Consider the following 144,179-nt stretch of genomic DNA (forward strand, 5'->3'; position numbering starts at 1 on the left):
CAGAGAATGGGGCTCTGAAGAGCCTGAAATGAATGGAGCTTAGGTCGCGCATGTACATCTCCGCTTTATTCATTGTCTATGGTCATCTATGCTCCAATCAGATGGGACTCTTTAAAGCCCCATTTTTGGGATCGGTGGGTGTCCCAGCAGTCGGACTCCAGCGCCCAAGAAGTTATCTTCCATACATAGGAAAAGGCTCATCTTCATAACTTGGCACAAATCCTTTAAAGGGGTTGTCCATCTTTGTGGACATTTTTTTTCCTTGCTTAAAGAAGCACTCCTCCTGCCATCAAAGTTTTTATCCTCTTTATTTATTGCAATCATCATATTATATAGCACTGTGTACTTACAATTGCTCATTTTGCCTTTCTGCCCAGTTAATTCTTCTCTTTTCTCTATATAGAAACAGGAAGTATCTCGTCCCTGAATTTATCATTCCCCTCTTCAACTCCTGACCCAGTTGCTCCCTCCTCCCCCTGCCTGGGACTTTTGCAGTGACTTACGACTCATACAGGGGAAAACTGACCTCCTGTTTCTACATAGATCTTAGCAGGATTCAGCTAGTCAGTTTTTTAATCACGTGCTGTCATAGACCTAATGGAGAAGAGAACAATTAGCTAGGTGGAAAGACAAAATGAGCAATTGTAAGTGCACAGTGCTATGTACATTAATATGATGACTGCCACATATGAAGAGGATAATAATTTTGATGGGAGTGCTTCTTTGAATACATGAAATTTGGGATGCAAATCATTTTTGCAATTGGGTTTCATTAAACATTTTGCCCCTTATAGCCGCTGTATTACACTGTCTATTGCTGGCTGCAGAATGAGGTAATGGGGTTGGTTACGTTATTTTTATTTTATCAGATGTGTTAGGGACATGATAAGTAGGCAATTACTATTATACAGGTACTCCAGGTTCTCCTTCTGCACAGCTGCTGGTGGAGGAGCATGTGACCAGTCCTGTGCATCAGTCTCCTCCAATAGAAAACCTCACATGAGAAAGCTGCTTTTCTATTGGAGGAGGCTGATAGACAGGACTGGTCACATTTTCCTCCACCAGCAGCCATTGTTTCGACAGGAGAACTGTGCAGACTGTGATGAAAGTAGGACATTTTTAATGAAACCCAATTACAAAAAAACATTTTCAGCCCCAATTGCATATACAGTGCCTACAAGTAGTATTCAACCCCCTGCAGATTTAGCTGGTTTGATAAGATGCAAATAAGTTAGAGCCTTCAAACTGCAAACGAGATTAGGTTTTATGAACAGAAGCATAAATCTTACAAACCAAAAAGTTATGTTGCTCAGTTGAATTTTATTAAATTTTAAACATAAAAGTGTGGGTCAATTATTATACAACCCCTATGTTTAATATTTTGTGGAATAACCCTTGTTTGCAATTACAGCTAATAATCGTCTTTTATAAGACCTGATCAGGCCGGCACAGGTCTGTGGAGTTATCTTGGCCCACTCCTCCATGCAGATCTTCTCCAAGTTATCTAGGTTCTTTGGGTGTCTCATGTGGACTTTATTCTTGAGCTCCTTCCACAAGTTTTCAATTGGGTTAAGGTCAGGAGACTGACTAGGCCACTCCAACACCTTGACTTTTTCCCTCTTGAACCAGGCCTTGGTTTTCTTGGCTGTGTGCTTTTGGTCGTTGTCTTGTTGGAAGATGAAATTACGACCCATCTTAAGATCCTTGATGGAGGAGCGGAGGTTCTTGGCCAAAATCTCCAGGTAGGCCGTGCTATCCATCTTCCCATGGATGCGGAACAGATGGCCAGGCCCTTTGGCTGAGAAACAGCCCCACAGCATGATGCTGCCACCAGCATGCTTAACTGTAGGGATGGTATTCTTGGGGTCGTATGCAGTGCCATCCAGTCTCCAAACGTCACGTGTGTGGTTGGCACCAAAGATCTCGATCTTGGTCTCATCAGACCATAGAACCTTGAACAAGTCTGTCTCAGAGTCCTCCAAGTGATCATGAGCAAACTGTAGACGAGCCTTGACATGACGCTTTGAAAGTAAAGGTACCTTACGGGCTCGTCTGGAACGGAGACCATTGCGGTGGAGTACGTTACTTATGGTATTGACTGAAACCAATGTCCCCACTGCCATGAGATCTTCCCGGAGCTCCTTCCTTGTTGTCCTTGGGTTAGCCTTGACTCTTCGGACAAGCCTGGCCTCGGCACGGGAGGACACTTTCAAAGGCTGTCCAGGCCGTGGAAGGCTAACAGTAGTTCCATAAGCCTTCCACTTACGGATGATGCTCCTAACAGTGGAGACAGGTAGGCCCAACTCCTTGGAAAGGGTTTTGTACCCCTTGCCAGCCTTGTGACCCTCCACGATCTTGTCTCTGATGGCCTTGGAATGCTCCTTTGTCTTTCCCATGTTGACCATGTCTGAGTGCTGTTCACAAGTTTGGGGAGGGTCTTAAATAGTCAGAAAAGGCTGGCAAAAGAGATCTTTAATCCACACATGTGAAGCTCATTATTCTTGGTGCCTGAACTACTTCTTAATACTTTAGGGGGACCAAACAGAATTCTTGTGGTTTGAGGGGTTGAATAATAAATGACACTCTGAATTAACTTTTAACGTTTTTTAAAAAAAAAAAAAAAAAAAAAATTTGCTGCAGGGCATTTCCCACTTCCAGGCTGATCTACAGTACAAATGTCACAATGCCAAGTTAATTCCGCATGTGTCAACCAGCTAAATCTGCAGGGGGTTGAATACTACTTGTAGGCACTGTAAGTAGGAAAAAAATTATCTCCAAAGGTGGATAATCCCTTTAACTAATAACAGCGCAGTAGTGGACTTAAATACCTTTATGTCTCAGACCGACTTGCCATTGTTGATAAAACAATCTTTCAATCTTAAAGGGGTTTTACACTACTGGACACCAGCTGAATCAATTCGGGAGACCAACTAAACTAAACACATTGGATACTCGCCTCCAGTAGTTCCAGGCGGTGACATGACGCCTTGTCACATGCCCGCTGCAGCCAATGATTGTCAGGGCGGACTTCAGCTCTGAAGAAATAGCAAAGGCCGCACCCAAAGTGCAGTAGGCACATGACACAACAAGGTTGTCTCCCTCTGGGAACATTGCTGGAATGGCGGCGCAGAGGGAGGGGAGTATCTATTGTTCTTATTTCAATTGGGATCTAAAATTCATTAAGTTGGGAGGATCCAGTAGTTGGCAACCATACGAATGCAAATGAGGATACAAGTGCTTTCTGAGCATTCCAACGCCTTCAGCACTCAACCCCTGCCCACTCCTTCCCCTAGGAGTCGGAAGAAGGTGCCAGCGTTGAGTAATGCCATCCTGTGCAGGTCTCACATCTCACGCCTGCACCATCGATCACAAGTGTGGAGGGTTTAGTCGTGAATTTAATTAAAAAATAAGACCTCGGCAATGGGAAATCGATCTGCTACAGGATCTCTCGCCAAACATCTCCAGCCGTATTAGTACCCTGTATCAAAATGTTATAAAAATTATATTGAATTTCCTCAGGGGTATATAGTGAGAAGGTAGGATCCCACAGCAGTAGGGGTTCTCATTTGCTTTGGAAACCACAACCGTCTTAGCTGAAACATTGTATATATGGCTGAATAAAGTTTCCATCATTTTCGCTATCTATTTGGAGTCTTGTTGTTTTTTTTCCCTTTTATCTGTCTCTCTGCTTTTCCAATCTCTTTTCATCAAAACCATCTTTTTAATTCTCATCTTTCTCTCATATTCACCTATATCTCCTTCTCATATTTCCCTCAAATCTCTTGCTCTCAAATCCATCTCTCTGTCTCTCATACTCAGTGCTCTCTTTTGCTGTCTGTTATCCAACCCTTCAATATCTCAGTTATCTATATATGAAATTCTCATCTCTCTTATCCATCTCTCATATCCAATTCATCTCGGTCTCATTTTCTTTTTTTCATATCCGTCTTTCATCTCTCCCTCTCATATCTATTTAAATATTTATCTCATCTCTCTCTACTACATTTTATATGTAACTCTCTCAGCTCTCTAGCCATCCTCTCACATATAAATCTGCCTTTGATCTCTCATTTCTTTCCCTCCTCATCTTATATGTATAGCTCCCTTTTGTTCTCATCCATCGCGCCCTTTCCTTTTAATTTATATAGCTCTCTGTATCTGATATCTACCTCTATCTTCTATTTAATATCTTGATCCCCTTGCATTCGTATCCATCGCTCACTCACTGTCTCCTTTCCATCTCTCTGTGCCTCCTGGCCGCCTCTCGCTCTCTCTGTGCCTCCTGGCCGCCTCTCGCTCTCTCTGTGCCTCCTGGCCGCCTCTCGCACTCTCTGTGCCTCCTGGCCGCCTCTCGCTCTCTCTGTGCCTCCTCTCGCTCTCTCTGTTCCTCCTGGCCGCCTCTCGCTCTCTCTGTGCCTCCTGGCCGTCTCTCGCTCTCACTCTGTGCCTCCTGGCCGTCTCTCGCTCTCACTCTGTGTCTCCTGGCCGTCACTCGCTCTCACTCTGTGCCTCCTGGCCATCTCTCGCTCTCACTCTGTGCCTCCTGGCCGTCTCTCGCTCTCACTCTGTGCCTCCTGGCCGTCTCTCGCTCTCACTCTGTGCCTCCTGGCCGTCTCTCGCTCTCACTCTGTGCCTCCTGGCCGTCTCTCGCTCTCACTCTGTGCCTCCTGGCCGTCTCTCGCTCTCACTCTGTGCCTCCTGGCCGTCTCTCGCTCTCACTCTGTGCCTCCTGGCCGTCTCTCGCTCTCACTCTGTGCCTCCTGGCCGTCTCTCGCTCTCACTCTGTGCCTCCTGGCCGTCTCTCGCTCTCACTCTGTGTCTCCTGGCCGTCACTCGCTCTCACTCTGTGCCTCCTGGCCATCTCTCGCTCTCACTCTGTGCCTCCTGGCCGTCTCTCGCTCTCACTCTGTGCCTCCTGGCCATCTCTCGCTCTCACTCTGTGCCTCCTGGCCATCTCTCGCTCTCACTCTGTGCCTCCTGGCCATCTCTCGCTCTCACTCTGTGCCTCCTGGCCATCTCTCGCTCTCACTCTGTGCCTCCTGGCCATCTCTCGCTCTCACTCTGTGCCTCCTGGCCATCTCTCGCTCTCACTCTGTGCCTCCTAGCCATCTCTCGCTCTCACTCTGTGCCTCCTGGCCATCTCTCGCTCTCACTCTGTGCCTCCTGGCCATCTCTCGCTCTCACTCTGTGCCTCCTGGCCATCTCTCGCTCTCACTCTGTGCCTCCTGGCCATCTCTCGCTCTCACTCTGGGCCTCCTGGCCATCTCTCGCTCTCACTCTGGGCCTCCTGGCCATCTCTCGCTCTCACTCTGGGCCTCCTGGCCATCTCTCGCTCTCACTCTGGGCCTCCTGGCCATCTCTCGCTCTCACTCTGGGCCTCCTGGCCATCTCTCACTCTGTGCCTCCTGGCCGTCTCTCGCTCTCTCTGTGCCTCTTGGCCATCTCTCGCTCACTCTGTGCCTCCTGGCCACCTCTCGCTCTCTCTGTGCCTCCTGGCCTTCTCTCACTCCCGGTGACTCCTGACCATCTCTCGCTCTCACTCTGTGCCTCTTGGCCATCTCTCTCTCTCACTCTGTGCCTCCTGGCCATCTCTCTCTCTCACTCTCTGCCTTCTGGCCATCTCTCTCTCTCACTCTCTGTCTCCTGGCCATCTCTCTCTCTGCCTCCTGGCCATCTCTCTCTCTCACTCTGTGCCTCCTGGCCATCTCTCGCTCTCACTCTGTGCCTCCTGGCCATCTCTCGCTCTCACTCTGTGCCTCCTGGCCATCTCTCGCTCTCACTCTGTGCCTCCTGGCCATCTCTCGCTCTCACTCTGTGCCTCCTGGCAATCTCTCGCTCTCACTCTGTGCCTCCTGGCCATCTCTCGCTCTCACTCTGTGCCTCCTGGCCATCTCTCGCTCTCACTCTGTGCCTCCTGGCCATCTCTCGCTCTCACTCTGTGCCTCCTGGCCATCTCTCGCTCTCACTCTGTGCCTCCTGGCCATCTCTCGCTCTCACTCTGTGCCTCCTGGCCATCTCTCGCTCTCACTCTGTGCCTCCTGGCCATCTCTCGCTCTCACTCCGTGCCTCCTGGCCATCTCTCTCTCTCACTCTCTGCCTTCTGGCCATCTCTCTCTCTCACTCTCTGTCTCCTGGCCATCTCTCTCTCTGCCTCCTGGCCATCTCTCTCTCTCACTCTGTGCCTCCTGGCCATCTCTCGCTCTCACTCTGTGCCTCCTGGCCATCTCTCGCTCTCACTCTGTGCCTCCTGGCCATCTCTCGCTCTCACTCTGTGCCTCCTGGCCATCTCTCGCTCTCACTCTGTGCCTCCTGGCAATCTCTCGCTCTCACTCTGTGCCTCCTGGCCATCTCTCGCTCTCACTCTGTGCCTCCTGGCCATCTCTCGCTCTCACTCTGTGCCTCCTGGCCATCTCTCGCTCTCACTCTGTGCCTCCTGGCCATCTCTCGCTCTCACTCTGTGCCTCCTGGTCGCCTCTCGCTCTCTCTGTGCCTCCTGGCCATCTCTCACTCCCGGTGACTCCTGACCATCTCTCACTCCCGGTGACTCCTGACCACCTCTCGCTCTCACTCTGTGCCTCCTGGCTGCCCTTGCTCTCTCTGTGCCTCCTGGCCATCTCTCGCTCCCTGTGACTCCTGACCATCTCTCGCTCTCTCTGTGCCTCCTGACCATCTCTCACTCCCGGTGACTCCTGGCCATCTCTCACTCCCTGTGACTCCTGGCCGTCTCTCGCTCTCTCTGTGCCTCCTGGCCGCCCTTGCTCTCTCTGTGCCTCCTGGCCATCTCTCACTCCTTGTGACTCCTGACCATCTCTCGCTCTCTCTGTGCCTCCTGGCCGCCCTTGCTCTCTCTGTGCCTCCTGGCCATCTCTCACTCCTTGTGACTCCTGACCATCTCTCGCTCTCTCTGTGCCTCCTGTCCATCTCTCGCTCTCTGTTCATGACCATGTCTCGCTCTCTCGGTGCCTCCTGGCCATCTCTCACTCCCTGTGACTCCTGACCGTCTCTAGCTCTCTCTGTGCCTCCTGGCCATCTCTTTCTCTGTGCCTCCTGGCCATCTCTCGCTCTCTGTTCCTCGTGACCATCCCTCACACTCTGTGTCTCATGCCCATCTTTGTCTACGATTCATCAGTCTTTGCACCTTTTTCCTGGTGCAAAAATAGTTTCAATACTGACTTTTACGTTTGTGCCTTATTCCTTATTTAGTTTGTTTCTTTTTTATAAGTCAACTTCACTTTGTCAAACAAAAAAGATAAAACTAAGTGGTTCAGATTTTCCTTATCCCGATGTTATAACCTAATTTATCATGAGACTTATCAAAATGTTGCAAAAAATTTCCAGCAATTGTACTCCAGACCCCTCCTGGAATACAAAATCGAAATTTTACTTTTGTACAGTTGAAAACATTCAATATTTTAAACAATCATGTGGCTTTTTGCTCTAAAAAGGCGCAAAAAAGGTGACAAAAAAAATTGCATCTTTGATTTTGCGCAAAATTCATCAACCAGTGTGCACTTGTATGAAAAAGGTAGAGCAAAAACGAATGTCAAAAGACAAAAAAGAAAAGTCACTTATAAAAAACCATACACGTTATGAATTGGGAACTTTGTATCTTATATCCCATATCCATCTTTCGCTCTCTCTCTCTCATATCTATCTCACTTCTCTCTCCCATATCTAATATCTATCTGGATACACAAATAAACACAAGGACTATTCATGTGCTAGTCAGTACAAGCTGGCAGACAACATTCCTCTTAACATTTACGACACGGAGTGCATGAAATCTCGTAATCCATCTCATATCCCTTCCTATAAATATTTACAGTACACTGCAACTTAATTTAAGGGAATGCAATAAATGTTATTTCCATGTCTCAGCCTTCCACCTGAAGGAACCAGGCAGTGCGAGAGCTGAAGAAGACGAGTTACATAAACATAAGCTGCTTGTTGTATATTGGATTTGGCTTTTAACAGGGCTTTCAAGATGCAAAAGAATTAACCTCAAATTCTCCTTAGAGATGGACGTTCCTTAACTGAGAATTGCACTATCCTGAACACATCCCCATCTGGTGGAGTACATAGTTGCATTGCTACTAAGGAATAAATCCCCATTTCATTTTATTTTTTTTAATCTTTTGTGGTAGCTTGTCCTATATGCAAAAGTTATAGGCAGGTGTGGAAAAAGACACTGCAAAAAAAAAAGTGTTAATAGTTCATTTTTATTAATGAATAAAATGCATAGTAAATGCGCAAAAGAGAAATCTACATGAACCAAATATTTGGTGTGACCGTCCTTTTCCTTCAAATCCGCGTAAATTCTTCTAGGCTCTTGTACACAGTTTTTGAAGGAACTTGGCAGGGAGGTTGTTCTAAACATCTTGGAAAACTAACCACAGATCCTCTGTGGATGTAGGCTTGCGCAAATCAGTCAATGATGTTGAGATCAGAGCTTTGAGAGGCCATATCATCATTTCCAGGACTCCTTTTTCTTGTTTACGCTAAAGATAGTTCTTAAAGATGCATTCCCAAAGATTGTTTGTTAATTCCTAAATGTATAAATACATATGTTGTGTAATTTAAGTGCAATAAAATACCGATCGCTGTATTCCCCATTTCCAGCGCTGCGCCGGTCCTCTTCTCACTCACATGACTGAAATTCTAACTTGCCTGATCACAAGGGGGTTTATGTGTCCATCAGAAATCGTCTTTTCAATGTAAATCTATGGATCCTTTTTCTGATGTTGCATAGACTTCCATTGGGATAAGCAACCTCTGGGTCACAAACACCAGCATGATCCGGCGAGTCAGAATTTAAGTCATGTGAGAAGAGGACCGGAGAGGTGCTGAGAACCGGGGAAGACGGCAATTGGAATTATATTGCACTTACCATACAAAACACATGTATTCAAACAGTTTAGCAAATATAAAATGCCTTGGGAATGCTTCTTTAATTACTTTAGCTGTATGTTTGGGGTGGTTTTCCAGCTGCAAAATAAATTTGGAGCCAATCAGACGCCTCCCTGATAGTATTGTAGGATGGATAATTATCTGTCTGCATTTCTCAGCATTGAGGACACTATTAATCCTGATCAAATTCCTAAATCCATTTGCTGTAATGTAGCCCCCAACTTGTAAAGACCCTCCACCATGCTTCACTGTTACCTGCAGACAGACATTATAGTACCACTCTTCAGCCCTTTAGGCGAACAAACAACTGTATGTCACAAACAAATATTTTACATTTAGACTCATCAGTCCAGAGCACTTGCTGAAATTTTTCTGCACCCTATGTTTTCTTCCACAGTCAAGTCACTTGGCTTTGTTTTCACATCGAAGGTATGGTTTTTACTTGCAATACTTCCATAAAGACCATTTCTGATCAGACTTCTCCAAACAGTAGATGGGTGTATCTGAGTCCCAATGGTTAAACCCAGTTCTGAGCTGATGGTATTGCTGGACATCTTCTGATTTCAAAGGGAAGCACGATGTGTCTTCTATCTGCTGCACTTGGCCAACTACTGGTCCTCAATGTTGCCCATTTCTTAGTGCTTGTTCAAAAGAACTAGAACACGACATCTTGAAACCCGTCTACTTTGAAATCTGTGCTTGGGAGACAACCTTGCTGATGTATTATAATTACCTTGTGTCTTGCTGCTGTGCTCAGTCTAGTCATAGTGTATGATCTTTGACATGAAACAGTCTTCCACAACCTCATCTTGATAGCAGAATTTGGTTGTTCCTCACCTAGTTTTAAGCCTCTTATACAGCGGTTTCCATTTCAGCTAATGACTGTTTTTCAACCTATATATGAAAATAATGATCATTATCACCTGTTTGATATACAGTATTTAGTAATTCATACAACTTACTACTATATAAATAAATAAAATCCCTGTCTTTGTGGAAGTGTACCTAGAAGAATTGAAGCTGATTTGAAGGCAAAAAGCAGCCACACCACATATTGTTTTGATTTAGATTTCCCCTTTGTTCATTCACTTTGAACTATTTACACTTCTATTTTTGAAAACATTTTTACTTTGCAGTATATTATCTAAAACTTTTCTAGTTTTGCCTACTTATGCTTTGGCGTTGATGATGGTATTGTAGGACCTGTAGCTCCACAGCTAAAGAATAAAACATTGCGTTGGTCCTAATTCAATCGGACTGCGTCACTTACCCTGCCCATCGGTGACCCCGTCACGTGATCGCGGGTCACCGATGCGTGGGCATGACAACCCTGGGTCTGCAGCAGACTCCAGTGGTTGTCATGAGCTGATCGCTATGAGCGCCACTTAGTGGTCGGCGCTCATAGCACAGGACCATTTCTGCTACATAGAGGTGATCAGCTGATCACCTCTATGTAGCAGAGGCGATCAGACAAGTGCTGCTTCTAGTCTCCCATGCAATGTTTTTAAAAATATAAAAAAAATATAAAAGTTTAAATCACCCCCCTTTCGCCCCATTCAAAATAAAATAATAAAAAGAAAACCCCACATACACATATTTGGTATCGCCGTGTTCAGAATCGCCCGATCTATCAATATAAAAAAAGAATTAATCTGATTGGTAAACGGCGTAACAAGAAAAAAATTCTAAACGCCAGAATTACGTTTTTTGGTCGCCGCAATATTGCAATAAAATACAATAACGGGCGATCAAAACATCGGATCTACCCCAAAATGGTATCAATAAAAACTTCAGCTCGGTGCGCAAAAAATAAGCCCTCACCCGGCCCCAGATCCCGAAAAATGGAGACGCTACGGGTCTTGGAAAATGGCGCTATTTTTTTTTTTTTTATAGCAATCTTTGGAATTTTTTTCACCATTTAAATATAAAAAAACCTATACATGTTTGGTGTCTACAAACTCGTAATGACCTGGAGAATCATAATGGCAGGTCAGTTTTAGAATTCAGTGAACGTGGTAAATAAAATAAAAAAAAAAAAATCTGTGGTATTGCACTTTTTTTTGCAATTTCACCGCACCTGGAATTTTTTTCCCGTTTTCCCGTACACGATATGGTAAAACCAGTAATGTCGTTCAAAAGTACAACTCATGCAGCAAAAAATAAACCCTCACATGGCCATATTGACCAAAAAATAAAAACGCTATGGCTCTGGCAACAAGGGGAGCAAAAAACGAAAATGCAAAAACGGAAAATCCCAGGGTTGCGAAGGGGTTAATGGTCAATAAAAGGGCATTTCCATTTGAAGTATATATGATATGTCTGTTAAGCATAAATTCCCGATAGGTGGGCATCTAAAATTGGACTCTGACCTATTGACCCGTTTGCCAATCTTGCCAACGGCAATGGCTTCAATGGAAAGCTGGGGGTTTCCTCTCCGCTGAAGAGTTTGGGAGTTACTGAGGGTTGGTTTCCAGTCTGCACACCTACTGCATCATGCAGATATGTCATATATCCTTCAAATGGGGATACTCTCTTTAATGCTACATCTACTTAGGTACTTGTTTAATTGTTCAAAGCCTCAACGGTGTGAAAACCAAGTATCTGGTATCAAGGAGGAGAGACTCTAGCTGTTGAGTCTGTAAGGGGAAACTCCGTAGGAGCAGGCATTTTACAACCAGATTCATAGCCACCACTAGATCACTTACACATATTCGTGGACTGACCGAATCTTCTGCCTCATATAAATCTTATGAGGCTGTCCAGGTTGGGCCAAGAAACCCAAGGTCAGTCCATATATTGCGGTCCGTACTTGCACCGGGAAACACGTGTATGAAACCGGTCTAAAGGAAATTAAGTTGTACCCCACCTACATGCAGGTTTATATATGAACAGATAATATTACTCGCACAGTAATTAAAATAACAGGACTTTATTAAAACCATTGGCGATAATTTACAGAAACATATCCTGGAAGTACTCATCAAACTCTTCTTCCCTGCAATAAAATAGAGAATAGATTAAAAGACTGGTTGTATAGATTTCATCCTAGTACAAATAATCCATACACATTTATAGGAATGATGAAATATCAGCGTCACCTGCTTTTCTCATCTGTCTCTTGCTGGGGGCCTTTCCAGATCTCATTGGAAGCTTCATCATCATCGTCTTCCTTATTGTCATCTGTGTATAAATTTAGTGATAAAAATAAGAGGATTCACCGCAACCTCGGTTACATTATAAGCTATTTCAGGCATTGAAGTGAATCCTTTAATCTTTTTTTTTGACGTTGACCTACAAGTCAACTGTGAATTCAGGTTGTGTGAGCCTTTCTAACATGGGTAGAAGTGAAACGAAGGTTCACGTAGTAAATAGATGAAGTTCCTTCTACACATCGCAGAAATGACAATGAAATGGTCAAACAGTCTTATGTATAAAGAACAGTTTAGGGGGTGATGAAGCTGCTTTATGCCTTTCATCATGGTACTTGATGGAATCTTAGTAAAAAATACTATTTTGGGAAAGTGAAGGCTGCTGTAAGACAATACTGTAAAAAGTGATCCCTGAAGTTCTGCAGAAGACCAAATCCATGAAAACACCCTGCAGATTGTTTTCTTGACTGGACTACTAGAGGACGATATCGTATGGACTAGTCTCTGTAAAATAATGGCTAACAGAGTTTGAGATCCAATATAAGGACACAGTCAGACGGCCATATTTCTTGCGCGAGGATCGCATTGCAATCCTCGGACTGGCGCGAGAAATATGTCCGTCTGACTGCACCCTAATTAATAGAGTAGAAACATTTTCTACAAGAAGGCAAATCTTGGCCTGTCCTCCATACCTATAAGGCTATGTTCACAAACGTTGTGTTTTTTTCTGCAGCTAAATCTGCTGACAACTTTTCTCTGGCAGGAAAACAGCTGCGTCAAAAATGCAGGTTTTTCTGCATTTTTTTATGTGTTTTTGATGCATTTTTTTCACTGTCCTTCTGTCTCTATTCATGCATGTACATAAAGTTCTGTGAAAAAAAATATATCATTCTGGTTTTGGCATAGTGGGGGAGGTGAATTGTTCAGGAATAGTTTAGACACTGGCAATGCATGGAATTTGTATGACACTATTGGCTTTCACACTATGGGGTCCGCCATTCAGTTTGCACAGGCACTGTTCAATTTCACACCTCCCTGGGCCACAGGTTTTGTTCAATCTCACACGTAGCTCAGCCAATGTTTACACTCTACACATCACTAATTTATTTAAACTCTCCCAATACAAACAACCATCTCAGTGACCAAGACAAGATGGTTAAATCACAAAATAGAACCCATATTTTGACATCAAAAACGCTAAAAAAAAAATTTAGCTGCGTTTTTTCAGCATTTTTTTCACCACCCATTACTTCCTATGGGTGAAAAAACACTGAAAAAACGCTGAAAGAAGCGACATGCTCTATTTTCCAAAAATGTAAGCAAGGCGGAAAACAAAAAGCAACATGTGTGAACAGAGAATTCTGGTTTCTCATACACTTTGCTGGTACTGCAAGACACAGGTGAAAATTTGCATAAAAATCTGCTGCAAAATACGCAGCAAAACACAACGTGTGTGAATATAGTCTTAAACAACTCAAATGCACAGATATTCTGTGTTCGATGCAACTCATAATCGCATCTCTAAGAGGACGTTTCATCAAGAGAAGTGTTCCTTAAGATGAGCCAATTTAATTCAGAAATTCTCTTTTCAACTGCCCGGGCAACAGAATATGAACTGTTCGCAAGTTATGAGCAGGAGTGTGTTTTTTTCACTAAAATTTACACCAATTAACAATATGGCGAATATCTCAGGCTTTAGTTGGCCCAAACTCCACTTGCTAATCCCAATCTATTTTTTTTTCCCAGAAAAAATGGCAGGGCCGATATAAAATTGCAAAAATTTTGTGCAAGTGCACGTTGTGTAAAATTTGCAATTCTTATAGGACAGAAGACTGGTAAAGAAAAGTGTTGGAAGTTTGGGTCAGACTTATTCCATTATGAATGCCTTCGAGAGAAAATTCTCCGATGTATAGGTATAAGTGGCATAAGTCAGTCAATGACTTCCAATAATAAAAAAAAATAGAGTCTACTGCATGGTATATTATATTTTTTACACTTTCCTATACAGTGAAAAAACGTATGCTGATGCACGTTGGCCCAGAGTTTGCAAAAAACGACACTTTTCTGGCATATTCTGAGTACATGGGAGACTATGGACTGTATACACTCCAGCTTCACATTGGGGAAATATATACCTATGATGGGTACAGAGCGGTATCCGTATACAGTGGTTGCGGCAGAATAATTTCATTATCATTGGCGGCTTGCAAACTCCTGAATCACAAAGACAACTAACATTTTCTGCCTATACAAAAGTAACTGGAAAATGAGCCGCCGTCTAAAAGTTTATTACAAAAAAAAAAAAAAAAAACAATCCAGATTTGTATAACGAGGAGCCATAAATGTTATTTTTTGTATTCACCTGATTCACTGGACTCTTCACATCTGGTCGAGGATTTGGCTGAAAGGGAAAAATACAAAAATGTAGGAAAATGACTAAAATTACCGGAATATCTTCACAAACCTTCTCCTTAGCAGATGAGTTATCCCTGATGTGCATTCATGGGATTTATCTCTAAATGGAAGAAATACGTCTCAGTGTTGGATTGCATACACTCAAGGGATAGAAACTTTTTTTTGTTTTCCAATAGACCATAAATAATTTATCAATACATTAGCAATTCTCCATTTTTGGAAATTTAAATCTTTCAGCCTTGGTATCAGCTGACAATATTCATGGAAAATTGCAAACCCATGACATCCAGACACATTCACAATCATAAGTCTACAGAACCTGCATGTAAAGTTGAGCACATGACGGTCACCCCGACAGTATTCATTCAAAGCCCAGCTACAAATGCACGCTCGGCTTGGTTGAGCATACAGTGGGGAAAATAAGTATTTGATACACTGCTGATTTTTCAAGTTTTCTCACCTACAAAGAATTAAGAGGTCTGTAATTTTTATTGTAGGTACACCTCACCTGTGAGAGACAAAATCTAAAAATAAAAACCAGAAAATCGCTGTATGATTTTGCATGAAATAAGTATTTGATCACCTACCAACCAGCAAGAATTTTGGCTCTCACAGACCTGTTAGTTTTTCTTTAAGAAGCCCTCCTACTCTGCACTCATTACCTGTATTAATTGCACCTGTTTGAACTCGTTACCTGTATAAAAGACACCTTTCCACACAATCAATCACACTCCAACCTCCCCACAATGGTCAAGACCAAAGAGCTGTCTAAGGACAAAAGGGACAAAATTGTAGACTTGCACAAGGCTGGGATGGGCTACAGGACAACAGGAAAGCAGCTTGGTGAGAAGGCAACAACTGTTGGCACAATTATTAGTAAATGGAAGAAACACAAGATGACTGTCAATCTTCCTCGGTCTGGGGTTCCATGCAAGATCTCGCCTTATGGGGTAAGGATGATTCTGAGAAAGGTCAGAAATCAGACTAGAACTACAAGGTAGAACCTGGTCAATGACCTGAAGAGAGCTGGGACTACAGTCTCAAACATTACCATTAGTAACACACTATGCCGTTATGGATTAAAATTCTTCAGGGCACGCAAGGTCCCCCTGCTCACACCAGCACATGTCCAGGTCCATTTGAAGTTTGCAAATGACCTTCTGGATGATCCAGAGAAGGCATGGGAGAAGGTCATGTGGTCAGATGAGACCAAAATAGAACTTTTTGGTATCAACTCCACTCACCGTGTTTGGAGGAAGAATAAGGATGAGTACAACCCCAAGAACAACGTCCCAACCGTGAAGCATGGTGGGGGAAACCTCATACTTTGGGGGTGCTTTTCTGTAAAGGGGACAGGACTACTGCACCGTATTGAAGGGGGGGATGGAAGGGCTCATGTATCGTGAGATTTTGGCCAACAACCTCCTTCCCTCAGTAAGAGCATTGAAGATGGGTCGTGCCTGGGTCTCCCAGCATGACAATGACCCAAAACACACAGCCAGGACAACTAAGGAGTGGCTCCGTAAGAAGTATTTCAAGGTCCTGAAGTGGCCTAGTCAGTCTCCAGACCTGAACCCAATAGAAAGTATTTGGAGGGAGCTGAAACTCAATGTTGCCCAGCAACAGCCCTGAAACCTGAAAGATCTGGAGAAGATCTGTATGGAGGAGTGGGCCAAAATCCCTGCTACAGTGTGTGCAAATCTGGTCAAGAACTACAGGAAACGTCTGACCTCTGTCATTGCAAACAAAGGTTTCTGTACCAAATATTAAGTTCTGTTTTTCTATTGTAACAAATACTTATTTCATGAAATAAAATGAAAATTAATTATGTAAAAATCATACAATGTGATTTTCTGGATTTTTTTTAGATTCTGTCTCTCACAGTTGAAGTGTACCTACGATAAAAATTACAGACCTCTCCATTCTTTGTAGGTGGGAAAATTTGCAAAATCAGCAGTGTATCAAATACTTATTTTCCCCACTGTACAAGTGCTCTTAACTGGGAGAATAGACCACTGCCAGACAGCACTGGTGGCAGCTTATTTCCATGGAGCTCAAAGGATAGGGCATGTTGAAAATGAGGTCAGCACACCCTCATGCACTTTTGATGGTCACGATGTATGGAGAGGGCTCAGGTGCCAAGTCTGATCTATACAGGGCAGATACCAGCTGTGATATGCAGCCAACACCTATAACAGCAGCAATCAGAGCTAGCTCTGATCTCTACTGTGTAACCACTTAAAAATCCCTGGCAATCTCGGGTAATGGCATTTGAACATTTGATATTCTATCTTCAGGGGCAAACTGCTTCTTTGCCTCCCGGCTTCCTGTTAGCTGGGTAGGGGGGTTCGCTCATCATGATTGACAGTTCAGAACAGAAGCATGGCTGAGCCGCTGGTTAGAACTGGGGGGGGGGGGGCTTTGATGCTGGAAGCAGAGGCCTTAGTGAAACTTGCAGAATCTAGAGATCCAGCCAGTTTCACAGCATCACTTGCAAGCTCTATAGCTCTGCCTGCTTAGGTGACAGCAGAAGTGGCCAGTAACCTAGACAACAAGTAGTAAACTATAACATTAAAAATCCCTCCGTTCTTGATAAAGAATTTAAAAACAAGGTAAATTGCAAAGTTGCTTACTTTTAGTATCTCGTTGCAATTTCACCTATTTGGGATGATTAGAAAACCCTTTTAAGTGGCGCAATCTGTGTTGGGCATCTGCTTTCAGTGCCCATCCCCTCCCTGCGCCGTAATTGTAGGGTTCAAATTGGCTGCCTTGGAAGTCAAAGGCCTGCTGAAGGCCCCCAAAACCGCCATATTGATACTCCTGTGAAACCCGTGACAGTCTAGGTTTCATAAGAATTTGTCATTTTCACTACACAGTATAAGTGATCAAATGCAGGATCAAGGGCACCATGGTGACTAAAAAATAAAGTGAAAAGTAATAAAAAAAAATGCTTTATTCACTCCCCCTTTACTTGAATAACAAAAAAAAAAAATAAGCATATTTGCTTCCGCCACATCTGTAAAAGTCTGATCAATAAAAAATTATTTAACCTAGAAGGTAAATGGTGTAAAAACCAAAAATGAAAATGTCAGAATTACTGTTTTTCAGTCACCACAACTCTCCAAACAATGCAATAAAAATTATCAAAATGTTGTACCGTATTTACCCTGAAAAAGTATCAATAAAAATGTCAAGTTGACAATAGTAAAAAAAAAAAAAAAAGAAGAAAACAAACTTTCACACAGCTCCATCGAAAAAAGAAAAACCGTTGTGGGTCTCCGGAGATGGCCGACACAAACCAGAGTATAATTTGTTTTACAAAATTCAGAATTTTGAGTTTGAAATTTTATCCTGTAGTTCAATATATTGTATGGTAAAAGGGATTGGCGCAATTCAAAGTTACTAGTGATGAGCGAGCGAGCGTGCATCGGGTACGCATTGAGTATCGCGGGTGCTTGAGCGCCAAGCTCGAGTCAACGACCCGCATGTCTCGCGGCTGTTAGACAGCCAATAAACATGCGGGGATTGCCTGCCATACACAAAACATGGAGGGCGGGGACTCAAGCATGCCGCTCGAGCACCCGCGATACCTGGTGTGTACCCGAGCACCCCGATGCACGCTCGCTCATCACTACAAATTAAGACTCATCCTGCAAAAAACAAACCCTCATAAAATGATGGAGATGGAAAAGTAAAAAAGTTATGGGTCTTGGAATAGGAGGGAAAAACTAATGTACAAAAATAAAAACTGCGCCAATAAGTCATTAATGTCTCCTGCTGCCACTGATGTGCTCCGAGTGAGCAGGTTATTGTTCTCATATTATGCTCCTGTAATACCGCAGTAACAATACACAATATTACCAACAATAATGAAAGCATTACATTTACTAATAACATCGCATTGTGTGACAGGCAGCAACTAATCATGTGATGAATAACAGGTGGATGCTGGGGGGGATGCTTCATGGCTGCCACCCCCCACTGCCCTGCGGCAGAGAGATGAAGACCATTCCCTCCAGGCTATGAGAGGATTCATCTCCTGACAGCAGGATAGATAGGCGTTAGTCCTGACGGCATGTGAAGAAGTAAACACAGAGCGCGCCATAAATCCAGAGCAAAACTAACAATCATGCTAAAGAGTCAGCGCTCTAAATACAAAGGAACATTACATCTTGTGCATCCTGGAAGCAAGAAATGTAAATCTATAGATCTACACAGTCCACTATGTCAGTCACACTCTAAACTGGACTATATACTGATTATAGCACCCAACAATGGAGGAGAAACATATCCAGGGTCACAGGGAACAGTGCACGCTATCGGTGTCACACCTGAGCTGCCATCCAGGACCTGGCATACAATGGTCATAAGTAGAGCAGCAAAACGGCGACTGATTAGGTGTCAATGCAGAACTATATAAAAGTTGGGTGACAATCTGAGACCACATGGTAACAGCCGAGGAGATTCGAGTGCCGCATGACTGACGCGCTAGGGGAGCGCCATTACTGACGCGCTGGGGGAGCGCCATTACTGACGAGCTGGTGGAGCGCCATTACTGACGAGCTGGGGGAGCGCCATTACTGACGAGCTGGGGGAGCGCCATTACTGACGAGCTGGGGGAGCGCCATTAATGACGAGCTGGGGGAGCGCCATTAATGACGAGCTGGGGGAGCGCCATTACTGACGAGCTGGGGGAGCGCCATTACTGACGAGCTGGGGGAGCGCCATTACTGACGAGCTGGGGGAGCGCCATTAAAGACGAGCTGGGGGAGCGCCATTAATGACGAGCTGGGGGAGCGCCATTAATGACGAGCTGGGGGAGCGCCATTACTGACGAGCTGGGGGAGCGCCATTAATGACGAGCTGGGGGAGCGCCATTACCGACTCGCTAGGGGAGCATCATTACCGACGCGCTAGGGGAGATCATTACCGACGCGCTAGGGGAGCATCATTACCGACGCGCTAGGGGAGCATCATTACCGACGCGCTAGGGGAGCATCATTACCGACGCGCTAGGGGAGCATCATTACCGACGCGCTAGGGGAGCATCATTACCGACGCGCTAGGGGAGATTCATTACCGACGCGCTAGGGGAGATTCATTACCGACGCGCTAGGGGAGCATCATTACCGACGCGCTAGCGGAGCATCATTACCGACGCACTAGGGGAGCATCATTACCGACGCGCTAGGGGAGCATCATTACCGACGCGCTAGGGGAGATTCATTACCGACGAGCCACGGGAGCATCATTACCGACGCGCCAGGGGAGCATCATTACCGACGCGCCAGGGGAGCATCATTACCAACGCGCTAGGGGAGCATCATTACCGACGCGCTAGGGGAGCATCATTACCGACGCGCTAGGGGAGCATCATTACCGACACGCTAGGGGAGCATCATTACCGACGCGCTAGGGGAGCATCATTACCGACGAGCTAGGGGAGCATCATTACCGACGCGCTAGGGGAGCATCATTACCGACGCGCTAGGGGAGCATCATTACCGACGCGCTAGGGGAGCATCATTACCGACGCGCTAGGGGAGCATCATTACCGACGCGCTAGGGGAGCATCATTACCGACGCGCTAGGGGAGCATCATTACCGACGAGCCACAGGAGCATCATTACCGACGAGCCACAGGAGCATCATCATTGAGATTTGCTGTTGGGTGGCACAGCAGAGAGACCTGAGGCTTAGTGTACACTGTAATAGAGAAAAGTCCAGGTCACTCACTGCATGAATCACACGGTCTGTGTGTAATGAGAGGAAAATGAAGAAATATCCAGCTCCCACAATAAAAATATAATAATTGATGGCTTTATGGAATAATCCTCAAAAATATGAACAACTCACAGAGTGTCTTGTTTAAATATTACATAATTGCATTAAAACTTCCTAGGATGTTTATGGGCCTTTCATTTCTCTTTTGTAACATTTTTATAACCGCAAATTTGAAAAAAAAAAAGTGTTGTCATTATGTGTCTATTCCTGTGATACTTATACCATGCAGTATTGAAGTCCAAGTTGTAGCGCCGGCGTCCCTGCCCTCTGCTAGGCAGGGACGCTGTTCCCCTCACCTCTCTGCTCCGTGCCCGGCATCCTCCTCCCGCTCTGCTGGCAGCGCGCGCTCCTTCCCGGCCACTGTGCTTAGGGCGCGCGCGCGCGCTCTCCCTCCCTCTTAAAGGGGCCGCGCGCGCCGTCCTAAGGAGTCCCCGGCCAATGGCCGGAGGACTTCACCATATATAAGGCACCTCCTCCAAAATGGAGGTGCCCGAGCAATGTTGTTGCACTGTTCACTACTCTGCTTCAGCCCTCAGGTCCCGTTGCCAGTTACCTGCCAGATACCTGCCAGATCCTGCCTGATTATCTGCTACCTGCCTGCTAGTCTGAGGTCCGACGGTCTGCCTTACTACTCCTGTCAGTCTGTCTAAGGACCAGCCTGTCCGCTCACCTGGGAGCGCACTTCAGCCACCTGCCTGCTTGCCTGAGGTCCGACGGTCTGCCTTCCAACTCCTGTCAGTCTGTCTATGGACCAGCTTGCCTGCTCACTTGGGAGCACACATCTGCTACCTGCCTGCTAGCCTACCTGGAGGCTCCGCCGTCACGTGCTGTGACCACCTGCCTGTCCAGTGACTCCTGCCCGCTCACCTGGGAGCGCTCATCTGCTGCCTGTCTGCTAGCCTACCTGGAGGCTCTGCCGTCACGTGCTGTGACCACCCGCCTGTCCAGAGACTTCTGCCCGCTCACCTGGGAGCGCTCATCTGCCGCCTGTCTGTTGGTCTTCCTGGAGGCTCCGCCGTCACATGCTGTGACCACCCGTTCATCCAGAGACTCTCGCCTGCTCACCTGGGAGCTCACGTCTATCATCAGCCGCCACAGGTCGTACCAACCCTTTACCCAGAGACTGCCCCGGTCACTTGCCGTGACCATCTGCCCGTTCATCCAGAGACTGCCCCGGTCACTTGCCGTGACCATCTGCCCGTTCATTCAGAGACTGCCCCGGTCACTTGCCGTGACCATCTGCCCGTTCATCCAGAGACTGCCCCGGTCACTTGCCGTGACCATCTGCCCGTTCATCCAGAGACTGCCCCGGTCACTTGCCGTGACCTCCAGCCCGTTCACTCAGAGACTGTCCCGGTCACCTGCTGTGACTTCCTGCCCGTCTTCCCTGGTCGCCACCCGCTCCCTTACAAGGACCGCCCCCTTGTATAGTAGCTCAGAGGTTCCGCCTCCCAGACCCATTACAGTTTGCTCGGGCCATGGAACCCGGTGGCACCCAAGCTCCCTCGCTCTCGGACCTGTGTCATGAACTGTCCCGTCAAAGGTCCCAACAGGAGTCCATCCTGGGTCACCTGCGGAATGTCAATACTCGCCTGAACACTCTGACTGCTCCACCAGCAACCTCAGCCAGTGCCATATCTTGCAATCCGGCAGCTCCGCTGCCCACTAATACCATGGTATCCTACTCCGGACCCCGGCTTTCTGCACCTCCTCGCTTCGGAGGCGACTCCGCCCAGGCTCGGGGCTTCATAAATCAGTGCACCCTGCACTTTGAACTATTGTCCCACCAGTTTAACTCCGACCGAGCCAAAATTGCGTTCATCATGTCCCATCTCACCGGGGAGGCCCTGGCCTGGCTAAATCCTCTATGGGAGAGAGGAGACCCCCTGGTGTCCAACTTGCCTGCTTTTCTCACGGCTTTCCGGAAAGTCTTCGACGAACCCGGACGGAAGACCTCATCCGCATCATCACTGCTACGCCTCCGTCAGGGAAGTCTCACCGTGGGCCAATATGCCATACGGTTCCGTACCCTTGCCTCGGAGCTGGCCTGGGATAACGACGCTCTGGTATCCGTCTTCTGGGAGGGTCTGTCCGGCTGTATTAAAGATGAACTTGCCGGTCGGGACATCCCTACCACTCTCGATGACCTAATAACTCTTGCCACCCGGATTGACCTACGGTTCCAGGAGCGTGCCAAAGAGGTCACCCGTGAGAGGAGGTTACCACGTCTAGCTCCTACTTTTCAGAAACCCGTCACTCCCTCCGTCTCTACCCAGGTACACTCTCCTGAGCCTATGCAGGTCGACCAGACCAAGATGGTCAAAACCCGTCAGGACTTACGCCGTGCCGAGGGGAGCTGCTTCTACTGTGGCAGTAAGGAGCACCGGATCCGTACCTGCCCGGAGAGGTCGGGAAACGCCTGTGTCTAGGTTCGCTCAGAGAGGTCGACCTAGACAAGAATAAATCCTCTCCATCTCTGCTATTGTCAGTCTCAATCGTCTGCGGGGAGAACCGTTATTTCGAACTAGCCCAACTTGACTCTGGAGCAGCCGGGAATCTTATTTCACAGTCCCTGGTAGAGAAATACCGCATCCCCACCAAACCTCTGGCTGTACCCTTGTCTGTTGCTGCCGTGGATGGGGGTCTCTTACCACGCCCCATCCAACTCATCACCGAATCCATTACTCTGCAGGTGGGAATGCTGCATTCTGAGAGTATCTCCTTTCATGTTCTGCCTGGACTCTCCCACGCCCTCTTGCTAGGCCTACCTTGGCTCCAGAGACATGCACCCGTGCTTGACTGGCAGACCGGAGAGGTCCTTCGCTGGGGACAGGACTGCCATAAGACCTGTCTGGTTCCCGTCCATCCCGTCCGTCCTTCTCCTACCCCAGCTAATCTACCTGGACTTCCGATTCCTTATTGGTCTTATGCTGATGTCTTTAATAAAAAGGAAGCGGAGACACTACCCCCTCATAGACCATACGACTGCCCTATCGACCTGTTACCTGGTACTACTCCTCCCCGTGGGCGTATTTATCCATTATCCGCTGCTGAGACCCGGTCGATGTCCGAATATATTGAGGAGAATCTGGCCAGGGGATTCATCCGGAAATCTACCTCCCCGGCGGGAGCAGGCTTCTTTTTCGTCAAAAAGAAGGACGGCTCTCTCCGTCCCTGTATTGACTATAGAGGCCTTAACCAGATCACGGTGAAGAATAAGTACCCCCTTCCGCTCATTCCGGAGTTATTTGATCGTCTGAGGGGGGCTAGAATCTTCACCAAACTGGACCTCCGTGGGGCGTACAACCTGGTTCGTATCCGTCAGGGGGATGAATGGAAGACGGCATTCAACACCCGGGACGGCCACTATGAATATCTGGTAATGCCCTTTGGTCTCTGTAACGCTCCTGCCGTCTTTCAAGAGTTGGTCAATGACATCTTCCGGGACCTTCTCTACTCCTGCGTAGTGGTGTACCTGGACGACATCTTGGTCTTCTCTCCGGATCTCCAGACTCACCGGAGGGACGTTCGTCAGGTCCTGCTCAGGCTCAGGCAGAATCACCTCTTCGCTAAATACGAGAAGTGCCTCTTTGAGCAGACCTCGCTTCCGTTTTTGGGCTACATTATTTCTCAGACCGGCCTACGAATGGATCCAGAGAAACTGTCTGCCATCGAGAAATGGCCTCGACCGGAGGGGTTGAAGGCCATTCAGCGATTCCTGGGCTTCGCTAACTACTACCGCCTCTTCATACCACACTTCTCTTCCCGGACCGCCTCAATTTCCGCGCTCACCCGTAAGGGTACTAATCCCAAAGAGTGGCCGCCCGAAGCAGAGGAGGCCTTTCTTTCCCTAAAACAGGCCTTCTCTTCCGCCCCGGTGCTGCATCGCCCGGACGGCAACAAGCAGTTCTTCCTGGAAGTTGACGCCTCCTCCTCTGGAGCCGGAGCGGTACTTACTCAAAAATCATCTTCCGGGAGAATGGTAACTTGTGGCTTCTTCTCCAAACTCTTCTCCTCTTCTGAGCGCAACTATTCCATAGGAGACCGAGAGTTATTGGCCATCAAGCTGGCGTTGGAGGAGTGGCGTTACCTACTCGAGGGGGCTCTTCACCCGGTAATAATTTACACTGACCACAAGAACTTGGCTTACCTCCAGCATGCCCAGAGACTTAACCCGCGCCAAGCCGGTGGTCCTTGTTTATTGCTCGCTTTGATTTTGTTCTTCATTTTCGCCCGGCTGACAAAAACGTCAAAGCAGACGCCTTGTCCCGATCCTTTCTGGTGTCCGATCTCGAGGAAGAACCTAAACATATCATCGATCCCGCCAGAGTAATGCAGGTGGCTCCCGTGAGTTTAAATCGTCTCCCTCCCGGTAAGACGTTTGTTTCAGTACCTGATCGGAAGAAGATCCTACACTGGGGCCATTCGTCTAAACTAGCTGGCCACGCCGGTCAGAAAAAGACCCTCCAGCTTATTGCCCGGCACTACTGGTGGCCTACCCTGCACAAGGACGTAATAGACTTTGTTTCTGCCTGTGTGTCCTGCGCCCGCAACAAAGTCCCGAGACACCTGCCAGCCGGTCGCCTCCTTCCGCTTCCTGTGCCTGCTGCCCCCTGGCAGCATATTGCTATGGACTTCATAACTGATCTCCCCGTCTCCGCCGGTTGTACGGTCATTTGGGTGGTCGCTGATCGCTTTTCCAAGATGGCTCACTTTATTCCCCTGCCAGCCCTCCCGTCTGCACCCGAGCTGGCTAAAGACTTTATCCGCCACATCTTCCGTCTTCATGGCCTGCCCCTCCACATCGTGTCAGATCGTGGGGTACAGTTCACCTCACGTTTCTGGAGAGCCACTTGTAAACTGCTAGACGTCACCCTGGACTTCTCTTCCGCTTACCACCCACAGTCCAATGGTCAAGTGGAGCGGATCAATCAGAACCTGACCAGTTACCTCCGGCACTTCGTTAATGCCCATCATTCAGACTGGGTGGATCTCCTACCATGGGCCGAGTTCTCTTATAACAATCACGAGAGCGAATCCTCCTCCAAATCCCCGTTTTTTGTAGTATTCGGTCAGCATCCTCGGATTCCTTTTCCTGTCTCCACCTCTGTGGACAACCCGGCTGCGGAATCTCTCGTTAGCAAATTTTCCTCCATTTGGGAGAGTACCCGATCCGCACTCCTTCAGTCGTCCGAACGGATGAAAAGACACGCTGACAAAAAACGCCTGGATCCTCCACAATTTCGTCCTGGAGATAAAGTCTGGCTCTCATCTAAATATGTCCGACTCAAGATACCTTCTTACAAGTTAGGGCCTCGGTTCATCGGTCCTCTGGAGGTCATCAGTCAGATCAACCCGGTGGCCTATAAATTGAAACTCCCGGCCAACTTACGGATCCCTAACTCCTTCCATGTATCTCTCCTCAAACCTGTGGTACTTAACTCTTTCTCCAAGTCTACAGGTACGCCTCCTGCTCCGGTTTCTGCTGAGGACGAGTTTGAGGTAGAGAACATTCTTGCCACCAAAAGGGTAAGAGGAAAGACCTTTTTTCTAGTAGATTGGAAGGGGTTTGGTCCTGAGGAGAGAACGTGGGAGCCCCGGGAGAACATCCATGCCCCTCTTATCCTAGCTAAATTTCTGTCTGGCCTAAAAAAGGGGGGGCCTAAAGGGGGGGGTACTGTAGCGCCGGCGTCCCTGCCCTCTGCTAGGCAGGGACGCTGTTCCCCTCACCTCTCTGCTCCGTGCCCGGCGTCCTCCTCCCGCTCTGCTGGCAGCGCGCGCTCCTTCCCGGCCACTGTGCTTAGGGCGCGCGCGCTCTCCCTCCCTCTTAAAGGGGCCGCGCGCGCCGTCCTAAGGAGTCCCCGGCCAATGGCCGGAGGACTTCACCATATATAAGGCACCTCCTCCAAAATGGAGGTGCCCGAGCAATGTTGTTGCACTGTTCACTACTCTGCTTCAGCCCTCAGGTCCCGTTGCCAGTTACCTGCCAGATTCCTGCCAGCTTGCCGTCTTTTCCTGCCTGATTATCTGCTACCTGCCTGCTAGTCTGAGGTCCGACGGTCTGCCTTACTACTCCTGTCAGTCTGTCTAAGGACCAGCCTGTCCGCTCACCTGGGAGCGCACTTCAGCCACCTGCCTGCTTGCCTGAGGTCCGACGGTCTGCCTTCCAACTCCTGTCAGTCTGTCTATGGACCAGCTTGCCTGCTCACCTGGGAGCACACATCTGCTACCTGCCTGCTAGCCTACCTGGAGGCTCCGCCGTCACGTGCTGTGACCACCTGCCTGTCCAGTGACTCCTGCCCGCTCACCTGGGAGCGCTCATCTGCTGCCTGTCTGCTAGCCTACCTGGAGGCTCTGCCGTCACGTGCTGTGACCACCCGCCTGTCCAGAGACTTCTGCCCGCTCACCTGGGAGCGCTCATCTGCCGCCTGTCTGTTGGTCTTCCTGGAGGCTCCGCCGTCACATGCTGTGACCACCCGTTCATCCAGAGACTCTCGCCTGCTCACCTGGGAGCTCACGTCTATCATCAGCCGCCACAGGTCGTACCAACCCTTTACCCAGAGACTGCTCCGGTCACTTGCCGTGACCATCTGCCCGTTCATCCAGAGACTGCCCCGGTCACTTGCCGTGACCATCTGCCCGTTCATTCAGAGACTGCCCCGGTCACTTGCCGTGACCATCTGCCCGTTCATCCAGAGACTGCCCCGGTCACTTGCCGTGACCATCTGCCCGTTCATCCAGAGACTGCCCCGGTCACTTGCCGTGACCTCCAGCCCGTTCACTCAGAGACTGTCCCGGTCACCTGCTGTGACTTCCTGCCCGTCTTCCCTGGTCGCCACCCGCTCCCTTACAAGGACCGCCCCCTTGTATAGTAGCTCAGAGGTTCCGCCTCCCAGACCCGTTACACAAGTCCTTAGTAAAATGACATCTAGTTGGCTTCTTAAATAGCATAAAGGTGCTCAGCCACATTTTCGTTGTCTTTGAAATAAATTAGTGTATATCGATGCATAATATATTATGGGACTTTCGATTACATAGTGAAAAACGATTTGTCTGTAAATTCACTAAAATTGAATTTGGTTATTAATTATTTCAGATGTGTCACCTCTTCTGACTTGTCCATTTTCTTAAATACTCACATTCTTCATGAATTAAAACTTTAGCAGCACATTTTTTATGCTTCTTTATTGTGCTGTTACTCTGTTATTCCTCCTAGAAGTTTATAGATAAACTAACAACAGGGTGTTACCAGCTGGGTGTGTGAACAGGGGCGTAACAACCACGGTCACAACCACAACTGGGCCCGTGTGGGTGGAGGCCCACCGACGCCAGCACAATCTTCAACTGGATGTGCATCCTCGGACGCACATTCAGCTGAAGTGTATTGCGGCAAAGAGACCCGTCAGATCCGCGCAATACATGCTGCCAGCCAATCAGAGGCCAGCTGCTCATGCCGGCATGCACATGACTGGGGGCGCATGGCAGTGACATCATGAGCTCCTGTCGCTTGCACGCTGAAGTCAGCTGTCGGCTTCAGAAGAGGACATCGCGTGGCGGGGGAGCGGAGTGAAGGGGAGTATAATGTTTTTTTTTTATGCATTAACGAACATGGTGCAGTACTAAAACAGGCACGATCGGAGCGGTGACTGACCTCAGGAAACATCTGTACATTACATTGTATGTGTAGTCATTCTTCAACCATTACAAAATCCAACTTTTACGCAGAAAAAAAAAAGTGAAAAAAAAAAATGAAGCTTACATAGACTGATGGGGCAAAGTTCTGTCTGAGGACATAAATCTTGTACAGGTCAATGAGGTTTATACACCTCTGGCCTAGAATAAAGGCAGCACAAATACTTACAAAAGTAGAACACACCGTGCCTCGATGTTTGAGCGCTGGCAACAAAACTAGAAGCATCAAATGAAATAAACGCCACAAACAAGGTCTCACGACATCTTTGTTTTTGCACTTTTGTTCTTTCTTTCAGTTCTTCCAAGCGTCACATTTTTTTCGTCGCTGTATGAGCTATTTCTCTTTTTTGCAGAACGAGTTGTAGTTTTGAATGACACCAATCAATTTGCCATAAAATGTACAAAAAAACTCTAGAATTAAATTCAAAGTGGTGTGAAAAAGCCCCCCAAATACGCTATTCCGCCATAGTTTTTTTGGATTTTGTTTTTAAGGTGTTCATTAACAGTGTAAGGCAGTAGCATTTCCGCCAGTGAAATTTGTGAGAGTCACTCAGGCAAGTTAAATAAAAAGTCTTTTATTGTCCATATACTGCACACAGGAAATTACACATGAAGTAAAGTCCAGTGTTGCGGGCACTTGCACCCCCGTAAAGTTCTCGGGTGCGATCGTAGTTGCCCACATCACTGGCTCTGGTCTGTGTTAGCTGCATACAGCCAGGCATACGTCCACAGCGCCTTCAGCTCTGCTACATGTGAAATCAAACACAAAACTGACACAGCCAAACCTTAATTGCAGGTTTAAATGAAAACTGTGGCTATGGGCCACTTGACTGGAAGGAGAGATCCGTCCCACCACTATCCTACAGATCTCTCCAAAAATAAAAGCCCAAGACAGGTTTGCCTAAACTGACTTGGTCAAATAACTAGACCTAGTCCACACTTAGGGGTCTTTCATATGTCATTGTTTCGAGTACGTGTGGTGTCCGTTTCCACATGTACTGGAGATACTGACACACATAGACCCATTCAAATGAATGGGTCTGTGCACATGTCAGTGTGTTTCCACGGACCATCTGTCCGTGGGCAAAACACACTGACATGTCCGTTTTTTTTCTCGCAGCACGGGCTGCAAAACGTCCTGCACATGTGGACACTGATGACACATGGGTAACATCCGTGTGTCATCGGTGTGACACATACCAGCACCTGGGAATCAGCGCTGTTCCCAAGCTGCCCTCATCATTGTCCCCTGCCAGCGCTGCGATCAGCGCCAGCAAGGGACAATGTTGAGAGCTGTATTCTGCTCCCGCTGTGTCCTGGTGTAAAAATAAGAATAAAATAAAAAAAAATCATTATACTCACCTGTCCTAAGTGTCCCCCGCTGTAATCCATCTGACTGCACATGCCGAGGAGTCGGGAAGAATGACTTGCTGCAGCGAGCCAGCCCCTGCTCTGTGCTGAGCTCAGAGAGTGACAGGAGACCACTCGCTGCAGCGAGTCATTCTCCCCCGGCTCCTTAGCGTGTTCGGTCAGATGGATTACAGAGGGGACATTTAGGACAGGTGAGTATAATGATTTTTTTATTTTATTCTTATTGTTACAGATTTGGACACAGTGGGAGCAGAATACTACTCTCAACATTGTCCCCTGTTGGTGCTGATCGCAGAGCCGGCAGGGGCAGGGGACAATGAGGAGGGCAGAGCTCAGCACCCGGCGCTTGGGAACAGAGCTAACTGTACCGCTGGTTCCCAGGCGCCGGTATGTGTGATACTGATGTGGCACACGGTTGCCACACGTATCATACACACGGATATCTCTGGTACTGTTTTTTCCAGTATCGGAAATATCCGGATGTGTGAAAGAGGCCTTACTTTTATTTTGCATGGTAACTACAGCTGTGGCTGTAATTACAATGCACTCCAGAGGTTCAGTATTTGTCTAAGCACATTCTGGGGGATACATAACGGCCCTCGCATATGATTCACCTCACTGTCTCACATAGTAAAAGAAATGACCTGACAACATGATTCTCCAAATCAGTATGATATCGGCGATAATATACAGGTAAATACACACATATTTCTTTTTTTTTGGTCACCATTTTCTGAGCCATGCGCGCACGTTTTTTAGCCAGGCAAGCTGACCTTTTCATTGATACCATTTTGGGGTGCATGTGATGTTTTGACTGTATTTTTTAAAGGATATAGGTTGTAAGATCATGTACCCTAAATGCCTCTGCTATAGATTGACAGTGGCATGTAGGGGTTTATACAGCAAGCTCCGGTTGCTGGCATCTGCTGGGTGTAGTGCAGACTCAGCATCTAAACCTGCATCATTCACTGTACCCGATGTAGGATGTACCATTACACCCTATGCCAGGAATAAATTTAAAGGGAATGTTATTCACCATCTTTTGCTGCCTCATCTGAGAGCAGCATGATGTAGAAGCAGAGACCCTGCCTCTAATGATGTGTCACTTACTGCAGCATTTTGGATAAAAATCCTCGTTTTATCAGCTACAAATCTAGCAGTTCACTGAATGCTGAGCTCTGTATAACTCCGCCCACACCACTGATTAGCAGCTTTCTGTGTACACTGTGCATAGGCAGAAAGCTGCTAATCAGTGGTGTGGACGGGGTTATACAGAGTTTGTGAATATGGAGGACTACATGGCGGCAGGTTTACTAGTGATAATCTCCTGCTGATAAAATAGGGATTTTATCAAAACTACATAAAGCAGTCCAGTAAGTGACACATCGCTGGAATCAGAGTTTCTGTCTCCATATTATGCTGCTCTCAGATTAGGTGGCAAAATCCTGCTGACAGATTCCCTATAAAAGTTTATTCATATTTTGGAAATTGAAGTGAATGGAACAAAGCTGCAATACCAAACACAGCCGATACGTAAAATACGGCACGTGCGGTACCAACCTGATGTAAACGAGGCAGCAGTGCCAGAGCCCCAGGGCACGATAACCTGAATTTTTTTTTACAAGACTGATATGAGTTTCTCCTGAAGAAAGCACGTTACGTCTCAGCGGCTGGCACACAGAAATGCGAAACAACAAGGCTATAAAGTTCCAGATTACCTTTAACCTTTCTTTTCTTTCGGGAATCTTTGGATTTTTTTCTTGACGGTTCTCCTGCCTCTTCAGATATTTTTCTTTTCCGAGATTTTGGCTGTACTTCTTTCCTCCTGGGAATGAAATGTAATAAAAATTATGTATCTTCAGCTGCAAGGAGCTAGCACTCAAGATTCATCTTTCTTGAAATGGCTGTCCTACCAATTACTTTTATACCATAAAAATAATTTATATAGCATTTCCTATATGTATCATCAGTATAGTTCTGGGATCCCAATTGCTAAAACTAAAAAAATGATGACGTACTACTGAGCTTTGTGCCCTTTAACATCACTTAGTTAGAGTCCGGGAAAGCCATGTTGGGCTCAGAATTTACACAGCTGTCAATGTTGGATCTTTCTGGTGAACAACCAAAAGTCTAAAGGTCCATTTACACTGCAAGATTATTAAGAATGAAAGTTCCTAAAACCTTGTAAAGTAAATAAATCACCCGATGAGCTAGCAAAATGCTTGTTCGTTGGGTGAAATGATCTTTTGTGCTGCATAAAAGATCATAGCTCTCGGCAGCGCATCGTCCTGTGAAATCAGAACTCGCACAGCTGAGAACAATGGCAGCCTATGAGCGCTGAACGATCTATTAAAATCGTTCCATGCGCATCGTTAAGAGCGGTCTGCCTGTGTAAACAGGATATTAAGCAACTGCCAATCAGTAAATATTCGGTCGTTTAATACTGCACACCCACCTTAACTCCATGCACAGGATTGGTATAAAATAACATGCGGCTGCAAAGCATTATCCAATTAAATCCTCCCTTTAACATGTTTCTTCCTCCCCAGCAGTCAATGACTTCCTTTTTCACTAACCATGGTGACCATATGTGGAAATAGGTGCCATTGGGCATATTTATAAATTAGCCTTTTTGTAAGAGATTACGTAATACACATACAGTGATTGCAGGACTTTGTTGGGGGGAACCATCAGCAACTCCATAATCGTGTTTGCAGGGTGTCCATGGGGAAACAGATTGAGCCCTCTCCCTCAGTCTAACCACAAAGATGCCGGGGTTACTGATGACTGTGACGTCTAAGGGGTTTATCCAGCAGTGCGGTTCTGCTGAGTCTTCCTTGTGCTGCGTTTAGTACAGCAGTGTTTACAAGGCTTAAAAGCCAATGTTCACACAGCATTTCACTCTACGCTCCATGGCTCTGTTGAGAATAGATCAGAACCCCCGCAGAATGGGATTCAGGTGTATACAATGATGGGGCCATTGATGGAAGGAGACACTGCCCTGTCGTACATCGGCCATATAAGCCCAGTGGAGGCTGGGAGCAAGATGTTACGTCTGCATCATTATAGTCAATGGCCCTGTCAGCGCATACACCTGAATCCCGTTTTGTGGGCCATCAGACGTAAGCCTGAAAGGAATCACTGAACGTAGGATCAAACGTGATGTGAAATCTCCCTTGGATCACCTCTTAGTGATGTTTCTGCCACCCCTAGCAAAGGCATTGCAGTAGCTTAAATATCCATGTTTACGACCATTCCTATAATGACAGTTAGTTGCTAGTGGATGTAACCATGGATATCGAAGCTACTGCAATGCCCTGCACACGGGGTAAGCAACATAGCTAATCAGAAGAACTATACTACATCTCTTATTGGAGGTATTTGCTAATATTATTATTACACCTACTACATATTGGGATAGAATCTTGGAGATGTGAACACCCTTTTAAGTCTGGCAGAGCAGAAGTGTTGTAACTCAGGAATTGCTGATTGCTGGGAATCCGACAGCTAGGACCCCCACAGATCCCAAAGATGAGTTTCTGAAGAAGTTTTTCGGAAGGGAACACTTGCTGAGCATACGCATCACTGGCCGAGCATACGCAACACCGATCCATTCATCGTCAATGGGACAGTGCTCAGCTATTTCCAGCAGTCTCAGACAATGAAAGGAGCAGCGGAGCATATGAGCGGCTTCTCCTCCCTTCTGTCCGGACATTTCACAGTCCCTTTCTCTAGATTTGTGGAAGTCCCAGTGCTCAGACCCCCAGCGATCAACAACTTACCATCTATCCTCCGGATTGGGAATACAACGCTAAAATGGGAATAACTCATTTAATAAAATCACAAACATATTATTTCTCCTCTACAGACTTACAGCCAATAAAAATATAAATAAATCTAAAAGTGAAATACATGAGACATCGCCTAAATGTAATGCACAGCTGCCCTTCACTTACCTGTGGTGGAAATTTAATTTGTAGGAACATTCTGGACACAAGCCTGTAAGAAGGCGAGAAGGTAGATATGGACAGACAGTAGGAAATAGGCACAATAAATATAAGTACATCAGCTCCAGGCCTGTCCCCTTTGTCAGTATCCCAAAAAGCAGTGTAATCGTTAGGCCACAGTAATGTGATCAGATGGACGCCACAGTCATATGACCACGAGACACTTCTGTGACTGGTAAATTGTATGGTCATTGCCCAAATGTCTGAACATGAATTCTGAGACCCAATAGAGACCTCTGTACAAGAAGAGTAGAAACCCCATGGTCATTCCTGTTGTCACAGCTGAATCCCGGCGCAGTGTAATATGGGATGGTTACAGCGTCACGGCTTTGTGTAGCATCTTGTGTATGAGGCCGGAATGGGTTTTGTATAAGTAATCCAGACATTTCTTGCAACGAGAAGTTTGTACATGACTATATGTACTTAGTGCTTCTTGTACTGATCTTAAAGAGAATCTGTCATCAGATTTCAAAATACAGACTGCATACATTATTAAATGGATCTCATGCCTGGTGAGGCTGGTGTATTTACTTTGAAAATCCATGTCAGAAAGGTTGTATAATTATTATTAGTTTTTTTAAACAGTGAGCATTTCATGACTCTAGCTACAGAATATCTGGACTCCTAAAATGCTCATTCTAAAATCAGGATTATACTGCAAGTCTGACAGAGATTTTCATAGTAAGTACACAAGTCACACCAGGTCTAAGAGATCTAGTTCATAATGTATGCAGTTGGTATTATAAAAATGGCTGACAGATCCTCTGTAAAGTGAACCGGACAGCTTGCTTGAGTCCCCTAGACCGTCACCATGTATTTATTACTATGTGAATACCCTTACAAGCCCTACTTAATGCATATTGTTAAAAGCAATATCATAACTGAAGGCAATTTGCTAATCAGTGGGTGACTAGCTGTGGGGGTGTTGATTTTCCCAAACTAGTCATCCCCCCTAATTGTGTTATCAGGCCCTTGTGAGTGACATGATTTGCAAGAGCGACGTCACTGCACATCAATGCCCATCTCTGCCTGTCTGACAGTGTGCAGTGAGCCAGGTGTATGCACCCGAGCTTCATCGGCGCAGTGCACGTGCACTTTATGGCGGGCTGAGTCCTATTGCTGCCTCCCTGGGCATGTGCTGATGAAGCAGAGCGTACACCCGGCTTACTGCGCTTTGTCATGGAGTACGCACCCTGCTTCATTTATGCACGGCGCATGCCCAGGAAAGTCAATGGTGATGTAGGACTTGGCAGTGCGCCGATGAAAGCACCGCACACCCGCCTAAAGGTGTTTGAGGACCGGTGTTTGCAATCTCTTGCGCAAATTTGGCATAAGTCATTATATGCATATGGAGGGTAGTTTAGGCCAAAAACTGCTGTAAAATGCTTTGTAAATGTAAGCCAATGAGATCATAGTCTACTAATCATGACTATGCTAATTAAAGGGGGTTTCCCATGAACAAACTTCATTTTAATCAATAGATCTTGGAATAATAATAATTTCCACAATTGGATGTGTTTAAATAAAATGTTCCTGTGCTGAGATAATCTTATAGATGTGCCCCTGCTGTGTACTGTGTAATGGCTGTGTCTGACCGTGCAGGAACATGGTCTGATCATACCACAGCTCCTGGGCGGGGAGGAAGCAAGAGAGTATACAGACATTACAGCAGGGGATCACAGCTGATTCTGTGAGGTAAAACATTTTTTAAAAACAAGCAGGGAAATGCTTTATCTCACAGAAAGAATCAGCTGTGATCCTGTGCTATCTGTATATTCTCTTTTTTTGTTCCTCCCCTGCCCAGGAGATGTGGTATGATCAGACCATGTCCCTCTACGGTCAGACACAGCCATTACACAGTACACAGCAGGGGCACATCTATAAGATTATCTCAGCACAGGAACATTTTATTTAAACACATCCAATTGTGGAAATTATTTTTATTCCAAGATCTATTGATTAAAATGAACTTGGTTCGTGGGAAAACTCCTTTAATGCATACGTCTGCCCATATCACAAATTACTGGTCTATGTATATAACTTATAGATAGAAAACGTACGTAATTTCACTAGGGCATTCCTCTTCTCTCCATGCTCCACGTAGCCAAAGTTTACTTCCCAACTCTTCAGGCCTTCCTTTTCATCGCAGCGCTTGTTGCCGCAGAAAAACTGACCTTACATGAAAAAGGACACAGAAATAATCAGTAACACGGCACGCAGAACAGAATAAGAGGGAAGCCCATTACTACTCCAGGTACTTATTCATCAGGGGGTCCTTCAAGCTCCCCAATATTTGGCTTTTGTAAGCAACAGGTTTGTTAAGCAGTACCCAAAAATGTTTGGGTAATTGCCTGGTAAAGTGACAATGCAATAGGGTGCCATGTAAGAATATCCTCCTGCTATGTGGATACCATTGTCACCAGCTATAAATGACCTCAGTTCTGAAATACAGATACCCAGGTTACAGGTCTGACTGTGTAAGGACAGGCCCCACTGGTAAACGGCATAGATCTACAGTGGGGAAAATAAGTGTTTGATATACTGCAGATTTTGCAAGTTTTCCCACCTACAAAGAATGGAGAGGTCTGTAATTCTTATCGTAAGTACACTTCACCTGTGAGAGAGAATCTAAAAAGAAAAAACAGAAAATCACATTGTATGATTTTTAAAAAATAAATTACATTTTATTGCATGAAATAAGTATTTGATCACCTACCAACCAGCAAGAATTCTGGCTCTCACAGACCTGTTAGTTTTTCTTTAAGAAGCCCTCCTACTCTGCACTCATTACCTGTATTAATTGCAATTGTCTGAAATTGTTACCTGGATAAAAGACACCTGTTCACACACTCAATCAATCACACTCCAACTCTCCATCATGGCCAAGAGGAAAGCGCTGTCTAAGGACACCAGGGACAAAATTGTAGACCTGCACAAGGCTGGGATGGGCTATAGGACAATAGGCAAGCAGCTTGGTGAGAAGGCAACAACTGTTGGCACAATTATTAGAAAATAGAAGAAACACAAGATGACTGTCAATCTTCCTCAGTCTGGGGCATCCATGCAAGATCTCGCCTCATGGGGTAAGGATGATCCTAAGAAAGGTCAGAAATCAGCCCAGAACTACACGGGAGGACCTGGTCAATGACCTGAAGAGAGCTGGGACCACAGTCTCAAACATTACCATTAGTAACACACTACGCCGTCATGGATTAAAATCCTGCAGGGAACACAAGGTCCCCCTGCTCACACCAGCACACTTCCAGGCCCATTTGAAGTTCGCCAATAACCATCTGGATGATCCAGAGGAGGCATGGTAGAAGGTCATGTGTTCAGATGAGACCAAAATAGAACTTTTTGGTATCAACTCCACTCGCCGTGTTTGGAGGAAGAAGAAGGAGGAGTACAACCCCAAGAAAACCGTCCCAACCGTGAAGCATGGTGGGGGAAACATGATACTTTGGGGGTGCTTTTCTGCAAAGGGCACAGGGCGACTACACCGTATTGAAGGGAGGATGGATGGGGTCATGTATCGCAAGATTTTGGCAAACAACCTCCTTCCCTCAGTAAGAGAATTGAAGATGGGTCGTGGCTGGGTCATCCAGCATGACAGTGACCTGAAATACACAGCCAGGGCAACTAAGGAGAAGCTCCATAAGAAGCATTTCAAGGTCCTGGAGTGGCCTATTCAGTCTCCAGACCTGAACCTAATAGAAAATCTTTGAAGGGAGCTGAGAATCAACATTGCCCAGCAACAGCCCCGAAACCTGAAAGATCTGGAGAAGATCTGTATGGAGGAGTGGGCCAAAATCCCTGCTGCAGTGTGTGCAAACTTGGTCAAGAACTACAGGAAATGTCTGACCTCTGTAATTGCAAACAAAGGTTTCTGGACCAAATATTAAGTTCTGTTTTTCTATTGTATCAAATACTTACTTCATGCAATAAAATGTAAGTTAATTAATTAGGTAAAAATCATACAATGGGATTTTCTGGATTTTTTTTTGATTCTGTCTCTCACAGTTATAATAATAATAATAATAATTTTTATTTTTTATAGCGCCAACATATTCCGCAGCACTTTACAAATTTTAGGGGGGACTTATACAAACAATACAGAATAAGCATATCTCATATCGAAAGGAGTGAGGGCCCTGCTCGCAAGCTTACAGTCTAGGAGGAAATGGGGGAGACACAAAACGTAAAAAGTACATATATTGTATAATACAGCCTTGATATACTATATAGGATAAATAATACATGGACTGGTCGCCTGCCAGTATGTGTACAGTCCTGACCGAGGCTATTATGTGCATGGTTGGTATGAACCTGAAATTGAAGAAGATTTTAATATGGAGGAAAACTTGGACGGACAACTGGGATGGACAGATAGTGTGTGGAGGCGATACGCCAGTCTAAAGAAATGGGTTTTTAGGGTCCGCTTGAAACTGTGGGTATTGGGAATTAATCGAACTCTCCTGGGTAATGCATTCCAAAGAATTGGCGCAGCACACGAGAAATCTTGGAGACGGGAGTGGGAAGTTCGGATTATGGAGGATTTAAGTTTTAAGTCATTTGCAGAACGGAGGGCACGTGTAGGGTGGTAGACTGAGACAAGGGAGAGGATGTAGGGGGTACTGAAGCATGGAGAGCTTTGTGGGTAAGCGTGATAAGTTTAAATTGAACTCTATATTGTATGGGTAACCAGTGCAATGACTGGCACAGGGAAGAGGCATCGGTGTAGTGGTTGGCGAGGAATATGATCCTGGCTGCTGCGTTAAGGACGGATTGGAGAGGGGAGAGTTTAGTAAGAGGGAGTCCGATAAGCAGAGTTGCAGTAGTCCAGACGAGAATGAATAAGAGCTACAGTAAGAGTTTTTGCTGAGTCAAAGGTGAGAAAAGTCTTGATTCTTGAGATGTTTTTGAGGTGTAGATGACATGAACGAGCGAGTGATTTGATGTGAGGAGTGAAGGAAAGATCTGAATCAAAAATGACCCCAAGACAGCGGGCTTGTTGCTGGGGAGTAATGTTTGAGCCACAAACGGAAATGGCAATATTGGGCACAGGTAGGTGAGTGGAGGGAGGAAATACGAGTAGTTCAGTTTTTGACAGATTCAGTTTTAGACAGAGGGAGGACATAATGTTAGACACAGCAGAAAGACAATCACTGGTCTTTTGTAGTAATGCAGGGGTGATGTCCGGAGCAGAGGTGTATAATTGGGTGTCATCAGCATAGAGATGGTACTGAAAACCGAATCTGCTGATTGTTTGTCCAATGGGAGCGGTGTATAAGGAGAAAAGAAGGGGGCCTAGGACTGATCCTTGAGGAACCCCGATAGTAAGGGGAAGTAGGGAGGAGGAGGAGCCGGCGAAAGACACAGAGAAGGAGCGGTCAGAAAGGTAGGAGGAGAACCAGGAGAGAACAGTGTCCTTGAGGCCAATAGTGCGGAGCATAGTAAGGAGGAGCTAGTGATCCACAGTGTCGAATGCTGCAGAGAGATCCAGGAGAATCAGCAGGGAGTAGTGACCATTAGATTTAGCTGTTAGTAGATCATTAGAGACTTTAGTGAGGGCAGTTTCAGTAGAATGTAAAGAGCGGAAACCAGATTGTAAAGGGTCAAGAAGAGAGTTGTCTGAAAGATTGTGGATTAGACAGGAATGGACCAGGCGTTCCAGGAGTTTAGAGATAAAGGGAAGATTGGAAACAGGTCTGTAGTTGGCCGTGCAGTTCTGGTCAAGGGATGTTTTTTTTAAGTAATGGATGTATGCTGGCGTGTTTAAAAGAAGAGGGAAAGATACCAGAGGAGAGGGAGAGGTTGAAAATTTTAGTTAGGTGAGTGGTGACAGCTGGAGCAAGGGACTGAAGGAGATGTGAGGGAATAGGGTCACTGGTGCAGGTGGTAGGGCGAGAAGATGCAAGGAGCCTGATCACTTCATCTTCCGTGACTGGTTCGAAATCAGAAAGTGAGCAAGATACAATGTGGCGGGGGAGAGCATGCAAAACGTTTGGGGATTGGGAGAAAATTTCCTGTCGCATATGGTCAATTTTTTCTTTGAAATAGTTGAAGTGTACCTACGATAAAAATTACAGACCTCTCCATTCTTTGTAGTTGGAAAAACTTGCAAAATCAGCAGTGTATCAAATACTTATTTTGCCCACTGTACCTAGCAGCCAATTTATTCATACATTTCCAGGAGGAAAAACAGAGGATCAGCACCATTACTGGACTGGCCATACTAGACATCTTTCTGATTGGACAGGAAAAATGATGGACGCAATGTGTAGGGACACACCCTACTATAAACTATCAGATACAAACTGAATACTGTCGCGCTAATCAGCTAGTGGACGGACATGGCAGAAAAAAAAGATATGTTAGGGGAATGACAACTCTAAAAATAAAGTAAAATTGTAACTAGCAGTCCCATGTAAAGCCACAAATAAAGCATTTGCAGCATCATAAATTGATCCTTGATACAGCCGCAATCCTTTCTTTTTTACATGATGCATCCCCCCATATTTATAGGGTTGTACATGATGTACGGCAGCCATTAGGAACTAATAATACAAAGCGCTGCTGCAAGATCCATGCCCTGATCTAAGAGGAGAAATCCTAGCAGTTTCAGGAAGATTAGCCTGAAAGTACTCGGGATTAAGCAGCTAACATGTAGGTCTGGCAGATATTCCCCGGGAAGCCTGACGTCTGCAGCATATGCCAGCTTCTAACACCGGCCAGTCACTGGGCATGATGACTGTCCCGGCACATTGCCGCCAACTAATCACCGGCTGTGCCGAGACAGAATGATAGGAGGGAAAGGTACCAGGAGATAGACCCCACCAATCTGACCATCCAAGAGATATTATAACATTATGGCATGTGAATACCCTTCTAAGAGATATCCAGTAAACATTAAGCTTAATCCTGGCCCCACTGCGAAAAACATGGCACCTCCAGCCTCAGGCGCTACTGATCTCTGTGGGAAGAAGACCATAGTCTTTATACAATGACATAAGAGAAGGCACTAAGACCATCTTAGGATGCCGAGCGCTGATCTGATACAAGCCCCCCTCCCCGGCAAACACATCGTCTCCTCTGACATAGGAGACTCCGTCACATAATTGATCTCATTAGGGTCGGAAGCACAATGTGCGCACGTGTATAATCAGCAAAGTGTGTCAGCGAGGAGGGTCCGGAGCAGCTTCCGGCGACAATTCAGCTGCGAACACATACAGCGTTTTGTAGCCTTTCCTTTGCGGCCACATGTTATACAGTCAGCAGGGAAATCTAATATTTTAAGGGGTATTCCCATCTCCAAGATCCTATCTCAATATGTAGTAGGTGTAATATTAATAATTATAGAAAATATGTCCAATTAGAAATGTAGTAAAGTTCTTCTGATTTGCTAGGTCGCTTACCCCATGTGCAGGGCATTACAGCAGCTTAGGTATCCCCGGTTATGACCATTCATATAGTGACAGTTAGACAACTCTTAGTGGTCGTAACCAGGGATACCTAACCTACTGCAATGCCCTGCACATGGGGTAAGCGACATAGCGAATCTGAAGAACTATATTAAATTTCTAACTGGAGGAATTTGCGAATATTATTATTATTACACCTACTACATATTGGGATAGAATATTGGAGATAGAAGTACCTCTTTAAGGGCCCAGCTTCATAATTTTATTTTTTAAGTAACTTTTATTTTTTTTTTGTCTTGAATTATTCGCTGATGTTTACTGCGCCGAACTGATCAAAATGGCGCACTGGTTCATTAATTTGGTGCAAAGTATTAAAAAAAAAAAAAAAAAAGGGGGGGGGGGGGAGGGGCTCCTTTCCGATCATTAACCATTTTTGCAACTTTTTATAAAAAAAATTTGACTGTTAACAAAAGATGAATAAAACAACACTGGTGTCGGGGGAGGGGGCTGCAGTGGAGCTGAGCCAAATTTGTCACAATTGATGAATCAGGCGAAAAAATTTGGAACCACTAAACTCTGCCTACAAAGCAGAAAACCCCCCAAAACAGGGTGAGCACATATAACATAGATTTAAGAAAGGCACAAATAGAATAATGAAATGGGTGCAAACAAAAAAAAAATATGTGCAAACAGGTGCCAAGGGGGTTTAGGTCGTTTTTTTTTTTTTTTTTTTTTTTAAACGCACTAAACTCTGTATATACATTTTTTATGGCACGCTTCTCTACGATATGATATTAAAAAAGGTTAACAAATTAAAAAGACTGCCGTTTTTACATGCAGCCAGAAAAAAAAACACTTTTGGTAAGAATGCATCAAGATGGAGTAGAGAACGTTTCTACCATAATTTTTCTTATAGTGGAAACAATAGTGAATTTGCAGGACTGAGCTCGGCCACTCGTCCTGCCATCTAAGCAATGGGCACTTTTCAAAAAATTTTTGCACAACGCTACGAGGGCAACTTTTCCACACCAGTTTTCTAGCCAAGATTGTTTGATGAATTACCTCCCCACCCCCAAAGGAAAGGAAACCGTAGAGCCCGTCCCCATGGAGCACTTCCAATGAGGACCTCCTACGGAGGCCTTTACAGCAGATACTGTGGTACAAATGGTGCCGTTATTTGCAACGTGAAATCTGCAGCATGAATTGAAATTCTGCTGGAAAAATTTAGAGGAAATCAAAAAATCTGCAAAATTTTACAAATCTGGCAGAATTCGAACTCCAGGATCTAACAGCCCTTCCTCCTTTCCTTTCTCTCAAGTATATATATGCCCCTGAAAAACACGGATAGAACTTGTACCCATTATATTCTATGGGTACATTCTGACTGATGGTCAGCGAAGAAATACCTATAAAGACGTGTCTAAGTTTGGCCTGATTCGCAGACTAAACTCACGAGCGTCTATGAATGGGTCCGTGATGTAAACGAAAGCACGTGGATCCCATTTGTGTGCTAAGAAAATTAATGGATGGGTGAATGGGGCCATAGCGATAGTAGCAGGGAGCCGGAGGGGCTTGTACACAGATCTCACCACTGTGGAGAAGGTGGAAAGCATCTAAAGTCTCAAAGACGGCTGAGAAAATAAACTGTAAAAAGGAGAAAACACATGGAGAGGAAATAAAATGCCAGACAGAAGCTGTGCTGATATATGAGCTACTGAAGACAGCAGCACCCCGGATACAAGCAGATGTCACATCCAGCCTGTATTACTGAGAGAGACACTCCCATAAAATAAAAATCTGAAATTTGAATCAGGCATATCAGGAGGTCTGAAAATTAGTGAAGAATGAAGATTGCTGAAGGGTAGCCATTAACATGTAAAAATCATTTTTTTCTAAGGTCAAAGGTGTTCATAGACTTTACCATGGGCAGATAAATTGCTGTAACAAATTCAGGTTGTTAATATCTTCAGTTGATGGAAGCTTCCTTACTTACATTTAAATGTCTTTTTGTATGAACGTTTGTTTGGGAGACAGATCGTTGCCCCATCTCTCATAGTACTGTCTGCAGCACATCCTCTATATATCAGAGGTCTTGTGCTGCTGGACACTTATTCTTCTTATATTATACTTTTTTATATTATCATATCTAATACATCATTTAATCACTCTGACGCAATCTTTAGGGTTTATTCACAACAGATTTGTTGCATAATTCTGTGTAGGAGAATCAGCTCCATTCAACAGAATGGGGATTATTTGTGCAGAATGTGCATGACTTTCTGCAATCTCTATTCAGATGTATGGGACAGTTACAGGGATATTCAGATTTATTGCAGAAATTTCTGCGTACGCTGTTACATTGCTGCATCTGGTTCTAAGATGCAATGTGGCAGCTCATGACGATCCTCCGCTTTCCTGGGCGACGACATTACATGTCCGATCTGTCTTGGACCCGTCTCTACAACCGTATTTCCCCGCCTTGCATATTCCCTCTCTTGCTGGACTGGTGAAGGCTGTATAATCTGCTTATGGAAGACAGACACTTATCCTGTTTAACATCTGACTGGTAACTACCTGATGATAATGTCAGCGGCGATTACGAGGAGTCATTAGGAAAAAAAAAATCAAAGGTATATAGACGTTCCCTATTAAATTAGTGTAATCCCAACAAATAACGATGAGATATGATGTTTTCAGAGCAGAGATTCACAATAAAGAAAATAATTCATTAAGGTAGAGCCGATAGCAGGCGAGAGATTCAGGAGGGTAGTAAACTCAGAGGTCCATCATTGTCCTCTCTGGTATCTTCTCCGATATAGTTAGTGGAATTAACTTAACCGAAAAAATAAACTAGCGCATAAGTTGGCATACATGCCAAATAAAGGAGCATGTTCACACTGGCCATTAAAACAGACAAAACCTGAAATAAAAACAAAATTAACAGATACCCTGCTGTAAGTAAATAAGTTAAAGCAATAGTGTATATAATAATGGCCAATATGTAATGGCCAGTGTGAACATGCTCCTATATTTTGCATGCATACCAACTCGTACTCCAGTTCATTTTTTGGGGGTAAAGTTTCCGGTTTCTGCTCTCAGTGCAGGTCCCTTTCTTTGCGCTGAACATTGCATTTATATAGCTTCCCATTGCTGGGTGTCCACAGTCGGGCCTCTGTCCTGCTCGGCCCTTATTCACATTGACGTCACTTTGACACATGGTAAGGTTTTAATACTAGAGGTTAGGACCGTCCCGATTTGGGTGCACCTTGACGCTGGGGAGATGGCTTTTTTTTTTTTATTAAAAACGGTGCTTACCAAGTACCCCATGTGATTTATATGCACTATTGCTTTTACTTACAGCAGGGTATATCTTCATTCTGGTTCTATTTTAGGTTTTGTGTGTTTCCGTGTAAGTTAAGCTGTAGCGCCCTCTACTGTTCATACATGACAAGGGTAAACTTTAATGACTCATTAGACTTATAATGATGTTTTCTCATGACAAATCAGGAGGATTTATTGATCACTTTATGATCAGTGGGGATCCACCTTTAGGACCCTCAGCGATCCTGTGAATAAAGGAAACATGGCTCTGGAGCAGCGCTGCGCTCTACTTGTTTTTCCCTTGTGGGGTCCCGGAAGCCCCCAGTACAAACAGTTGCAGCACGGCTCTGATTGTGTGGGAAAAATTTGCAGCAAACAAAATCTCCTCCACACACAAGCTGCAGAGAAAAATCCACAATGTAAATCGTCCTGCAAGTGGCTGGGCTTAATAGACGATTGCCAATTTCCATATATACTGTGATATTGCTGTATATTGGGGTATTTGGTTCAAATCCCAACAAGGACAACATCTGCAAGGGATCTGTATGTTCTCCCCATGTTTGCATGGATTTTTTCTGGTTTCCTCCCACCTTTCACTGACAGGGAATTTAGATTGTGAGCCCCGATGGAGACAGCGATGATGATGTCTGTAAAGCGCTGCGGAATATGATGGCGCTATATAAATAAGCATATATTGTATCATTGTATATTGTACAAATCGCATGTTCAAGTCCCTTAGTGGAGCTAAAAAAATAAAATTGGAAAAAAATTATTAAAAAATATATATATTAAAAACAAAAAAAAAACAATAAAAGTTTTATATCACCCCACTTTTCCCAATTAAAAAAAAATAATTTGGTATGGTCATGTCAATAAAACCGAAAAAACTGACGGCACTTCCAATACTATTATTGTATTGGAAGTGTCGTCAGTTTTTCTGTTTCTATGTATAAGCTTTGACTGAGCACTCCACGCCTAGGCCGCAGGTGGTTTTAATTGCAGCAGGATCTTATTAACCCACATATAAGCAGGTCCCTTAGAGAGGTATTTACATTGGTAGGGTCCTGACATTGAGAAACGCCTTACCGCGGCTGTCGGGTACACATGAATTGGCCAATTTATGCGCTAAGATTTCTCATTTATTTCTATTTTCTACAGCAGCAATGTCAATAAAAGTCTCATCTAAAAAATGTTGTATTGAACCCAAAATGTTATCAATAACAACGTCAGCTCGATCCGAAAAAAAACAAGCCATGTGAATTTACGGAAAAATAAAACATTTAAAGGGGCTCAAAAAATGGCGAAACAAAACATTTTTTTTATTTTTAAAGTTCTGGATTTTTGACAACCACTAATGAATAAATTTATTATAACAAAAACTCACAACTTTGTAAAAAAAAAAAAAAAACAAACAGCTGGTTTGTGTCACCATTTTCTGAGCCCCAGTAACTTTTTTTTTTTACTTTTCCATTAATGGATCGAGCTGATGTTTCTATTGATAATATTTGTGTCGCCATTTTCTGAGCCATAAATTGTTTTTCTATCAATGGACCCATGCGACGGCTTGATGATTTTTGCGCGCCACGCTGACACACACATTATATATATATATATGTGGGTGTGTCAGCTGGGACTGCAAAAATCAATGTACACACACACATATATACAGACTATATAAACCTTGTAAGTTTGGTATCTCTGCAATAATGCTGGCCTGGAGAATCATGTTGTCAGGTCGATTTTACTGCACAATGAACACCGTAAAAACAAAGTGCTGAACCAATGGAAGAATTTTTTACATTTCACCCCACCTGGAATTTTTATTCCTGATTTTCACAACATTGTATGGCAAAGGGAATTGCATCATTTACTACAACTTGTCCCACTAAAAACAAGTCGACTATGTTAGTGGAAAAATAAAAAAAGTTATGGCTTTTGGAAGAATGGCAGGAAAAAAAAGCACAAGCACAAAAAAGAAAAACTGTTTCCCCTTAACCCCTTAACAACATTTGACGTACTAATACGCGTCTGTGCCCTGGGACTTAAGAGCCAGACCCGTATTAGTACGTCATGGCGATCGCGCGCGCACACAGGCTGTGCGGGCGCGATCGCCGCCGGTGTCAGCTGATTGTCACAGCTGACACCCGATACTATGTGCAGGGAGCGGTCCTGCACCGCTGCCAGCACATTAACCCCCGCGATGCTGCGATCGAAGTCGATCGCAGCATTGCGGGGGCAAGGGGAGGTGATCGCAGATACTCACCTCCTCTTCCGGCTTCCAGCGCTGTCTGCAAAGGCTTCCCGGGTGTTGCCATGACGACTCGATGTCGTCATGACAACATCCGGGTCACCAGACAGCAGGAAGATTGTTTGGACATGCGCAGTGCATCTCCAAACAATCTTCTCCCTGTCCGGCGCTGACAGCCTGCATGGCACAGGGATGGTGCTACATTCCTGTGCCATGCAGGCGATCAGAGAAAAAAAAGTGAAAGTCCCAGAGTGGGAAAAAGTAATAAACTATATAAGCTTCCAGAAAGTGAAAAAAAAAATAAAATAAAAAATTGCAAAAATATTAAAAAAAAATAAAAAAAATAATCCACCAAAAATAAAAATATAATGTACCCATCAATAAATATTATAAAAAAAAACAAATAAAAGTACACATATTTGGTATCGCCGCGTCCGGAACAACCTGACCTATAAAACTGTCCCACTAGTTAACCCCTTCAGTGAACACGGTAAAAAAAAAAAAAAAAACGAAGCAAAAAACAATGCTTTATCACCATACCGCCAAACAAAAAATGGAATAACACGCGATCAAAAAGACAAATATAAATAAAAATGGTACCGCTGAAAACGTCATCTCGTCCCGCAAAAAACAAGCCGCCATAGAGCTCCATCATCCGAAAAATAAAAAAGTTATAGCTCTCAGAATAAAGCGATGCTAAAAAATATTTTTTCTATAAAATTGCTTTTATTATGTAAAAGTGCAAAACATAGAAAAACTATATAAATGTGGTACCGCTGTAAACGTACTGACCTGAAAAATAAAGCTACCTTATCAATTTTACCACACGCGGAACAGAATAAAAAAAAACAAAAAAAACAATTCCTGAATTGTTGGTTTTTGTTTATTCTGCCTCCCAAAAATCGGAATAGAAAGCGATCAAAAAATGTCACGTGCCTGAAATGGCACCAATAACAACGTCAAGTCATCCCGCAAAAAACGGGCTGTCACATGACTGTCTGCCAAAATCTGGAAAAATTATAGCTCTCAAAATATGGCGATGCAAAAACTAGATTTTACAAAAAATGCGTCTTTTAGGGTGTGACAGCTGTCAGTCATAAAAACCCCATATGATTCTGGTATTGCTGTAATCACACCGACCCGAAGAATAAAGTCGTCTAATCACTTATACCGCACAAGGAACGGCGTCAAAAATAAACTCTTGGGTTAGGATTGGGCTAGGGTTAGGGCTGGGTTTGGGGCTAGTGTTGTGCTAGGGCTAGGGTTGTGCTACGGTTAGGGTTGTGATGGGGTTGGGATTTTTTTCAAAAGTAGGAAAAAAAGATGACGATATGGCGACTAGTGTTGAGAGCAAGTGCTCGCTACTTGAGTTTGCATCGGGTGCTCTGGTATGCATTGAGTATCGTGGGTATTTGAGTGACATGCTCGAGTCTCTGCCCCATATGCTTCGCGGCCAAAAAAACTTTACGGGGATTGCCTGCCATGCACGAGCGATCCCCGCATGGTTTTTTTTGGGTGTCTAATAACCGTGAAACATGCGGAGCAGGGACTCGAGCATGCCACTCGAGCACACGCTGTACATGGTGCATACCGGAGTACCCGATGCAAACTCAAGTAGCCAGCACTTGCGCTCAAGACTAATGACAACTTATTCAATATGATGACCTAATGTAAACAAATTCTGTGTCGTACCCCTGGGTTCAAAATGTTCACTATACGCCTTAATAAAATCCTTGGGGGGTATAGTTTCCAAAATGGGGTCACTTGTGGGGGAGCTCCACTGTTTAGGCACATCACGGGCTCTCCAAACGCGACATGGTGTCCGCTAACAAATCGAATGGAAAATCGTCTCAAATTGTTAGCTGACGCCATGTTGCGTTTGGAGAGCCCCTGCGTGCCCAAACATTGGAGCTCCCCCACAAGTGACCCCATTTTGGAAGCTAGACCCCCCAAGGCACCTATCTAGATGCATAGTGAGCACTTGGAACCCCAGGTGCTTCACAAATTGATTCATAAAAATGAAAAAGTGTTTTTTTTTTCACTTTTTCATTTTTACGAATCAATTTGTGAAGCACCTGGGGGTTCCAAGTGCTCACTATGCATCTAGATAGGTGCCTTGGGGGGTCTAGTTTCCAAAATGGGGTCACTTGTGGGGGAGCTCCAATGTTTGGGCACACAGGGGCTCTCCAAACGCAACATGGTGTCCGCTAACAATTTGAGCCGACAATTTGTTAGCGGACACCATGTTGCATTTGAAGAGCCCCTGTGTGCCCAAACATTGGAGCTCCCCCACAAGTGACCCCATTTTGGAAACTAGACCCCCAAGGCACCTATCTAGATGCATAGTGAGCACTTGGAACCCCAGGTGCTTCACAAATTGATTCGTAAAAATGAAAAAATGAAAAAAAAAAACACTTTTTCATTTTTACGAATCAATTTGTGAAGCACCTAGGGGGTTCCAAGTGCTCACTATGCATCTAGATAGGTGCCTTGGGGGGTCTAGTTTCCAAAATGGGGTCACTTGTGGGGGAGCTCCAATGTTTGGGCACACAGGGGCTTTCCAAAAGCAACATGGTGCCCGCTAACAATGAGAGCCGACAATTTGTTAGCTGATATCATGTTGCATATGGAGAGTCCCTGTGTGCCCAAACATTGGAGCTCCCCCACAAGTGACCCCATTTTGGAAAGTAGACGCCCCAAGGCACCTATCTAGATGCATAGTGAGCACTTGGAACCCCCAGGTGCTTCACAAATTGATTCATAAAAATGAAAAAGTGCTTTTTTTTTCACTTTTTCATTTTTACGAATCAATTTGTGAAGCACCTGGGGGTTCCAAGTGCTCACTATGCATCTAGATAGGTGCCTTGGGGGGTCTAGTTTCCAAAATGGGGTCACTTGTGGGGGAGCTCCAATGTTTGGGCACACAGGGGCTCTCCAAACACAACATGGCGTCCGCTAATTATTCAAGCAAATTTTACAATCAAAAAGTCAAATGGCGCTCCTTCCCTTCCGAGCCCTGCCGTGCGCCCAAACAGTGTTTTTTCCCCAAATATTGGGTATCTGCGTGCCCAGGGGAAATTGCACAACAAATTTTGGGGTCCATTTTTTCTTGTTACCCCTGTGAAAATAAAAAAAATTGGGTCTAAAGTAACATTTTTGTGAAAAAAGTTAAATGTTCATTTTTTTCTTCCACATTCAAAAATTTCCTGTGAAGCACCTGAAGGGTTAATAAAGTTCTTAAATGTGGTTTTGAGCACCTTGAGGGGTGCAGTTTTTAGAATGGTGTCACTTTTGGGTATTTTCTGTCATAAAGACCTCTCAAAGTGACTTCAAATGTGATGTGGTCCCTAAAAAAATGGTTTTGTAAATTTTGTTGGAAAAATGAGAAATCGCTGGTCAACTTTTAACCCTTATAGCTCCCTAACAAAAAAAAATTTTGGTTCCAAAATTGTGCGGATGTAAAGTAGACATGTGGGAAATGTTATTTATTAACTCTTTTGTGTGACATATCTCTCTGATTTAAGGGCATAAAAATTCAAATTTTCAAAATTTTCACCAAATTTCCGTTTTTTTCACAAATAAACGCAAGTGATATCGAAGAAATTTTACCACAATCATGAAGTACAATATGTCACGAAAAAACAATCTCAGAATCAGGGGAATCCGTTGAAGCGTTCCAGAGTAATTACCTCATAAAGTGACAGTGGTCAGAATTGTAAAAATTGGCCTGGTCATTAACGTGCAAACCACCCTCGGGGCTTAAGGGGTTAAAGGGATAAGGAGACCACATCTATCCATGTGTCCTACCCCTCTATGAGCTCCCGATCTGTCGCTGCAGATGATTATTCCACTGCTCCTGGCTTCTCAATCATTACATTATAGAAGATACAGAACATGTCATAAGTGCCATAATTGCATCATCAAATATTACATGTTGTTAAAGGGGTTTTCCATTTTCCAAAAACCCAGTCGCAAAAAAAACCCCTCACCCTCCTGGTGTCCAGCGCTGAGTCTCCGGCCCTGCTCCCAGTTTCTGCAGCGCTGCAGCCAATCGCTGCTCTGAGAGGCTTGTATCATCTACTTGGGAAAACCCCTTTAACATTATGTAATAATAAATGATAACATCGTAGCACTTATGCTGTGAATTATCATTGTTATAGATGAAGTGTGTTTTTTAGCAGGAGGTTACAATTTCAGTCTGTCTGAGAAAGAAAAGTGAAATGCAACAGATGAGAGTAACATTCCCCATATACTGGAGGCCATACAGTAGAATAAATACCTTTCCCAGAGACGACTTCTTTTTCTACTCTCCATCGAAACCCAAACTGCAGCAAAAAGGAAAGAAGCGATCAAAAAACAATAGGACAATTCTGTACACGGCCACGTCCACACTCACAACCAGCGGATGATACAGTGTTTCCTATAAATCCCTAGGACTTAAAAAGCACCAATTAAATAGGAAGGAGAACGTAAAGGATCCGTCGGCTCTCTGGACATGAGTTGGATAATTTTCCTCTAGGTTTCTGCATCGTTCCTCTGTTATTCCTCCTCGAAATGTATCAATAAACTGTCAAATGGGTGTTTCTAGTGGAGGGGCATGTCTTTAAACACTGACCAATCAGTGCTGATAATATCAGACTGTGGGGAACACACCTCTTTAAGCGGGAGAACAGTAACACCCAGTTGTCAATATTCATATAATTCCAGGAGGAATAACAGAGTCACAACACAAAGTTATAAAATAAGATGCTCCAGAATTGCTATTTCATGGAGGTTGTAAGTACAGTATGCCCAAAAACAGGTGAGCTAATGGGATTACCATAAGTAACAGGACAACCAAAAAGTCTGTTTGCTTGTAATAATCATTTACTCTTCGGTGATTGTTACATTTTTGACCGTCGCCGGCCTGAATATTACCGTATGTGTATGCGGTCTGCAAGCAGCATTACTTTCAGAATAAACAGAGTACATTGATCAATCCCTTTTTAGTAGTCAATGCCATAAAGGGGTTACCAGTACTTAGATATGGATAGGTCATCAATATCAGATAGGTGGGGGTCAGACACCCAGTACCCCCAATGATCAGCTGTGGCCAAATATCCACAGTGTCAGAACAGCGTAGCTTTGCACACCGCATAGTGGCCGTTCTTTGGTACTGCAGCTCATCTCCTGCTTACTTCAATGGGAGCCGAGCTGCAGTACTCAATAATGACCACTATGCTGCGCCGACTCCATACACCGTTTACTTCAGGCTGTCGAAAAACCTGCAGCCAGTTGATGTTGGGGGGAAAGGAAAGGACAGTGCACGTTGATCTTCAACAATTGATCATTGGGTTTTCCCGGGAGAGTTATCGGACAGTAGCTTACTCCACTCTCCGTGAACAAAACACATGCACACTAGCGTGGCAGTCAAAAAAATTTTGTACAAATTTTTAGGTCTCACCTCCATGGGAATAATTCCCTTTGGTGTGATTGTAACATATACAAAGTTTCGTAACATTGCAACATAGTATTGTGATGATTGAGCCACCAATAAAATAACAATTATTTGTAGTAAATGTCTTGCAGCAAATTAAATGCACAATTTTACAGTAGTTTCACGGTTTCACTTTTTTTTAACGAAACGCGCTTTATTTGGTTCAGCATAGTGATGGCGATGCTTCCCCACACACTGGAGAATAAACTCTTTCTGGTCTTGAGTGCTCTGTGACGAATTGAATGTACTCGTGAGTGCAATGGAGCGTTCTGCGCCATCATTCACGATTTTCAATCCGGCGACTTTTGAGGATGCATTGATGTAACTTGCATTAGTGCCACAAACAAGGATCTGGATGAAGAAAATCTTGGTTTATTTCCAGTGCAACAGTTTTTTTTTGTGTTGGACGACATGAAGAGATGAAGCTTCTTGTGTGACACAAGATCTTCGGCAAGCGGCACGTGAGTTGAGCAGACATCGTTACCTTCCTTCTGCAGAGCCAGAACCATCACAACCTTTTCTGCGGTTGGGTCAAAATAAGCCAGACCCCCCCATAATCTCACTGAGGGACCACGTGTCTGGTGAAAAATGTTATTGCTGCATCAGAAACAGGGGCGTTGATTCCTTTGTATGCTACGATTTCTTGCAGTAATGTGAAGTCATTTCGCAGCGATGTGGCTGAGATCTGAAAGAGGTACCGAGCCTTCAAATATAAGCGCTCAGTAAAAGTGCAAAATTGACGGAAATTTTTTAACTCTGTCAAAGTTAAACGAAATTAGTGACGAAACATGAAGATCTTCAGAGTGTATATCACTTTTTCCATCCATCGGGCCCGATGGCAGGCACCTGGAGTGTTGATGTGTACGTCTGGGTTTGCCAGCAAACCAAGGAACCGGACAGCAAGTGTTAACAATTCCTTGTAATCATCCCTTGGATGAGATTGTGCAAGCCGGTTGGTGCAAAACTCAACTAGACCCTCCTTAAGTGCACCTAGCTCAGCTGAAACTATGTCATCATCCGTTCCAGCTGAAAGCCTTAGTTACTTACCGGTAACGGGATTTTTCGGAGCCCATGACAGGACCACGTGAGAGAGAGGATCCGCCCATCAAGGACAGGAAACCTACAGGTTAAAAAGGGCGGCCCTCTCTTCCCGCCTCAGTTTAGTTAACAGAGCATGAGAGTACCGCCAAGTTTAGTTATAATAAAACATAATCACATTAAGTACATTACTTTTCATCAATTTCCCACAAGGGTGCACAAAAAGAAATCAAATCTACAGGAGTGCACAACACCAGTGAAGGGAGGGAATATAAAGGTGCTGTCATGGGCTCCGAAAAATCCCGTTACCGGTAAGTAACTAAGGCTTTATTCGGTCGTCCATGACAGCACCACGTGAGAGAATTACAGAGACGAAGGAAATTAGGGAGGGACCACAGCTTGAAGCACCCTTCTCCCGAAAGTGAGATCTGCAGAGCCACCCAGATCCAATCTATAGTGCCTATAGAAAGTAGAGGGAGAAGACCAAGTGGCAGCCTTACAAATCTCCTCAATGGAAAGCCCTGTCTTCTCCGCCCAGGAGGTTGACACCGCTCTGGTAGAATGCGCCCTCAATCCCTCCGGTATCTCTTTATCCCCTGAGGAGTATGCGAGGGAAATGGCCTCCTTGATCCATCTAGCGATTGTAGCCTTTGAGGCCTTACAACCCTTCCAAGCCCCCTGATAGCAAATAAATAGGGACTTATCCTTTCTAAAGCCATGTGACACTTCTAAGTACCTTAGTACGCACCTCCTAACGTCTAAAGTGTGAAGTCTCTCCTCTTTTTGATTTTTGGGCGGAAAGCAAAAAGTTGGGAGAACTATTTCCTGGGTTCTATGGAATCGAGTGGCCACTTTAGGAAGAAAGGCTGGATCAGGTTTTAATATAATCCTATCGTCCAGAATTTGCGTGAATGAAGGGCATATTGAAAGGGCCTGTAGGTCACTGACTCTCCTGGCTGAAGTTAGGGCTACTAACAGGACCGTCTTTAGGAAAATAATTTTGGGGGAGACTAAATCTAGTGGCTCAAAAGGAGGACTGGTCAAGGCATCTAAGACATAATTCAAATCCCAGGGAGATATCTTTGCTTTGGTAATGGGTCTACACCTAAAGGAAGCTTTTATAAAACGGCCTATCCAATAGTTATTTGCAATATTGGAAGAAAATAAAGCTCCCAACGCCGACACCTGTACTTTCAAGGTACTGGTAGTGAGACCTAATTCTAAGCCTCGCTGCAGAAATTCCAGAATTTTCCCAATAGGGGGCCCCTCCTCCACCTTAACTTCTGCAAAGGACAGAAACTTCCTCCAAGTCCTGGCATAAATACGGGTGGTAACAGGTTTTCTGCTAGCCAGGAGAGTATTCACTACATTTGCGGGGAATCCTTTGTTGGTCAATAACACCCTCTCAAATTCCACGCCGTCAAATGTAGACTCGGGGTTGGAGGATGGGAAAGTGGCCCTTGAGTGAGGAGGTCCGGAATCTCCGGAAGAACCCAGGGATCTGATATGGACATCTTCCGGAGACAAGGGAACCACGGTCTTTTGGGCCAAAAGGGACATACGAGTATCACTCTGGCCCGGTCTGACCTGATCTTTCTTATCACCGCTGGGAGCAGGATCATGGGAGGGAAGGCATATGCCAGAGGAAATCTCCAGGGAACCATAAAGGCGTCCACTGCCAGGGGTCCTTCTCTGGGGTCTAAGGAACAAAAATTTTCCACTTTCCGATTGGCTCTTGTTGCGAATAAGTCCACAGTCGGAAGGCCCCACATTTCTACGATTTTGGAGAATATTTGTGTATTTAGGGACCACTCCCCTTCTTTTACAGAAGTACGGCTGAGGAAATCCCCTGTGATGTTTTCCTTGCCTTTTAGATGAGTAGCCGAAAGAGAGAGACAGTGATCTTCGGCTTTCAGCAGAAGTGCGTTCGCTACCCTCATCAAGTTTCTTGAGCGGGTTCCCCCTTGGTGGTTTATGTAAGCTACCGTGACTTGATTGTCCGAGAGTACACGGACATGCTGGTACTGAAAATATATAAGGAACTCGTTGAACGCATGCTGCACCGCCAGAAGCTCCTTAACATTTGATGACAACTGTTGCTCACTGCTTGACCAGGTTCCCTGCACTAATTTCCCTTCAAAGTGAGCTCCCCAACCTGTAGCACTTGCATCAGTGGACAAGACTGCAGTTGGACTACATTCCCAGGGAACCCCTTTAGCAAGATTGTCTTGTCGTAATCACCAACGAAGGGACCATATGGCACGAGGACCTAGCGTAAACTTACGGTCTAGATGCCCCTCTAAAGCTGCGTTATTGTACAACACATCCCACTGAAAGGCTCTTGAATGCAATTGTGACCAACGAACCGCAGGAAAAGTGGAGGTGAAGGTTCCCAATAGTGACATGGCCTTACGGAGTGACATAGAAGGTTTACGTATACATTGTTCTACCAACTCCCGGATTCTATCAATTTTCTCTTCTGGAAGACAACATAGCTGTTTCCTGGAATCTAATATGACCCCCAGATATTGTTGTACCTTGAGTGGAGATAGTCTAGACTTTTCTAAATTTAGAAACCACCCCAAACTCTTTAAGACCGACATGGTCTCCTGCAGGTGAGTCTCGCACTGAACCAACGAATTCCCCACTATCAGGAGATCATCCAGGTAAGGGATAATTAGAATGTCCCTTTCTCTTATATGGGCCATAACTTCCGCCATTACTTTAGTAAAAACCCGTGGGGCTATAGCTAAACCGAAGGGGAGTGCAGTGTATTGGAAGTGTTTAACCACCCCGTCTATTTTAATGGCCAGCCTCAAGTATTTCTGGTAATTACTATGAATTGGGATATGGTAATACGCATCTATGAGATCGAGCACTACCATATAGCAGTGGGGAAAAAGTAACTTTATTACGGATTTTAAAGACTCCATTTTAAAGGTGTGTATTTTAAGGAAATTATTCAGGGATTTCAGATTTATAATTGTCCTGAAACTTCCATCCGGTTTCGGAATCAAGAAGAGCGGGGAGTAGAAACCAAGACCCTTTTCAGCTTCCGGAACCTCAATCAGGAAGTGCTTTCTTATTAGGGTTTGTACTTCCGAAACGAGGGCAGCCTGGCGTTCTGGGGAAGAACTGGAGGGAACAACCATGAACCTTTTGTGAGGCAATGCTTTAAATTGAAACTTAAGACCATACTTAATCAGGCTCAAAATCCAATTACTATGAGAAATCTGTTCCCAAGCTGGGACAAAAAATGACAATCTCCCTCCCACCTGGGCTGATTGTGTATCCCCTGGCTTCTGCTCAATTTTTGGAGACGGACCAAAGAGTAGACCTCTACTTTTTCGGCCTATTTCATCAGACTTGTCTTGCTCCCTGAAATATCTCTTCCGGAAAAATTTCCTCTTCCGGAACGATCTCTTAAAGGAGGGTAGAGGTACTGAGGGAAACCCCTTCTTAGGGTCCCCCGCTTTCTCCAATAAGTCGTCCATGGTCTGACCAAAGAGGTATTCCCCTTCACACGGGATTGTACACAGTCTGGACTTAGTCTGTAAATCCCCTGGCCAGCTTTTAATCCACAAGGCTCGCCGAGCCGCATTTGACAGTGCTGCTGACTTTGCTGCCAACCTCACCGAGTCCACAGATGCATCAGCAAGAAAAGCTGCCGCCCCCTGAACCAGTGGAAGGGAAGAAATAATGTCTTTCCTAGAAGTCCCATCCTTCAACTGACTGTCTAGCTGTTCAAGCCACACCATCAGGGCTCTGGACGTACAGGTAGCTGCTACTGTTGGTCTTAGTGCTCCCGCAGCTGTCTCCCATGTCTGGCTCACTATCAGAGGAAGAGAAGGCGGAGGAGGAAGCGACCGATAGCTCAAAGTCTGAACCCGGCTGGGTTTCTTGAGGAATATGCCCAGACTCTGAACCTTGCAATGCTTTGCCTATTTCTTCCCTTATTAAAGTTCTTAGGCCTAGGGAAAAATCTGGGGTCTCCTCCAATATCATTTTGCTGATACAAAGCTGACATAACCTTTTGCTATATGAATCAGGGAGTGGACAGCTGCATAAGGCACACTCTCTGTGCTTGGACTTCGAGGAACATTTCTTGCTCTAAAAGAAAGTCATAGATAGAAAGAAGGAGGAAACATTAGTAGAACTTTCACGAAGATTCCACTCACCCCACAGAACCTTCGGTACCGTAGAAGCAGAAGAATCCAGCATGCATGGCGAGGAATCACGCCGCACCGGACCGTCCTTCCTGCTCTTAGTGGTAGCACTTCTAGTTGTACGACCAGACCCTAGCCGGGAATGACGCTGCGCCACTAGTTGTGAGGGCTCCCCAGAGGGCTGCTCCTGCAGCAGATGTTGTTGCCTAGGTGACAGCTCCTGTGAATCTTCCATAGCTTACAATGTAAGAATGGGCTGGGAAGCACCTCTGTATGTTACCAGACCCTTTATATACTGGCCATACCGGTACCATGTGTGGGTGTGTGTTTCCTTTTTTTTTTTACCCAGGAGGGCGTTACCTGCTCCTTGGTCTTCCTCCCCAGGTCCAGGTGGGATCCAGGTGGGCTACTCGCCGCCAGGTCCTCAATCCCCCGGCGTTCAGCTGCTCGCGCCAAAAAATTCAAACGAGCCCCGCCCCTTCCGGTGACGTCACAGGGCTTCCTGCCCGGCGCACCGGAAGTCGCGTCAGAAGGTCGCTGCCGGCGCGACCTGGATCTCCTGCAAGCGGTAGCGGGGGGGGGGGGGGAGCCCGCTAGCGGCCCCACTCCTGGCGGACATCTACCTCCCGTGAGGCGATGTCGCGCCTGCCGCAACGCTCACGGAGGCGCCCTGCCGTGGCGTCTCCAGAGGACCGGGACAGACCGGCTCCAACCACCTGCTGTGGCCCTCTCTGGGACAGGAGTCCATCTTCTGCAGGTAAGCCTGCAAGGTCCCCCATCATGGACAGGAAACCTAAACTGAGGCGGGAAGAGAGGGCCGCCCTTTTTAACCTGTAGGTTTCCTGTCCTTGATGGGCGGATCCTCTCTCTCACGTGGTGCTGTCATGGACGACTGAATAAAACTTGGTTTTATCCAGTTAATTCCAGGCAGACAAACAACTTTATATTAGGACCTGTTAATGCCGACCACAATTTATCCAACACGCTCGCAATAATTAGCTCGTGAACGTGGTGACTACACGGCAAACTCAGCACTGAATGTTGTCTGTAATCTGGCAAGTTTACTTTGAAACAGGAAATATAAAACTAATATTAAATATTCTCTATAAATGATAAATTAGTAAATTGGAGAGAATTTCAAGGAGCGGTGGGGCCTTATTGCTGCTCTATAACAAAACTACCCAAATCCTACTTTAACAGATATTAAGTGTTCAAGGGCTGACATTGAGGACATTGAGCCAACTTTTAAACACAAGCAGAAGAAATTATTTTTTAAGGATATTAGAGATCATTATGTGTAACAATTAGAGGGAGTGAGACTTTGCATAAACTTAAATTGTATTTTTTTTTATAGAATGCATTGTCACTCTAATGCACACTCGGATAAATGAAGCATGCATGTGTATGCAAGGGTGGGGATGCGAGTCAAGAGAGCTGCTGGTTGACAGCTAAGTAGCAGAGACACCTCTTTATACTGCTGGGCCTCCTGACTGTGGACTGTAAGATTCAGGGTCTTTTTATAAAAAAAAAAAAAAAAATCTTGCCAAAAGTGGGTCTTATAGACAGAATAGTATGAGAAATGCATAACATATAATTTGTGTTACTCATCCGAAAAATAACACGTTGACGGTACTAAGATCAGCCTTTCTGCAGGGCTCCTGCATAATGCATAGAACACAAACAACATTTATATCGTGTCCACAAACCTTGTTTTCCTTGTATCTGCTGAGATCTGCTATACAATATTCTTTAAATAATTTATCATAGTATTTCTTTGCAATTCTCTTCTCCCTGTCAGCACAAAAAAAAGCTTCATGTGGCAGAGAAAAGAAAATGTCCGCGTATAAAGCATAGAACAAGGAACAGAAAACGTTAAGCAAAAATAATCTTGAATTTTTCATAAAACTGATTCTATTTCAGTCTCTAAATCTCAATAAGGTAAACAATGTTATAGAAAGTTATGGCTAAAGGATATGGACGCATTTGGGGTGGATGTGTTTTTTTTTTTCATTTTTACTTAAATTCATTCATTTTGTACTAAAAACAATTTTAGCAATTAGGTTTTATTGAAATTAACACTGTACAAGCTTTTTTTCCCTGTCGTATTGCTGGCTGCTGAATGAGTTAACCGAGAATCCGTCAGCCAGCACATTCTGATGGGAAAGATGGTAACTCTTTTCTGAGCTCCTCTCAGCTGACTGATGACAGTAGTTACTAACTACCTGTCTGTTGTGCCTGGGGACGAGTTCTGCCGGCACAGAGCGGTCACAGACCACTCCTGCAGGCGATTCATCAGCTTCCGCTGACGTCACGTCAGCAGAGCAGCGGCTTCTCTTCCACACTTCTCTGTTGACGGGGAGTGATTGCCGGTGTCATGCTGATTGGTACCCGGCTCCCTGCCGCTTAACTGCGGGAAGTTGACTGTCAATCAGCATGACATCAGCAATCACGCCCCTTCGACAGAGCAACCGGGAAGAGGAAGAGCTACTATGTTGACGTAGAGCAGCTGAATGACCTGAATCATTGGTGACCAGGTAGAATAGTCAGGTAGTTCGCAACTACCTGTTTCATTTTAGGCCCATAGGAAAAAAATAAATAAAAATTCCTTGGATAACCCCTTTAACCCACAATTCTTCAATAGATATGACATATACTAATGGAAGCTCAGGGACCCCACTGAGTTATAATGGGATCCGCTATTTTTATGAGAAGAATGACGTTGCATATAGGGCTATTCCTTCAGTCAAATCTGTCTTTTATTTTACAAATGTGAACAAAGCCTTACTCCACTTACCAAGTCATGTCTTCTTCATCTTCCTCTTGCCAAAGGAACCTGTGGTTTTCTCGTATAACGTCTAAGTCTGTCTTACGATTTCCTCTGCAATGAAAATGTAAAATATTAAAAGCATATACAGCGAGTGACAAGCAAAAGGTTCTTTCTTTGTAAACATTGATAGGTGTCTACCCAGGCCTCAGCAATTTTCAACATTAGGGACAAGCAGCAATATCCTCCTGGAAACCACTGGGGTCAGAAGTATTGGTGGTGTATAAAATCTAGACTTCACAAAGTGTGCAGATCTGGTGTAGGTCTGAAAACTAACTAGTTACAAAACTCATCCTGTCTGTACTACATGCGTGTGCGATGCTGTGTTGAGATCTTGCAGTGTATTCTATGTGATTCAGCTTGAACCGGTCTCCTCTGCCTTCTGCTTGTAAGTGCTGTCAGGGAGACACCTATCACAAGCAGGAGACAGGCTGGAGCGGCCTATGTGCGAGTTAGGAGACAGCAGTTCTATCATTTATCTCTTGATATCCTTAGATAGGACAAAGTACAGTGATGAGACTCTGCTTCCCCCCTGCAAAGCCAGATACATCATAGGAAATGTAGTCTGAATTAGGGAAACAGTATCAGAGTTGAAGAAAAAAAAATCAAGACATCAAGATTTACTCAAGATCCTTCACGATATGTTTATTAATACTCACTGCTGCACTATATAGGCAATGAAAGCTACTTTTGCATTGATTTTTTTAGACTGCTTCATGTAAAAGCAGAAGAGAGCTGATAACGCTACAGAAAAACATAAGAGCCTCTTCTCAAAATCTACATGGCTGCACAATTTATTTTATTCACTGAGTACTTTACTGGTAACCTAATTTAATATAAGAAAAATATAGAGTAAAACATGACGGCAGAATCTGACTACATAAGGATTGTACATACAGGGGCGTGGTCCCCCTTTTTGGGCTGTCCATCTTGTCTATATAGCTTTCCATGGACAGGGGCAAAACAGTCGGGTCTGGGTCTTGGTCCTGCTCTACCCCTGTCTATTTTGAGGTCTGCTGAGAGATAGCGAGGTGAACTACAAGAGTTAGGGATCGTCCTGACTGGGTACACCTTGTCGCAGTGGGATGGCTTTTACGCTCTTTTGATCAAAATAGTGTAACAAAATACCTTATGTTTTTTACATGTACTATTATTATTTACTTACTTACTACAGGGCATTTGCTCATAGGTACGGTGTGAATGTGCACTCACACATTGAACTTATACCAACACGTGTTGCGGCTCATTTCCTTGGTTTTGCAAACAAGGATTGTAGTCTAGAACTATGGTGAAACACAGGACATTGTAGAAGTGTACATCGTTTCATTTGCATGACATTACACTTGAGCACAATATGATGCATAATGTATAAGGGCAATGCACTTACTTGGGAAGCTGGAAGTCTTGTAGTTTTCCTCCATAATACAGAATGTAGTCATTCACAAACTTCTGATGTCTTGCAAACTGCGATACTTGGGGTTAAGAAAAATACAAGGTAAACGCGGACTACAAAATAGTTATATCATTAAAGGATTTTTTTAATAAAGGGAATTTTAAGAACCTCAAAAGGAACATTTTTTTAAAGGATGTCCTTATAAAAACAAGACCAAAGACTTCAAATAGGGTATATTTAGTTTTTCTCATGACAGACATATACATTGAAATTGCAACACCAAGATGAAAAATTTGTGAATTTATGGAAATCACACAATGGATAGACATGTTAATTATATAAAAATTATGGAAAAAAAATGTTCAAAACATCTCAATTTATTTAGTATTAAGAATGAGCTCTTTGGCTGTTATCAATGAGCTTATTGTTTGCCTGAGGAATGTTCTGCAAAGCTGAATGCACTTGGACAGATCATCAAGATTCGCTGCTGGCAGCTTCCTTTGCAATTCCTGACCAATAACAGCCCAAGATGTGCTCAATGGGAAACAAGTCTGGAGATGCTGCAGAGTTTAGGCCCAGCGTTGTGTTGAAAAACGGCTCCTGGGACACATTGGGAAATGGCCACACCACTGGTTCCACCACCAAATTAAAGTAATCTAATCTGGAATTAAGACTAGAGGGGTCCAGCTACTATATATTATGCCACATCATAATCCCAGTAGTAGGACTGGTGTAAAGTTCACTCGTGAAGGCCTCTTCATGGTGTTGCCCATGCGGTAAACAGACCCATCTACGGTCATTGTTTCCAAAAAAAAAAAGCAGGACTCGTTGCTGCAGAGGATAGACCTCTATTCCAGCATCTATTGCCGTCTTACTCTGTGCCATGACAGCCATCATCAGATGTTTTACGATGACGAGCTGTTGAAAGTCACCTCTGCAGACAATCCCAGGTAACTGGTGGTCCGGCAGCTGGTGGAACGGTGACATCTCAGCTTCCTGTCTCTGTGCAGACCCCAATTCAGCCAGAGCAGGATCTAAGTGGATGTCAGTAGGAGAATACGGCTGGGTTTGTTATTTTTTAAAAAATATTTTACATAACCTTTACACTGGACAAGCTTATAAATTCATTAAGGTCTATGTGCATTCGCTTATGCACAACTTTCTTACGGTCCCGCCACAACATTTTAATTGGGTTGAGGTCTGAACCCTGACCGTACCAGTGACACATCTTGATTCTTTTAGTTTTCAGCCATTCTGATGTAGATTTTCTGGTGTACTTGGGCTAATTATCTCAGTTTTGGCCAAGCTTTAGCTTCTGGATAGATGACCTCACATTTGACACTAGAATACTTTGGTATACAGGGGAATTCATAGTCGATTCAATGACTGCAATGTGCCCAGGTACTGTGGCTGAAAAACAAGCCCAAATCATTACCCCTCCTCCAACGTGCTTTACAGTTGGTATGAGATATTTGTGCCAATATGTTGTGACTGAATTTTGACAAACATAGTGCAGAACATTATTGGCCAAGCATGTCCACTTTAGTCTTGTCAGTCAAAAGGACAATGTTCCAATATTCTTGAAGTTTGCTTACATGAAACTTTATAAATTTTAGTCATGCTGCCATATTCTTTTTAGAAAGAAGAATCTTTCGCCTGGCAACCCTTCCAAACAAGCCATACTTGTTTTTTTTATTTGTACTCATGAGCTTGAATATTTAACATGCTAAGGCCTTTAGATTCTGAGCAGTAACTCTTGGGAGTTTTTGCAATTTTTCTGAGCATTACACCATTTGACCTGGGGGTGAGTTTGTTGGGACGTTTACTCCAGGGAACATTGTCAACCATTCTGAATGTTTTCCACTTGTGGATAATCTTTCTTACTACTCCAAATTTTTGGAAATGTTGTTATAATGCTTTGTAAACTAATGAGCAACAACAATCGCTTCTCTAAAATCACTGTTGATGTCTTTCCTCTTTGGCATCGAGTTAACACATGCTTCAATGCTCCAGACCAGCAAGTTGCCAAAACTTCTGCTTTTATAGAGGTGATCACACTTGATGAACAATTAATCATCAGAACCTGGCTTCTATTTACTTTCCTAATTGCTATGGAAGCATTAAGGGTGTACTTAATTTTTCATACCCTGCTTCCACTTTTTAGCCCATTTTCTGTTAAATAATGACAGTGTTATTGGTCAAGTGTTGCTATTCCTCTGAGGTTGTATTTATCTAATTTTCATAATTTCTAAGTACCAGCTGTTCTTTTAATATGTCCTGATACAGAAATCCATAGAATTCAAAGAGGGTGTACTTAGTTTTTCTCATGACTGATGACATAAATGTATATATATTTCATATATATAAATGCTTGGGGCTTAATAGTCCAGTGGGAGGTACTACTGTATAGAAATACAGTGCCTTGTGAAAGTACTTGCCCCCCTTGAAATTTCTACCTTTTGCCACATTTCTGGCTTCAAACATAAAGATATAAACTTCTAATTTTTTTGGGAAGAATCAACAACAAGTGGGACACAATCGTGAAGTGGAAAGAAATTTATTGGATATTTTAAACTTTTTAAAAAAATTAAAAACTGAAAAGTGGGGCGTGCAATATTATTCGGCCCATTTACTTTCAGTGCAGCAAACTCACTCCAGAAGTTCAGTGAGGATCTCTGAATGATTCAAAGTTGTCCTGCCAAAAGGCCCATGATCACTCTGGATGAACTGCAGAGATCTACAGCTGAGGTGGGAGAGTCTGACCATAGGATAAGAATCAGTCATACTCTGCACAAATCTGGCCTTTATGGAAGAGTGGCAAGAAGAAAGCCATTTCTCAAAGATATCCATAAAAAGTCTCGTTTGAAGTTTGCCACAAGCCACCTGGGAGACACACCAAACATGTGGAATAAGGTGCTCTGGTCAGATGAAACCAAAATTGAAATTTTTGGCCACAATGCAAAACGATATGTTTGGCGTAAAAGCAACACAGCTCATCACCCTCAAAACACAATCCCCACTGTCAAACATGGTGGTGGCAGCATCATGGTTTAGGCCTGTTTTTCTTCAGCAGGGACAAGGAAGATGGTTAAAATTGATGGGAAGATGGATGGAGCCAAATACAGGACCATTCTGGAAGAAAACCTGTTGGAATCTGCAAAAGACCTGAGACTGGGACGGAGATTTATCTTCCAACAAGACAATGATCCCAAACATAAAGCAAAATCTACAATGGAATGATTCAAAAATAAACGTATCCAGGTGTTAGAATGGCCAAGTCAAAGTCCAGACCTGAATCCAATCGAGAATCTGTGGAAAGAGCTGAAAACTGCTGATCACAAACGCTCTCCATCCAACCTCACTGAGCTCGAGCTGTTTTGCAAGGAAGAATGGGCAAGAATTTCAGCCATTCGATGTGCAAAACTGATAGAGACATACCCCAAGTGACTTGCAGCTGTAATCGCAGCAAAAGGTGGCGCTACAAAGTATTAACTCAAGGGGGCTGAATAATATTGCACGCCCCACTTTTCAGTTTTTAATTTTTTTAAAAAAGTTTAAAATATCCAATAAATTTCCCACTTGTTGTTGATTCTTCCCAAAAAAATATAATTTTATATCTTTATGTTTGAAGCCAGAAATGTGGCAAAAGGTAGAAAAGTTCAAGGGGGCCAAATACTTTCACAAGGCACTGTAAAAGTCAAGCACTGGGCAGAACCGCTAAAAAGACGCAAAGATTTAAATAAATAAAAAACCATGACCATATCTTCCCACTAATATATGTATATCAAACTGCTCAATTTCTTTTGTTCCAAAATAACAGCACCGGTAGATTTAACTTGATTTTGTCATGGCAGCTTCTCTTTCATCACCTTTTTTTCAGCTCCACGTGGTAAAGGTTCCCAGAAAATCCAAACTAATTTCTGTTGAGTTAATAATACAAAATCGGTCTATTTTCATCCCCATGATGGAAACAATTATGTTAATAAACAAAATAATCTGGAAAACATTTCAATCAGTGAAACTATTTGTCATTCCCTTGGAATTAGAGCTCAGGCACTAGGTGACGCTGGGGGCACAGACCTGTACAGCAGCACACGGAGTGCAAACTTCTAAAGAATAATTACAAATTATGCATTTTTTAATTTTGCAGTGAATGAACAGAAGCCTTAAAAAGCAAAGCAATACAGCTGCAGCACTCCCAACACAAAAGTGACAGACGTTTATTTGTGGGTATCGTTGCGGATTTCAATCTATCCATTGGAAAGTGTGAATCCAAAATTAAAATCCATAGGAAAAGTTGGCAGGTTGTGGAGATCAATTAATGTTTGGAAAATATCTCCAAAGTCTAGATGAGATTTTTGGAGCAGTTTCTATATTACGCTGTGGATTTTCGAGCAGAAAATCTGCACCCTGTGAATGTACCCGAGATCTGCTGCAGACTTTCTGCAGGAAAAAAAAAAAATCTGCAGATGCAAAATCTGCACCAAATCACCTGTGGATTTGATTGTGGAATTGCTTGACTTTCAAATCTACAGCTCCGGTCAATTTTTGCAGCAGATTCTCTTGGGAGCGCGGAAGGGATTTGTAAAATTTCACACACAATGCTGGCGCTCTGATAAGTAGAAGATTTTCCACCCAGAAATTTTGGATGGAAAATCTGCTGTGTATCCCCTACCATTTCCTCTCCAGGAGAGGCAACCACGCGGGCTCTTGGCTCGATGAACTAAAGATGTTTATCCACTGGAAATAAACAGTGAAAGTTTTCAGAGACCTTGAAAATGATCAGGAATTGATGCAAAAGGAACATTGGAATATTTAGAAACTGGAACAGACAAAGGAATAAAAACCTGAAGAGTTCACAGCTCAGGACACCGTGCGAGCTTTACTAAACTAAATTACAAAGCAGAAAAGGAGGTAGGGGAGAGGGGGGAGGTTGGAGCTGTTCACGCTGGTAGTATAGATGGATCCATCGCTGTAATTAGAAACAAGCGGGTGCCGTACCCGCTGGTGATTGCAGCTAACAGAGGAAAGACTGGGTAGTTTCCGGCACAAAAAACTGGATAAAAACTGTAAGTTTATTGAATCACCCGGGTGATGAGGTTTTTAACTTTTAACTTGATTCAATAAACTTAGTTTTTATCCAGTTGGTTGTGCCGGAAACTACCCTAGTCTTTCCTCTAAACTGAATTACAATATGGGCAGCCAATCGAAAAAAAAATCAATCACTTTCTTTTTTTCTTCTTCTTTTTGAAGTTTTCCAAAATTGCTTTGCTTATTTGGCAGGGACATGAATTATTATAGACTTTTATCCCAGGCCGCCAATGAGATCATCATGTTCTGGAGAACATTATTTAATACCAGGATTATGATGTCATCTTTTTTTTTTCTAACAAACCAAAAGCAGATTTTATATCTTTTTTTCTTTTATGAATTTAATTTGCATGTCATTTTTACTAAAAGCGAAAAGAATGAACGCTGCATAATGTAGGACAGAAAACCTGACGGAGACAGGCAGCTAAAAACAGAACAGATAAGGCTGGGAGCAATGGGAAATAATGAGATACAGAAAAGCGCTATACTATGTGGTGACCCGTGGACGTTAGTAGTTGCCAGAGTCAGGACACACATTAAAGTTATACATTATTTGCATCTTCTGACATTGTGCAGGGATGGATGCCGAAACACTTGACAGCGTGATAGACGATTAATAACACTTTTACAGTCTGTGCATATGTACGGAACAGATTGCTGTAATATTACAAAATCTTATCCACCCGCTGCAGAGAAAATTCATAGTGGAAATTGACCGACGCTGTGGACAAGAAGTTTGCAGCATGTCAATAAAGGCCGCAGATTTTCACAGCTTTGCGATGCTAAGGGTGAAATATGAAAAAAATCCACACCATTTCTGCAACATCCTTAGAAGTGAATGAAGAGAGAAGTTCTCAGGTCATCACCCCCCCTCCACCTCAATATGGCGGCCACCTCATCAGAAAGGACAGGTTTTGGATCTGGAAGTGACACCTGCATCTATCGGGCATTTTTCACATATACGGAGGCCGATAATTTCTAGGAATGCTAGTATCTGATTATCAGCAATTGCAAATAGACTCTACAAGTATGTGCACATGGAGTTTTTGGAGGAAATTTTAAGGCTGTGTGCCCACTATGCGTTTTTTAAGCGTTCCCGCAGCGTCATTTCCGCCGTGGAAACGCTTTATAGGTAGGTCTGCAATGGTCCGCAATGATAATCCGCATGTGCTGTGCACCTGCTGCGGAAATTTCCGCTGCGGATTATCATTGCGTGTCCATTAATTTTGCGGAATCGCGGCGTTTTACCCGCCACTTACTTGCATTGGACCGCATAACATCCGCATGACTACACGTGCACATGCGGATATTATGCGATCCAATGCGCGGATGGTACCCGGGTGTGGAGAAGAGGAGACTCTCCTCCAGACCCGGGTACCATAGAACCTGTAAAAAAAAAGACTTAAAATAGAAAAAAAACATATACTTACCTTCTGATGGCCCCCTGTCTGCTGCCGGCGGCGCTGCTGGCTCTGGGGCTGCTCGCGGTGGTGTCAAAGGACCTTCCATGACGTCATTTAGTCATGTGACAAGTCACGCGACCGCTGACGGCGGCGGTTACGTGACCTGTCACATGACTAAATGACTTCATGGAAAGTCCTTTGACACCACCGCGAGCCGCCGAAAACACTGGAGAAGAAGACCGGGGGCCATCGGAAGGTGAGTATAATGTTTTTTTTTATTTTTCACCATTTTTATTCTTTTTTTTACCATTGATACTGCATTTGCAGCATCGTAACTTAGTCACACAACATAAATCCATGCCGGTTGCATGGATTTATATAGTGTTACCAAGTTGTCAAGCTCTTTCCAAGTGATGCTAAAATCGCTTTGAAAGTGCTTGTCAATCCGCATGCGGAAATGCATGTGAAGAACGCTTCACAAACACTTCTACCTGGCAGAAAAAACACATGTACAATCCGCATGCGTTTTTTCAACCAGGGAGATGTAGAAACGTTCAGGAAAAATAAGGAGCATTTCTGCATTGTGGGCAAATAGCCTATGAGAGGGTCCTCTTAAAAAAAAAAAAAAAAAAAAAAAAAACAAACCCAGAAAAATTGCTTAAAAAGAGACTCTTCCTATTTTTTTCTATTATAAAACCACTTTGTGTTTTTTTTTCCTGCTGGAGGTTTTGAATTGAATGAACTGACTCCTGATAATATCAGGACCCAAATTAGGCACTGTGCAAAAGGCTGCAAAAAATGTTTCAGGAAGAAAAAAAAACTCTTCTGAAACAGTTTCAGGACACAAAAAGAAAAATATAAACTCCTTTAAAAACTCTCCAAATAAGGCTAGGGTAACACGAGCGTATTAAAAAAAGAAAAAAAAACAGTCATATTTTCTTCCAGAAAAGTAGGATGATTTTTTTTGTCAGCCGTATACAATCCAGTTTTTTTTTACTTAGCACATATTAATCATTTACAAGACCTTTTACAGTTTCCTATCTTACAGAATTGCAATGTATCTGTAAAAATTGGATGGCACTCTTATAGTCCATATGGCATCTGACTTTTTTTCTCGCACCCATCTAATTTTGGAGTGAAATCACAGCATGTCGAATACAGCTGATAAAAAATCTGCACTGAATAACATTGGTCCGAGTGAAATACCTTTTTTTATCGGATTGCACTCGTCCAAGCCCTAAAGAACATTTCCTGAAGTGGTTTCTACCAGAAAACTCATGTTTTTTGACCACCTCCAAGTGAGCTCAGCCTTAAAACTCTGCATTGTGTTGTTTCTCTGCGATTCCTCCTGAAAAAAGAATAACAAGTCATCCAGATTAGCTGGACTGCATGTGACACGAAGTCCTGTAGTGATAATCTCCTGCTGGTAAAACACTAATTGTATTGAAACTACAGAGAGCTCCTGAGTGAGTGACACATCCCTGGAATCAGGCTCTCAGCCCCTACATTATGCTGCTCTTGGACTAAAGAGCAAAAACCTGCTGACAGTTTCCTTTTAATTAAAACCTAGTGAGAAAAGAGCCGAGGTGAGCTGGTCATTTTTCTTTTTATATGTTAATTAAAACCTCCAACAGTGATGCAGAATACGCTGCTGCAATACAATTATTTACATAATAAGTGAATAATTCCATTTAGCTTTGGAAGAAACAGCGACCTTCTACATCCATAACCGTGAGTGAAAATCCATAAAATACAATGGGAAAATCGATAACAAATACATAGTACATGTCTTAGGGGAGCACACAATATAATAAAGAAATGATTACAATTTCCTCCCAAGATTGCAGAATCCGGACTATATAATCAGATCCCATAATTCACCTGTACGCTTATGTCAGAACATTACTGATGGCTTTTTCCATTATTTATGCTGTGAAATCTCCTTGATCTGCTGTTTTTGTAACGTGATTTTGAGCCGCACTTCCTCGAATTACTCGGGTCACAACACTGCGGGTGGAAGGTTTATTAAAGCCGGAAGTCGTAATAATTAGAGCCCCGGGATAATGACAAAGGATACAGCATCCATAGAGATGAGGTGGAACCGCTGGTTTCGTGCTTCCTCCCTTTTTGTAAAAAAACAAACAAAAAAAAGATGACATAAAAATAGATGAAATGCTGGTAATGACTGATGGACGAGAGGCGGCTCAGGTCATACCTGTCCCATTCCTGCTCCGCGACCTGTCGGTGTGCCACCTTCCCGGGCCTCGCCTTCTGGAAGGGCTTTCTGAGCAGCTCCTCATCTTCTTTCCTTCTGAAATTAAACAGCAGACAACCATTTAGTACAGAAGCGATGAGAAGTTCATCTGATGAACACAAGGACAGTCAAAGTGTAGATATATAAAAGAGCAAGACTCAGTAGATAAAATATACAGGTGCATCTCACTAAATTAGAATATCATCAAAAAGTTAATTTATTTCAGTTCTTCAGTACAAAAAGTGAAACTCATATATTATATAGAGTCATTACAAACAGAGCGATCTATTTCAAGTGTTTATTTCTGTTAATGTTGATGATTATTGATTGTTATAAAGTATTCTAATTTACTGAGATAATGACTTTTGTGTTTTCATTGGCTGTAAGCCATAATCATCAACAGAAATAAACACATGAAATAGATCACTCTGTTTGTAATGACTCTATATAATATGAGTTTCACTTTTTGTATTGAAGAACTGAAATAAATTAACTTTTTGATGATATTCTAATTTAGTGAGATGCACCTGTATATTCCATTTAAAGGGATTTTCCAGGCAGAAAAGAAAAAAGAAAAGTAGTCTGCAGTCTCTGTATGTGATGGAGGTTCAGTGCTTACACACACGGGAGTAATGTAGGTGTTTCAGTAATAACCACATGGGGGTGATGGGGAGGGATCAGTGATAACCACATGGGGGTGATGGGGAGGGATCAGTGATAACCACATGGGGGTGATGAAGGGGGTTCTGTGGTTACACGCATGGGGACTATTTGGTGCCTAAACGATAACACACATGGGGATGATGCAAACAGTTCAATGATTACACACATGCAGATGATGGAGGGTACAGTGAGTACATACAAGGGTAATGTAGATGATTCTTTGATTATACGAGGAGGTGCAGATCAGATCCATTTCATTTGAACAGGAGCTGAATAGCAGTAACCAGAAAGCAGCCACTAAGTGTGTGACCCCCTCCATCACTTTGGTGTGTAATCACTGAACCCCCTCCATCAACCCCACTGTGTGTAACCACTCACCCCCTTCTAACATCCCTATGTGTCATCACTAAGCCCTCTCCATCAACCCCATGTAGGTAATCACTGAACCCTCTCTATCATCCCCATGTGTCATCACTAAACCCCCTCCATCACCTCCACTTGTGTGTAATCACTGACTCCCCTCTATCACCACCATGTGTGTAATCACTGAACCCTCCCCATCATCCCCATGTGTGTAATCGCTGACCCACCTCTATCACCACCATGTATGTAATCACTGAACCCTCCCCATCATCCCCATGTGTGTAATCGCTGGCCCACCTCTATCACCACCATGTGTGTAATCACTGAACCCTCCCCATCATCCCCATGTGTGTAATCGCTGGCCCCTCTCTATCACCACCATGTATGTAATCACTGAACCCTCCCCATCATCCCCATGTGTGTAATCGCTGGCCCACCTCTATCACCACCATGTATGTAATCACTGAACCCTCCCCATCATCCCCATGTGTGTAATCGCTGACCCACCTCTATCACCACCATGTGTGTAATCACTGAACCCTCCCCATCATCCCCATGTGTGTAATCGCTGGCCCACCTCTATCACCACCATGTATGTAATCACTGAACCCTCCCCATCATCCCCATGTGTGTAATCGCTGGCCCCTCTCTATCACCACCATGTGTGTAATCACTGAACCCTCCCCATCATCCCCATGTGTGTAATCGCTGGCCCCTCTCTATCACCACCATGTGTGTAATCACTGAACCCTCCCCATCATCCCCATGTGTGTAATCGCTGGCCCCTCTCTATCACCACCATGTGTGTAATCACTGAACCCTCCCCATCATCCCCATGTGTGTAATCGCTGAACCCTCCCCATCATCCCCATGTGTGTAATCACTGAACCCTCCCCATCATCCCCATGTGTGTAATCGCTGAACCCTCCCCATCATCCCCATGTGTGTAATCGCTGACCCACCTCTATCACCACCATGTGTGTAATCACTGAACCCTCCCCATCATCCCCATGTGTGTAATCACTGAACCCTCCCCATCATCCCCATGTGTGTAATCACTGAACCCTCCCCATCATCCCCATGTGTGTAATCACTGAACCCTCCCCATCATCCCCATGTGTGTAATCACTGACCCCTCTCTATCACCACCATGTGTGTAATCGCTGAACCCTCTAGCACCACAAAGCGTGTAGCTTATGCACCGGTTCCATTAATGTAAGACTACGTGAAATCTATAGAAATAATCACACTGTGAAACAAAAAAAAAAAATCGCACCCCTTCTTTTACATCTCAGACCAACGTGCGTCCTGTGCAGCTGATGACAAAGCCACAAATCACAGTTTCCTATTTTGCGGCTTGCGCAGAAGTATAAAGCAGATTTTGTTTTTCTTCCAGTAATCAAGTTATAATGTAATTGACAAAAAAAGCAACAAAAATTAAAAGCTAATTATGTGGCTTTAATACGCAGGCTAAAAGGTCCCCAAGGAGCATTAGTAACCACAAACCTAAATGGCAAGTCCATTATGTGGCCTTGTCTCCTGTGCGTCACAGAACAACCCATCATTTCTTCTCATAGAAATAATCCTAAACCTATGTTATTTCCAAAGAGTACCCCCTTATAGGGCTATTCCTGTAAGAAAAACAATTCCCAACCCCTCAGATCACACTTCTTCCCCATGCTGGTATGAAGTCTGGACCACATTTCGACCATGTTTGCATGATTTATGCTTTAAGGGGAATTTCCCACTACATACATTTACCTCCTAACCATAGGTTGCAAAGTAAATGTGTGGTCAATGAGAGTCTGACTATTGGGACCCCCCACAGATCCCAATAACTGCGGCCCCACAGTCCCCTGTCTAACTAGGGTCGAGGTGCACAAGCTCAACCATCGCTCTATTCACTTCTATGGGGCTGAAATCTGGAGCTGGCTTGTCAGTCCTACAACAGAGCATGTGCACCACCGCTCTACTTACACAAGGAACAACCAACATCTGGACCCTCAGCAATCATAAATTTAGTGGAAAAATCCTTTAGGTCACTCAAATTAGACATCACAGGGGCTTTAAATAGAACTTAAAGGGGTTGTCCGGGCTTGGGGCTCAAATCTGCAGTCACTCTATGTGACTGCAGACTTGCAAATCCTCACTGTGCGCGCTGTCAGGATTCTCCTGTGCCATGAGCGGGGGACCACGTGACTGCAAGTATGCGATTTGCATAATTCCAAGGACATTCCGACTAAACGTGTCCAGCCTCACACAATTCATAAGTATTGAGTGAGGTTGAACATGTCTAGTCGTCATGTGACCGCATGCATGCAAATCGTATACTTGCGGTCACATGCCAGCTGCTTCCCGGACTGTGAGAATTAACAAGCCTGCAGTTAAAGGGAGTGACTGCTGACTTGAACCCCAAGCCTGGACAACCCCTTTAATATAAAAGCCACTGAGTGGTTGACACCTATTCACGTCCATATGCTCAATTTAGTAGCACTCATAAAAGCTCACCGTTTTTTCTTGACAGTTTTCTCAGAGTCTTCTTCCTCATCACTAAAATCGGAGTCATATTCATCATAGCCACGAGCCTGCAACAAAATAAATGCCATTAAATCTTCCATGTAATCATGCACAATGAGTAGAATGATAATTATCTGCTATATCCCAGATACAAGGAAGTCATTCCTGTATGCACAAGTATACCTGCAATAATGGAAGACAGTGTGTGAAAAAATAGCTTGGTATCATGCACAAGGTGATGTGTGCACAAAGCCATAGAGGAATGCATGGCCTAGGAGTCTGAGGCATGTACATGTATACCACCATATAAAGCACCATATTCTCCTGTAGAAATAATTCCTCTACCGGAGAAAAGCCTCAAAATCCGGGAGCGTGCTGCCATATTGTTTATAGCAGAATCTACTCAGATAGTTGGGTGTTTGAACGGAAATGTGAACGTAGGCTTAAGCCCGAAGGCATTTTTTCATGCCAACACTGAGGTTTTCGCAGGCTGCAGATTTTTTTGCATGCAAATTTGTCTTGCCCTACCAGCAAAGTGTATGAGAAACCAGAATTCTCTGTTCACACATGTTGCTTTTTGTTTGCTGCGTATTTTCTGCCTTGCTTGCGTTTTTTGGAAAATAGAGCGTGTCACTTCTTTCAGCATTTTTTCATCCATAGGAAGTAATGGGTGGTGAAAAAAAAAGCTTAAAAAACGCAGCTAAATTTTTTTGCAGCGTTTTTGATGGCAAAATATGGGTTCTATTTTGTGATTTAACCATCTTGTCTTGGGTCACTGAGATGGTTGTTTGCATTGGGAGAGTTTAAATAAATTAGTGATGTGTAGAGTGTAAACATTGGCTGAGCTACGTGTGAGATTGAACAATACCTGTGGCCCAGGGAGGTGTGAAATTGAACAGTGCCTGTGCAAACTAAATGGCAGACCCCATAGTGTGAAAGTAAATGGTGTCATACAAACTCAATGCATTGCCATGTCTAAACTATTCCTGAAGAATTCACCTCCCCCACTATGCCAAAAACAGAATGAGATTTTTTTTTCACAGAAGTTTATGTACATGGATGAATAGAAGGACAGTGAAAAAAAACGCTGCAAAAATGCATCAGAAAATGCAGGAAAACCTGCATTTTTGACGCAGCTGTTTCCCGCCAGAGAAAAGTTGTCAGCAGATTTAGGCTATGTTCACACACGTTGTGTTTTTTTCTGCTGCAAATCTGTTGCTAACTTTTCTCTGGCAGGAAAACAGCTGCGTAAAAAAAAGCTGGTTTGTTGCGTATTTTGCTGCATTTTTTTGACCACCCACTGCTTCCTATGGGTGAAAAAAAACAGGGCTGTGGAGTCGGAGTCATGGAGTCGGTGCTCATTTTGGTGGAGTCGGAATAAAATGGACCGACTCCTAAAATATATAATAAATTGGGTGCAGTAGATCAATGCAGTTTGTGGGGAATATTTTTAAAAAGACTCTGAAAAGACGCTTCATGTTTCTTAAAATGGATACCTGCACACGTCACAGAGTGAACTATTTTGCCATCAATGTTCGATATGTTTGTGACAACAAAGAAATTGTTACCAAGACACTGGCAGTAAAGGATACTAAAGCTCATCACACCAGCCAGTTTCTCCAGGCCTTAGTGGAAAAAGTTCTGCAAGATTACGAACTCAAAAAAGAACAGGTTCTTGCTATTGTAACGGACAATGCTTCAAACATGATAATTACAATTAACAGCTTCGCGACGCCCCACTGTAGATAAAAGTCGGCGCTTGCTGGGCTCTGTGCAGCGCCGACGTTTAAAAACGGTGTGTGGTCCCGCAGCGCTCAGGACCCCCAGGGTCCTGCAAGCTCTGCGGTACCGGTTCAGAGCGATAGCTCTGACATGTGGCATCATGGGGACCTGATTGGATCAGGTCCCCATGATGTTAACCTGTTCCTATCTTCTAGATTCCGCGATCCATAGCGATCGCGGCATTTAAAAGATAGTGACAGTCAGTGGTCGGCGATCGGGACCCCCCACATACCTTAGTGGCGGCGGGGATCCCGGTGCTGTGACCTCTGACATCATCGAGACCTGATTGGCTCAGGTCTCGATGATGTCAGCGTCACACCAGCCAATCAGAGAGATCACTAGGGAAGTTTGTTTTAGCAACAAACTTTCCCGGGCGATCTGGCTGATAAATACACTGTTTCTCCTCCGATCTCAGTGAGAGAGCAGAGGAGAAACAGTGTGACAAGAGCTGTCAGCCTTCCCACAGTAAAAGTGAAAAAAATAAAAATAAAAAAGAAAGTAAGAGTTAGGGTTAGTCAGTCCTGTCAGATCAGTCAGTCAGTCAGTCCTGTCAGATCAGTCAGATCAGTCAGTCCTGTCAGATCAGTCAGTCCTGTCAGATCAGTCAGATCAGTCAGTCCTGTCAGATCAGTCAGATCAGTCAGTCCTGTCAGATCAGTCAGTCCTGTCAGATCAGTCAGATCAGTCAGTCCTGTCAGATCAGTCAGTCCTGTCAGATCAGTCAGTCCTGTCAGATCAGTCAGTCCTGTCAGATCAGTCAGTCCTGTCAGATCAGTCAGTCCTGTCAGATCAGTCAGTCCTGTAAGATCAGTCAGTCCTGTCAGATCAGTCAGTCAGTCCTGTCAGATCAGTCAGTCCTGTCAGATCAGTCAGTCAGTCCTGTCAGATCAGTCAGTCCTGTCAGATCAGTCAGTCAGTCCTGTCAGATCAGTCAGTCAGTCCGTCCTGTCAGATCAGTCAGTCCTGTCAGATCAGTCAGTCCTGTAAGATCAGTCAGTCCTGTCAGATCAGTCAGTCAGTCCTGTCAGATCAGTCAGTCCTGTCAGATCAGTCAGTCAGTCCTGTCAGATCAGTCAGTCCTGTCAGATCAGTCAGTTAGTCCTGTCAGGTCAGTCAGTTAGTCCTGTCAGTTCAGTCAGTCCTGTCAGATCAGTTAGTCAGTCCTGTCAGATCAGTCAGTCAGTCAGTCCTGTCAGATCAGTCAGTCCTGTCAGATCAGTCAGTCAGTCAGTCCTGTCAGATCAGTCAGTCAGTCCTGTCAGATCAGTCAGTCAGTCCTGTCAGATCAGTCAGTCAGTCCGTCCTGTCAGATCAGTCAGTCAGTCCTGTCAGATCAGTCAGTCCTGTCAGATCAGTCAGTCCTGTCAGATCAGTCAGTCCTGTCAGATCAGTCAGTCAGTCCTGTCAGTCAGTCCTGTCAGATCAGTCAGTCAGTCAGTCCTGTCAGATCAGTCAGTCAGTCCTGTCAGATCAGTCAGTCAGTCCTGTCAGATCAGTCAGATCAGTCAGTCCTGTCAGATCAGTCAGATCAGTCAGTCAGTCCTGTCAGATCAGTCAGTCAGTCAGTCCTGTCAGTCAGTCCTGTCAGATCAGTCAGTCAGTCCTGTCAGATCAGTCAGTCAGTCAGTCCTGTCAGATCAGTCAGTCCTGTCAGATCAGTCAGTCAGTCCTGTCAGATCAGTCAGTCAGTCAGTCCTGTCAGATCAGTCAGTCAGTCAGTCCTGTCAGTCAGTCCTGTCAGATCAGTCAGTCCTGTCAGATCAGTCAGTCCTGTCAGATCAGTCAGTCAGTCAGATCAGTCAGTCCTGTCAGATCAGTCAGTCCTGTCAGATCAGTCAGTCCTGTCAGATCAGTCAGTTAGTCCTGTCAGATCAGTCAGTTAGTCCTGTCAGATCAGTCAGTTAGTCCTGTCAGATCAGTCAGTTAGTCCTGTCAGATCAGTCAGTTAGTCCTGTCAGATCAGTCAGTTAGTCCTGTCAGATCAGTCAGTTAGTCCTGTCAGTCCAGTCAGTCAGTCCAGTCAGTCAGTCCAGTCCAGTCAGTCAGTCCAGTCCAGTCCAGTCCAGTCCAGTCAGTCCAGTCAGTCCAGTCCAGTCAGTCCAGTCAGTCCAGTCAGTCCAGTCAGTCCAGTCCAGTCAGTCCAGTCCAGTCAGTCCAGTCCAGTCAGTCCAGTCCAGTCCAGTCAGTCCAGTCAGTCCAGTCCAGTCAGTCCAGTCCAGTCAGTCCAGTCCAGTCAGTCCAGTCCAGTCAGTCCAGTCCAGTCCCGTCCGTTCAGTCCGGTCCGTTCAGTCCAGTCCAGTCAAAAAATATAAAAATAAAATGGCCCGTCAGACTTATACCGCAGAGGAGGTGTATGCCCTGCTGTGTTCTGACACTGATGACAGTGCAATCTCAGATGGAGATATGGATTTTGAGGGCTTTAGTAGTGGCGACACTGAGAGCTCAGAAATGAGCAGTGATTCTGGTCCATCCTCAAGCCCAAGGACCAGTACAGCAATAGGGGCAAATAGCGCTACTGGAGAAACGTCTCCAAATCAGGGAACACTGCCCAGTACAAGCGCTGTCCCTGCTACTAGTGAATTGGCGCACGCCAGTGTACAAGGGGCTCTGCCACATGATCTAGCATTTCCCAGATGGGAGGCTTCAGATTCGGCTGCTCCATTCAGCCCTGATTTCAACGCCATTCCTGGTATAAATGTGCAGGTGGAAGATTTTGGACCAATTCATTTTTTTAATTTGTTTTTTACAGACAGCTTGCTAGAGCATATTGTCGTGCAAATAAATTTATATGCATCCCAATTCATAAGCCAGAATCCCCGATCTTACTATGCTAGGGCAAATTTATGGACACCAACTAATGTCCCGGAAATAAAAAAATTTTTAGGACTTACAATTGCCATGGGGCTTGTTAAAAAACCGAGCATTCGATCCTACTGGTCCAACCACCCTGTTCAAGCCACCCCTATGTTTTCAGTCGTTCTGCCTAGGACCCGTTATGAAATGCTCATGCGGTTTTAGCATTTTAACGACAATAGTCAATGCCTGCCCAGAAATGCCCCAGAACATGACAGGTTATATAAAATTAGACCCATCATTGAAAATTTGTCAGAAAAATTCTTAAGCCTCTACACCCCAACACAAAATATTTCTATAGACGAGTCCCTTGTAAAATTCAAAGGAAGACTGCACCTCAAGCAATTTATCCCATCTAAAAGGGCAAGGTTTGGAATAAAGCTCTATAAAATGTGCGAACGTTCAACCGGATATACATCCGCTTTCCGCATATATGAGGGGAAAGATAGCCAACTAAACCCACCAGGATGCCCTACTTATCTGGGGACATCTGGAAAAATTGTTTGGGAGCTGATAAGTCCATTTTTTCAAAAAGGCTACAATCTATATGTGGACAATTATTACACCAGTATACCCCTATTTAAAAGTCTGGTTGAACACAACATCGGGGCTTGTGGGACCATCCGTAAAAACCGTCAGGGGTTTCCACAACCATTGGTCAACCAAAAGTTGCAAAAGGGGCAGTCAGGGGCTGTACGCAACGGAGAGCTGCTTGCCCTGAAATATAGGGATAAGCGGGATATTTTTGTCCTCAGCTCGATCCACACAGATGCCACAAGGGCCACTGTAGAACTAGGATCCACCACTCCGAAGCAAAAACCTGTGTCAGTCATTGACTACAACAAACACATGGGGGGTGTGGACCTTGCAGACCAGGTTCTACAGCCATACCAGGTATCAAGAAAGTCCTATACCTGGTATAAAAAGTTGGTTATTTATTTGTTTCAGGTGGCCACATACAATTCTTTTGTGTTGTACAAAAAAGCAGGAAATTCAGATCCTTTTCTTGATTATCAAGAAAAGATAATTGAAAATCTTGTTTTTCAAAGTGTTAGCCCCGCTCATCCATTAGAATCTGAGGATGCGAAAAGACTCACTGAGCGACATTTTATTGCACTTATTCCAGCAACGGAAACAAGAAGGAACCCCCAGAAAAGATGTCGTGTATGTACTAAGAGAGGAATGAGGCGTGATACCCGCTACTATTGCCCACAATGCCCATCATTGCCAGCCTTATGCGTCACTGACTGCTTTAAAATCTTCCACACAGAACCACGTTTTTAAACTGTAAAAATGTATCCCAATTTGTCATTCAAACATTTGGTTCATTTAGTGAATGACACATTCGAGTAGAGCTCACTTAATTTCCAGGGGGGGTTCTCCAGAATCGAAACCTTCCATTGCGTGCTTGTTTCTGGAAATCATCCATTGAGTTAAAATGGTCACTAAACCCATAGATGAATTCCCAGAGGGGTGTCATTTCCAAAATGGGGTCACTTCAGGGGGGATTCTTTAATTCTGGTATTTAGCGCCTCTGAAAAGTGCCAGAACAGCAGAATCCCCCCTGAAGTGACCCCATTTTGGAAATGACACCTCTCTGGGAATTCATCTATGGGTTTAGTGACCATTTTCCTATCTACTTATTTTCCCACCACTAGATTAATTTATACAGAGGAGTAGATTGTAAAATTCGGTCACTTGTTGGGGGTTTCCTCTGTTTAGGCACCCCAGGGGCTCTCCAAATGCAACATGGCGTCCACTATCGATCCCAGCGAAATTTCCATTCCAAAAGTCAAATGGCGCTTCTTACCTTCCGAGCCATGCCGTGCGCCCAAACAGTGGCTTTGCACCACATATGGGGTATCAGCGTGCTCAGGAGAAATTGCACAACACATTTTGGGGTCCATTTTTTCTGGCTGCCCTTGTGAAAATTAAACATTTGAGGCTAAAGTAGCAGTTTTGTGTTAAAAATGTGTTTTTTTATTTTCACACTTCAACATTATAAAATTCTGTGAAGCCCCTGGGGGTTCAATGTGCTCACCACACATCTAGATAAGTTCCTTGAGGGGTCTAGTTTCCAAAATGGGGTCACTTGTTGGGGGTTTCCTCTGTTTAGGCACCTCAGGGGCTCTCCAAATGCAACATGGCGTCCGCTATCGATTCCAGTCAAATTTCCCTTCCAAAAGTCAAATGGCGCTCCTTACCTTCCGAGCCATGCCGTGCGCCCAAACAGTGGCTTTGCACCACATATGGGGTATCAGCGTGCTCAGGAGAAATTGCACAACACATTTTGGGGTCCATTTTTTCTGGCTGCCCTTGTGAAAATTAAACATTTGAGGCTAAAGTAGCAGTTTTGTGTTAAAAATGTGTTTTTTTATTTTCACACTTCAACATTATAAAATTCTGTGAAGCCCCTGGGGGTTCAATGTGCTCACCACACATCTAGATAAGTTCCTTGAGGGGTCTAGTTTCCAAAATGGGGTCACTTGTTGGGGGTTTCCTCTGTTTAGGCACCTCAGGGGCTCTCCAAATGCAACATGGCGTCCGCTATCGATTCCAGTCAAATTTCCATTCCAAAAGTCAAATGGCGCTCCTTACCTTCCGAGCCATGCCGTGCGCCCAAATAGTGGTTTTGCACCACATATGGGGTATCAGCGTGCTCAGGAGAAATTGCACAACACATTTTGGGGTCCATTTTTTCTGGCTGCCCTTGTGAAAATTAAAAATTTGAGGTTAAAGTAGCAGTTTTGTGAAAAAAGTTAAATGTTCACAGTTTTCTTCCACATTCCAAAAATTCCTGTGAAGCACCTGAAGGGTTAATAAACTTCTTGAATGTGGTTTTGAGCACCTTGAGGGGTGCAGTTTTTAGAATGGTATCACTTTTGGGTATTTTCTGTCATAAAGACCCCTCAAAGTCACTTCAAATAAGATGTGGTCCCTAAAAAAATGTTTTTGTAAATTTTGTTGTAAAAATGAGAAATCGCTGGTCAACTTTTAACCCTTATAGCTCCCTAACAAAAAAAAATGTTGGTTCCAAAATTGTGCTGATATGAAGTAGACATGTGGGAAATGTTATTTATTAACTATTTTGTGTGATATATCGCTCTAATTTAAGGGCATGAAAATTCAAAGCTTGAAAATTGCAAAATTTAAAAAATTTTCGCCAAATTTCCGATTTTTTCACAAATAAACGCAAGTGATATCGAAGAAATTTTACCACTATCATGAAGCACAATATGTCACGAAAAAACAATCTCAGAATCAGGGGGATCCGTTGAAGCGTTCCAGAGTAATTACCTCAAAGTGACAGTGGTCAGAATTGAAAAAATTGGCCCGGTCACGAAGGCAAAAACAGGCTCTGGTGCGAAGTGGATAAACTGATGAATGAGAGGAATGAACAACAGCTAGAAGAAAATGTAGGATTCAGTATGTTTGAGATGGAAGGCCACAGTGCTGTTCATGTAACTGAGGAACAAACAGATATTACAACAGAAGAACAGCAAAATTATACTTTAGAAATAGATGATCTTGTTGAAGCTGCTTCACACCCCTTTCCTATTCATCACATGCGCTGTGTTGTGCACACGCTGCAGCTGGCAATAAGAGAGAGTCTGCAAGAGGGACATGCTGGAAATCTGATTGGAAAAGTGAGGAAATTGGTTATTGCCGCCAGAACCCCTAAAATTGATTCCATCTTGAAGAGACGTGCTGGGAAACGGGCAATTGTCGATCAAGCCACTCGGTGGGGCAGCACTTATTTAATGATTGAGCGATTGCTTGAACTAAAACCGTTTCTTATAGATAAGGCGAACCCTCAGGTAACCCTAAATGAAGGTCAATTCAGGTGGCTGAATTGAAGGAATTGCTTAATCACCCATTTACCGTGACTAAAAAATTACAAGCTGAGGATTTAACTCCTGCCATTTTCATAAGGGAGTGGAAGAACTTGCTATTTTGCCTGTCCCAAAGAGGAGGGTTAATCGCAGATGGCATTTCTGCTTCAATGAAACGGAGAGAGACACAGCTATTGGAAAATAAAAATTTTCTGGCAGCTGTTTATGTGGACCCAAGTCATCGTATACTGCTTGATGATCAACAGCTTACTAAAGGAAAAGAAGCTCTGACTGAGGTAGCAGTTAGGATGAGTGGTCTACAGGACTGCCAGGCGCAGGAGGACTTGGGTCCTGACAGTGCTACTGCTGCCATATCTTCATCCTCATCAGATGAGGAGTTTGACTTTGACAAGTATTTGGATGACATGGAGCAGGCTAGTGTTGAGCGAGTATGTTCTGTTAACCCTTTCGCCGAGTATGCTCGGGCCGAGCTACGAGTATTTACAGCTGCTCGGTGATGTGTTTGAATCACTCCCGTGTTCATGATTTGCGACTGTTTGACAGCTTTATTACATGTGAGGAATGTCTATTTCTTACACATTCCTCACATGTAATAAAGCTGTCAAACAGTCGCAAATCATGCACACGGGAGCGATTCAAACACATCACCGAGCAGCTGTAAATACTCGGAGCTCGGCCCGAGCGTACTCGGACAGAACATACTCACTCAACCCTAGGAGCAGGCAAAGCGTTGCCACAAGGAAAAAGATTTCACTCCGTCTCCTATATTAAGCAGATTGACCATATTTCAGCAAAATGTTTCACTTGCTCTCAAAGAAATAGAAAAATTCAACCGTTCATCAAAACTGACTGTGCATGAGGCAATTCCTTTATACCCGGAAATTGTTAGAGATGTTGCCCATGTGGTTACGGCTTTGCCTCCAACCCAAGTTAGTGCAGAGAGGTTGTTCTCTAGCCTTAAAATTATTAGGTCAGATTTGAGGTCATCTATGAAGGAGGATCTGATGGAGGCGATACTATTTCGTAGAACAAATTCATAGACTGCACAAATGTTATTTAGTATGTTTTTGTTGAAAACAGTTTTTTGCGACTTACATAGTTTATTACATAGTGCATATATATATATATATACACACACACAAACTATATATATATATATATAATCGATATTACATAGTGTAATAAATATTTACAATTTATTACAGTGTTGTGTTCTAAAGTTGTATTCCAATAAATATATATTATGTTCTATCTAAATATCTTGATTATTGTATCATAAAAATGATTAAATGTTGGATGTTCACATTGTACTACAATAAATTTTTCACTGAAATATAAGCAATATATGTGGGAGTAGGAGTCGTGGAGTCGGAGTTGGAGTCGGTGTAAGGGAAATTGAGGAGTCGGAGTCGCAGGTTTGGCTTACCGACTCCACAGCCCTGGAAAAAACGCAGCAAAAATGCTGAAAGAAGTGACACGCTCTATTTTCCAAATACGCAAGCAAGGCGAAAAATACAGTAGCAAACAAAAAGCAACATGTGTGAACAGAGAATTCTGGTTTCTCATAGACTTTGTTGGTACTGCTAGACGCAGCTGAAAATTTGCACCGCCGCCAGCGCAACCGGAGAGCACCACCCCCAAACGGCACTGCAGCCAGATGGCACTGCCACCAGCACAATTAGATGGCACCGCCGCCAGATGGCACCGCCCCCAGCGCAGCCAGATGGCACTGCCATGGCTTAACATTTCCAACACAGTGTTTGAGTAACACCACCATACTGTTGCTGAGCAAAACACATTCCAGGAACACCATCGATTGGCTGCAGCGGTGATGTGCGCTGTCAACATGACATCACCGCTGCAGCTAAAACACAGAGACCTGGGCAGCAGCAAAGAACGGGCCCCGGGGAGGGCGAGGAGCTGCCGTGTATGTCATCTTACATGTATAATTTCGTTAAAGTGGAAAACCCCTGTAAGAACACAGCTCCAGGGTCACTTATAGCCCCATGTTACCACGTCGCCCCCTACAGGTAAACACTGCGATCTCAGTAACCCCCAATTATCACAGTATTAGTGGCCCTGAGTTTCTCTATGGGGGGAGATGACAGTGACTCCCTATACCACAGGTTCACATTTTATATCAGACATTTTTTTCCTCTTGCTTTTGGAAGGTTTTTGAACCACTAAGGGTGAATTATTGCTTGACGTACACTCTGTACACAGGTATGCAGCAATGAAAGGGTGGAGAACCAGAGGTCTCAGCATGCCCTGACACACAACATCGCCTACTCTGCAGATAACCCCGCGAACTGCCAATAATCCTGGTTACTCACATGACTGGACTTCATTGTCACGGTAACAAGGCTCCACCCTCCTTCTTCCTGCACAGCGAGTGTCTCACTACACACAGGTTCCCCCGGAAACAAATCACTTCCGTACTAAGTTCCGCGGCGTGCAGTACCTGTCGCTGACACGAGAGGTCGCCTGCTGGGATAGAGCAGACAGCAGCAATATAATGAGAAGACTGAGAGCAATGTGGGGTTACAGGAGCCCCTGCTCACATGCTGCCTCTGACCAGCTGTTTTTGGGGGTATTATTTGCCAATCATCCAGCTGGTCTTGCTGAGGCACCCATAGTGGCTCAAAGGAATAATGGAGAGGAGTTTTATAGACGACCCCTTTATTTATTATAGTTTAATTCTATTTACACCCGTGGTGCTGACAAAGTAACCCCCTTTACAGGGAATCCCTGGCTTGCATCATGATATTTGTGTTAAGGTTCCAAAAATATTAGGCAATTGCATTGACAATATTTTTATTAGTGTTGTACCCAAAAAAACAAAACTGCAGCACCAAAGAAAATGGAAAACAAAATAAATTATGCAGTCCCATGCAAGAGAGTCGGTTTTACTTAAAATGTTATTGACATCTTAAAGGGGGTTGTCCGACCTGGGAGTACAAGTCTGCAGTCTCTCTATGTGACTGGAGACTTGTGAATCCTTACAGAGCGCAGTGTGCACACTGTCACGATTCTCTGTCACCGGGAGCTGGCGGTCATGTGACCACATGTGATTTGCATATTCCCGGCCATATTCTGACAAGATGTGTTCATCCTCACTCATTACACTTGTACTGAGCAATGCTAGATATGTCTGGTCAGTACGTGACCACATGTCTGCAAATCACATACTGGCACCGCCAGCTCCCCAGCACTGGAGAATCCCGATAGTGTGCACACTGCATGCTGTAAGGATTCACTGGCACTTACCACCAGCTCCCCAGCATTGGAGAATCCCGACAGTGTGCACACTGCATGCTGTAAGGATTCACTGGCACTTACCGCCAGCTCCCCAACACTGGAGAATCCCGACAGTGTGCACACTGCATGCTGTAAGGATTCACTGGCACTTACCACCAGCTCCCCAGCATTGGAGAATCCCGACAGCATGCACACTGCATGCTGTAAGGATTCACTGGCACTTACCACCAGCTCCCCAGCATTGGAGAATCCTGACAGTGTGCACACTGCACGCTGTAAGGATTCACTGGCACTTACCGCCAGCTCCCTAGCACTGGAGAATCCCGACAGTGTGCACACTGCATGCTGTAAGGATTCACTGGCATTTGTACCCCAAGGCTGGGCAACCCCTTTTAGGACACGTTCAGTATTTGGTCAGTATTTGTAATCCAAGTCTAGTAGTGGGTGATAAATACAGAAGTGGTGACGTGTTTCTATTATACTTTTCCTCTGATTATTCCACTCCTGATTTTGATTTACAAATACTGATGTAAAATACTGACCAAATACTGAACGTGTGACCATGGCCTAAACAATAATATGGAGAGAACAGATGGTCAAAAAAAAGAGATTCAATCACAGGTTAAAAGGAAAAATGCAGAACGCCATAAGTAATCAAATAAGTGCATAAGATAAGGTAGAGTAAGATAAAGTAATAGTGAATACATCCCAGGGGCGGACATACTATTGGTGCAGCCTGTGCAGTTGCACAAGGGCCCAAAAGGTAAAGGGGCCTCTTCCACCTCCAAAGCAGCTTCTGTCACAGACACATAGAGGTGTGCACTGGACAGCAAAGGGCCAATACATTTTACCTGCCCTCTTCTGTGTCCGGCCCTGATACATCAGGTAAAATAATAACATTATTTCAATAAGTCCATGGCCCCACTATCAGTATTTGGTCAGTATTCGATTAGTATTTTTTTCTCAGGAATGGGAGGCAAAACCAGGTGAGGAACAATCAGAGAAAAGGTATAATAGAAACAAGTCACCAATTCTGCATTTATCACCCACTCCTGGTTTTGGCTCCCACTCCTGAGAAAAAATACTGACCAAATACTGATAGTGGGGTCGTGGGACCATTTGTAAGCCAAAACCAGGAGTGGAACAATCAGAGGAAAAGTATAATAGAAACACGTCACCACTTCTGAATTTATCACCCACTCCTGGTTTTGGCTTTCAAATACTAAGGGAAAATACTGACCAAATACTGATAGTGGGGCCGTAGCCTAAGAAATGAAATGAGCAAATCAATTTGCAAGATCCTGTCCAGTGGCCATGTCAGTATTGGATGGGAGTCTTGTGAACCGCCTCCTACCTGCATCCCCGACACCTCTGATTAGTAGTGTATTCATCACACCACAATGATGACTTTGCACCAAATCTTTAAAAATCAAAGGTGTCGGAGATGCTGGTGTCAAGGTAAAATATATATATTATAGAAAATCAATTAGTTCCTTTTAATAGATTACCTAATCAGTGTGAATTAATATAGAGATGATGAAATAATCTATGTGTATGTATGCATGCAAATGTTTATATGCACATGGATTATGTTAATAGTTAATGAATATATAACTAACAGCTTCTATTCTTATTGTAGACACGAACAACTAAATGATTTCCTGGGAATGACGTATGCATGTGCATGGCTGATAACAGAGAAATTCATGTGGAGTTGGCAAAGATGGCGCTGAGAAACAAACTCACCCCTCCCATCAGAATTCCTAAGGCGTTACTGAGGCCAAAAGATACATGGATGAGCAAATTGCAGTGTGCCGAGTTATCAGAAAGAGCAATGAATTTTACTAATCCCACCTAAGAGTGGAATACTATATAACCCCATGTCTACGTAATAAAGCATGCCATTTTGTGTGGTTCAGTCTCTGAATTAATTAGCTTCTCTGCATGCACTCGGACATCTTTAATTTGGAGGAGAGCAGTTACCTAGTGTATCTTAAATTGGTGAAACCTACACAAATGGTGCCGTGACGCGGATCACACTCGAGGGGACTCTAAATCTTGGGGTGCCCATCACTGGACCACCTACGGATGAACCGGGACTGCTCAAAGCTAGAGCCTGATCAACTCTCATCACTGAATACGGTAAGTCTGCAGATGTAATGAATCCGTAGTGCTTATTCGTATTTTGAGCTGTCTCTGGTGAGTTTGTGGTGTCTAGATTGGCCCTTAGGGACAGCCCCGTGCGACTGGGTGGGTCCCCGCTGTGTGATTCCAAGAACTCTGGTGTGTAGTCACTCCTGGCTAACTGCTGCTCTGTGGTATCTGAGGTGTCCCGTCCCATTAGAACCATCTTTGTACGCAGGGGCGTACAAGTATACACCTGAGAATTTAGGAAAATGTCTTTGTTTATAACACGGGCACGCGGGGAGTGACGTTGTTGCTGATAAGTCGTGTATTAAGACACCATTAGGGCGCGGGCATGCTGGGCCAACCAATCCTCTGATAAGTTGTGGGACACGCGGGGAGTGATGTTGCTGATAAGTTGTGTATTAAGACGCCATTAGGGCGCGGACACACGGGGCCTCTATTAAGTCATGTATTAAGTTGTGGGACACGCGGGGAGGGAAGTTACTGATAAGTCGTGTATTAAAACGCCTTTAGGACGCGGACAACCGGGGTTAACGAATCCTCTATTAAGACGTGGGATACACGGGGAGCAAACTGCATCGTTAAGCCGTATATTAAGACGTCACTGGGACGCGGGTGTGTGGGGTGTTCAGTACTTCATTAAGTTGTAAAAGAATCAATTCAGTGCTTGGTAGGGAGTGTAGGGACTTGTTACAATTCTACTTGTGTATCAGCTACCTCGTCTAATCATAAGTCTAAGGGGACGGGACGCCTGGAGCCAAAATCATGGGGAAACTAAAGACATTGTTTTTGTCGCAGGGGTTGCTCAATCAGGAGCGACAGGACCCCAAAGATATAGTTGCTAGAAGAGAAGGAAGGAAATATGTAGAGAAAACCAAAAAGTAATGTCATTGTGTGGGTTGTACCCGGGGGGTAGATTACAGTACAAGATGTTGAATGCAGCAATTTGTGAAAACGGGAAAACTGGAAGATAATGGGTTGTTGCAAAGTGCATACATGTGGAAAAAGGTTGCGCTGAGTTTATCGAAAGAATGGAAAAAGTATGTGCAGAAACTTAAACAGTTAACTAAAATATGCGAGCTACCAGATAAGGGCCGGTTACAGCCGCTAGAATGGCAAGAAATTATGAAGAAGAAAAAGGGCAAGTTAGAAGATGAAGGATTGTTACAAACAGCTTTGGCTTAGTATAGAACAGCAGAGAATTTGTCAAAAGAAGGGTGGGTGGAGGAAGAAAATACAGACAATAAGGGAAACACGCCATGTTATATGTATTACAAAGATACTGCTCTCCAGCCACCGCCCGATAATGGCGAACGGGGGGGGGGGGTGGACCTGTACAAATTGCAGTCAGCAGAATCCTGATAATAGAGATACTTGTCTTGCATGCTGGGCACCACGTCCCAGACCTCCCATTGTTCCTCCCCTCCCCACTATGCCTCCGTCACCGCCCTATAATGGCGGCGCAATGAATTGTTGGGTGTGTTCTAACTGTGGCCAGCAGAATCCATTGTCAGCATATTATTGTGTTGCATGTCACGCGCCCCGTCCAGGAGGCCCACCCCTTGCTACTACCCAGGCCAATCCTAGTGCCACATCCTCATCCTGCAGCGGCCATGTTACTACACCCATTGCATTACCTCCGGCCTCTGACCAGATGTCAGTGGGTGTGCTCCTTCCCAGTGGCACGCACCCTTCCTGTAGTGTGCTTCCTTCCGGTGGTGACCATCTTGGCGCACCCGGAATACAGACCTCAATACACACTACACCCGGAACATCAACCACAACATTTACTCCTATACCAGTGTGTTTGGTTGTCACTCCGGATGGTGCGTACTATGTCCCAAAAGACTATGTCCCTCTCTATCCTCATTTGCCTAGTGCCAAAACTCTATTTAATAGTCCGGAATTACAGCAGGCCCTTAACCGAAGGAGAAATACTATTGAACTGGAGGAGCCGTGGGATGAAGAGGCGGCAGCATCACTACCACCACCACCAGCATCGTCCACACCAATAAGCGATCCAGAAGGTAAACCGGTTTGTGTGACATTTCGTACACCAGTATCAGAATTCACTCCGGATCGGGAGGATTCCCGTCCCACCCTTTCAGATGAAGAATACCCACAGGTGTGGAAACCATGGACAGAAAGAATGATTTGGAAGTCATCAACGGTACTAACAGCAGGTCTGGGGGATCTGGTAACACAGCGGGTGGATGCAATAGTTAATGCAGCAAATCCTAGATTACAACATAGGGGAGGAGCGCCTAAGAGTATTGTGCAAGCTGGAGGTAATGCTATTCAGGAAGACTGTAACAGCATTGTACATTCTTCCGGACCGGTCGAGGCAACAGACCTGGTAGCCACCAGACCAGGGAGATTACCATGCAGGCTAATCATTCATGCAGTAGGTCCAGTGTATGATGAAGATCATCATTATCAGTGTGTGTCACTACTTAGAGCTACAATCAACAATATTCTGAACTATGCTGGAACAAGGAACCTTACTTCTATTGCTCTTCCTGCTATAAGTTCTGGAATGTATGGATTTCCTATGCAAGCCTGTGCCCAAGCAATAGTCCAAGCTATACGGGAGTATAGAGGACTAACTACGTTGGAGGAGTTAAGACTAATCAGCAATGACTATCATAAATCTCAAATTCTCACCCGAGCTGTGGAAAGTGCCACAGCTAGATCAGACCCACTCAGCCGCCACATGACCTCAGAAGATAACCCAAATGAACTATTTCCTAGACAAATAAGCCCACCTCCTGTTGCTATGTTGCCGGAATCTCCCTCAACATCTTCTCAGTCAGAATCTCCAGTGCCAGATCACCATAACAGATATGTGGCATTCACACCCTCGCAAGTTAATCAAGTGATTAGTCAACTACCTGGCCCAAACAGACATCCCATGGCGTTCTACAGAAGAATCAGACAAATTCAACAAACTTATTCAGCCACTTGGAAAGATCTTCATGAAATCACTAGCATTAGAGCCTGAGATGCCTTCTGGCCAATAATTCAAGTAGCTCTGAATGACAGCCAAGTGACAGACAAGAAGACTTACCAATCAGGAGGAGCTTTTTGTCAACAACTTCAGCAATGGGCCAAGGAGCGGCTCACAGACTCATCTACCAGTGTATCGGACTGTACTCAAGAATCAGGGGAGAATGTCAAAAAATTTTACATCAGAATCTGTACTCTGTTCAAGGATCAAGGGTTCGATGAAGGTCAGGGGATCCAACAGAATCTGCTAGTCACTTCATTTGTTAGGGGACTCAGAGAGGAAATCTCAGCGAAGCTTACAGACTCCAGACCAGAATATGTGGACATGTCCCCGCGAAAGGTACTCCTCATTGCTAAAGCTATAGAGAAACAAATGTACAGAGGACCGAGTTTAAGACTAAGGGAACCAATCTGTACCGGTGTAACCAACCAGGTCATTTCAGAAGAGAATGTCCAGAGAATAGAGAGGATCCTTTCTATGGCTCGATGCCACTCTCCTACAACCCGCAATTTGAAAGAAGAGACTCTCCATGCTACCAAGGAAATCCCCCGTACTCCCGCCAAGAGTATAGACAGCCATCACGGCAGCCACCACAGAGAGAGTATGAGACAATGCCAAGAGAACCTGCCCAAAAATTACAGAGACCAGCCACCGCAACAGATGTGCCAAAATAACGGGGACCCACCACGCCAGTTTGCGGGGGAAGACCAGAATTACCCCGCATAGGACAATGGCAAACCCGTGCTCACCTTGACCTCAGTTGAAAACGTCCCCACTAAATCTGGACTGATTTCTACTGTCAAAATTGATGTAGAGGACAGAACTTTACCTTTTCTAGTAGACAGGCACAGCCAGATCAGTAATACGGTCAAGAGATTTACCCTATGAATCGTTTATTTCTGATGATTTCCTTTCATGTGTGGGAGTTGATGGAAAACCACACTCATCTCGAGTAACATTTCCATTGCCTATTGGGAAAGAACAGAAGCTGCTGGCCAGATTGCTCATTTCAGACACCTGCCCGCTTAATTTGTTTCTTGTTCCAGAAGTTAAATGCTCACATATCATATGATGAGCATAGAATGCATCTAAATGTCTCTACTCCGTTATCATTATGTTATGCACACACCCGGGCTAAGCGGCGTGTGCGTGTGATTGGTAGTGATTCCACTGGACCGTGCCGGAGAGTGAATGCCTGGAGGGGCGTGACTAGGTATTCACCCGATCCGACCAGGGTCGCACGACGGCATACGACGCCAGTGCACCAAGGAGGAACCGAGCAGAGGGACCAGGTGCTACTCCAGGACAGACCCCGGACACGGCTGTTGACCCACACAGGGGAATACAGGAACAGGCTGGTAGGCTGGCACACAGACTGGTGGGTATAGGCAGGCACGACTGGCAGGCAGGCGGGTATGCAGGCAGGGGGGTAAAGGCAAGCACAGCTAGAGTGCAGACAGGGAGGCACTAGCAGGTAGGAACACAGGCGGGATAGGACCCAGTACACACCGGGACTAAGGAACAATACAGGCAGAACAGGTAAAGGACAGGAGAGAGTTCAGACTGGAACTGAGTGTACGGAGGAGACCGACACTGCAGAGGGATACAGGAGCGGGTCTGGGAATACGGCCCCCAGAGAGGCGGAACGAACAGGCAAGGAGCGTGTTCAGACAGGACAGACCAGACACAGGAGCGGGTCTAGGAAATCGGCCACTAGAAGGCGGAGCGAACAGGCAAGGAGCATGTTCAGACAGGACAGACCAGACACAGGAGCGGGTCTAGGAAATCGGCCACTAGAAGGCGAGAGGAACAGGCTAGGAGCGTGTTCAGACAGGTCAGACAAGATACAGGAACGGGTCTAGGTAATCGGCCCCTAGAAGGCAGGAGGAACAGGCTAGGAGCGTGTTCAGACAGGACAGACAAGAGAACACAGAAAGGACTCAGTTCAGACACGGGAACTAATACCAAAAAGCAGGAGACATACAGGACTCAGTTCAGACACGGGAGCTGATACCGCAAAGCAGGAGACATACAGGACTCAGTTCAGACACGGGAGCTGATACCGCAAAGCAGAAGACATACAGGACTCAGTTCAGACAGGCCTGGAAATACAGCCTCCAGGAAAGGCAGACAAGGAAACAAAGAACGGGACCTGGCACCTTCAGAGTGCAAGCACACACTGAAGGAAACACTATGCTCAGGCAGGGATAGAAGGGAGCTGCTGAGCTATATACCAAGTGACAGACAGCAATAGGCTGAGGACGCACAAGGGGTGTGACCCACAGCAGGTACAAAAGGCAGGAAGTGATCGGGCGCCGCCCTTAAGCAGCAGAAACAGACACAAACAGACAGCATGGAGGGAAGCCAGAGAGACATTCTGGACAGGAGATCAAGTGCGCCCTCTTGCACAGTGGGAGATGGACCACCATGCAAGGACGCCGCCAGGTATGTTACAGTACCTCCCCCCTTACGCCCCCTCTTCTTCAGGCCTGCCAGAATCTTCCGCAGGGAATTCGAGGACCAGTCGTTCACTGGGTTGGAGGGGGACAGAGACTTGAGGGTAATCTCTGCTTCGAGGTACATCTTGTCAAGCTCACAGGAAAAAATAGACTGGTTATCAGGTACATAATGAGGAAAAGTCACTGTCTCTTTGTTATCTGGTGGTATCCCGGAGGATTCAGGAAACAACTGGAGGTCCTCCGCCGGGTCAGAAGAGTGCAGAGGCTCAGAGAAAACAACTGCTTCAGAGTACACTAGGTCAGACTCACTGGAGGAAGCAGGCGAGGTATCGGGTACCGAGTATAGGAAAGTCTCTGTCCTTTCGCTACCAGGTAGCACCCCGAAGGGTTCAGGAGACAACTGGAGATCCTCCGCCTGGTCGGAGGGGTGTAGAGACTCGGAGGTAACTACCACTTTGGGGTACCCATTGTCAGGCTCACAGGACGAAGCGGACAAAGTATTGTGTACCGGGTGTAGAGAAGTCTCTCTCCATTTGTCATCGAGTGGTATCCCGGAGGGTTCAGGAGGCAACAGGGGATCCTCCGCCAGGTAGTAGAGGTGCACAGACTCTGAGGTAACCACAGCTTTGGAGCATCCTTGGACATGCACACCGGTTAAAGAGAGAGAAGCATCTGATGCCGGGTGCAGGAAGTTCTCCTGTGTGGAGTCTGGATGGGCAGAAGTCTCTTCAGCCAGGAGAACTGGTGCACTACCCACGCACATTACCCATTGGGGTTTCTCCGGGATACAGGGAGATGAAGCTTCAGTAGGGACTTCAAGGTTGGGGTCAGGAGGTCTCAGGGAGGACAGACCCTGGCGTGACGGCTTGCCTCTAAGTCTAGCACGTCTGGACTGCCTCTTGAGGTTGAGAGAAGTATTCCGGAAAGCGTAGTCACCCTGTGAGGATTCTGGGTGGGCAGTAGTCTCATTGGGCTGGAGGACTATTGCGCTACCCACACACATTACCCGTCGGGGCTGCTCCGGGATATTGGGAAGTGAAGCTTCAGCAGGGGCTTCAGAGTTAGGGTCCTCGAAGACCATACGAAAGGCCACCAGGAAGGCCTGCAGGTCAAGGATGACAGGATCCCATGCTTCCCATAGGGGGGTGACCCATTTCAAGGCATCACCCGCTAGGTAGTCAATCATAAAGGCCACTTTAGCCCAATCGGAAGGAAAATAGAGAGGGTAGGCCTTAAAGTGTAGCATGCATTGCTCCACAAATGCACGACACTGTCTTGGATCCCCATAGTAACGTGGCGGATCCGCAGGAACGAGAGCTGATAGATCCATCTGGACGGGTGCGTAATTCGCCTGGAACTCAGCTAAAGGGGGAAAAAAATGTATTTATTTATTTTAATGCATGTATTCGCTGGAAAAACTTCTCAAAGAGCGAAGGCCGTGGGGCTCAACGGGAACCATGGCCTGAGCATGCTGTTATGCACACACCCGGGCTAAGCGGCGTGTGCGTGTGATTGGTAGTGATTCCACTGGACCGTGCCGGAGAGTGAATGCCTGGAGGGGCGTGACTAGGTATTCACCCGATCCGACCAGGGTCGCACGACGGCATACGACGCCAGTGCACCAAGGAGGAACCGAGCAGAGGGACCAGGTGCTACTCCAGGACAGACCCCGGACACGGCTGTTGACCCACACAGGGGAATACAGGAACAGGCTGGTAGGCTGGCACACAGACTGGTGGGTATAGGCAGGCACGACTGGCAGGCAGGCGGGTATGCAGGCAGGGGGGTAAAGGCAAGCACAGCTAGAGTGCAGACAGGGAGGCACTAGCAGGTAGGAACACAGGCGGGATAGGACCCAGTACACACCGGGACTAAGGAACAATACAGGCAGAACAGGTAAAGGACAGGAGAGAGTTCAGACTGGAACTGAGTGTACGGAGGAGACCGACACTGCAGAGGGATACAGGAGCGGGTCTGGGAATACGGCCCCCAGAGAGGCGGAACGAACAGGCAAGGAGCGTGTTCAGACAGGACAGACCAGACACAGGAGCGGGTCTAGGAAATCGGCCACTAGAAGGCGGATCGAACAGGCAAGGAGCATGTTCAGACAGGACAGACCAGACACAGGAGCGGGTCTAGGAAATCGGCCACTAGAAGGCGAGAGGAACAGGCTAGGAGCGTGTTCAGACAGGTCAGACAAGATACAGGAACGGGTCTAGGTAATCGGCCCCTAGAAGGCAGGAGGAACAGGCTAGGAGCGTGTTCAGACAGGACAGACAAGAGAACACAGAAAGGACTCAGTTCAGACACGGGAACTAATACCAAAAAGCAGGAGACATACAGGACTCAGTTCAGACACGGGAGCTGATACCGCAAAGCAGGAGACATACAGGACTCAGTTCAGACACGGGAGCTGATACCGCAAAGCAGAAGACATACAGGACTCAGTTCAGACAGGCCTGGAAATACAGCCTCCAGGAAAGGCAGACAAGGAAACAAAGAACGGGACCTGGCACCTTCAGAGTGCAAGCACACACTGAAGGAAACACTATGCTCAGGCAGGGATAGAAGGGAGCTGCTGAGCTATATACCAAGTGACAGACAGCAATAGGCTGAGGACGCACAAGGGGTGTGACCCACAGCAGGTACAAAAGGCAGGAAGTGATCGGGCGCCGCCCTTAAGCAGCAGAAACAGACACAGACAGCATGGAGGGAAGCCAGAGAGACATTCTGGACAGGAGATCAAGTGCGCCCTCTTGCACAGTGGGAGATGGACCACCATGCAAGGACGCCGCCAGGTATGTTACACATTAGAGGAACAAACAAAGGTACATGCCCTCCCATTGTGTGTCATCCAATTTGCAACAACCGCCATACCATAGCATTATCTTGACTGCATACCACCTGAACTCTGGTCTCAAGGTCCTGATGATATAAGCCGGCTGCCTGTCCTGCCAGTCCAAGTTTTCATGAAAGAAGGTGCACATATTCCCAGACTCCCACAGTACCCACGGAAAGCAGCCCAAGAAGCGTCATTAGATGCCAAGATCCAAGAATTACTCAAGAAAGGAGCATTAATTCCCTGTGTTTCTCCTGCTAATACTCCATTGTTTCCAGTGAAGAAGAAAACTGCAAGAGGAGAACCAGATAAATTTAGGATGGTGCAAGATCTGAGAGCTGTGAATGCAGTTACAATCCTGGAGACCCCAGTGGTGCCAAATCCACATACATTACTCAGTGAAATTCCCCCTAAGGCAACGCATTTTACAGTAATCGACTTGGCAAACGCCTTCTTCAGCGTGCCTCTGCATCCAGACTGTCAGTATCTTTTTGCTTTTATACACAGAGGAGTACAGTACACCTGGACCGTTATGCCTCAAGGAGCTCAGAACTCCCCTCATCACTTTACACTGGCCTTAACTACCTGTCTCCAACCCTGGAAGAGTGAGAACCCTGAAGTCACATTGATACAATATGTCAATGATCTACTCCTCTGTTGTCCCGATGATCAAAATTGCCACAGGTTCAGCTATTCTTTGCTCCAATTTCTGGCCACCATCGGATTCAAAGTTACTCTGCGAAAGCTACAATGGTGTTGCACCAAATTTGTGTTTTTGGGTCATTGCATATCCCAAGATACCAAGCATCTCACTGAAGAGCGGAAAACTGACGTCTGTGACATCCGTACCCGAGAACTGTCAAACAACTCCAAGCTTTCCTGGGAATGGTCACATACTGCAGGCAGTGGATCCCTAATGCGTCAGCTCTCATGCAACCTCTATATGATCGGGTCCACTCTTCTGAACTTGACCTGCATTTTGACCAAGAAGCTGAAGATGCAATGGACCAGTTGAAAGAACTCATCATTTCAACCCCTGCACTGGGGATTCCCAACTATGAATTTCCATTTTTTCTATTTGTCTCTGAAGCGTGTGGCCATGCCTCAGGAGTTCTGGCACAAAAACATGGTGGCCACATGAGACCCATCGGATATTATTCCAGTAAATTGGATCCAGTGGCGCAAACAGCTCCAACATGCCTCAAAGCAGTGCTGGCAGCTACAGAACTCCTCCGCAGAACAGCAGATGTTGTACTTGGCCATCCTACAACTATACTGGTCCCTCATGATTTGAACCTATCCTTGCACAAACCCAGCACAACCATCTATCTATGCAACGTCCTGTCAGAATCCAATGTGAGCTCCTTTTACCAGAAAATATAGCTATTCGGCGATGTACTGTGTTGAACCCCTCCACTCTGCTTCCTCTGTCAAGGGGGGACTGCTCTGAAGACTTAGGGGGTCCTCAGAAGACCATGAATACCCTGATTCGAGTAACCATGATTGCCTTGAGGTCATGAAGGCAGAAACCTCTCACCTACCTCCTGTCTCTGAACAGCCACTGCCTGGAGCGGATCTGATACTGTATACTGACGGGTCCATATACGCAGATGAATATGGAACGTACCATACCGGATATGTGGAGGTGTCCCCACCAACGGTTGTTTCTGCTGGACCACTGCTATCTTATATGTCAGCTCAAGAGGCCGAACTGTATGCTCTGACCGAAGCATGCAAGTGCGCAGAGAGTCGAGTGGCCAATATGTACATGGACTTGAGGTATGGATTCGGGATTGCCCACGACTTTGGCCTGATATGGGCCCTGAGGGGCTACAAGACAGCCAGTGGAGTTCCAATCCGGAATGCCGCGGCAGTGAGAAGTCTGCTAGAAGCTCTGAAGTTACCTAGGCTAGTGGCTGTGATCAAAATTAAGACTCATGGGAAACTGAATTCGGAGGAAGCCAAGGGGAATCATCTGGCTGACATTACAGCAAAAACAGTAGCTATGGAACCAATATTTCCAGAGGAAGCAGAGGTGTCGGGGGGTACGGAGGTGTTTGTGCTCACCAGAAGTCAGAGACAACGAGGGGATGAGGAAGAAACGAGAATGAGAAGTTTGGGGTTGGAAGAAGAAGAGGAGGAAGATGAAGAGGAGCAAAGACTGGAAGAGAATCCGGCACACAGGCCTTTAGTGGAGCGGCAGAATGCAGTAACAGAAGAAGAAAAACAAGGATGGATCAGACGGGGAGGAACGTTTTGTAATGACGGAATCTGGAGAGTGGGAAGAAGAATATGTCTGCCAAGAGCACTGTATCCTCCTTATCATCCTCAAAGTAGCGGCAAAGTTGAAAGGATGAATGGCACTTTGAAAAACAAAATTCTTAAAGCCAGTAAAGAATTGTCACTTCAATGGCTGGAGGTGCTGCCTGTTGCCCTATACTCAGTCCGAAATACCCCGAGACAACCCACAGGGCTCACACCATATGAGATCTTGTTTGGGGGGCCACCAAGAATGGGTCGATATTACCCACAGCAGCTTAGTTCAGGGAATGATAAGCTTGTGAATTTTGTTGTCGGACTTGCTAAAGAGTTAAAATTAACACATGCTGCAGTGTACTCTTCTATTCCAGACTCAGATTTTGAACCAGGTACTCACAGCATCCAGCCTGGAGATTTTGTCTGGATAAAGAATCACGTGCGAGGCACACTGGATGCCAGATTTGAAGGGCCCTACCAAGTGCTGCTTACATCACCTACGGCTGTGAAGGTTGAAGGCCGAACATCATGGGTCCACGCATCCCATTGCAAGAAGGTGGTCTCAGACCCACAACCCTGATGTTCCTTTTTCTGATGACAGTAGCTGGGGGGGGAAGCCTTTGTTACAGTAACACGTGCATTCCAAGCAATTATTACTAAAGAGAATGATATTCCAGTTTTCTGGTACTTTCAGGGCCAAGAGAGACGTTAACCCCAAAGGCAGTTTTGACCCACATATATATATATTGATGATATCGGAGTGCTTAGGTGGATGCCAGACGAATTCAAGGCCCGAGACCAAGTGAAGGCGGGATTTGAGTCCATAATACCCATAATAACCGTTAACAAGAACGTAGATTGGATAAATTACATATATTATAACCAGCAAATATTTGTCAATTACACCAAAAATGCCTTACAAGGGATAGCTGACCAACTAGCACGCACATCTAACATGGCCTTCCAAAACAGAATAGCTCTGGATATGTTACTCGCAGAAAAAGGAGGGGTATGCAAAATGATAGGTGAGCATTGTTGTACTTATATCCCAGACAATACCGGCCCCACAGGGAAAGTTACTAAGGCTCTCAAAATCTAAGAAGTTCTTAGATTTTGAGAGCCTTAGTAACTTTCCCTGTGGGGCCGGTATTAGTAAGAACAAACAGTTCCCCTTAGAACAAAAGTGTTGTACCAGAGAGATTACCGGAAGTAAATGAGTTTGTAAAGTTAATATCCATATTTCTGTGTTAGGGGTGGCCCTCGATTACCCAGTCACTAGATCTTTTACGGTCTCCACCCCTTTCCTGTAGGTCTTCGTATGAGTTAGATTTAGGAACGTCGGTGGGTCCTTCTAAAAGCGACGGGGTGCCCGTCACATCGTAGGGTTTCAGAATAGCCTTAACATAGGGTTAATTCTTTCTCCCCATCTAATTCTTAGCATATGGATATTCAAAGCAAATAATTGATTTTAGGGGGGTCTGTCAAGGTAAAGTATATATATTATAGAAAATCAATTAGTTTCTTTTAATAGATTACCTAATCAGTGTGAATTAATATAGAGATGATGGAATAATCTATGTGTGTGTATGTATGCAAATGTGTATATGCACATGGATTATGTTAATAGTTAATGAATATATAACTAACAGCTTCTATTCTTATTGTAGACACGAATAATTAAATGATTTCCTGGGAATGACGTATGCATGTGCATGGCTGATAACAGAGAGATGCATGTCGAGTTGGCAAAGATGGCGCTGAGAGACGACTTCACCCCTCCCATCAGAATTCCTAAGGCGTTACTGAGGCCAAAAGATACATGGATGAGCAAATTGCAGTGTGCCAAGTTATCAGAAAAAAGCAATAAATTTTACTTATCCCACCTAGGAGTGGAATACTATATAACCCCATGTCTACGTAATAAAGGATGCCATTTTGCGTGGTTCAGTCTCTGAGTGAAGTTCTTCAACCAGATTAGCAGATTTGGTTAATTAGCTTCTCTGCATGCACTCGGACATCTTTAATTTGGAGGAGAGCAGTTACCTGGTGTATGTTAAATTGGTGAAACCTCCACACTGGTAGGAGGCAGTTCACAGGACTCCCCACCGGAGGCCACTGTGAGGCAGTGACCGGGATCATATACGAGGGACATTATATATCCCCCAGAATGTGTACAGAGACCTATTAAATCCATTGGAGTGCATTGCAGTCACACACACAGCTGCGGCTGCAATGCAGGAATGAAGGTGAGCAATGACCTGAGTCAGACTACCTGGCTAAGGCAGATTAAGTAAAACCCGGCAGGGCCTTCATTTCTTGGAGGAGGTCACAGGAGGCAGTGGGGCGGCCTCCTCCCTCCAACCCGGGTTTTCCAGTGGCTCTTGCCACAGGTCCTTTAAAACTCCTGCACTAAGGATTAGTGTTGTTCTATGTTGGAACCTGCCAGGAGCACAGCAGGAAAGCTCAGCAGGATTGGGGGTGGCTGAACCCACGCCTAGGAAGGCTCTGCACCAGTCAGGCTCTGAGCGGCCCGGCGTGGCCGTTGTCCCCGGCAACCATTGTATTATGGACTCATGTTAACCCGTCTGCGAACCGGAGGACTTTCTGTTTACCCGTGAGTTGCTGAATAAAAGCTGTTTATGTTTGGACTTGCTTGGGTCACTGCCTCAGTTACCGCACGGTGTGAACACCGCCGCCTTACAGTTTGGTGGAGAATGCGGGCACGATCCCGCTACCTCTCGCAAGCCAAGCGAGAGGTAGCGGGATCGTGCCCGCATTCTCCACCAAACTGTAAGGCGGCGGTGTTCACACCGTGCAGTAACTAAGGCCGTGACCCAAGCAAGTCCAAACATAAACAGCAGGAGCAATACCTGAGTCTCCAACGGCAACAGCAGGAGTGGGATCAGCAGCACAATCAGCAGCAGCTACTGCACCAGCAGCAGCAAAAAACAAATGAACTGATGATGCAACAGATTGCTGCCCTGCGGGAAACGGCCACAACACCGATTCTGGAATGTCGAGAGGCCCGGGACAAGGTTCGCTCAGCGTTGAGGAAGATGCGTCTGGAGGACGACGTGGAAGCCTTCCTGACCATCTACGAATGCACAGCAGAGCGGGAAAACCTGCCAGCCAACTTGTGGGCGGAAGTGGTGGCTCCGTTTTTGGTTGGCGATGCCCAGAAGGCCTGTTTCGACCTCAGTCGGGATGACGCCCAGGACTACCAGAGGCTCAAAGGTGAGATCCTTGCCCGGCTGGGGGTCAATACATACGTGAGGGCTCAGCGTGTGTTTTCGTGGGCCTATGTGGAGACCCGACCCGCCCGGTCTCAGGCTTATGACCTCCTGCAGCTGGTAAAGAGGTGGCTCCAGCCTGAGACTTTGTCTCCAGCCCAGATGGTGGAGAGGGTGGTGGTTGACCGGCTGGTGAGGACTCTGCCAGCCACTATCCAATGTTGGGTGGGACAAGGGGACCCCGGCACACTTGACCAGGTGGTCAGCCTGATAAAGCGCTACTCGGCCTCTCAGGACTTTATCCGGGACTCTGGCCCCTCGCGGCAGTCACGCCGATCCCTGCCAACCCAGGAGTCGGGAAAGGGGTCGCGTCCCTCTGCTGGGGACAGTCAGCACCGTACCCGTGCTGAAGGGGAACCTCGGAGTGAGAGTGACAGGAGACCGATACCCTCCCAAACTGTCATAAGACCAAATAGTACCTCCACCCTTAGATGTTGGCGGTGTCAGGGGCCGGGACATGTGGTTGCTAATTGTCCCCTGACTACGGAACCCATGGACTGCGGATATGTGGCAATGTATGCCCAGACCATCTGCACAGCGAGCACCAACCCCCGGGACAGTGAACTCCAACTATGCCAGGTACTGGTTAATGGGTACCCGACGGAGGCCCTCCTGGACTCAGGGAGCCTCGTGACTCTGGTACATGGGTCGCTGGTGGCAGGAGACAACCCCAGTGGACAGCCAGTCGGGGTTGTGTGTATCCATGGGGACCTCCGAGAATACCCAACTGCGGAGGTAGTTTTGTCCACCCCATGTGGAGACATTAAACATGTGGTGGGAGTGGTAAAAACTCTTCCCTATGGGACTGTGTTGGGAAGAGACTTGCCCCTGTTCTGGACTCTGTGGAAAAGCAAATTCCACTCTCCCCCGGTAAAATGTATTACAGACACTGTACCCGATGAACCTTCCGTAGGGGTGTCCAACCTAGGGACAGAGTGTGACCCCGATAGGTTTCCCTTAGAGATGCTGGCAGGAGAGGTTGAGGAGACCCCATCGATCCCCGAGCTGGAAGTGTCCCGGGGCACGTTTGGGACAGCTCAGCTACAGGATCCCACCCTGACTCAGGCGCGGGAAAGGATGTTAGAGGTAAACGGCGTAGCACAACTGCTCAATGCAGATACTGTATTTCCACGCATGGTAGTCAACGGTGAGTTGCTCTATAGGATAGATAAGATCAGGGATGAGGTCGTGGAACAGTTGGTAGTACCTCAGTCGTACCGTCGGGTGGTTCTAGTTTTGGCACACACACACTTGCTGAGTGGACACTTAGGGGAAAAAAAAACGCAAGAACGTCTCTTGCAGCGGTTCTTTTGGCCTAGGGTTTACGCAGAGGTCAAAAGGTACTGTGAATCTTGCCCCGAATGTCAGTTGACCTCACCCACTGCAAGTTTCCGTAGCCCATTGGTACCCCTGCCAGTGATAGAGGTACCTTTTGAACGGATTGCAATGGATTTAGTAGGGCCCATTGTAAAATCCGCCCGTGGCCACCAACATATACTGGTGGTCGTCGACTATGCCACCCGGTATCCGGAGGCTATACCACTACGCCACACCTCGGCAAAACTGATTGCATGGGAGCTGTTTGCCATGTTCTGTCGCCTTGGACTACCTAAGGAGATCCTGACGGATCAGGGGACCCCTTTTATGTCCAAAGTGACAAGGGAACTGTGCAAATTGCTAAAAATGAAACATTTGCGCACCTCGGTGTACCACCCTCAAACCGATGGGCTAGTAGAACAGTTCAATAGAACCCTCAAGTCCATGTTAAAAAAGGTGGTTTCTAAGGATGGAAGGGATTGGGACATGTTGCTACCCTATTTGATGTTCGCCGTCCGTGAGGTACCCCAGGCTTCCACAGGGTTCTCTCCCTTTGAGTTATTGTACGGCAGACACCCTAGGGGTCTGTTGGACATAGCCAAAGAGACATGGGAACAAGAGTCGACTCCAAATAGGAGTATAATTGAACACGTGGCTAGTATGCAGGACCGGATCGCGGCGGTCATGCCCATCGTGAAAGAACATCTGTTAGATGCCCAGGCAGCCCAGAGGCGCACATATAATAAAAGAGCCAGAGTCAGGTCTTTTAATAAGGGCGATCGGGTGTTAGTACTGGTACCCACAGCCGAGAGTAAGCTCATGGCCAAGTGGCAAGGGCCATATGAGATTCGAGAAAAAGTGGGGGAGGTAAATTACCGGGTGTATCAGCCAGGAAGGAGGAAACCTGAGCAGCTTTACCATGTAAACCTGCTAAAGCCTTGGAAAGATCGAGAGTGTTTAGTTACAGACGTCACCCCGGGCATATCACCAGAGAGTTCTCTACCTTCAGCCAGGGAAGCATCCGAGGGGGAGGTCAGGATAAGTGATGCCCTCACTAAACAGCAGCGAAGGGAGGCTCGCTCGCTGGTGCAGCACAATACCGACGTGTTCTCAGAGCTACCAGGTAGGACTTCGGTTATCCAACATGACATTGTCACCGACCCTGGGGTAAGGGTACGAATAAGACTGTACCGGGTACCCGAGGCCCGGAGGCAAGCCATCACGGCTGAGGTAAAACAAATTCTTCAGTTAGGCGTCATAGAGGAATCACGGAGTGAGTGGGCTAGCCCCATCGTACTGATTCCAAAACCAGATGGATCGTTACGCTTCTGTAATGATTTCCGGAAATTGAATGAAGTGTCAAAGTTTGACCTTTATACAATGCCCAGGGTGGACGAGCTGATTGAGAGACTGGGGCAGGCCCAGTACTTTACCGCACTCGATTTCACCAAGGGTTACTGGCAGGTACCTCTCACACATTCAGCGAAGGAAAAGACTGCCTTCGTAACTCCAGAGGGTCTATACCACTATGTGGTCTTACCTTTTGGGTTACATGGGGCCCCGGCTACATTCCAGAGGTTGATGGACATAGTGCTCAAGCCACATCAGGAGTACGCGTCCGCGTATCTAGATGATATTATCATCTTTAGCACCGACTGGCATACGCACCTATCACAGGTACAAGCGGTGCTGGATTCTCTCAGAGCCGCGGGGTTAACGGCAAACCCCAAAAAATGTGCGATAGGGCTAGAGGAAGCCCGATATTTGGGGTATGTGATAGGCCGAGGAGCTATCAAGCCCCAAATCAATAAGGTTGAGGCCATAAAAAACTGGCCTAAACCGTCAAGTACAAAACAGGTGAGGGCGTTCCTTGGCATCCTTGCGTATTACCGCCGGTTTATACCTAATTTTGCTGGGCGAACGGCAGCTCTGACTGATCTCTTGAAAGGGAAAAAATCGGTAATGGTTCGGTGGAACCCTCAGGCAGAAGAAGCTTTTCAGTCCATGAACTTGGCTCTGTGTGGACAGCCGGTCCTCATCAGCCCCAACTTCAAGGAAACCTTCATTGTACAGACAGATGCCTCAGAGGTAGGCCTAGGGACGGTATTGTCACAAAAAGTGAATGGTGAAGAGCACCCGGTCAACTACTTGAGTAGAAAACTTGTCCCGGCAGAGAAGAACTATAGCGTGGTAGAGAAGGAGTGTTTGGCTATTAAGTGGGCCTTGGAATCACTACGTTATTATTTACTCAGGCGTCAGTTCCGCTTGGTGACGGACCACTCACCCTTGGTATGGATGAGGAATGCCAAGGAGAGGAATGCGCGAGTCACCAGGTGGTTCCTGTCACTGCAAAATTTCTGTTTCTCTGTAGAACATCGCCCTGGGAAGTTGCAAGCAAACGCGGATGCCCTGTCCCGGGCACCCTGTATGGTGGCAAATGTTCAACCCCACAAGTTTGAACAGAGGGGGGGATATGTGAGGCAGTGACCGAGATCGTATGCGAGGGACGTTATATATCCCCCAGAATGTGTACAGAGACCTATTAAATCCATTGGAGTTCATTGCAGTCACACACACAGCTGCGGCTGCAATGCAGGAATAAAGGTGAGCAATGACCTGAGTCAGGCTACCTGGCTAAGGCAGATTAAGTAAAGGTCACAGGAGGCAGTGGGGTGGCCTCCTCCCTCCAACCCGGGTTTTTCAGTGGCTCTTGACACAGGTCCTTTAAAACTCCTGCACTAAGGATTAGTGTTGTTCTATGTTGGAACCTGCCAGGAGCACAGCAGGGAAGCTCAGCAGGATTAGGGGTGGCTGAACCCACGCCTAGTAAGGCTCTGCACCAGTCAGGCTCTGAGCGGCCCGGCGCGGCCGTTGTCCCCGGCAACCATTGTATTATGGATTCATGTTAACCTGGCTGCGAACCGGAGGACTTTCTGTTTACCCGTGAGTTGCTGAATAAAAGCTGTTTATGTTTGGACTTGCTTGGGTCACTGCCTCAGTTACTGCACTGTGTGAACACAGCCGCCTTACACCACCTATACTGACATGGCCGCTGGACCAGGGTACAACGGATCAATTCACTCATCTCTAATGGAAATCAATATTATTAATATCTCACCTGTTGTATCCTGGACATTTATTTTATGTGCCTCTAAGATTATTTATGGTGTTTTCTATTTTTCTTTCAACGTGGTTTAAGCGGAGATTGAATCTCTTTTTTGACCACTAAGGCCTTATTCACACCTCGCTGTTTGTCGTAGGTGAGCTGTCCGAAAGCACAGACACATCATATTCTGTGGAGCTATTCCCATTTCCACTTTTTCTCTTTGGTGACCAATGATGCGCATAAACTGGACACTAGGAAAAGCTTGGTAAACCTCCGCGTTATTGTTTCCATTTTTCCTGTTTCCATTACAGGAAAAATGGACAGTACAAACGGAACACATGGACTGCAGATGAATAATGAAGCAGATGGCAGATGCAAAACATACATGGGTGTGTGAATAGCGCTCTAGAAGAAGAAAATGCTCTGCTGTGTCTGCATTTGATAAAATTGAGTTAAGTAGAAAAACATCACTGGTTGTGGAACCACAAAGTGTTCGGATTGTACGCTTTACTCTGTTGCCATGTGTCCATCTGCGGCCCTTTTGTTACAGAGGTCTTGTAACAACCACAACACATTCCAAAATGATGCTACATAACGAGTCACAGACGAGGGATTACATCTCTGTAAATCACCATCCGCATTCGCAGAACAGGTGGAGAACGCCTACAGGAAAATCTAATTTAGTCCCTGCTGTCTTGTCTTTAACTAACTAGAAAAATCGATATAAATCTGAGAACAGAAAATGGATGTTACTGGAATGGACTCTAAGGCCAGTGATGCGCGACATAAAGTTTACGGTGTCATATTGCGATCAACGTGAACTGTCTGTTTGCAATTTGCCTGTTTTTTGTTTTTTTTTACAGCCAGATTGCAGCTGTAAAATAATTTTTTGCGTCACGGTTTCATCATTCACTGTGGCCTAGTGTGTGTGCTGGACTGTCAGTATTGTGAGTGACAGTCCAGTCATCCAATCTGAGGCTGGGGCATGCTGAGCTGTCAGCATTTTGATTGACGGCCCTGCTGCTCAATCTAGCCTAGCCTGCGGGCGTTCCTCCAGATACCTCCCATTCTTGATTATTTGCTAGCTATTTAGATGGCTAGGTATAAGCAGATCATTGTCAGCTGTAGCTCAGCTTTGTTTGGTCTGTGTCTGATTCCCTGATCTTGTTGCAGGACCTAGGATTTGTCGTGACTATTCTTGTAGATTATCCCTTTTGCTCTTGAGGCTCTCTGACCTCAGGTACCTGACCCCGGACTTAGCCTCTGACTATCCATTTGTCTTATCCCCTTATCTTGACGTACCCTCCTGGCATTGGACCCCGGACTGTTTCTTGTCCACGCCTTTGTATTGCCCCTCTGTACTACATGCCCTCCTGGTATCTGACCTTGCACCTCCTGACTACCCTGTCTCACGGCTTGTTTATGATTTGCTGTCACGCTGTAATGCTGCTGTTAGAACCCTCCTGTTAGTTTTTTCTATCTTGTGTTTTCCGGTCACGTGACCATCTGCCTATATATTCCAGCACTGCCCTTCTGGCTTTGCAGGACTTCAGTGTTGTTTGACTGTCTTACTAGCCTGGTGCTTCAGTGCCTATCTCTGTCAGTTCGCTTGGTCCTCTGGGACCTCTAGTACTTTTTGTCAGTTTGTCTTTTGTGATCTACAACAACTTCTGTTTAGGAGGTGTCCCATTTTTGTCCCAGTCCTTAGTTCTTTTAGGGACCCCTCCCTTAATTCTATAGGTCTTCGTTCAGACTAGCCGAGGACAAAGTCGGGTCTGTTCACTAGGAACAGGCAGCCCGCTACATCGTAGGGATTCAGCTTAGTCTTACTGTAGGGACAGCTTTCCCCTATCTTTCCTTAGTTCTTGTTGCAGATCATAACAGTAAGTCCAGCCCAAAAAAAACTTAAAGGAAAGAAATTTGGGGATCAGTATGGTTTCCGTCCAGGAGTTGGCTCAACACTTGCAGGGATTGTCTCTGGAGGTGGCCGAGCTCCAGCAACACGTGAGTAGCTGTTCTGGAGCGCATATTGTAAAACTCCATGGCGTTCCCACAGATATTGTTTCTGATAGAGGACCTCAGTTTGTGGCTCGCTTTTGGCGTGCTTTTTGTGACAGGTTGGGAGTCCATTTGTCATTTTCGTCTGGTTATCATCCTGAGTCTAATGGACAGACTGAAAGAAAGAACCAGGATGTTGAACAGTTTTTGCGTTGTTTTGTGGCAGACAATCAAGAGGTGTGGTCTGAGTTTCTGCCTCTCGCAGAATTTACTCTTAACAATCATACATCCTCCTCTGCTGGGTGTTCTCCTTGTTTTTGTTGTACTGGGAGACATCCGTCTTTTGGTTCGTTCTCCAAATTAGGGTCGGCGGTGCCGGAGGAGGAGAATTTTTCCTGTGATTTGGAGAGAGTTTGGACTAATGTACGTTGCAACCTTCAAGAGGCTAACAAGAAATCCAAGAAGTATTTTGACAGGAAACGTAAAGAGGTTTAGTTTACTGTGGGTGACATGGTTTGGTTGTCCTCGAAGAACCTGCGGTTGAGGATTCCCTCTAAAAAACTGGGTCCTAAGTTTGTGGGTCCATTTAAAGTGCTTCAGGTTGTTAACCCATCTGCTGTTAGGTTGGATGTCCCTACTTCCTGGAAGATTAATCCTGTGTTTCATGTTTCATTGTTGAAAAAGGCTGACGTTTCTGATAGGGACGCCACTGTCACAGTTCCTCCTGTGGTGGAAGACGGCGAATTTGAGATTTCGCGTATCTTGAATTCTAGATGGCATAGAGGGAGATTACAGTATCTTGTCTCTTGGAAGGGTTTCGGTCCTGAAGACAACTCCTGGGTAAGGACGGATAATGTCTCTGCTCCTAGGCTTGTTAAAGTTTTCCACAGGAGGTTTCCGGATAGGCCTGGGCCTGGAGGATCCAGAGGATCCTCATAAAAGAGGGGGTACTGTTAGAACCCTCCTGTTAGTTTTTTCTATCTTGTGTTTTGCGGTCACGTGACCATCTGCCTATATATTCCAGCTCCGCCCTTCTGGCTGTGCTGGACTTCAGTGTTGTTTGACTGTCTTACTAGCCTGGTGCTTCGGTGCCTATCTCTGTCAGTTCGCTTGGTCCTCTGGGACCTCTAGTACTTTTTGTCAGTTTGTCTTTTGTGTTCTACAACAACTTCTGTTTAGGAGGTGTCCCATTTTTGTCCCAGTCCTTAGTTCTTTTAGGGACCCCTCCCTTAATTCTATAGGTCTTCGTTCAGACTAGCCGAGGACAAAGGCGGGTCTGTTCACTAGGAACAGGCAGCCCGCTACATCGTAGGGATTCAGCTTAGTCTTACTGTAGGGACAGCTTTCCCCTATCTTTCCTTAGTTCTTGTTGCAGATCATAACAGCTGCACAGAGAGGTTGCACATTACTGGACACATGACTTGTCTCAGACTGCGTTACCCAAGAATTGGGCTAGGTACTTAACACTGTGTAATATAATAGCCCGGCTGACAGAGGAAACACGCGATCAGACCAACCTCTGTTAAAAGTATATTCTCAAGTTTGGATGTTATCCCCTATTCATAGGATATGGAATAACTTACTGATCTCTGGTGGGGCCCCAAGAAATTAAGAAAACCGAAGCTCTGAAGAGTCACATGTGAATGGAGCAGTGGTCAATTATGCAGACCATCTCTCCATTCATGCTCATAGGAGTGCCAAAGACCAACCGAATGCGGCGCTCGGCTATCTCTGGCTGTCCCATTAAAAATGAATGTAGCGGCCATGCGCATGATCGACCACTGCTCCATTCTCATGGGGCTCTTCAGACCCTGGTTTTCTGGATTAGTCAGGGTCCCAGCAGACAACCCTCCAGCTATCGGGAAGTTATCCCCTATTCTATGGATAGGGGATAACTTCCAAACTTTAAACCAAGATGTCCAGAAGCAGATGCCTGCAAAAATGTGCTCTTTTAGGGTAGATTGCATCATGCATTATGGATGAACTTAAACCCCTTCGCTTTATCCTATTTGTCAGTTGAACTTGATGGACATGTGTCTTCATTTTTTTCAAAAGTACTATGTAACTGTGTTTTCCCAAGTATTTAAAGGGCTCGGATACGGCTTTAAAGAAGGCGATTCATTTTTATTATAATTAAATGATTAAAGAAAATAGGAAATAGTTTGATATTGTGTACACTTTTGCATAATATAAATCACAAAGGTAAAGTACTTACAACGCACACTATACAGGAAAAACTTCACCAGGAGCAACATACATCATCTGTCCGGGAAACATCAGCCATGAGAAGACAGAGAAAAGTCCTGGGATGAATCCACACTGCAACGTCAGGGCATCCCCTTTTAGTCCACAGGTCAACAGGCTTCTGTCTTAGTTGAAAACTTCACTAACTTATATCTTATTTGAAAACAAATGCTTGCGTAACCAAATGTTACACAAATTCTGACAGTTTCTATTTGTTCGATATAGTATCTTTCTTCTGAGTGGCCAGCTCTTCAGATGTCACTTAACACCGAACAAATATATCAAATATATCACCGGAGATGAAATATGCCAAAGGCTCCTGGTACCAGTTGTTTTACCATTCTATAAACACAGCATATTCTCACCAAATATTGCTAACGAATATAAACATGCATCTTTCTCACTAAATATTGATAAAAGAGCTATGTGGTACTGGGTGATACTATAAACTAAACATTGATAATAGAGTTATGCGGTCCAGGTGTTGGGAAAATTACAGAAAGTACAAGGCTAACAAGCTAAACTGTTACTGTGAAATACCTTAAAGGGTTCTTTAAAAACAGACTACCAATATGGATAACTGATTGCCATTAACATCTTAGCACTACAAACTGATGCAGCGAAAAGTCTGTAGCCGATCAGTTGTGTGGCAAGATACCATAAAGGTACATTTACGTGAGACTTTTTTGACCACGCAGTTAAAAAAAAGCACAAAACCGCATGCAGTTTTATTGTGAATGATGGACATATGGTTTGTTGCTGTGCATATGACATTTCGCTCTAAAAGTTCAGACAGTTTTGATGCATTATTTTGACCATGAAAAATGTCTCATGAAAGTGTAGCTATAGGGTACGGTCCTATCATGGCTACTGCATTCAGCTGGTAGTCACACCCTGACTTACGGGGGTGAAGGAGCACACAAGTTGCAGTAACACTAAGGCTAGGTACAGTCTGGGTATCTGCCCATTGTCAGGCTCATACACTCAGGAGGTACGCGCCCGACAGTGGCCCCAGTCAGCATGATGCCGAGGCACCATAGGGACCGCATTGTATACCGCATGTATACATTTCTTTGCAGTGCCTCTTTGCATAGGAAATTATAGTCTTCTTCCCTGTTCTATACAGTAAAACCAACAGTATGCTTTTGCTTATGACATTAGGTTTTAAAAACACTCTGAGTTTAATGGGTGACTGATCCAGAAAATGTGTCAGAATTGTGCATACTGTGCTTTTTTTTTTTACATGTGGTCCATTGTTTCCATTGATCTGTGTGCAATCTGTTTGGCCCAGGATGACATACAGACAGAAAATACACTCATCTGAATGAGCCCTAAGTGTTAGGAAGCCATTGTAGGTGAGATCTAAGGGGTAACGTTTCTCCTTGTGGAGAGTGACAAGCCAGGCCTGGCATGTCAGAGTGAGGAGACTTATAAGCCTTGCATACTCCACTGGGAAATTAAATATGCAAATTGTCTCTTCAAAGAGGAAGAAGATTAGAACTCTAGCGCCACCTTTTGGAAGTAACTACTTCCAATAGATGGCACTAGAGTTCTAGTCCTCTTCCTCTCCAAAGAGACAATTCGCATATAGGTGAGATCTAGATGATGCCGCCAGTCATCCGGCTACAAGAAGCTGTTACCCATTAGCTCGGCTGCAATGAGTAACGCTGCTTGTTGTTGGGTTTTAATAAATGATTTGAGGTGATAAGTGCCGGACATTACAAGTTGTGACAAGTGAAATCATCAGAAGAATGAGGTCATTTGCTTGTTAACATTGCACTACAGCTGCCCACGCTGGTATGTCGTACAATGGTTAACTACGGCATACAAATTCTCAGATCTGCTGTGTGTTTCCATTTTCCGAGACCCAAAAACAATTTTATTTTCAATGGAGCAGTAAGAGAGCTTGTTTTTTTTTCCTTTGTGAATTGAAGTTTTTATTGATACCATTCTGGTTTTGAAACGCTTTTTATTGTATTTTTTTTAGAGAAGTATAGCGACAAAAAAATGTAATTCTGGTGTTTAGATTTTTTTTTTTACTCTTTACCATTCGGGTTAATTTATTTTTATTTTTTGATAGACTTAACTTTTACAGACATAGCACTACCAAATATGCTTATTGTTTGTTTTTTTTTTTCTTTATTTTTAATTGGGGAAAAAGAGATCGATTCAAATTCTTTTAATACATTTTTTTTATTTTTTTTATATATTTCTTACTTTTTATTTTAGTCCACTTAGGGGACTTGAACCTACCATTGTTTAATTGCTTGTTCTATATATTGCAATGCAAAATGATGTTTTCCTATGCACCCCTGGCTGCCATGACGATCCAATGTCACCCCTGCAATCGTGGGATTTAAAGGGTTAAACTGCAGCAATTGGATTAAACCCCGGTCAGTACAGTTACAGGTGCATGCTGGCTGTGTAACACACCTGGCATCTGACAGTTTTGCTACATTTAAAGGTGTTTTACACCAGAAAATTAGCAAAACCACCTTCATGAATCGGGCCCAATGTGTTTCATTTTTAACCACATCAGATTATTTTTTTTGGAGGATGAGACAGATTTCAATTAGAAAAAATTGCCATTCATAGACACCAATTTTAGTTTGATTGGACAAAAATTGGTCAGATATCCTTAATGCCGGCCATATAAATTAGATGCCTGTCAACTGAAATATCACTGGATTAACATCCATCTCAGTCGACTCTCCTATACACAAGTTCGCTCATTTGTCCGAGCGCTCCAGTATTATGTATGAGAAAGCCTCCACACGTCAGCCGGTGGCTTATCTCAGGGAAAACCATGCGATCGGCAGTCCGAAATTAGACATGCCTGATCGACATTTCTCCCAACCATCATTTGGCCGGCGCCCCCATACAAAGTAGACCATCGGCCAAACCCTTCCATATTGGCAGGTTTGGGCAACATAACTGTAATGTAAATGGCCAGTTTAGGGCCCCCATACACATTAGACTAATATCGGTCAAACCCGCCGATATTGAAGGGCTCGGCCGACACTCTAATATGTGTGGGGGCGCCGGCCAGCCAATTTTTGTTCTCAGGAGCGCTGAATGAGCACTTCCCTAACAAATGCTCTGGTGTATGGGAGAGTCGGCCGAGATGGCATCGTTTGGCCAATAGCCATCTAATATGTATGTCCGGTTTTAGGGTAACATGGGAGTGAATGCAAAGGAGTGGGGAAATATCAGCCTTTCCTTTAGACCAGTGTGCCCCAACTCCAGTCCTCAAGAGCCACCAGCAGGTCATGTTTTCAGGATTTCCTTAGTATAGCCCAGGTGATAATTGCGTCATCGGGACAGGCAAGAATTCCATCACCTGGGCAATACTAAGGAAATCCTGAAACTTGACTCTGGAGGACCAGAGTTGAGGAACGCTGCTTTAGACATTTCCTAATTTTCTCATCGATTCATTGCTTTAACTAAAAAAAATGCCAAAGAAAGAACATAGATTATGTCAGATGTGATTCTAAACTACTTCCACATTGGTTATAGTCCTACATGGTTGCAGGACCCCTGAGGATCAGCTACTGGCCATCTGGTCCTTATTTATTAAAGGAGTTATCCAAATGTTTTTTTCTATGGATACATCACTTGATCATGGATGAGATGTAAGAAACAGACACTTACTAATCTCACTGTAGATGCTAATAGGAAGGAAAAGCGCTCATAGTAACGTTGTGAGATGGCAAAATGAGAAGCCTTATAAATTATGCACTCACCTTAGAGTGTTGTGTGGAGGGCACAACACCTATAGAAAGTGATGGTATAGTCACCTGCTACTGCGGATCCTGCAAGGATAGAAGGATCCACCTTGCCTGTGCGTGTATAGGGTAGGAACTCCAAAGGAGATAGGACATTATGGCTGCCCTGCTGATATAGAATGATCCAAGGGACAAGGTCTCTCTGTAAGAGTGTGACCGGAATGGCCATACGTCTACCCCTTGTGTATAAAACGGTTGTAACCTGTGTTTATGAAAGAGTGTTTTATATTGCATAAAACCTTATAGGCACCAATGAGCATAGTTAATGTAATGCTATAATATGTGTTCTGATAAATGCATAATGTCTGATGTGTCAGCTAAAGGACATAAGATGTAGGATTAGCATTAGATATAAGCTAGGACTCCAAACAGTGCAGTTGTGGATACAATAGAATCAGGAAGTGTGTAGCACCAGTGATGACACAGTTAATTGTTCAGAGAACAGCTCCAGTGTGGGATGAGCAGGGCTAGTTAGTTAAGAAGAGGAAGACTTCCTGATTAGAGTCACAGTGGAGAGAATAACAGTGAAGGTGCTGGAAGGGGCCAGTTCAGGGCCAGTGGGCCGATGGTTATTCGGGGAACAGAACAACCTTAAAGGAACAAGTAACAGCAACAGAAAGCAGCATGAGGACGGCAGTAACAACATTCAGTGGCAATCCCTTAATGTCTGCGGCCGACGACCGGAACAAGGTATATAGGAGCCTACCTTGATTTTGTCTCTGAAGAGAATGGACGGAGATCCACAGAGACAAGTCGGGACAGAGTTCTGGGAAGCTGCGGTGCCGGGCAAGACATCTCTGGGGCAGGAAGTGCCATTAGAGGGAGTGATAACACAGGCGACCGAAACCGTAAATGCTGTGTTACACTGTGCTGTACCCATGATCAAGTCTGAACTGAGTCTATGGAGTAAAGTTGAACTGTTGAAAATGAGTCAAGAGTCTGGTGTGAACTGTGTGATCGAGTCCGGACCTGGGATCGTGGGACAGATGGAGCCTCATAGAAAGAAAGGGAGTGTTGTCCATTACACCCAAACTACATGACAGACAGGACATTATCTTTTATTTGTGAGGAGCCAGGGTGGGGGAGAACAGCAGCCCCTCGCCCATGACTACCACCCTGTGCCCATTACATATGCACTAAACCTTTAGGGCTCATTCAAACGTCCATACAAATCGGTCCGAGATCGGACCAAAATGCATGGACTTCTCTTCTATGAAGTGGCCATGCTTGGGTCGGGAGTCCCGCAGCCAGACTGTGCATTGCGGTCTGAGCTCGGACAGGTTTGTACGGACGTTTAAAAGTGCCCTTATTGTGATGTATAAAACTACGCATTTTGGCACTGAACCAATGCCTTCCTCAGGCTAATTTAAAAGTGCCCTGTTCTCAGGATTGGTGCGTGTCCCAGCAGACGGACGTCCACCAATCTATAAGTTAACACCTGTCCTGTGGATTTCTGATAAACTATCTTCACTGGACAACTGTTTTAGTAATCCTTTGCTGTGTGTGTGCCACAAACTAAAATCTATACTAACTCATAGTTTTCCATTTTCTGGCGCAATTGTAGTAAACTTTATTGGCTATGGCTGGTCAATCAGTTTCGTATGCCCACACACTTTTTTTTTTTAAAGAATAGTGGCAAGGTTGGAAAAAAGGTAATGAAACAATATTGAAAACTTTTATGGATCAAAATTTGCAAATTTTTGCAACTTTGTTTTCACCAGGAACTGGCTCAGACAGCATAATTAGTTACCACTGTTTTTATTCTTTTTCTTTTGCATATAGGAGAAAAATTCCTGGATGAGGCGTTCACTGGTGCCCCACTACAAGCCCCACTAAGAAAGACTTCAGTGTTGCCATTACTGACAGCATATACCGCGTTCCAAATTATTATGCAAATGCTGTTCTTTCCTGATTTTCCTAAATGGTTGATGCAAATGAGTCAGTATAATGTTCAAATCATCAACTGTTAGAGTATAAATCACATTTTATTGAACAAACCTCCCAATGATAACAGTATTTTTTTCAAAACTAAAAAAAGCCTCGAAATCCACTGTTCCAAATTATTATGCACAACGTTTCCATACAATTTTATAGGTTCTAAAGAACTGTAAATGGTAATTTGTTGAATTTGCAGCATTAATAGGTCAGATTTACTGCAGTCAAAAGCTTTTTTAATGAAAAACTTCTTAATAGGCCAAGTTACATGCTAATATAGGACACCAATTCTTGCATCCATTGAACGTTTGCGATTTTGGATAGTTTCTGCTGGAATTTCTTTGCAGGATGTCAGACTGGCCTCCCATAGCTGCAGTTTAATGTGAACTCCCTACCACACTCATAGATCTTTTGCTTGAGGGTACTTATGCACAACTGCAAGCTTCTGGAGGAGCCTACACCTTGACGCTCAAGGGACTCTAGAGGCACCCCAGCTTCAAATACCTGTTTGCTGCTTTCTAATGGTATTTTAGCAGCTGCTCTGCAAATCTGATGAATTTGTCTGGCAGAAACCTTCCTCATTATGCCTTTATCTGCACAAACCCATCTGTACTCTGTATCAGCCACAAATCTCTTCACAGTATGATGACCACATTTAATTCTTCGTGAAATAGCTAATATTTTCATACCTTGTTCAAGGCATTGAACTATTTGATGCAGAGGCGTAGCTCGGGGTTCAGCTCGGGGGGGGGGGGGGGGAATACGAAACATCTGAGTGGGCCCCTAACCCCTGATTACAATTACGGTGGTGCACTCTAATCATAGGTATAGGGGAACCTCATTGTATGACCCTGACCATATAGATACAGGCCCTGCAGAACATATAAGAGATTGCAATACAGTTATAGATGGTGACTTTCAGCAGACATTCTTTCTAATAAAGTCGTTCACTTTTCCGATCTTTTCCATCTGGCCCAGACCGACATGACAACTTCTCCAGCCATGGCTCGTCTGCAGAGATTACAGCAAAGACACATTTGACTTCTCAGATTTCTAGCACAGTTCCCATCTATCCCCAACCCGCACAAACTTCTCATCCTATTGATACCACAATACTGAGGCGCTGCTGCCGTGTCCCTATTACTGCACCTGCTGTGTGGTACAAGAGCAATGCTCCTCATACTGCCTCACATAGTAATGCCACCACTGTGCCCCTCACATAGTAAAATGTTTCCTTTGTGCCCTCACAGGAGCCTCCACACTGTTTAATGGTCTCCACAGTAGCCCCCACACTGTATTAAGGCTCCCACAGTAGTCCCTACACTGTATAATGGCTCTCACAGTTTATGAAAACCCCCTCATTAGCCCCCACACTGTAAATAAGCCCCTACACTGTATGTTGACCCCCACAGTAGCCTTCAAACTATTTAATGGCCTTTGCATTAGCTCCTACACTGTTTAATGGCCCCCAAAATAGCTATTAGGCTGTATAATGGCCCTTTCATTAGCTCCCACACTGTGTAATGGCCCCCACAATAGGTCCCATGCTGTATAATGGTCCCCGCATTAGCTCCCATGCTATATAATGGTCCTCGCATTAGCTCCCATGCCTTTGATTCTGATCTTACTCTCTGTAGGTAACCCTAAAAGGAATACTCTTGTCTGCTATTCCAAAATGTGGATATCATTTTAGAAGCATATCGCAATTTTGGTGGCAACTCTTGGTTGTTATACAACAAACTATTTTGACAAAAGTTGTCAGTGCATAGTAATTTGAGGTGCGACCAGAAATATGTAGGATTGTGGCCCAGTTTAATGATTCCACATAGAGTTAATGTGTTTAAACCTCCTGTTGTTAGTAGTAATTCTAATTTTTGTAAATGGGTATGCTTCACGTTTAACGAAGCTCAATGTAAATGGCTTAGCAATTGCCGCTACAGTCATGAATCCGCCGGTTGTGGCTGTTCACACTCGATGTCCAGATGTTTTAAAAGGGGTAACCAATCCTTGCAACAACCTTTGGTCAAGGACTCAGTTCCAAAAGGTGATAACACCCATGAAGTTGGCAAACATGGTTCCATGGCTAGAGGGATACCCAAATCGGCAGAGAGCAGAGCTAATAAGTAAATGTTTTAATGATGGTTTTTTGTCTTTGGTTTTAATTGTCCCGGTTGTAAGTGGGTTAACAATTTAAAATCTGTAAATTTAAATAAACAGGTAGTAAACAGAAATAAAGGAGGATAGGGTTGAAGGTCCGCATTCATGCCCTCAGTTTGAGAATTTTCGTTTCTCCCCCCTTGGCTTGGTTCCTAAAAAGGAATCTAATAGTTTTAGATTCATCCATCATTTATTGTATCCGTTGAATTGTTCATTAAACGATTCAGTTGATAAATCCAATGCATTAGTAGCTTACGTGTCATTTGATAATGCTTTAGAATTGTTCCAGAAGTTTGGTCAAGACGCCTCGCTTGCGAAAGCTGATATCAAGTCAGCACTTCGTTTACTACCGGTTTCTCTGAGTAGTTTTAACTCGTTAGGTTTTCAATTTGAGAGTTATCCATTGGTTTCACCCTGTCTTGTTTTTATTTTAAAACTTTTTTGTCCTTGTTAGAGGGTTGTTAGTGGCGTTTTTAAGTCTGGTGGAGAGATTTTACATTATTTAGATGATTTTTTATTTATTGGTTGTTCGAAATCAGATAATTGTATGGGTATGTTATAAACCTTCATTTCCCTCATGGACATGTTTGGCATTCCTTTAACATCTCAGAAGACGTTTTTTCCATGTACTTGTTTAGATTTCCTTAATATCAAAATAGATACAGTCAGGATGAAATTCAGTTTGAAAAAATTGTCAAGATTGTCAGTTTAATTGACGTGTTTTTGTCATCCAACAAGGCTTGTTTGAGAGATCTGCAACCTTTGCTTGGTATGATGGTTTTTGCAGCCCAGTTTATTCCTGTGGGTAGAGTTCTTGCTAGACTTTTATAGTCTTCTACAAAAGTTTTGTCTTCCCCCTATGAGAAGGTCACAGGAGGGGAGATTTATGTCACTCAGCATGTTAGCCTCAGTGATATGAGCCTGGAAAAATGTTCCAACAGACTAAGTGCTGAAAGGGCTTAATCTGCCATGTGAAGGGCTAGGTATAGTGAACAGCTGAAGAGTTGATGGGAGGCTGTTCACCATATCTCCACCCCAGGGGGTGGTGCAGAAGCTAAATGTGGAGCGTTTGGACTCATTCAGTGTTCAGTGTGTCTGGAGACGAGCTTTTCAGAGCTGTGCTCGTGTTAAAGAGAACTGAACCTTGTTTTTGTAACATCCCTGGCGGCGTGCTTGCATAGTGCACCACCTCCCACTATGCAAGACCGCAATCATGCTGTGTGCATGTCTCTTGTCTGACTGCTTAGGGCGGCGGCCCGGTTACTTCCTGATTCTTATAGCTGCTGTGGGTGCACTCCTAATGCGTCCCCAGCCTATTGCTGTGAGTCACTGGATATTTAAACCCCCTCCACCCAGAAGGAGGTGCCTGAGCAACACTAACTTTCAGTGAGCTCCTTGCATCTGAGTTGTCAGGTCTTGTCCTGTATCGTGTCTGTTTCTGCCACCCTGGAGGCCGCATACCTAGGCCTGTTATTTTGTCTGTTTCTGCCACCCTGGGGGCTGCATACCCAGGCCTGTTATTTCTGACTTCTAGTCTGTTTCCGTCACTCTGGGGGCTGTATACCCAGGCCTGTTATCTCTGACTTCTAGTCTGTTTCCGCCACTCTCGGGGCTTTATACCCAGGCTCGTTCTTGTATCTCATTGCAGTAGCAGTTCCTGTCTGAACTGTATCCTAGCCTGTTACCTGTTTGTCTCTATGTCCGTATCTTCCCTTTTCCTGCAGTATCTGAACCTGCACCTAACTCCAACTCGTTGTCTCTGTACTTCTGTTTGTGAGTTTTGTGTCCACTCGCTACTTCATAGTAAGTACCTTGTGTGTATCTGGTTCTGCTTGTCCCTTTTCCCTTCCTCCGTATCTTCCTCCTGTGTTCTAGCCATCTTCCTGTATTTTCCAGTCTGTTCCATGTGAACAGAGCCCTGTACTCTCTGCCTCCACCTTCAGCCCTGTTCGGCTCTGCTTGCTCGCCACGCCAGCGGTTTCTCTCTGCTCTGACTTGCCCACCACTCCGGCGGCTTCCCTCTGCTCTGCCTTACCCACCACTCCGGCGGCTTCTCTCTGCTCTGCCTTGCCCACCGCTCCGGCGGTTCCGCTCTGCTCTGCCTTGCCCACCGCACCTGCGGTTTCGCTCTGCTCTGCCTTGTCCACCGCACCTGCGGTTTCGCTCTGCTTTGCCTCATCCACCGCACCTGCGGTTTCGCTCTGCTCTGCCTTGTCCACCGCTCCGGCGGTTCCTCTCTGCTCTGCCTTGTCCACTGCTCCAGCGGTTCCGCTCTGCTCTGCCTTGCCCACCTCACCTGTGGTTTTCGCTCCGCTCTGCTTGCTCACCACACCAGCAGTTCCTCTCTGCTCTGCCTTGTCCTCCGCTCTGGCGGTTTCGCTTTACTCTGCTTGTCTACCACATCTGCGGCTCTGTACCTGTCTCCCAGTCTGTACTGGACCCTATCCAGCCTGCGCTCCAACCTGCTAGTTCCTCCCTGTCTGCACTCCAGCCGTGCTTGCCAGTACCCATCTGTCTGCATACCAGCCGTGCTTGCCAGTGCTCACCTGTCTGCATACCAGCCGTGCTTGCCAGTACCCACCTGTCTGCATACCAGTCGTGCTTGCCAGTACCCACCTGTCTGCATATCAGCCGTGCTTGCCAGTACCCACCTGTCTGCATACCAGCCATGCCTGCCAGTACCCACCTGTCTGTATGCCAGTCTAACCTGCCTGTTCCTGCATTCCCCGGTGTGGGTCAACAGCTGTGACCGGGGTCTGACCTGGAGTAGCACCTGGTCCCTCTGCTCGGTTCCTCCTTGGTTCACGGAGTCGACTGAGCCGCCGTGCGACCTTGGTCTGATCGGGTTGATACTTAGTTACGCCCCTCCAGGCACTCCTCGGTTCATGGTACAGTGGGATCACTAATCACGCTCACGCCAGTCAGTCCGGGCGCGAGCTTAACAGTTTTTTTCCCTGACAAAACAGATCCTCGCAGCCATACTGACTGTACTGTATGCTACTTTGTTTTTCCCGTTATTTACGTTGCCATGTTTATGCACTACGTTTTAATAAACCAGTTGGAAATTTAAATGTAAAGTGTTCCTGTGACTACCTTTTGAGCAGCTGAGTGAGCTGATCTATCACACCCCTTTTCTCATATACGCATTACTAAACTTATTAAGGAGGATTTAAAGATCTGGTGTGAGTTCCTATGTGATTTCAGCAGCCATTCGTTATTTCGTTATGGCAAGCTGATTTTGTGGAAGCTGAGGTTTTAGGCGTCCATAAAGGCGCGACCTGTAGTTATGGCTTTGGTGTTTTTTGGAATAATCACTGGGTCCATGGTGCTCTACTTGGGTCCAGCTCGAGTTCAATAAAAATACAATTCTAGTAGAGTTATTTCCAATTGTCATAGTTTTGTCGTTATGGGGTCAGTCTTTTAAGAATATAAGGATTATTTTTCATAGCAGTAATAATGGTGTTGCTTTTTTCCATCAATTGCTTACCCTCTAAATGTGTTAAGGTGAGTAGCTTGTTAAGACACCTACTTTTAATCTGTTTACGTTACAATATGTAGTTGAAAGCTAAATACGACATTAGGTCAAGTAATTTAATTGCAGATTCTCTTTCCCATTGCCACATGGAGAAATTCCGGATATTAGCTCCTTCGATGGACGAGTGGAGCCTGGAATGCCCCAGGTACCTTTGGAATTTAATAGAGAAGTAGTCATGCGGTATTTCAAGCACTCAGTTTCTGATAAGACTTGGATTGATTACATAGGGACTTGGAAAAATTGGTGTCGATTCTGTAGCTTTAAGGGCCAGAATGTCCATGCTAGTGACTCAGCCATAGCTATGTGGCTAGTACTTTGGAAAAAGGTTTATCTTTTAGTTGCGTGTCAAAAATACTGTCACGTAACTAATTTTTTCAAAAGTGGTTAGACGTTAGACCTATGCTAAGTTTCTTTCAAATTAAACAGGTGTTAAAAGGTCTTAGGAGGGCAAAATAACTAAGGATTCAAGAAGACCTATTACTACTAAAGCTGATTGATGCATCTTCATCAATTTGCTTTTCACCTTTTGAAGCTTGTTTAGAGCCGCCTTTGCATCAGTGTTTTTTGGTGCATTGTGCTTGGGGGAATTTAAAGCCCCTAATAAAGCATCTTTATCTAATTTATTGTGGTCAGATGTAATAGTATCTGATAGGTCAATTTATTTTAATATTAGTAGGTTGAAACAGATCAACTCACTAAAGGCTTTAGGGTAAGAGTGAATAGCTTATCGGGTTCGCCTTGCTGCCCTGTGCATCTAATTATGGATTTCTTATTGGTCAGACTGGGTGTGAAGGTTCCTTTTTTATTTACTTAGATGGTTCTCCATTGACTAAGTTCCAGTTTAACTCAGTGTTACAACATTGTTCAGTTTTACTGGGCTTTAAGGATGTAAAAGTTCTCATTCGTTCAGAATTGTGTCAGCAACAGAGGCTGCTAATCTGGGTTTAGGAGATTTAATTATTAAAAAAAATGGGTAGATGGTGTCCAAGCAGGTTTAGAGGTTACCTTAGACCAAATCGAACTATACGTTAATTATATTTTTTCTTGGGTCCCCGAAGGACGATAGTTTGGATTATCAGCCATTCCTTTGTGTTCTGGGCACATGGAAGAGAAGCATCTAGACTCTATGGGAGGAATCTGTCATTTTATGATGATCAAACAGAGCTTTATTGGTTTGGCATTATAGGTATAAGGTGGTGTCAGTTATAGGTTATTATTATCAAATGGGGCTAATATTTGACCGATGCCTGATGTCCTGATTGTTCATGCAGGGGGAAATGATGTCGGTCAGATGAACACATCCTTGCCTGTATATCATATGAAGCAGACCTTTTTGAATTTAAAATGATTTCTCCCAGATTGTTTGCTTGTTTTTTCGGAGGTTATCCCTCGTTTGTCATGGGCTGCACACAGGGACGGGCTGGGCCGGGGGGCAGAGGGGCAAATGTCCCCCTGGCCGGTCCTCCAGCAGAGGTTTTGGGCCACCAGGCCGTCAGCCATCGCCTCAGTACTGCCGCGGCCACTCTCCTCTGCACGCGTCCTCCCATAAAGTCGTGGCGCCTGATGGGAGGTCACGCGGCCTGATGGGAGGTCGCGCGCAGAGGAGAATGGCCGCAGCGTAAGTGAAAGGGGGATGGCTCGCGCACTGACAAGGGTGAGGGGATGGCCCGTGGGCCCACAGGTAGGTAGGGATCAGCGTTGGAATGGCAGAGATGAGTATTTAATTATTTTTTTAATCTGGGGCCATTATACTGTGAGTAGCACCATGCGGGGCCGTGTATATAGTACGGAGCACTATTCGGGGCCGTGTATACAGTACGCTGAACTATGTAGGGTCATGTATACAGTACGGAGCACTATGCGGGGTCATGTATACAGTACGGAGCGCCATGTATACAGTAGGGAGCACTATGCGGGGTCATGTATACAGTACGGAGGACTATGCGGGGCCATGTATACAGTACAGACGACTATGCGGGGCCATGTATACAGTACGGAGCACTTTGCGGGGCCATGTATACAGTACGGAGCACTATGCGGGGCCATGTATACAGTACGGAGCACAATGCGGGGCCATGTATACAGTACGTAAGACTATGCGGGGCCATGTATACAGTACGGAGCACTATGCGGGGCCATGTATACAGTAGGGAGCACTATGCAGGGTCATGTATACAGTACGGAGCACTATGTGGGGCTATGTATACAGTACGGAACACTATGTGGGGCTATGTATACAGTACGGAGCACTATTCGGGCCCATGTATACAGTACGGAGCACTATACGGGCCCATGTATACAGTACGGAGCACTCTGCGGGGTCATGTATACAGTACAGAGCACTATGCGGAGCCATGTATACAGTACGGAGCACTATGCGGGGCCATGTATACAGTACGGAGCACCATGCAGGGTCATGTATACAGTACGAAGGAGTATGCGGGGTCGTCTATACAGTACGTAGGACTATGCGGGGCCGTGTATACAGTACGGAGCACTATGCAGGGCCATGTATACAGTACGGAGCACCATGCGGGGCCATGTATACAGTACAGAGCACCATGCGGGGCCATGTATACAGTACGGAGCACTATGGGGGGTCCATTATACTGTATGGAGGACTATGAGGGGCCCTGTATACAGTACGGAGCACTGTGGGGGGTCCATTATACTGTATGGAGCACTATGCAGGGCCATGTATACAGTACGAAGCACCATGCGGGGCCATGTATACAGTACGGAGCACTATGCGGGGTCATGTATACAGTAAGGAACAATATGCAGGGCCATGTATACAGTACGGAGCACTATGCGGGGCCGTGTATACAATACGGAGCACTATGCGGGCCATGTATACAGTATGGAACACTATGCGGGGCCGTGTATACAGTACGGAGCACTATGCGGGGCCCTGTATACAGTACAAGGCACTATGGGAAGCCCATTATACTTTATGGAAGACTATGCGGGGCCATGTATACAGTATGGAGCACCATGCAGGGCCGTGTTTACAGTACGGAGCACTATGCGGGGCCCTGTATACAGTACAAGGCATTATGGGGAGCCCATTATACTTTATGGAAGACTATGCGGGGCCATGTATACAGTACGGAGCACTATGCTGAGCCATGTCTACAGTACGGAGCACCATGCGGGGCTGTGTATACAGTACGGAGCACTATGCAGGGCCCATTATACTGTATGGAGGACTATGTGGGGCCCATTATACTGTATGGAGGACTATGTGGGGCCATTATTCTGTATGGAGGAGTATATGAGGCCTATTATTCTGTATGGAGGACTACGTGGGGCTCATTATTCTGTATGGAGGACTATGAGGGCTCATTATTCTGTATGGAGGACTATGAGAGGCCATTATTCTGTATGGAGGACTATGTGGGGCCATTATTCTGTATGGAGGACTATGTGGGGCAATTATACTGTATGGAGCACTATGTGGGGCCCATTATACTGTATGAAAGACTATGTGGGGCCATTATACTGTATGGAGGACTATGAGGGGTCCATTGTACTGTATGGAGGACTATGTGGGGCCATTATACTGTATGGAGGACTATGTGGGGTCCATTGTACAGTATGGAGGACTATGGGGGGCCATTATACTGTATGGAGGACTATGTGGGACAATTATACTGTATGGAGGACTATGTGGGGCCCATTATACTGTATGGAGGACTTTGTGGGGCCATTATGCTGTAAAATTTCATATTTAATAAAAAGCCATCTTGGTTCATGGTCCTTTTAGTCTAGTCCTTTGATGGTTCTTTGACTGTTCTACTGTGATCTCCCACCCTGAACGTGGATCCTGTGTGGGCCTGCAGCGGATGGAGACACAGTCCTCGTACCTTGGCCTTGGCCGAGGGGCAGGTTGCAGATAATGGATGTCTCGACCCGGTCAAGGACCATGACCAAGAAGGCCCGGAGCTTAGGAGTGTAGCTCCACAGCAAATGGATCCCAGGGAGGATGCAGACGGAGCGGTATACGCCACCTGTCCTCGCCAACCTGATATATTCAGTGGGATTCTGGCTGCAAGAGGGGTACCGGCCCCCGACACCCGACCTTGCTACTCCACGTCCTGGTCGGGAAAGCCCGGTAGGCCCTGAGGATCCCACCGGGTATCGGAAGGAGCGGAGCTGCCACCCGTGCCCTTTTTCTGAGAGGAGTTCAGAGGGAGACCCGGCCTATCTACACACACAGACAGAAAAGTATTCGGTCTGTAGTTCAGGAACACTCTGGTGTGGGGTCCTGATTGAGCGCTGGACTTACTCTGAGGTTGTCGGACCCCCGTTCCTGGTGACCGCAGAACTCCGCGGGGAGCAAGGAGTCACCTTCCTTCCGCCATCTCTTATGTGAGTAAAGCCTTGGAAGTTCACCCCTATGGCCTCCAGACTCTTTATTCTGCGCTACACCGCATTACACAGCACCCGGTCTCCTCTACTACTACCCCCTCCATCCTGTCTCTCTGCCCTGAGGCCTTGCTCTGCCTGTGGGGAGTAGTAACAACGACGGCCGCCATACCACCATGCCTCAGCGGACTGCAGCGGTGCTGGTGGCCCCTCACCAGGTGCCACAGGTGGCGTAGTCGTAGCCATCCACTCAATCCGGTTAAGCCAGTACCATCCTTTTTAAATTGTGACGGCCCTGGGCACGGAGCGGGTCCGGGCCACGGCTGCACCCCCATCTCTCCATCTTAGGACCCGACTCCGAGTCTCCCATCTCCCAGGGTAAACAAGGGGCTTTCGAGTAGAGGCGTCACATCCGCACTGGATTTAATCTGGTTTTGGCTTATGGTGTCGCGCAGCTAACGCTAAGTGAAAAGGATTTTTAATGTATCGGTGTAATATTTGGACTGATTGCTTGTTTATTAAATGGTTGATTAAAGATTATTTAATATTTGGATTAATTAATTGTAATGCTTTTGGTAACCCTAATTAAACTCCGTGGCCTTTTTATTTCAAGTTTTGGTTGTCTTTTGTTAGTTTTGATTTTATTTAGATGGTAAATGTAAGTATTTTGGTCGTGGGCAACTATGATCCCAACCAAAATTACAGATGCAAGACAAGAATCCAGGCGGCAATTGTCAGGAGGTGAGCAGCATCTTGCCACCTCCGGCCCCGGGTACTTACTGTCTCCTGTCCTGCTCCTCTGTGGCCGAAAGAAGCTGGTAACCTGCGTCGTGATGTCTCATCAGCAGACACAGCCACACAGCATGACCTGTTACGGCCAATACGGTTTCTTAACTGATACCTTTTTTCTCAATCCAATGTAACCAGAGATCCCCCTGATCCCTTTCCTGAAATAAAAACTCCACCACAGGTTATCTGTTGGAAATATTTTGGCCACAGCGGCCGTTTATTAACAAACAACAAATAACAATAACATAAATATATATATATATATATGAATAAATGGAGGGAGGGTTCTTGGAGCTAATAGATCTGGCTTTAAATAACTCAAAATTAAAACCGCCATTTTACCCTCAGCCGTTCAGCACCAGTTCGAGAGCACCAAAACTTCCACATTCCGTGGAAGCCCAACCAACAAATTGCTCCCGAGGTAAAGCCCCGTCCAGAGCCCATAACCGACTGCCAGATCACCCCCACTCAATTTAAACCAACTCCAAGAACCCCCCCCCCCCCGCCACCACGAACAGCCCTGAAACCTTAGGCTCGTGAGTGCCCCAAAGCCACCAGCGCCCTTTCAATTCCTTCCTGAATTGAAAGGGCCCAAATATCCATACCTATATCATTGAGATGCACCCCGTCCTTCCTCCACAAATTTCCAGCCCCTGCTTCCAACTCCAAATGCCTAATACTTATGCCACCATTCCTTACCACGAAGCCAGACACTGCCCTATTCAATTTTATTCGTGCCCTGTTTATGCCTTTTTCCGATTGAACCGCCCGCCATTTTTTCCTGGGCACTATATCCGACCAGACCGTCAAAATCCCCGGAAACGAGGTCCACAATCTCAATAGATCAAAACGAATATCCCTAATCAACTCCCTCACTGGACATGCCCCCAAATCATTTCCTCCCAAATGCACCACTAAAATATCCGGTGTTCGATCTAACCTCGCCTCTTTATGAAATTCCGACAAAAAACGCCCCCATACCATGCCCCTAAAACCGAGCCACCTTATGACCGCTTGTGCCCTTGGAAAACCTAATTGCCTACCATCCCTCCTTACGTCGGCGCGCAGCGCCCCCCCACTGCACATATGAGTGTCCAATGATCCAGACTAACGAGGGAACATCACCTAAAAGAATAATAAACAAGCAGGTTAGCAACTATTCCACATCTAGCAAAGTTTTTGCGGCAATTAACTGCGAACATATGACAAATAACGGTCCGAACTCCATCTTCCAATCCGTTTTATCGTCTCAGCCCCTAAACCGCGTCTATTAGCCTCCGACGCTGCACCGATCCTAAAGGAATGCGAACCGTAAATCTCGGGACTGAGACCCAACTCCTGCACCCCCTTTTTTAAGACCGCTGTAAACTGAAAACGGGAAAGAAATGACCCGTCGCGATGCCGTAATAGTGGGCCCGTTCTATTTGACCACAATTGCCAGTAGGCCTCTAGGCACCTTCTAGGGCACATCAGAGCCCCTTCCACTCTACCTAACACGACACGCTTCCCTTTCCCAAACTGATCCGTTTTAGACCGTTTGATCCAAAAATCGATCCCCCATGCCCAGCAGCTCACGTCTTCGGCTAATAGACCTCCCTCTCTATTCCTACTAGGGGCTACCAACTCACCCACTCTCATAGCCCCCAAAAAAGCTAGAGCAAATGCCAGTGATGCGCGACATAAAGTTTACGGTGTCATATTGCGATCAACGTGAACTGTCTGTTTGCAATTTGCCTGTTTTTTGTTTTTTTTACAGCCAGATTGCAGCTGTAAAATAATTTTTTGCGTCACGGTTTCATCATTCACTGTGGCCTAGTGTGTGTGCTGGACTGTCAGTATTGTGAGTGACAGTCCAGTCATCCAATCTGAGGCTGGGGCATGCTGAGCTGTCAGCATTTTGATTGACGGCCCTGCTGCTCAATCTAGCCTAGCCTGCGGGCGTTCCTCCAGATACCTCCCATTCTTGATTATTTGCTAGCTATTTAGATGGCTAGGTATAAGCAGATCATTGTCAGCTGTAGCTCAGCTTTGTTTGGTCTGTGTCTGATTCCCTGATCTTGTTGCAGGACCTAGGATTTGTCGTGACTATTCTTGTAGATTATCCCTTTTGCTCTTGAGGCTCTCTGACCTCAGGTACCTGACCCCGGACTTAGCCTCTGACTATCCATTTGTCTTATCCCCTTATCTTGACGTACCCTCCTGGCATTGGACCCCGGACTGTTTCTTGTCCACGCCTTTGTATTGCCCCTCTGTACTACATGCCCTCCTGGTATCTGACCTTGCACCTCCTGACTACCCTGTCTCACGGCTTGTTTATGATTTGCTGTCACGCTGTAATGCTGCTGTTAGAACCCTCCTGTTAGTTTTTTCTATCTTGTGTTTTCCGGTCACGTGACCATCTGCCTATATATTCCAGCACTGCCCTTCTGGCTTTGCAGGACTTCAGTGTTGTTTGACTGTCTTACTAGCCTGGTGCTTCAGTGCCTATCTCTGTCAGTTCGCTTGGTCCTCTGGGACCTCTAGTACTTTTTGTCAGTTTGTCTTTTGTGATCTACAACAACTTCTGTTTAGGAGGTGTCCCATTTTTGTCCCAGTCCTTAGTTCTTTTAGGGACCCCTCCCTTAATTCTATAGGTCTTCGTTCAGACTAGCCGAGGACAAAGTCGGGTCTGTTCACTAGGAACAGGCAGCCCGCTACATCGTAGGGATTCAGCTTAGTCTTACTGTAGGGACAGCTTTCCCCTATCTTTCCTTAGTTCTTGTTGCAGATCATAACAGTAAGTCCAGCCCAAAAAAAACTTAAAGGAAAGAAATTTGGGGATCAGTATGGTTTCCGTCCAGGAGTTGGCTCAACACTTGCAGGGATTGTCTCTGGAGGTGGCCGAGCTCCAGCAACACGTGAGTAGCTGTTCTGGAGCGCATATTGTAAAACTCCATGGCGTTCCCACAGATATTGTTTCTGATAGAGGACCTCAGTTTGTGGCTCGCTTTTGGCGTGCTTTTTGTGACAGGTTGGGAGTCCATTTGTCATTTTCGTCTGGTTATCATCCTGAGTCTAATGGACAGACTGAAAGAAAGAACCAGGATGTTGAACAGTTTTTGCGTTGTTTTGTGGCAGACAATCAAGAGGTGTGGTCTGAGTTTCTGCCTCTCGCAGAATTTACTCTTAACAATCATACATCCTCCTCTGCTGGGTGTTCTCCTTGTTTTTGTTGTACTGGGAGACATCCGTCTTTTGGTTCGTTCTCCAAATTAGGGTCGGCGGTGCCGGAGGAGGAGAATTTTTCCTGTGATTTGGAGAGAGTTTGGACTAATGTACGTTGCAACCTTCAAGAGGCTAACAAGAAATCCAAGAAGTATTTTGACAGGAAACGTAAAGAGGTTTAGTTTACTGTGGGTGACATGGTTTGGTTGTCCTCGAAGAACCTGCGGTTGAGGATTCCCTCTAAAAAACTGGGTCCTAAGTTTGTGGGTCCATTTAAAGTGCTTCAGGTTGTTAACCCATCTGCTGTTAGGTTGGATGTCCCTACTTCCTGGAAGATTAATCCTGTGTTTCATGTTTCATTGTTGAAAAAGGCTGACGTTTCTGATAGGGACGCCACTGTCACAGTTCCTCCTGTGGTGGAAGACGGCGAATTTGAGATTTCGCGTATCTTGAATTCTAGATGGCATAGAGGGAGATTACAGTATCTTGTCTCTTGGAAGGGTTTCGGTCCTGAAGACAACTCCTGGGTAAGGACGGATAATGTCTCTGCTCCTAGGCTTGTTAAAGTTTTCCACAGGAGGTTTCCGGATAGGCCTGGGCCTGGAGGATCCAGAGGATCCTCATAAAAGAGGGGGTACTGTTAGAACCCTCCTGTTAGTTTTTTCTATCTTGTGTTTTGCGGTCACGTGACCATCTGCCTATATATTCCAGCTCCGCCCTTCTGGCTGTGCTGGACTTCAGTGTTGTTTGACTGTCTTACTAGCCTGGTGCTTCGGTGCCTATCTCTGTCAGTTCGCTTGGTCCTCTGGGACCTCTAGTACTTTTTGTCAGTTTGTCTTTTGTGTTCTACAACAACTTCTGTTTAGGAGGTGTCCCATTTTTGTCCCAGTCCTTAGTTCTTTTAGGGACCCCTCCCTTAATTCTATAGGTCTTCGTTCAGACTAGCCGAGGACAAAGGCGGGTCTGTTCACTAGGAACAGGCAGCCCGCTACATCGTAGGGATTCAGCTTAGTCTTACTGTAGGGACAGCTTTCCCCTATCTTTCCTTAGTTCTTGTTGCAGATCATAACAGCTGCACAGAGAGGTTGCACATTACTGGACACATGACTTGTCTCAGACTGCGTTACCCAAGAATTGGGCTAGGTACTTAACACTGTGTAATATAATAGCCCGGCTGACAGAGGAAACACGCGATCAGACCAACCTCTGTTAAAAGTATATTCTCAAGTTTGGATGTTATCCCCTATTCATAGGATATGGAATAACTTACTGATCTCTGGTGGGGCCCCAAGAAATTAAGAAAACCGAAGCTCTGAAGAGTCACATGTGAATGGAGCAGTGGTCAATTATGCAGACCATCTCTCCATTCATGCTCATAGGAGTGCCAAAGACCAACCGAATGCGGCGCTCGGCTATCTCTGGCTGTCCCATTAAAAATGAATGTAGCGGCCATGCGCATGATCGACCACTGCTCCATTCTCATGGGGCTCTTCAGACCCTGGTTTTCTGGATTAGTCAGGGTCCCAGCAGACAACCCTCCAGCTATCGGGAAGTTATCCCCTATTCTATGGATAGGGGATAACTTCCAAACTTTAAACCAAGATGTCCAGAAGCAGATGCCTGCAAAAATGTGCTCTTTTAGGGTAGATTGCATCATGCATTATGGATGAACTTAAACCCCTTCGCTTTATCCTATTTGTCAGTTGAACTTGATGGACATGTGTCTTCATTTTTTTCAAAAGTACTATGTAACTGTGTTTTCCCAAGTATTTAAAGGGCTCGGATACGGCTTTAAAGAAGGCGATTCATTTTTATTATAATTAAATGATTAAAGAAAATAGGAAATAGTTTGATATTGTGTACACTTTTGCATAATATAAATCACAAAGGTAAAGTACTTACAACGCACACTATACAGGAAAAACTTCACCAGGAGCAACATACATCATCTGTCCGGGAAACATCAGCCATGAGAAGACAGAGAAAAGTCCTGGGATGAATCCACACTGCAACGTCAGGGCATCCCCTTTTAGTCCACAGGTCAACAGGCTTCTGTCTTAGTTGAAAACTTCACTAACTTATATCTTATTTGAAAACAAATGCTTGCGTAACCAAATGTTACACAAATTCTGACAGTTTCTATTTGTTCGATATAGTATCTTTCTTCTGAGTGGCCAGCTCTTCAGATGTCACTTAACACCGAACAAATATATCAAATATATCACCGGAGATGAAATATGCCAAAGGCTCCTGGTACCAGTTGTTTTACCATTCTATAAACACAGCATATTCTCACCAAATATTGCTAACGAATATAAACATGCATCTTTCTCACTAAATATTGATAAAAGAGCTATGTGGTACTGGGTGATACTATAAACTAAACATTGATAATAGAGTTATGCGGTCCAGGTGTTGGGAAAATTACAGAAAGTACAAGGCTAACAAGCTAAACTGTTACTGTGAAATACCTTAAAGGGTTCTTTAAAAACAGACTACCAATATGGATAACTGATTGCCATTAACATCTTAGCACTACAAACTGATGCAGCGAAAAGTCTGTAGCCGATCAGTTGTGTGGCAAGATACCATAAAGGTACATTTACGTGAGACTTTTTTGACCACGCAGTTAAAAAAAAGCACAAAACCGCATGCAGTTTTATTGTGAATGATGGACATATGGTTTGTTGCTGTGCATATGACATTTCGCTCTAAAAGTTCAGACAGTTTTGATGCATTATTTTGACCATGAAAAATGTCTCATGAAAGTGTAGCTATAGGGTACGGTCCTATCATGGCTACTGCATTCAGCTGGTAGTCACACCCTGACTTACGGGGGTGAAGGAGCACACAAGTTGCAGTAACACTAAGGCTAGGTACAGTCTGGGTATCTGCCCATTGTCAGGCTCATACACTCAGGAGGTACGCGCCCGACAGTGGCCCCAGTCAGCATGATGCCGAGGCACCATAGGGACCGCATTGTATACCGCATGTATACATTTCTTTGCAGTGCCTCTTTGCATAGGAAATTATAGTCTTCTTCCCTGTTCTATACAGTAAAACCAACAGTATGCTTTTGCTTATGACATTAGGTTTTAAAAACACTCTGAGTTTAATGGGTGACTGATCCAGAAAATGTGTCAGAATTGTGCATACTGTGCTTTTTTTTTTTACATGTGGTCCATTGTTTCCATTGATCTGTGTGCAATCTGTTTGGCCCAGGATGACATACAGACAGAAAATACACTCATCTGAATGAGCCCTAAGTGTTAGGAAGCCATTGTAGGTGAGATCTAAGGGGTAACGTTTCTCCTTGTGGAGAGTGACAAGCCAGGCCTGGCATGTCAGAGTGAGGAGACTTATAAGCCTTGCATACTCCACTGGGAAATTAAATATGCAAATTGTCTCTTCAAAGAGGAAGAAGATTAGAACTCTAGCGCCACCTTTTGGAAGTAACTACTTCCAATAGATGGCACTAGAGTTCTAGTCCTCTTCCTCTCCAAAGAGACAATTCGCATATAGGTGAGATCTAGATGATGCCGCCAGTCATCCGGCTACAAGAAGCTGTTACCCATTAGCTCGGCTGCAATGAGTAACGCTGCTTGTTGTTGGGTTTTAATAAATGATTTGAGGTGATAAGTGCCGGACATTACAAGTTGTGACAAGTGAAATCATCAGAAGAATGAGGTCATTTGCTTGTTAACATTGCACTACAGCTGCCCACGCTGGTATGTCGTACAATGGTTAACTACGGCATACAAATTCTCAGATCTGCTGTGTGTTTCCATTTTCCGAGACCCAAAAACAATTTTATTTTCAATGGAGCAGTAAGAGAGCTTGTTTTTTTTTCCTTTGTGAATTGAAGTTTTTATTGATACCATTCTGGTTTTGAAACGCTTTTTATTGTATTTTTTTTAGAGAAGTATAGCGACAAAAAAATGTAATTCTGGTGTTTAGATTTTTTTTTTTACTCTTTACCATTCGGGTTAATTTATTTTTATTTTTTGATAGACTTAACTTTTACAGACATAGCACTACCAAATATGCTTATTGTTTGTTTTTTTTTTTCTTTATTTTTAATTGGGGAAAAAGAGATCGATTCAAATTCTTTTAATACATTTTTTTTATTTTTTTTATATATTTCTTACTTTTTATTTTAGTCCACTTAGGGGACTTGAACCTACCATTGTTTAATTGCTTGTTCTATATATTGCAATGCAAAATGATGTTTTCCTATGCACCCCTGGCTGCCATGACGATCCAATGTCACCCCTGCAATCGTGGGATTTAAAGGGTTAAACTGCAGCAATTGGATTAAACCCCGGTCAGTACAGTTACAGGTGCATGCTGGCTGTGTAACACACCTGGCATCTGACAGTTTTGCTACATTTAAAGGTGTTTTACACCAGAAAATTAGCAAAACCACCTTCATGAATCGGGCCCAATGTGTTTCATTTTTAACCACATCAGATTATTTTTTTTGGAGGATGAGACAGATTTCAATTAGAAAAAATTGCCATTCATAGACACCAATTTTAGTTTGATTGGACAAAAATTGGTCAGATATCCTTAATGCCGGCCATATAAATTAGATGCCTGTCAACTGAAATATCACTGGATTAACATCCATCTCAGTCGACTCTCCTATACACAAGTTCGCTCATTTGTCCGAGCGCTCCAGTATTATGTATGAGAAAGCCTCCACACGTCAGCCGGTGGCTTATCTCAGGGAAAACCATGCGATCGGCAGTCCGAAATTAGACATGCCTGATCGACATTTCTCCCAACCATCATTTGGCCGGCGCCCCCATACAAAGTAGACCATCGGCCAAACCCTTCCATATTGGCAGGTTTGGGCAACATAACTGTAATGTAAATGGCCAGTTTAGGGCCCCCATACACATTAGACTAATATCGGTCAAACCCGCCGATATTGAAGGGCTCGGCCGACACTCTAATATGTGTGGGGGCGCCGGCCAGCCAATTTTTGTTCTCAGGAGCGCTGAATGAGCACTTCCCTAACAAATGCTCTGGTGTATGGGAGAGTCGGCCGAGATGGCATCGTTTGGCCAATAGCCATCTAATATGTATGTCCGGTTTTAGGGTAACATGGGAGTGAATGCAAAGGAGTGGGGAAATATCAGCCTTTCCTTTAGACCAGTGTGCCCCAACTCCAGTCCTCAAGAGCCACCAGCAGGTCATGTTTTCAGGATTTCCTTAGTATAGCCCAGGTGATAATTGCGTCATCGGGACAGGCAAGAATTCCATCACCTGGGCAATACTAAGGAAATCCTGAAACTTGACTCTGGAGGACCAGAGTTGAGGAACGCTGCTTTAGACATTTCCTAATTTTCTCATCGATTCATTGCTTTAACTAAAAAAAATGCCAAAGAAAGAACATAGATTATGTCAGATGTGATTCTAAACTACTTCCACATTGGTTATAGTCCTACATGGTTGCAGGACCCCTGAGGATCAGCTACTGGCCATCTGGTCCTTATTTATTAAAGGAGTTATCCAAATGTTTTTTTCTATGGATACATCACTTGATCATGGATGAGATGTAAGAAACAGACACTTACTAATCTCACTGTAGATGCTAATAGGAAGGAAAAGCGCTCATAGTAACGTTGTGAGATGGCAAAATGAGAAGCCTTATAAATTATGCACTCACCTTAGAGTGTTGTGTGGAGGGCACAACACCTATAGAAAGTGATGGTATAGTCACCTGCTACTGCGGATCCTGCAAGGATAGAAGGATCCACCTTGCCTGTGCGTGTATAGGGTAGGAACTCCAAAGGAGATAGGACATTATGGCTGCCCTGCTGATATAGAATGATCCAAGGGACAAGGTCTCTCTGTAAGAGTGTGACCGGAATGGCCATACGTCTACCCCTTGTGTATAAAACGGTTGTAACCTGTGTTTATGAAAGAGTGTTTTATATTGCATAAAACCTTATAGGCACCAATGAGCATAGTTAATGTAATGCTATAATATGTGTTCTGATAAATGCATAATGTCTGATGTGTCAGCTAAAGGACATAAGATGTAGGATTAGCATTAGATATAAGCTAGGACTCCAAACAGTGCAGTTGTGGATACAATAGAATCAGGAAGTGTGTAGCACCAGTGATGACACAGTTAATTGTTCAGAGAACAGCTCCAGTGTGGGATGAGCAGGGCTAGTTAGTTAAGAAGAGGAAGACTTCCTGATTAGAGTCACAGTGGAGAGAATAACAGTGAAGGTGCTGGAAGGGGCCAGTTCAGGGCCAGTGGGCCGATGGTTATTCGGGGAACAGAACAACCTTAAAGGAACAAGTAACAGCAACAGAAAGCAGCATGAGGACGGCAGTAACAACATTCAGTGGCAATCCCTTAATGTCTGCGGCCGACGACCGGAACAAGGTATATAGGAGCCTACCTTGATTTTGTCTCTGAAGAGAATGGACGGAGATCCACAGAGACAAGTCGGGACAGAGTTCTGGGAAGCTGCGGTGCCGGGCAAGACATCTCTGGGGCAGGAAGTGCCATTAGAGGGAGTGATAACACAGGCGACCGAAACCGTAAATGCTGTGTTACACTGTGCTGTACCCATGATCAAGTCTGAACTGAGTCTATGGAGTAAAGTTGAACTGTTGAAAATGAGTCAAGAGTCTGGTGTGAACTGTGTGATCGAGTCCGGACCTGGGATCGTGGGACAGATGGAGCCTCATAGAAAGAAAGGGAGTGTTGTCCATTACACCCAAACTACATGACAGACAGGACATTATCTTTTATTTGTGAGGAGCCAGGGTGGGGGAGAACAGCAGCCCCTCGCCCATGACTACCACCCTGTGCCCATTACATATGCACTAAACCTTTAGGGCTCATTCAAACGTCCATACAAATCGGTCCGAGATCGGACCAAAATGCATGGACTTCTCTTCTATGAAGTGGCCATGCTTGGGTCGGGAGTCCCGCAGCCAGACTGTGCATTGCGGTCTGAGCTCGGACAGGTTTGTACGGACGTTTAAAAGTGCCCTTATTGTGATGTATAAAACTACGCATTTTGGCACTGAACCAATGCCTTCCTCAGGCTAATTTAAAAGTGCCCTGTTCTCAGGATTGGTGCGTGTCCCAGCAGACGGACGTCCACCAATCTATAAGTTAACACCTGTCCTGTGGATTTCTGATAAACTATCTTCACTGGACAACTGTTTTAGTAATCCTTTGCTGTGTGTGTGCCACAAACTAAAATCTATACTAACTCATAGTTTTCCATTTTCTGGCGCAATTGTAGTAAACTTTATTGGCTATGGCTGGTCAATCAGTTTCGTATGCCCACACACTTTTTTTTTTTAAAGAATAGTGGCAAGGTTGGAAAAAAGGTAATGAAACAATATTGAAAACTTTTATGGATCAAAATTTGCAAATTTTTGCAACTTTGTTTTCACCAGGAACTGGCTCAGACAGCATAATTAGTTACCACTGTTTTTATTCTTTTTCTTTTGCATATAGGAGAAAAATTCCTGGATGAGGCGTTCACTGGTGCCCCACTACAAGCCCCACTAAGAAAGACTTCAGTGTTGCCATTACTGACAGCATATACCGCGTTCCAAATTATTATGCAAATGCTGTTCTTTCCTGATTTTCCTAAATGGTTGATGCAAATGAGTCAGTATAATGTTCAAATCATCAACTGTTAGAGTATAAATCACATTTTATTGAACAAACCTCCCAATGATAACAGTATTTTTTTCAAAACTAAAAAAAGCCTCGAAATCCACTGTTCCAAATTATTATGCACAACGTTTCCATACAATTTTATAGGTTCTAAAGAACTGTAAATGGTAATTTGTTGAATTTGCAGCATTAATAGGTCAGATTTACTGCAGTCAAAAGCTTTTTTAATGAAAAACTTCTTAATAGGCCAAGTTACATGCTAATATAGGACACCAATTCTTGCATCCATTGAACGTTTGCGATTTTGGATAGTTTCTGCTGGAATTTCTTTGCAGGATGTCAGACTGGCCTCCCATAGCTGCAGTTTAATGTGAACTCCCTACCACACTCATAGATCTTTTGCTTGAGGGTACTTATGCACAACTGCAAGCTTCTGGAGGAGCCTACACCTTGACGCTCAAGGGACTCTAGAGGCACCCCAGCTTCAAATACCTGTTTGCTGCTTTCTAATGGTATTTTAGCAGCTGCTCTGCAAATCTGATGAATTTGTCTGGCAGAAACCTTCCTCATTATGCCTTTATCTGCACAAACCCATCTGTACTCTGTATCAGCCACAAATCTCTTCACAGTATGATGACCACATTTAATTCTTCGTGAAATAGCTAATATTTTCATACCTTGTTCAAGGCATTGAACTATTTGATGCAGAGGCGTAGCTCGGGGTTCAGCTCGGGGGGGGGGGGGGGGAATACGAAACATCTGAGTGGGCCCCTAACCCCTGATTACAATTACGGTGGTGCACTCTAATCATAGGTATAGGGGAACCTCATTGTATGACCCTGACCATATAGATACAGGCCCTGCAGAACATATAAGAGATTGCAATACAGTTATAGATGGTGACTTTCAGCAGACATTCTTTCTAATAAAGTCGTTCACTTTTCCGATCTTTTCCATCTGGCCCAGACCGACATGACAACTTCTCCAGCCATGGCTCGTCTGCAGAGATTACAGCAAAGACACATTTGACTTCTCAGATTTCTAGCACAGTTCCCATCTATCCCCAACCCGCACAAACTTCTCATCCTATTGATACCACAATACTGAGGCGCTGCTGCCGTGTCCCTATTACTGCACCTGCTGTGTGGTACAAGAGCAATGCTCCTCATACTGCCTCACATAGTAATGCCACCACTGTGCCCCTCACATAGTAAAATGTTTCCTTTGTGCCCTCACAGGAGCCTCCACACTGTTTAATGGTCTCCACAGTAGCCCCCACACTGTATTAAGGCTCCCACAGTAGTCCCTACACTGTATAATGGCTCTCACAGTTTATGAAAACCCCCTCATTAGCCCCCACACTGTAAATAAGCCCCTACACTGTATGTTGACCCCCACAGTAGCCTTCAAACTATTTAATGGCCTTTGCATTAGCTCCTACACTGTTTAATGGCCCCCAAAATAGCTATTAGGCTGTATAATGGCCCTTTCATTAGCTCCCACACTGTGTAATGGCCCCCACAATAGGTCCCATGCTGTATAATGGTCCCCGCATTAGCTCCCATGCTATATAATGGTCCTCGCATTAGCTCCCATGCCTTTGATTCTGATCTTACTCTCTGTAGGTAACCCTAAAAGGAATACTCTTGTCTGCTATTCCAAAATGTGGATATCATTTTAGAAGCATATCGCAATTTTGGTGGCAACTCTTGGTTGTTATACAACAAACTATTTTGACAAAAGTTGTCAGTGCATAGTAATTTGAGGTGCGACCAGAAATATGTAGGATTGTGGCCCAGTTTAATGATTCCACATAGAGTTAATGTGTTTAAACCTCCTGTTGTTAGTAGTAATTCTAATTTTTGTAAATGGGTATGCTTCACGTTTAACGAAGCTCAATGTAAATGGCTTAGCAATTGCCGCTACAGTCATGAATCCGCCGGTTGTGGCTGTTCACACTCGATGTCCAGATGTTTTAAAAGGGGTAACCAATCCTTGCAACAACCTTTGGTCAAGGACTCAGTTCCAAAAGGTGATAACACCCATGAAGTTGGCAAACATGGTTCCATGGCTAGAGGGATACCCAAATCGGCAGAGAGCAGAGCTAATAAGTAAATGTTTTAATGATGGTTTTTTGTCTTTGGTTTTAATTGTCCCGGTTGTAAGTGGGTTAACAATTTAAAATCTGTAAATTTAAATAAACAGGTAGTAAACAGAAATAAAGGAGGATAGGGTTGAAGGTCCGCATTCATGCCCTCAGTTTGAGAATTTTCGTTTCTCCCCCCTTGGCTTGGTTCCTAAAAAGGAATCTAATAGTTTTAGATTCATCCATCATTTATTGTATCCGTTGAATTGTTCATTAAACGATTCAGTTGATAAATCCAATGCATTAGTAGCTTACGTGTCATTTGATAATGCTTTAGAATTGTTCCAGAAGTTTGGTCAAGACGCCTCGCTTGCGAAAGCTGATATCAAGTCAGCACTTCGTTTACTACCGGTTTCTCTGAGTAGTTTTAACTCGTTAGGTTTTCAATTTGAGAGTTATCCATTGGTTTCACCCTGTCTTGTTTTTATTTTAAAACTTTTTTGTCCTTGTTAGAGGGTTGTTAGTGGCGTTTTTAAGTCTGGTGGAGAGATTTTACATTATTTAGATGATTTTTTATTTATTGGTTGTTCGAAATCAGATAATTGTATGGGTATGTTATAAACCTTCATTTCCCTCATGGACATGTTTGGCATTCCTTTAACATCTCAGAAGACGTTTTTTCCATGTACTTGTTTAGATTTCCTTAATATCAAAATAGATACAGTCAGGATGAAATTCAGTTTGAAAAAATTGTCAAGATTGTCAGTTTAATTGACGTGTTTTTGTCATCCAACAAGGCTTGTTTGAGAGATCTGCAACCTTTGCTTGGTATGATGGTTTTTGCAGCCCAGTTTATTCCTGTGGGTAGAGTTCTTGCTAGACTTTTATAGTCTTCTACAAAAGTTTTGTCTTCCCCCTATGAGAAGGTCACAGGAGGGGAGATTTATGTCACTCAGCATGTTAGCCTCAGTGATATGAGCCTGGAAAAATGTTCCAACAGACTAAGTGCTGAAAGGGCTTAATCTGCCATGTGAAGGGCTAGGTATAGTGAACAGCTGAAGAGTTGATGGGAGGCTGTTCACCATATCTCCACCCCAGGGGGTGGTGCAGAAGCTAAATGTGGAGCGTTTGGACTCATTCAGTGTTCAGTGTGTCTGGAGACGAGCTTTTCAGAGCTGTGCTCGTGTTAAAGAGAACTGAACCTTGTTTTTGTAACATCCCTGGCGGCGTGCTTGCATAGTGCACCACCTCCCACTATGCAAGACCGCAATCATGCTGTGTGCATGTCTCTTGTCTGACTGCTTAGGGCGGCGGCCCGGTTACTTCCTGATTCTTATAGCTGCTGTGGGTGCACTCCTAATGCGTCCCCAGCCTATTGCTGTGAGTCACTGGATATTTAAACCCCCTCCACCCAGAAGGAGGTGCCTGAGCAACACTAACTTTCAGTGAGCTCCTTGCATCTGAGTTGTCAGGTCTTGTCCTGTATCGTGTCTGTTTCTGCCACCCTGGAGGCCGCATACCTAGGCCTGTTATTTTGTCTGTTTCTGCCACCCTGGGGGCTGCATACCCAGGCCTGTTATTTCTGACTTCTAGTCTGTTTCCGTCACTCTGGGGGCTGTATACCCAGGCCTGTTATCTCTGACTTCTAGTCTGTTTCCGCCACTCTCGGGGCTTTATACCCAGGCTCGTTCTTGTATCTCATTGCAGTAGCAGTTCCTGTCTGAACTGTATCCTAGCCTGTTACCTGTTTGTCTCTATGTCCGTATCTTCCCTTTTCCTGCAGTATCTGAACCTGCACCTAACTCCAACTCGTTGTCTCTGTACTTCTGTTTGTGAGTTTTGTGTCCACTCGCTACTTCATAGTAAGTACCTTGTGTGTATCTGGTTCTGCTTGTCCCTTTTCCCTTCCTCCGTATCTTCCTCCTGTGTTCTAGCCATCTTCCTGTATTTTCCAGTCTGTTCCATGTGAACAGAGCCCTGTACTCTCTGCCTCCACCTTCAGCCCTGTTCGGCTCTGCTTGCTCGCCACGCCAGCGGTTTCTCTCTGCTCTGACTTGCCCACCACTCCGGCGGCTTCCCTCTGCTCTGCCTTACCCACCACTCCGGCGGCTTCTCTCTGCTCTGCCTTGCCCACCGCTCCGGCGGTTCCGCTCTGCTCTGCCTTGCCCACCGCACCTGCGGTTTCGCTCTGCTCTGCCTTGTCCACCGCACCTGCGGTTTCGCTCTGCTTTGCCTCATCCACCGCACCTGCGGTTTCGCTCTGCTCTGCCTTGTCCACCGCTCCGGCGGTTCCTCTCTGCTCTGCCTTGTCCACTGCTCCAGCGGTTCCGCTCTGCTCTGCCTTGCCCACCTCACCTGTGGTTTTCGCTCCGCTCTGCTTGCTCACCACACCAGCAGTTCCTCTCTGCTCTGCCTTGTCCTCCGCTCTGGCGGTTTCGCTTTACTCTGCTTGTCTACCACATCTGCGGCTCTGTACCTGTCTCCCAGTCTGTACTGGACCCTATCCAGCCTGCGCTCCAACCTGCTAGTTCCTCCCTGTCTGCACTCCAGCCGTGCTTGCCAGTACCCATCTGTCTGCATACCAGCCGTGCTTGCCAGTGCTCACCTGTCTGCATACCAGCCGTGCTTGCCAGTACCCACCTGTCTGCATACCAGTCGTGCTTGCCAGTACCCACCTGTCTGCATATCAGCCGTGCTTGCCAGTACCCACCTGTCTGCATACCAGCCATGCCTGCCAGTACCCACCTGTCTGTATGCCAGTCTAACCTGCCTGTTCCTGCATTCCCCGGTGTGGGTCAACAGCTGTGACCGGGGTCTGACCTGGAGTAGCACCTGGTCCCTCTGCTCGGTTCCTCCTTGGTTCACGGAGTCGACTGAGCCGCCGTGCGACCTTGGTCTGATCGGGTTGATACTTAGTTACGCCCCTCCAGGCACTCCTCGGTTCATGGTACAGTGGGATCACTAATCACGCTCACGCCAGTCAGTCCGGGCGCGAGCTTAACAGTTTTTTTCCCTGACAAAACAGATCCTCGCAGCCATACTGACTGTACTGTATGCTACTTTGTTTTTCCCGTTATTTACGTTGCCATGTTTATGCACTACGTTTTAATAAACCAGTTGGAAATTTAAATGTAAAGTGTTCCTGTGACTACCTTTTGAGCAGCTGAGTGAGCTGATCTATCACACCCCTTTTCTCATATACGCATTACTAAACTTATTAAGGAGGATTTAAAGATCTGGTGTGAGTTCCTATGTGATTTCAGCAGCCATTCGTTATTTCGTTATGGCAAGCTGATTTTGTGGAAGCTGAGGTTTTAGGCGTCCATAAAGGCGCGACCTGTAGTTATGGCTTTGGTGTTTTTTGGAATAATCACTGGGTCCATGGTGCTCTACTTGGGTCCAGCTCGAGTTCAATAAAAATACAATTCTAGTAGAGTTATTTCCAATTGTCATAGTTTTGTCGTTATGGGGTCAGTCTTTTAAGAATATAAGGATTATTTTTCATAGCAGTAATAATGGTGTTGCTTTTTTCCATCAATTGCTTACCCTCTAAATGTGTTAAGGTGAGTAGCTTGTTAAGACACCTACTTTTAATCTGTTTACGTTACAATATGTAGTTGAAAGCTAAATACGACATTAGGTCAAGTAATTTAATTGCAGATTCTCTTTCCCATTGCCACATGGAGAAATTCCGGATATTAGCTCCTTCGATGGACGAGTGGAGCCTGGAATGCCCCAGGTACCTTTGGAATTTAATAGAGAAGTAGTCATGCGGTATTTCAAGCACTCAGTTTCTGATAAGACTTGGATTGATTACATAGGGACTTGGAAAAATTGGTGTCGATTCTGTAGCTTTAAGGGCCAGAATGTCCATGCTAGTGACTCAGCCATAGCTATGTGGCTAGTACTTTGGAAAAAGGTTTATCTTTTAGTTGCGTGTCAAAAATACTGTCACGTAACTAATTTTTTCAAAAGTGGTTAGACGTTAGACCTATGCTAAGTTTCTTTCAAATTAAACAGGTGTTAAAAGGTCTTAGGAGGGCAAAATAACTAAGGATTCAAGAAGACCTATTACTACTAAAGCTGATTGATGCATCTTCATCAATTTGCTTTTCACCTTTTGAAGCTTGTTTAGAGCCGCCTTTGCATCAGTGTTTTTTGGTGCATTGTGCTTGGGGGAATTTAAAGCCCCTAATAAAGCATCTTTATCTAATTTATTGTGGTCAGATGTAATAGTATCTGATAGGTCAATTTATTTTAATATTAGTAGGTTGAAACAGATCAACTCACTAAAGGCTTTAGGGTAAGAGTGAATAGCTTATCGGGTTCGCCTTGCTGCCCTGTGCATCTAATTATGGATTTCTTATTGGTCAGACTGGGTGTGAAGGTTCCTTTTTTATTTACTTAGATGGTTCTCCATTGACTAAGTTCCAGTTTAACTCAGTGTTACAACATTGTTCAGTTTTACTGGGCTTTAAGGATGTAAAAGTTCTCATTCGTTCAGAATTGTGTCAGCAACAGAGGCTGCTAATCTGGGTTTAGGAGATTTAATTATTAAAAAAAATGGGTAGATGGTGTCCAAGCAGGTTTAGAGGTTACCTTAGACCAAATCGAACTATACGTTAATTATATTTTTTCTTGGGTCCCCGAAGGACGATAGTTTGGATTATCAGCCATTCCTTTGTGTTCTGGGCACATGGAAGAGAAGCATCTAGACTCTATGGGAGGAATCTGTCATTTTAT

At 45.0% G+C, this 144,179-nt stretch overlaps 1 protein-coding gene across 1 annotated transcript; it reads right to left on the reverse strand.

Moving 5' to 3' along the window:
- Positions 1 to 11,844: 11,844 nt before the first annotated feature.
- On the reverse strand, positions 11,845 to 84,444 carry LOC141273439 (protein FRA10AC1). Its single transcript, XM_073685262.1, has 14 exons — positions 84,326 to 84,444; positions 73,495 to 73,571; positions 69,922 to 70,017; positions 69,784 to 69,829; positions 61,207 to 61,283; positions 59,790 to 59,873; positions 58,702 to 58,786; positions 50,595 to 50,640; positions 35,386 to 35,499; positions 33,275 to 33,317; positions 31,037 to 31,143; positions 14,419 to 14,457; positions 12,006 to 12,087; positions 11,845 to 11,902 (listed from the first exon to the last, which is right to left on the reverse strand). The coding sequence occupies exons 1-14, from the start codon at positions 84,338 to 84,340 to the stop codon at positions 11,860 to 11,862; spliced, it is 954 nt and encodes a 317-aa protein (XP_073541363.1). The 5' UTR covers positions 84,341 to 84,444; the 3' UTR covers positions 11,845 to 11,859.
- Between the last annotated feature and the right edge of the window lie 59,735 nt (positions 84,445 to 144,179).

This window comes from Phyllobates terribilis, unplaced genomic scaffold, assembly GCF_046119375.1.
Source record: "Phyllobates terribilis strain yellow unplaced genomic scaffold, ASM4611937v1 Scaffold_5__5_contigs__length_657084704, whole genome shotgun sequence".
In the NCBI taxonomy this organism is placed as follows: domain Eukaryota; kingdom Metazoa; phylum Chordata; class Amphibia; order Anura; family Dendrobatidae; genus Phyllobates; species Phyllobates terribilis.

Bases quoted from the DNA above. Each gene is read 5' to 3' on its own strand.
- LOC141273439 (XM_073685262.1), bottom strand. The intron at 69,830-69,921 runs GTATGACCTGAG...TTTTACAAAAAG, and splicing joins GCGGAGCAGGAATGGGACAG to GGAGGAAGCACGAAACCAGC. The intron at 59,874-61,206 runs GTAAGTGCATTG...TTTTCATTGCAG, and splicing joins CAAGACTTCCAGCTTCCCAA to AGGAAATCGTAAGACAGACT.